Raw genomic sequence first — 144,179 nt, forward strand, 5'->3', positions numbered from 1 at the left:
AGGACATTTTAGTCTTTTTCCTTAAAACCGCCACACCTAGGGGCATTTCGGTCATTGTTGAAACTGACCCTATGGCCTATATAAAGGCATGGGGTGTAGAGAGAGAAATGACTAATTTTGTGATAGTTCGTATCGAATCGATTCGGATATCTATTTTCTCTCTTTCTCGGTTTCTCTCATGTTTCAGTTAGAAAAGAAAGTTATACGTAATCCACGTATAATTTTGCGGGTTGTTCAATAGTGTTTACGAGATCGGTGAATAGTATTTTTGTGAAAGTTGCGATATTTCTGGTTTTGCACATTATTGTGAATTAGTTTTTCCACGGGTCATGAATAGTGTTATTACGCCTCCCATGAATGGTGTTTTTGCATAATTATGTGATTTAATGGTATTTCTGGCAAAAGAAAGAAACCGCTCTCTAGTTAGTTCTGGTGGATAACCTATAGAGGCATCAGACGTCTGGTGCTCCAATACGAGTTGGTCTTCATTCCAATTGAAATTTGAAAACGAGGTATAAATGTTATATTAATTTATTTAATTGTTAAATAGATTTAATTTTTAGAAATCAATCAAGGAGTAGATCTTAAAGGATTAAAAAGGTTTTGTCAAGGAAAGGCTGGAAAAGGAACTTTCGGTAATCTTTCCGACATATCTTTTTTAATCCACGGCTTAAATTAGAAGTAAAATTTTTATTTTACGGTCTTTTCGCATCTTAAGCCTAATAAAATAAGACACCTCAAAAACCCTACGCTTCTGTCAAACGGATCTAGCCACCGCTCATCGTTTCATCTTGCCTCACTTTAACCGAGTAGGTGCTTCTGTCCAACGAATATGGTCATCGCTCTTCGGTCCGCCTTGACTCTCCGGGTTCAACTGAGAATGTTGTAAATTTGTTTCGCCCCGACAATATCTAATATAACTTTATATGAATAAGGTATGTGTTGTTATGGCTGTAGTGATGATGATGATGAATATGTTGTCTCCTTCCTCGTTTTCTCCCTCTTTCCTCCCCTCCTTCTTCTTCCCCCCTTCATCCTCTCCTTCTTCTCTCCCCAATGTGACTCATGTGAGGTGACTGTTCTAGTCCTACTGATTCAGTTTCTGGTCTGGTTCGAATCAGTGCCTCATCAGCTGAGTGGTGACTGTCCTGATCCAATTGATTCAGTTCTATGTCCAGTTTGATTCAGTGCCTCCTCGACTGAGTGGTGACTGTTCTAGTCCGGTTGATTCAGTTTCTGGTCCGATTTGATTCAGTGCCTATCGGGTGTGCATTTTTCTAGGCAGTGTCGGCACAGTGCACTCACACTCACTCGATTGCTACGATTGCATACCAAGATAAGAGAGAATGAACAGGTCCATTGACTTGCTAATCTGGCGCGAACTAAACATTTCGCAACTACTGGGTTTACTTTTCCTCTTCTCTTTAATTTTTAGCAGTGAGAGATTTTACAAGTAGTTCAATGTATATGATGCTATGTTTGTGTAATTAAATATCTATACTGGAACAAACTTATAATTTGTTATGATGTTTTAATGCAATTACCTAAAAACTTACAATAACAACAAAAAAGAAACATATATGCCTGAGTTAATGTTTTCCTTAATTGCACATAAAAGCGTCATCAATTTGATTCTTTCAAAATAGTAAGGTTCTTTAGAGTCTCTTTTGATTATGTTTTCTTCAAAGTGTTTGATAATAAGATAACAAGAGTGAATTTAAGATGTTTTGTATTGTAGGGACCTAAGTTAACCTATGATATTTGTACTGTGAGAGAAATCAAGAGAAAGGAAAATTAGAGGTGTGGATCCCACCTACCACTTTGCACATTCAACCTTCAAGTTTCCAATTTTTATAAATAAAACCCAATTGTAACTATTGTTCCTTCTTAACATTTTAATTGCTATATATATACTATTTTTTTTTTAAACTTGGTAGTAGCTAATAAGTTTGCTATATACTATTCAATCAATGAAATTCTTATGGATTGCAATTTATTCAATTTTCAATTTCGGATTATATAAATTTATGAATATTTAAAACCTTAATTAACATTATACGTAAACTTTTACAATCTCTTAAGTTCCTAATTTTATATTGCACGAAAAGTTATATTTAAAAAAAAAACACTTTTTTGAGTTAAATATATTTTCAAATGATTTGTTTGTTCTACTTAACATAAAATTAACTTAATATCATGTTCATCTGTTCAAAAAATATAATTTGCTCGTTAAATGTTACATATTTTATTGAAAAACACATTCAAGTATTTTGTATATTACCTTCACTTATAAATTTCAGATTTGTATTTTATATAATGTTACAAATTCATTATTCTTAATATGTATATTTATAACATAAAACAATTTAGAATCTGAGTACTATACCTACTTTTAGAAGAATATGACATATATGCTTATAAGTCATATATCTATCTATCTATTTTTAAAGTTCAAATAATAAATTTAAACGGTTCAAATCAATCTCCTTTTTTAGATCTTCATTTACATATGAAATTTTGAAATTTTAAAATTATTTAGTATCAAGTCAAGCGGTCAAAAAATGAATGTTTTTGTGCACATCTTATTACATTATTTTTCTGAATAATCTTCATTTTCAAATATTCTAAAAAATAGTAAAATTATTTCAAAAAAATGTAAAGGTCTCCAAACACATTTTAATATGAAAATCATGTTGAATGGTTCAGATCCACTATTTGAATCTTGAAAACAAAAATATGACATATAAACATTTGTCTTGATATGTTTACACAAGTAGCATAGTCGGACTCAAATAATTATATTTACTCTTGTTACACGTGTATGTTACTATTAAATATTTTAACTAAAACATTCAATATAATTCAAATGTGATCCGCTATTCGATATGTTAATAAGTTTAATTTTGCATTTGAATCCTCACCAATCGACATATGCTATTTGCTATTTATCTCAATTTTGCATTTGAATCCACACCAATTGTATTGTGTTAAAATCATCATAACGAATTCATAATAGTTCTGTTATCTTAATTTTCTTAATTTTGTACATCTTTCGAATTTATTAAACATGCTATTCCATACTTTTTTTTACTAGATATATAACGATAAAGATCCTCCTTTTATTATACAATGATGATCAAGAGAGTCGTCTATATTTAATTTGTTTATTTTCTCTCGTGTTGTGCGTCTAAATAATAATTCAAGAACAAAGCTAGTGTGTGATGTACTCACCAAGATAATTCTAAAATTTTATTAGATGAGCTTCAAACGATGAATTCAAATTAATATTGAAACCTATCTATTTCACGAATAATTATGTGTTTACATGCAAAATTTTGAAAAAAAAATTACTATAAGAGCAATTTTCAAATCCAATTATGGCAATTTTTTTCAGTTATCATTACGCATTTACGTACGCACATATAGAACACCCCATTTATTTAAAAAAAAAATACAAGTTATGTAACAGAAATAACTAATTGTTTCTGAGCTCATCTATCAGGTAATGTACAAATTAAGCTACAATGGAGTTCGAATATATAACCATTTACGTAGCCTGTTAGAAAGGCTTAATTATTTCAGGAAGTCAGAGTTTCAAGATTCTATACTTGAATATGATCCTTCGCAAATATTCAGTTAAGATAAATATTCCACATAAGCATTCCGTTAAGAGTTGTAACTTGCAACGTGCATTTTAGTAATAACACTAGTTAAGTAAAAAGAAGTACCGGAAACCATAACACTGATAGCTGGGATCTACTTGGGCACGGTTGAACCGGAGCATGCCTCAGATTACTCAGCTTGGCGTATTGCAGTGGCCACGGATGATCTAATGCGCATACCGGAAACCATAACACTGATAGCTGGGGGATTGGAACTTGAGGTCACGGTTTCCCCGCTAACATGGCAGCCAGGAGCGGTGTATACCGCATCAGAATTTCCGTTACAACCAAAGAAGTTCTCGGCGCCTCCCCCGTCAAGAAATGTGGAGGAAGAAAATGAATTGATAGAAGCCGGGTTAGGAGGGTGCAACCCGGTGGAGGATGATGAGCTTATCTGTTGCTCTAGGAAAGTTATCCGAGAGCTATGCCAGGGCATCCCGAGGCAGGCGATTCCGGCGGAGCTGCAACCCTTCATTTACGGTGGGGCAAAGGTGGCGGACGTTCCCCTCTCTTCCCTGAGGGAACTGATGGATTTCACAGTTGATCACCAAGTTACACAGTACCCAAATCGTGGGCAGCAACACACGGATGGAACGGGTCAAAAAGGACTCACTGAGACACTCGAAACACAGATGGAGGCACCTCTCTGCCTCAACAAATCTGCCTCATTGAACCAAACGGCTCCTTCAAAAGGAAATCCTCCTCGGGGGGTGGAATTGCCATGCGCCAAGGAAAAGACAATTTCTCCAGAAACAGAAACTGATGCTGGAACAGTACCTCGTACTTTAACGAAGGCCCTAGAAAAGGGTAAAGACAAATTGTCATATGGTGTTGAAAAAGGATCTGGCAGTAACACCAATACAAATGAAGTGGTGGGTCATCCAAGAGGTGGATTGCTAGTCCTAACGGGTCGAGCACCAAATAATTTTTCACAGCCAATCGCGGAACCCCACAAAGAAACACTGCCAGGCATCAAATCACATGCAAGAGGTCAAACTTCCAAAACCAATTTGCACTTCACGCCACACAAGGTTTGTAGAGCGCGTCGGAAGAGGAAGGGGGCGATCTGCTGGATCACTAGTGCATGCATCACAGAAGGAAACGGGTCATCACAAACCAACTATGACTCGTTCCGGTCAGCAAACACCAATTGCGCAACAAATGATCCAGCTTGCAGGCCCAACAATACTAAAAAGGTTTGAACTAGGCTCACCTGCCGCGAACTCCAATATGGGCCAGAACCAGCTCCTTATGCGGGCCACTAAAGAAGCAAAACTAAGTGGGCCGCAGAAAAGAAAATCTCAAGAAGGCATGGAGAAACATAATGGGCCACAGGGAGCCACGAAGAGAGCTGTCCTTGCAGCACAAAAAGTAATTAAAAAAATTCAAACAGAGACAGATGCAAAGGCACAGGTTCGGCTTAACTCAGATGGACTTTATGAGGTGCAAGTCCAAACGGCTCACTGTGCAAACATTGGCCAGGGGTGCGGTATTGCGACATGTCATGTAATTCAAGCATTAAATGATGATAATGCTGAGAGGGAAGCGCATCAGGAGGATGATAACAGGGGTCAAGTGCTAAATACAGAGGCAGAAGGGGGAGAAGTAGACCATTCTGACTTTGATGACCATACTCTCTTTGACCCAGACTCGGAAGACGAGTTGGATGGGGAGGAAGATTGAGGATTACGGTTCTGTTGGGGATGTTTTTATGTGAGTTGTTATAACTTTTTTTTTAATGAATTACAAAAAATTAAAAATCCTATCATGGAATGTTAGAGGATTGGGAAGGGATGAGAAATGTAATGTGGTTAGGGAAATTATTAGATCTTCTTGTTGTGATATTTGCATGTTACAAGAGACAAAGATTAATGAATTTTCTTTGAATTATGGTGGGCGTTTTTTGCCTTCTTATTTTGATGCTAGCTGTGCTTTTAATTTGTCTATTAACACATCTGGGGGGGGTCATAGTTGCGTGGAAAAAACAATTTCAACTACTCAAGAGTTGGTCAACAAGGCACACCGTGTCGGTTCTGTTGTTGCACCCGGGTTCCGGGTCTATTGGCCTTTACTCGGCTGTGTATGGCACATGTGTTGAATCGGAAAAACCGGCCTTCATTGAAGAATTATGCTTCCTTGCCGGGCTGGTGCAGTGGCCTTGGGTAATTGGGGGCGATTTTAACCTCGTACGATGCTTAATAGACAGATCAGGGAGTTTGCGGGATTTTCCGTTAATGGACCTTTTTAATGATCTCATAACAGAGACAGGGTTGGTGGATTTACCCCTTAAAAATAGAAGTTTTATATGGTCGAGCAAGAGGCCTACTCCATCATTCTCGAAGCTTGATAGAATCTTTACAACGCCGGACTGGCAATTATCCTTCCCAATCGTTGAATTGGAAGCCTTGGAAATGGTGGTTTCAGATCATGCACCACTACTCATGACGTGCAAGCATCAGCCGACAATGCCGGTTTCGCAAAAATTTGAATCCTTTTGGTTTAAATATGAAATCCCAAAACATATGGTGCAGATACTTTGGGGCAATGTGGAGCACCATGCACACTTATCACTGGATGTTTTTCAAAACAAAATAAAGCTTCTTTACAAGGCATTGTCACTGTGGCATAAGAGAGGGTTCACGGAAATGGACAAGCAACTGAAATATTGTAAAGAAACAATCTTGCACCTAGACAGAGTGGAGGAAACACGTATCCTATCACCTTTGGAATTCAAATTGCGTTGCAACACAAGAGCAAAGGCTTATGATCTTGCAAATAATTTGGAAGAACGATGGAGACAGCGAGCGCGCTGTAACTGGCTCAAACAAGGTGATAAAAATACTCATTTTTTTCACTTATGTGCTTCTTCGAGATTGTGCAGAAACAGAATTATTTCCATTGAACATGGTGGAAATATGGTAACAGATAAGGAGCAGATAAAAACAGTTTTCCTAGAAAAGATGAAATCCATGTTGGGCACATCCGAGTCGGTACTGGAGTTTGACCCGACTAAAATGTACAACCTGGATCCGAATCTGCTATCTCTGCAAAATCCTTTCTCAGTAGAGGAAGTGGATATAGCAATCAAGCAATTGGCTAAGAATAAATCGTCGGGTCCTGATGGAATCCCGAACGAATTCTTACAAGTGTACTGGCAGGATTTAAAAGAGAGCATAATGGGAATTATTAATGGGTTCTACAACCATGATATTGACCTGACAGGGGTCAACCAAGCTAATATCATTCTAATTCCAAAGGGGGAGGCGCCTTCCACAGTGAATGATTTTAGGCCGATAAGTGTCATCGCCATAATTCCGAAACTCATATCTAAGGTTCTTTCGAATAGATTGAGACATAAGTTGCCGAATTTAATTTCGGCTAACCAAACCGCATTCATTAGCGGAAGACAGATTACTAAGAACTTCGTGGCCACGAGAGAAATTTTACAACATATTGCATCCTCCAAAAAACCAGCAGTGTTTCTAAAAATAGACTTTGCGAAGGCTTTCGATACCGTTAATTGGGAATTCTTGTTGAATGTGATGAGAGCGAGGGGGTTTCCGGCCAGATTGGCTTCAGTGGATTAAAAATTTACTGGCAACAGCCACCTCTAGGGTAATTATAAATGGTGAACCGACGGAGTTCTTTGCTCACAAAAGAGGATTGCGCCAAGGCGATCCGCTTTCACCGATGCTTTTCAACATAGCGGCCGATGTGTTTCAACAAATGATCATAGCTACGAATACACACCTACAGGGGAGAATCACGGCAAAAGTAAAGGAATCCTTGATGGCATTTCAATACGCCGATGACACCGCAGTGGTGGCTGCGGCGGATGTCACTTCCATTATCTCACTAAAGCTAATCACTAGGCTTTTTGCTTTAATATCGGGCCTTAAGGTGAACTACAACAAGAGTACTTTCATACCCTTGAATGTAGATGAGGCACAGTTGCCGTGGATCAGAGCCGTGCTAGGTTGCTCGTTATCTCATTTTCCGATTGCCTATTTGGGTTTACCATTGACTATTAAAAAACCAACAAGAGAAATGTTCATGCCACTGGTAGAGAGGGTTGAGAAAAAATTGGGGGGTTGGAAAGGAAAATTCATTTCTAGAGGGGGCCGGCACCAACTTGTGCAAGCAGTCCTTTCAACCATCCCAGTATATCATATGATGTGTTTCCGACTACCAAAGTGGGTGATAAGGCAAATTGACAAGGCACGTCGGTTATTCCTATGGGGCAAGTCGATTGACAATTCAAGAGGAATTTCTCTCATAAATTGGGAGATCACTTGCATGCCTAAGGAGTGGGGAGGTCTTGGACTGATGAACCTACACATGGCAAATATAGCACTATTATTGAGATGGTGCTGGAAGCTTTATCACGAACCTGTGAGCCTATGGACGAGGGTAATAACAGTGCTGAGAAGAAGGGGGCAACACATTGAAGGTCCAAAATTATGGCTTATTGGTGGTTCATTCTTCTGGAGCCAGTTAAATGCCATAAAGAGGTTGTTTTCATGGTGTACATCCTGGGCTATTGGTAATGGATATTCTATTTCTTTTTGGTTCGATTCATGGACAGGTACAACATCACAGGCACACAATACGGTTATTCACAACCAGCTCATTTCTTTAAGAGAAGCTTGGCAGAATAGAGAAATCCTTGACCCGGATAGAACCTTCCCGGAGGATTTAATTTTTTCTGACAGCAGGGACATGATGGTCTGGCGGTGGGAAACATCAGGCATCTACACGGCCGAGTCGGTATACCATCTGATAAGCGGGGGAGGAAGAATCAAATGGAGGTTCTCATACATTTGGAAATGTAAGATTCCGCAATCCGTTAAGATGTTTACTTATTTCTTACTGAAGGGAAAAACTGTAACGCGAGAGGGTCTCAGGAGAAGGGGAATGAACATTGATATGCAGTGCCCATTGTGTCAAAACTGCCCGGTAGAATCGATACTACATGTCATCTTTCTATGTCCATATGCGGTAGCTGTGTGGTTCAACATAGGCCGTATGTTGGATAGACCCATTTTCCAAATTGCAGGTTCTGTGTGGGACATATGAGATACATCGTGGTCAATGGTAAAATTACAGGGAGGGATGTCGAAGTTAGAATGGTCTTCCCGCTTTGCATGTGCTGCTTGGTTTATCTGGAAGCAACGTAATATGGCGGTATTTCAAAGTGAACGAACAGAGGCAAAGGTGGTAGCAGCAAAGGTGGTTCAGGAGATGAAACTTTGGTTGACAAATTGTTAGTGTTATAATTAGTTGGCGGTTTGGGTTAGTTAACCTCAATCAGGCCTGTCAAACAATAAAAATGAACCACCTACGGATGTAATAACTTTATTTATTCAATCAAATCCTTTGGCAGCTTCTGCCAAATTATCAAAAAAAAGTAAAAAGAAGTACACTTTTAATGTACTTGTGTACTTTACTTAAGTTTACTAAAAAGCAAGAAAAACGAAGAATTGCGACTCACCTGCTGACCTGCCAAGGTCCATTAACACGTCACAGTTGTGAAATTAAGTAAAAGATATCCGCCTAAAGTAATTACTACATTTCAATTCTCCCCGCCACTCCCCTATTTAATTTGGCAATTTCCATCTCCAAAGAACTCCAAGAGCAAGACTCCTCTCTGTTTTTCCAAGAATTAAAGAAAATCGATGGCTCCTAAGTTATTTCTTCTCCTCCCTGCTCTATTCTTCTCTCTTGTACTCCTCATCGTCCCCTATTACTGCATCGTGGACCCCACCTCTACCACACTGGCAATCAGCCACGCAACCGGAACTGTCTGTGGCATCACTGCCGGTTCTCAAAACCATAGCATCCAATGCACAACACTTCAAGATTGGGCTGAATTGAATGCTTTCTTTCCAATAAATTCTACATCATTGTTCGATTCTATTTTGGGTGGCCACAACTTCATTTGTAGTCTCAGGTCGGGTGGCACCTCCTTCTGCTGGGATGGGATCTGCCAATGGATAACTTGCGTCTACTCTGGGTCCACGGCACTGAGCATACTCTCAGTAGGAGCGCGACACGTGGCGGCGATAGATGGAAATCGAACAAAGATCCAGTGGTGGAGAAACAGCTGCAATCGTCATGCCCTACACAGTCCTCAGTTCCCTAAATCGGTTTATGGTGAGTACCACTCCCTCACATCAGGAGACGTTTTCAATTGTGCGATAAGTGGGGCCCATAGTGTCCACGGCTGGGGACCCCGTGCAGAGTCGATCCAGAGGAGTTTCGCCGGGGTGCGAATGAGAAGTTTGACTGCAGGTGGGGGCCGCATGTGCGGTCTGAACACGACTTGCTATCTCATATGTACTGAGAACCAATGGAATGTGCCATCTGGTGGTTCTTTTGAGTTCACAAGCCTTGCCATAGGGGGGACTCAAACCTGTGCAATTAGGAGAAGAAAATGGACAGCCGTTTGTTGGGGCCGGGTGGTGTTTTGTTATAATATATGTGGTGTGCATGCTTTCATATTTGTAAAACTTGATGTGATTTGTGTGGTAACTTTCTACTTTTAGTGTCTCGATAAAAGAAACAAAGCTTGCTGATATAGAGTAGGACAAATTTCTGCAATGTGATTGAAGTCTTTTGTAATTTCATTTGTTATAAATATTGGTACGATGTGTTGTTAGAAAAAGCCTTCTTGATCTTATAGTTGTATTACACGATTTCCGTAAATATCACATGGTCTCAGTTTCCTTAGATGCTTCTATGGTGATTGCAAAAATTCGCCTTTACCTTCATCAAACAGTGATTTAGGTTCACCTTCATCCTTGGTTATTTCATCATGTTCCCTAACCAATCTGAGGATAGCTATCAACTGAAACTATTTAGGCAAAAGCTATCTACTGAAACTATCAAGTCTAGCTCAGTGATTCAAGGTTTTTCAGAGAGGCACCACGGGTTCTGGATCCAATAAGCTCAATTGCTGAAGAAAGGTTGTTGCTATTGGAAGCTTGATACTCGTTAATTTAGTTCTGTTTTTTGTTGTTTGGATGTCTGTCTGTCTTGAGTGTTTGTTCTCTGTCATAACTGGTGGGGCGTATTTTGAGCTGTTTTGGGAGATTTTAAGATAGTTCTGCTTTACTGGTACGTGTGGTACCAATTCTGATAAGGGGTATTCAGAACTCAGTTATTGTTTTCTTTTTTCTTCCTTTTAGTATGTAGTGAACTCAGTTTGCGGATGACATATGGATGGAGTACTATTTCCAAAAAACCAAAGAAAAGGGAAAAAAAAAATGGTATTAATATCATTTGCTACATAGTTTATCATTAATCTTGTCTCAATTATGGTACACTAGAGTACCTTCAAAACATCACATATATAAAACACTAGATAATGAATTTTCATTTCTATTTTTTTAAAGGAAATTTACAATCTGATTTTTTTTTAAAGGAACTTTACAATCTAGTCGTCAGATCAGACTTTTGAGACAAAATCCCCTGGAAATGAAGAGAGGCAAATTTTGGATCTCTACATCCCCAGGAAATGGCATGTTGAATAATTGCTCTATCATAGTGCATTATTTAGAAAAAAAAAAAAAATCTACTAAAGATCTAAATTAGAATAGGAACAAGTATTCATTATAAATACTACTATTTTTTTTTATGGTATATAAACCCATAATTCTGGCTTACACTTGTATAAATTGTACTGTGAATAGCATTGTAGAGCTGTAGCTCTCCATTAGAATCAAACTATATATTGACTTAAATGAATTTGTGGTCTTTGCTTTTATGACATATAACTGGTACCTGTTTAGTATTCTTACTGCATAATCCGATTCAATGAATTAAATTTAAGAAAAAGATGAAAGAATCGCATATTGTGGTGAGCAATCATAATAGACAATTTTCATCAAACAATATAAACCATTTGTATGGTGTAATATTCAAAATAAGCTCACCACTCTTATATTTATTTTTTATATTGATCCTTGTAAATTATCAAGAGGAAGGTTCAAATACTGTTTTTTATATCTCATTCGTGCATCATACTGTTTTTTAAATCATTCCACAATTGATTAATACTACATGCAAAGAGTTAAATTACTTATAAACTAAATAATTCTACAATTAATAGTTACACTACATAAACTTAAATTACCCTTAAAAAAAAATCATTCCACAATTGATTTACACTACATACAAAAAGCTAAATTACTCTAGATGCAAACTAACAAATTCTAAAATTAATAATTACACTACTAAAACCTAAATTAAACTAAACAAAATAAATCATTCAACAATTAGTTTATACTACATGCAAAAAGCTAAATTACTCTATATGCAAACTAACAAATTATACAATTAATAATTACACTAGAAAGACCTAAATTACACTAAACAAAATACCGATTGTTGAATGTCTAACGTTGATAGAAAACTTAAACTGAATTTTTGAGGCACTAAACTATGTTTTTTTGCAATTCTGATTCCGTCAGATGCTCGGGGATGCTCCCTTGTGCAAAATTCCAACCCATCTCGTCCTCCCCTTTCTGAATTGGGGTCATACGCGCAAATCTGATTTTCCTAGCTAAAGTTATGATTGTTTGAAAGTTTTTTCAGAAAACAATGATGCTTCCGTGCAAAAACACTGATAACGTACCGATGCTTTGTGCCCGGCTTAACGACGGCAGAAGTGCATCAATGACGTGCCCATGTTATCTAAATGGTCATAAATTACACTACAAAAACCTAAATTACACTAAACAACAACCTAAATTACAGTTTTTTCAAACACGCGATCACATAAACCACAAGGGACCGAATTGGCTATTCGGTCCTGGCTTTTCTCGAATTTTATGTGGCTACGTCCACAAAAATCTGTAAAAAAAGTGGAGACCGAATAGCCAATTGGGTCTCAACAATACCAAAAAAAATGGGGCCAAATTAGCTATTCGAATTTTGTGCCTTTTGTAAAAAAAAAAAAAAAAAAAAAAAATTAGTAAAAATCAATTTCCTAATTATGGTTTATAAAAAAAATTCCCGTTTCCTACCAAAAAAAAATTTATATTTATATATGTGTAATTAGGAAATAAGAAATCTAATTTCGGCAGACCTATCTCAGCCTCCATTGTTCCAACTTCCGATACGGCAATAACCCTTCTCTCCCCAATCCCCATGGCCAGGAAAAAGATGAACACAGAAACGGGATCTTATCTCACCGAAGAAGAAGAAGGAGGAGAAAGCAGGTATTCCGAGTTAGAAAGCGTCCCATCTGCAACGCCCAATTGTGATTTATCCTTCGAAATTCAGAAGCATCCTCAGGTCGCTTTCTTTCTCAATCCAGTTCATCATCTCTTCTTCTCTATATATATAGATAATTAATTAAGCTGATTGAGATAAGTTATAATTAATTAGATGGCATGAGTCTGTGTAGTTATCAAAATCACAACTCAAATTAGTCCTGATATACCAGAAACAGAATCTTAATTGTTTTCAATTCAAATTTTAATGTGCTTGTTTGGCGTGCAGTTGCTTGCCTCATACTCCTATCATATCATTGGACAGTATCTGTTTCACAAAGCAACCTAAAGAATGGGTTTAAAATTGCCTGTTTAGGAACCAAAAGGGTCTTTCATTTACTTTGCAAAGGCAAAAGGGCCTCATCTTAATTTGTCATAATACCCTTTAGATTGACTGACTAGTTTGTTTAAGAGTTTGCAGTAATTAATGATTTCATTTCTAATTTGCTGCTTAATTTTTCAACCTTTTTCATATCCTGTAGGATTATTATTCTGATTCTGAGGGACGAGATACACAACCATCATGGAAACCTCCATTTCCTATAGAAGATGGCATTTGGAAACCAATTCATGTGAAGACAAATGGCGAAGGGAGGAAGAGACTTGTGTCTCCGGATCCGTTGGTAGAGATTTATGACGTGAAAGTGGACCTATGCGGGAAGGCGTATGGCAATATCCATGGCAAGATCCTCTTCGACTGCACTACCTACAGTACATACATCTTTGATCACGACAAAGAAAGTGCAATCATGATTCACAAAAAGGTTACATACAGATATTACACTACTAATTAATATCCTCCTATCACATACCCCTTCTCTCACTCTCTCTCAACATTTATTTCTTTTAGGGTTCCTTGCCGTTTAACGGTCCTGATGTAGCCCCTTTGGGTTATGATCCTGTCGCGTTCGTAGTGGACCTCAACATAGATGACGACAAACTATGTAAAGGTGTTGTGACATGGAATTTTGGTCACCGTCCTGAAAACGAGTGGTTGTGTGGTGAGGTTAAAGGAAAGAATGGTTCTATGCAAGTGATCTATGCTGTGATGGAGGGAGCTTGGCTTGGTGAGGTAGATGTGAAGTTAATCAAGTCTGTGACTGAACAAACAATAGGGTTCAAAATTCATGGTGATATTATCGTTTACATCAACGATATGCCGTATCTGAGAAGCTTCATTTTCAGTAAGAAAAGCGGTGACGGCTTCACTATCAAGTCTATGGAGTCCATTCCCTTGTCTAAATCTTTGTTTTGTTGTCGTTATGGATCGTCCCTAGTTGTTAAGATTGATCTATGGAATTCTGACATAGACGAACCACTTGTACGTGGGGCATTGTTTTTTCTGCCTGAGTATTATGGCGACTCTGTGGGGAAACTCAACAGTCCGTATGGTGAGATTCAAGTAAAAGTTAATTGGGGGGACTATCTCAAACATTCAAAAACACGCGAGGCCCTCCGACCTAGTGTTCCTTGGATAGACAGGTATTAAGGTATTAGCAAGAGTTAATTGGTTGTTCCAAGGTCAACCACTCCTCCAAACTAAAGAAAAAACGACTTATATATGTATTATGTTAGTACAAGTTGCTATAAGTATTAATTTTGATGCATACTCTTTTCTTTTCTTTTCTTTTCTTTTTTGTATACTAATTGCTCCTTTTTAATTGTAGCAAATTCTACAAAACCCTATAAATTGTCACATTGCAAGTTATATTGTTACTATTCTTAGCTAAACAAATACTTGCAATATATATACATTTTCTTTTGTTATATTACCGACAACTCGATCATAACACTTATCTCAATTATTAATGCCGAAGCAAAGCGAGACACACACCTAGTTAACTCTTATCTTTATTTGAAGGTTTGAATTTTCTCCATTTTTTCTAAGTTTTATCATATTTTCTCTAGCAATCATAATAGACAATTTTCATCAAATAAATATAAACCATTATATGGTGTAATATTCAAAATAAGCTCACCACTCTTATATTTATTTTTTATGTTGATCCTTGTAAATTATCAAGAGGAAGGTTCAAATACTGTTTTTTATGTCTCATTCGTGCATCATATTTTTATCTTCATTTTGGAAGTTTAAATAATAGATTCAAACTACTCAAAATGATCTCCATATTAAAATATGGAAATCATTTTGATATTATGTATAACTTTAGATATAAAGTTGTTCTTGCCTTCGGGAAAAGTTAATTATTTGTGTGGGTCAACTGTTTCTCTGAAAAACATGAGTTGAAATCTTAATTACAAGTTACAATTGATCAACAAACTTGAAGGGGTTAATCATTTTTTTTTTTTTTTTTTTTTGCATCGACTTCATATATGTTGCACGAGTATTTAAGTTAATTTTACGGAACTTCAAATATAGGGGACCAAAATTGAAAATGAGCTGTAGAGCAACGGTATTATTACTTTTTTTTTTACAGAGCATTATTTTTCCCACTGAATTAAAAATTGATTCTTCCTTTATTATTACTGTTACCTCAACAACGGTATCAAAGGCTCTCCTCCAATATTCAATTCTACATGTATCTCATTTTTTTTATATATATTTTTTAAAATTAGGGCCTAACATCTCTTGATGTCTCTAACAAAAATCAAACATGCGTTTAATAATCATCATCTATATTAGACAATATAATCATTATTTCAATTTAGTGTTAAATAATCTCTTACGATATTTCATTACGGATACACTTTTGTTCAAGCAAGAATCAAGAAGGGAAACATTTTTCCTTCAAAGAGTTGCTCCGTTGCACATTTACGTAGCTTCATACACTTACAGATGTTACGGAACTTTACAGTAATTTATTATTATATGATCAGCTCGAATAAATAAAAGAATTCCACGTAAGCATTTAGTTAAGAACTGTAAACTTTTGACGCGTGTTTAGTAATAACACTAGTTAAATTAAAAAGTGCAGTTTTAATGTACTTCTATACTTTACTTAAGTTTACTAAAACCAAGAAAAATAAGGAACATCGGAAACTCACCAACAAAGGTGCATTTACACGTCACAAAAGTGAAGTTAACGTAGAAAAGGCCACCTAACATAATTACTACATTTCATTTCTCCCCGACACTCCCTTAATTAATTTGGCAATTTCCATCTTCAAAGAACTCCAAGAGCAAGACCCCCCTCTGTTTTTCCAAGAATCAAAGAATCGATGGCTCCTAAGTCAAGATGGTGTGGACTACGAAAACCTAAAGTGCGTGTTCCCCGCAATCCCGTTGGGCCCATTTTCCCAGCAATGGACAATGTGCGGGTATTCAGCTTCAACGAGCTCAACGATGCAACCAATAATTTCTCCCTGGATGAACAGAGGGGTGTCGGCGGCTATGGTACAGTGTACCACGGGCAGCTTCCTGATGGTCGACATGTGGCAGTGAAGCGCGGTAACACCAGAATTCCAGATTTGGAGGCAGTGTTCCAAAATGAGGTGCATAGACAAGCCAAGGCCCGCCATGAAAATGTGGTGAGCCTCATTGGTTACTGTACAGAAAACAATGAGCGTATTTGTGTCTTTGAATACATGGAAAACAGAGATCTGAAGCAGCTCCTTCAACCGCCAAGAAACGCAATTTTCAATTCTTGGAGACTGAGAATTAAGGTCCTGCATGATGTAGCAAGAGGAATTGAATACCTGCACCAGGATTGCTCACCACGAGTCATACACCGTGATATCAAATCAGCAAACATACTGCTAGGTGAAAATTGGGTTGCCAAAATCTCAGATTTTGGGCTTGCTGTGATTGGGCCCTTAGGAGGGCAAGACCGTGTTGATCTTGCCAGTGCGACTGGGACTGCCGGGTATGCGGACCCAGAAAGCTATAATACTGATAACCCATTTGTAAGTCAACTAACGGATGTGTATAGCTTTGGGGTGGTAATGTTGGAGGTGGTTACTGGCAAATCGGCGTATAATTCACCTAATGAGACGAGCTTGGCCACTTCTGCAGCTCTGAAAATTGCTGAAGGAAGGTTAATGGAAGTGTTGGATAAAAGGCTGCCTGTGCCGGTGGGATTCAATATGGAGGCCGTAGAGAACGTGGCAAGGCTCGCACAACGATGTGTGTCACCTGCCGCACAAAGACCAAATATGAGTGTTGTTGTAATAGAGCTTGGAAATGCACTCACACGGTTTGATCAGCAAGAGCCAATCGCCAATTAGATATAACAAATGATTTGTACCGTTAATTTCATCATTTTTTGAATGATATATCTTTGTGGTTTGAATAAGAATCTGTTCAAAGAACTTCCTTCATTCCTGTGTTCTGTTGTTTGTGAGATTGTGGCTTTTTTTAATTTTTCTTAATTTTTTTTATTCTCCATTTTTCTGTTGCTTATGAGTTTGATTTTTTTTTTCTTTTTTGTACGATCGACTTTTAGTTTTGACAATTGAGGTGCTTTGATTGATGAGGAACTTTTAGTTTTCGACAAGTCTCAACTTTTAGTTTTCTGCACACACTCAGACGCTTGAAAGAGAGAGAGAGAGATAGAGAGATGAGAGATGGGAGGAACGAAATTGACGCTTAAATTCAAATCTTGAACAATATATGAAGCAATTTACTTGCAACAAGGTGCCACAGTCCACACACAAGCTATAATGATCATTCAATTATAGAATCATGTGGAGGTTACATGTCAGTATTTTACATCACAAATTAGTATTGTAAATAGCTTTTCTGACAGGATTCTATATATTTACATCATAATTCCAGCCTTTACACGTCGTCAGCAATCTATTTTTATTTGTAAACTGAAGAAATTACAGATGTATGAAAGAATAATTCTGAAATACCAGTATACACCACTCTGTGCATAAGTGAAATTGAATTGTAATCAGAAACCACCACTTGATCAATTTAAGAGGTTTTTTAATATCCACAGGTTATTTTGCATATAGCTAAATATTTCATCCTCCTTTTGTCTTAATTCTTTTTTTTTTTTTTCAAATTATCATGTTAATTCTTACTGAAGCAGCTCCTAGCTAAGTCAGGGTAAATTTGAGAATATTCTAATATGATTTCTTCTGAAGGGTAAATTTGAGAATGTTGTTAATCTGATATTAGTTGTGTTTTTATGAAAATAACTTTTGTTTATTTTCCAAATTAATGAAAAATCAGAAAATCAGATTTTAAATTAGAACAATTTTATGAAAAGCGGCTTAGTACGTGTGTTTTGATATAATATTTGTGGTGTGCATGCTTTGATATTTTTAAAACTTGATGTGATTTGTGTGGTAATTTTTCGCTTTTAGTGTCTAGATAAAAGCAACAAAGCTTGCTGATAGAGTTGGACAAATTTCTGCAATATGCTTGAAGTCTTTTATAATTTCATTTGTAATAAAGCCTTCTTGGTCTTATAGTCGTATTACACGACTTCCGTAAATCTCACATGGTTTCAGTTTCGTTAGATGTTCTATGGTGATTGCACGAATTCGCCTTTACCTTCATCAAACAGTGATATTGGTTCACATGGTCTCAATTTCCTTAGATGCTTCTATGGTTCTATGGTGATTGCACGAATTCACATTTTCCTTCATCAAACAGTGATTTAGGTTCACCTTCATCCTTGGTTCTTTCATCATGTTCCCTAACCGATCTGAGGATAGCTATCAACTGAAACTATTTAGGCAAAAGCTATCAACTGAAACTATCAAGTCTAGCTCAGTGATTCAAGGTTGCTCAGAGAGGCACCGCGGGTTCTGGATCCAATAACCTCAATTACTGAAGAAAGGTTCTTGCTATTGGAAGCTTGATACTCGTTAATTTATTTCTGTTTTTTGTTGTTTGGATGTCTGTTTGTTGATCTGTCATAACAGGTGGGGCGTATTTTGAGCTGTTTTGGGAGGTTTTAAAATAGTTCTGGTTTACTGGTACGTGAGGTACCGATTCTGATTAGGGGTATTCAGAACTCAGTTATTGTTTTCTTTTTTCTTCCTTTTACTATGTAGTGAACTCAGTTTGCGGATGACATTGGGGGGGGGGGGGGGGGGGGGGGGGGGGGGGGGGGGGGGGGTGGAGATTGTACTATTTCCAAAAACCAAAGAAAAGGAATAAAAAAAAATGGTATTAATATCATTTGCTACATAGTTTATTATTAATCTTGTCTCAATTATGGTACTCTAGAGTACCTGCAAAACATCACATATATACTTTATGGCCTTTACAACAAGCATGCACCTATAATATTGGTACCACTACAGCCATTTGTAATACGACTATAACACTCAGAAGGCTTCTTCTAGCAACACATCGTACCAACATATATTTATAACATATGATTTACACCGCTAATGTGGAAAGTCAATCGATAGAGTTTCTTGTGTCTTTACCTATTTATTACTAGCTTATTATTCTAGTTCTGAAAATCTAAAAATTATAGACAATAAGTTGCTGACTTGTTGCTAAAATCTCAAAACTATAGAATGAAAAAAAATATATATATTTTTTTGACTCTCTAATGTTGGAAATTACATTTTATATTATTTTGTACTGAAAAGATAAAAAAAATGCAGAAACTTACTAAAACAGAGAACAAGACCTTAAAAATTAAGTAATAACACTTAGTTAAGTAAAAAGAAGTGCAGTTTTAATGTACATGTGTACTTTACTTGAATTTACTACAAACAAGAAAGAAAGGAAGAATGGTGACTGAGCGTCATATAAGTGAAATTAAGTAGAAAAGGTCCACCTAAAATACTTTCTACATTTTATTTCTCCCTGCCACTCCCCTAATTAATTTGGCAATTTTCATCTTCAAAGAACTCCAAGAGCAAGACCCCTCTCTGTTTTTCCAAGAATCAAAGAAAATCAATGGCTCCTAAATTATTGCTTCTCCTCCCTGCTCTATTCTTCTCTCTTGTACTTTTCATTGTCCCCTATTACTGCATCGTGGATCCCACCTCTACCACACTGGCAATCAGCCAAGCAACCAGCACTGTCTGTGGCATCATGGCCGGTTCGCAAAACCGTAGCATCCAATGCACAACATTTCAAGAATCGGCTGAATTGAACGCTTCCTTTCTGATAAATTCTACACACTCGTTTGATTCTATTTCGGGCGGCCACAACTTCATTTGTAGTCTCAGGTCAGGTGGCACCTCTTTCTTCTGCTGGGATGGGATCCGCCAACGAATCAAGCGCATCTACTCTGGGCCCAAGGCATTGAGCGTACTCTCCGTGGGAGCACGACACGTGGCGGCGATAGACGGAAATCAAACAAGGATCCGATGGTGGAGATACGGCTGCAGTCATCATGCCCCACGCTGTGGCATGTTCCCTAAATCTGTTTACGGTGAGTACCACTCGCTCACATCAGGAGATATTTTCACTTGTGCGATAAGTCGGGCCCACAGTGTCCAGTGCTGGGGACCCCGTGCAGAGTCGATCCAGAGGAGTTTTGCCGGGGTGCAAATGAGAAGTTTGACTGCAGGTGGGGGCCGCATGTGCGGTCTGAACATGACTGGCTATCTCATATGTACTGGGAACCAATCAAATGTGATGTCTGGTGGTTCTTTTGAGTTCAGAAGCCTTGCCATAGGGGAAAGTCACACCTGTGCGATTAGGAGAAAAAATGGGACGGCGGTCTGTTGGGGCCGGCACGGTTCATACTTTCCCATGGGCCGTACAGGATTTGAGTTCTTGGTTGCAGGAGGCAATATTACATGCGGCTTGACCACAGATGCTTTTAATGTAGCATGTTGGGGTTTGAATGGAAGAAACCTGTCGGCCGTTACCCTATCCCTGCCAAAAATCCTACCTGGTGTTTGTGTGCCAAATGAGACCTTTTGTTCTTGCGGGGTTTATCCGAACTCAGGAGATCTTTGTGGTGGGTCAGGTGTTATTTGCATGAGGTTTGACTACGACATAGGTACAGCGTACTCTTGCCCTTCTGCAATAATTGAAAACCCGCACGCTCCTTCAAAGACATTACGGGAAAGGCTCGGCAAATGGTTTGCCATTTTTGGCATAGTATTTGCCATCGTCAGTATCTGTATCACCATCTCTTTTAAAATGAATTGGTTGAAGTTAAGCTGGTGTGGAGTACCAGAGATACATAATGTCTTGCTTGTTCCCAGAACCCCCCCTGGGCCCGCCATCCCAGTCATGGACAATGTGCAGGTATTCAGCTTCAACGAGCTCAAGAATGCAACCAATAATTTCTCCCCGGCTGCTCAGATTGGTATCGGGGGCTTTGGTATAGTGTACCGTGGCCAACTTTCTGATGGCCGCCTGGTGGCAGTGAAGCGCTGTGACACCACAGTTGCAGATTCGGAGGCAGTGTTCACAGCTGAGGTGAAAACACAAGCCAAGGCCCGCCATCAGAATGTGGTGAGCCTCATCGGTTACTGCACAGAAAACAATGAGCGGCTTTGTGTCTTTGAATACATGCAAAACAGAGATCTGGAAAGGCAACTTCGCCTAGGAAGGTCGCAAGCAAATGCCATGCTTTTCCTGGGTCTCCTTTCTTGGAAACTGAGAATTATGCTCCTGCGTGATGCAGCAAGAGCAATCGAATACCTGCACAGGTATTGCGAACAACCAATCATACACGGTGATATCAAGTCAGCAAACATACTGATAGATGAAAATTGGGTTGCCAAAATCTCAGATTTTGGGCTTGCTGTGTTTGGGCCCGAACCAGGGCATGACCGTGTTAATGTCGCCATGGCACCTGGGACAAACGGGTACTTGGACCCAGAAAGCTATGGTGGTCCTGCCCCATTTGTAAGTCCACGAACCGATGTGTATAGTTTTGGGGTGGTAATGTTGGAGATGATTACTGGCCAAAGGGCATATGATCCAGTTAATAACACGTACTTGGCCACTTCTGCACCTCCGGAAATTTCCGCAGGAAGGTTTTTAGACGTGTTGGATGGAAGGCTTGATGTTCCGAGCTCCCTCAGCCAGTTGCGTTCCTTATTGTTGGTGCTGCTGCTCGCAGTAAGATGTGTGTCACCTGGTGAAGAAAGACCAAATATGAGCGTCGTTGTAGAACGGCTTGAAGTTGCAGTCGCACAGTTTGACCAGGAAGAGGCTGTCGACAATTAGATATAACAAATGATTTATACCATTAATTTCATCATTTTGGAATTATTTGTTTTTATGGTTTGAATAAGAATCTGTTCAAAGAACTTCCTTCATTCCTGTGTTCGGCTGTTTATGAGATTAAGGATTTTTTTTTTTTTGTCTCTATTCCTCCGTGTTCTGTTGCTTGTGAGATTGATATTTTTTCTTTCTTTTTTTGTAAGATTGACTTTTAGTTTTTGACAATTGAGGAACTTTTAATTTTCGACAAGTCTCAAGTCTCAACATGATTTAGTATACTAATTGCATCTCACACCCCGAGTCACACACACTCACACACTATAAGGATCATTCAATTATAGAATCCTGTGGAGGTCACACGTCAAGATTTTGCATCACAAATTAGTACTGTAAATAGCTTTTCTGACAAGATTCTATTGACCTCATAATTCCAGCTTTCATACGTCCTCAACATTCTATTTTTATTTGTAAATTGAGCAAATTACAAATGTATGAAAGTATACACCAATCTGTGAACAAGTGAAATTGAAATGTAATTGGAAACAACCACTTGATCAAGTTTATGAGTTGTCTAATATCCATAGATTAATTTTGCAAAGAACTAAGAGTGAGGCTATGGTACTATGCATAGCGCATATTGGCCCACACTATGGACTCAAATCTTCGATTAGAAAGTTCTAATAATCAATCCGAACCGTTCAACATGGTCTCCATATGAATATTTACTTGTAAACTAAATTTTATATTTTTTGAATTTTTTGAATTATTTTTAGATGGGCAGAAAATCACTTGATCTGAAAATTCTGGACCATTCACAAACAGTGATTTTCTACCCATCTAGAAAACTAGTAAATAAATTCTAAAATATGTAAACTTTAGTTTACAATTACATATTCATATGGAGACCATACTGAAGGGTTCGGATTGATCGCTCGGATTTTGAAAAAAAAAAAAATATTGAACCGTAGTACGGACCCATCTGCGCTACGCGTAGTACCATAGCCCACTCTAGAAGAACTAAATATTTTTCCTCCTTATTGTCTTAATCATGGTTCCGGAAATCGGCCGATTCCGAGTCAACTCGGAATCGGCCATGTCCGATCCGAGTTTCACCCGAGTCTCACGCCTATGCGAGTTTTTCGGCAAAACTCGGATGAACAGTGCTTAACTCGGCCGAGTTATCCGATTTTCCGGCCGAGTCAAGCCGAGTTACACCGAGTTGAGCTGAGTTTTAAACAAACTTACACGGCGAGCAAGTTTTCTTCGAAAATCTTGGTTGAAAAGTGATGAATCGGCTGAGTGAAGCAAGTCTGCACTGATTCCAGACAGATTCTCACGTTTTGGGTTGATTGTCTCACCGATTCTACATTTTTTTTTGTTCAATTTGATTTTGCTAAGTAACTAGTGCAGAGGAAAGGGCGAACGGGTTGAATTTGACCCATGTGGACGTCACGAAGAAGAAGGAGATATGGGTCAATGCATAAATGAAAAAGTAGAGATATGTGGGCCCCGGGTTGAATTTATTTTTTTCTTTGATTCCAGGTTCATCCACGTGACTTCGTGAGTGAGAGATTAAAGATATGTGGGCCCCTCAAGAGAGAAGAAATGAAAAAGAAATTTTTTTATCGGACTCCATAATTTTTTTACATTTCACCAAAAAAAAAAAAGAAGGGAAGAAATGACAGGAATTGGGAAATGACATCCTACTAATTTTTTATTTGACATTATATTAATATTTTTATTTTTTGACTCTGTACAATAATATTTTCATTTGTATTTTAATACAGAGGACAATGAGATGATTCAGCAAGCTTGATATAGTTTCTGGCAATAAAAATGTATTTTGTTTATAATATTTGTAATAAATTATATAATTAGTGGATTATTTGAGTGTAATATTGTCTTAATTAACATAGTTTTTTTACAAATTATTTTTATTAATTTTTTCCTATTTTTTTGCTACAAAACAAGAGTTCTGCCAAAAATATCCGAGTTACCGATCTGATTCTTCCGATTCTGGCCGATTTATCCGATTCTGACTCGGCGGTTAAAAATCCGATTCCGATTCTGATTCCGATTTTCGGAACCATGGTCTTAATTCGTATTTCAAATTATCATGTTAAAATTGAAATAGATTTTCATTACATGCTGAAATTGCGAGCTGAGAAGATTAGTGCGGATTACAAAACTACCCTTAAGCTCGCACTAAAAATTCTTGAAGAATAGATGAGAAATCATAGGTTTTAAGTTAGAGTAAACTGTAATATAAATGCAAGGTTACTAAAGATCTCACAACTAATTTTTAATCGAGTACCCATACTAATTGGATTTAAATCCGATAAGTTATTTAAATCCAATTCGATATTTTTTTTTCTCCGACAAAAATCATGGGTCCACCCTAACAACAACAACGGTATCAAAAGCTCGCATCCAATATTCAATTATTCATGCATCTCATTTTTTTTTTTAAATTAGGGCCTAACGTCTCTTGATGTCTCTAACAAAAATCAAACATGCGTTTAATAATCATCATTTATGTTAGACAATATGATTAAATAATCTCTTACGATATTTCATTACTCTTTGATATAAGATAATTAATAAAAGATTGCTATATATTGGCAGATTATGTTCATCCATTTCAACGCGTGACACCTTGTTAGTAATTGAGAATCGTCTTATTTTTAACACTATATAATTTAAACGGAAAATTGACCTTGAAAAAAGGTCAAACCATTGCTCATTTTTTCTTCTCTAACGGATACACTTTTGTTCAAACAAGAATCATGAAGGGAAACATTTTTCCTTCAAAGAATTGCTCCGTTGCTCATTTATGTAGCTTCATACACTTACAGATGTTACGCAATTTTACAGCAATAATTTACTATTTAACCAAGCAGCCATATGATCAGCTCGAATAAAGGAATTCCACGTAAACATTTAGTTAAGAACTGTAAACTTGCGACGCGTATTTAGTAATAACACTAGTTGAGTTAAAAAAAAAAGTGAAGTTTTAATGTACTTCTAAACTTTACCTAAGTTTTACTAAAACCAAGAAAAATAAGGAAGATCGGAAACTCACCAACAGAGGTCCATTCACACGTCACATAAGTGAAGTTAACGTAGAAAAGGTCCACCTAACATAATTACTACATTTCATTTCTCCCCGCCACTCCCTCAATTAATTTGGCAATTTCCATCTTCAAAGAACTCCAAGAGCAAGACCCCCCTCTGTTTTTCCAAGAATCAAAGAAAATCGATGGCTCCTAAGTTATTTCTTCTCCTCCCTGCTCTGTTCTTCTCTCTTGTACTCCTCATGGTCCCCTATTACTGCATCGTGGACCCCACCTCTACTACACTGGCAATCAGCCATGAGACCGGAACTATCTGTGGAATCACTTCCGGTTCGCAAAACCATAGCATCCAATGCACAACATTTCAAGAATTGGCTGAATTGAATGCTTCCTTACCGATAAATTCTACACTATCATTCGATTCTATTTCGGGCGGCCACAACTTCATTTGTAGTCTCAGGTCGGGTGGCACCTCTTTCTTCTGCTGGGATGGGATCCGCCAACGAATCAAGCGCGTCTACTCTGGGCCCAAGGCATTGAGCGTACTCTCGGTCGGAGCACGACACGTGGCGGCAATAGATGGAAATCGAACAAAGATTCGGTGGTGGAGATACGGCTGCAATCGTCATGCCCCACGCTGTCCAAAGTTCCCTAAATCGGTTTACGGTGAGTACCACTCCCTCACGTCAGGAGACATTTTCACTTGTGCGATAAGTGGGGCCCACAGTGTCCACTGCTGGGGACCCCATGCAGATTCAATCCAGAGGAGATTTGCCGGGGTGCAAATGAGAAGTTTAACTGCAGGTGGGGCCCGCATGTGCGGTCTGAACATGACTGGCCATCTCATATGTACTGGGAACCAATGGAATGTGCCATCTGGTGGTTCTTTTGAGTTCACAAGCCTTGCCATAGGGGGGACTCAAACCTGTGCAATTAGGAGAAGAAAAGGGACGGTCGTTTGTTGGGGCAAGCATGGTTCGTACTTACCCATGGGCAGTACAGGATTTGAGTTCTTGGTTGCAGAAGGCAATCTGACATGTGGCTTGACCACAGATGCTTTTAATATAGCATGTTGGGGTTTGAATGGAAGAAACCAGTCGGCCGTTACCCTATCTATGCCAAAAATCTTACCCGGTGTTTGCGTGGAAGATGAGACCGTTTGTTCTTGCGGGGTTTATCCCGACTCAGGGTATCTGTGTGGTGGGTCAGGTATTATATGCAAGAGCTCTTGCCCATTTTCTACAACAATTGAAATGTTGCCCGCTCCTTCAAAGACAATATGGGAAATGCTCGGAAAATGGTGGTTTGTTTATGCCATTTTTGGTATTGTATTTGCCATAGTCGGTATCAGTATGAATGTCTGTATGAAAATGAAATGGTGTGAAGTACAAGAGATCAGTGGCGGCTTGCCGACTGGGCCTACCTTCCCAGTTATGGACAATGTACAGGTATTCAGCTTCAATGAGCTCATGGCTGCAACCAATAATTTCTTCTGGGCTTTTCAGATTGGTGTCGGAGGCTTTGGTAGAGTGTACCGTGGCCGGCTTTCTGATGGCCGGGTGGTTGCAGTGAAGCGCTGTATCACCACAGCTTCATATATGGAGACAGGGTTCAAAGCTGAGGTGGAAACACAAGCCAAGGCCAATCATGTCAATGTGGTGAGTCTCATCGGCTACTGCACAGAAAATAATACGCGGCTTTGTGTCTTTGAATTCATGAAAAACAAAGACCTGCACAGGTATATTCACCCAAGAACATGGTTTAAAAGGAGCCCGCTTTTCTCTTCTTGGAAAATGAGAACGAAGGTCCTGCTTGATGCGGCAAGAGGAATCGAGTACCTGCACCGGCATTGCGAACCACCAATCATACACCGTGATATCAAGTCATCAAACATACTGCTAGATGAAAATTGGGTTGCCAAAATCTCAGATTTCGGGCTTGCTGTGTTTGGTCCCGAACAAGGACATGACCGTGTTAATGTTGCCACGGTGACTGGGACACCTGGGTACATGGACCCGGATTTCAATGTTGCTGACCCATTTGTAACTCAACAATGTGACGTGTATAGTTTTGGGGTGGTAATGTTGGAGGTGATTACTGGTCAAAAGGCATTTAATTCAAGTGATGACACACAGTTGGCCACTTTGGCAGCACAGAGAATTCCCACAGGAAGTTTAACTGAATTGTTGGATAAAAGGCTGGATTTGCCGGTGGGACGTGAGATGGAGGCAGTAGAGATGGTGGCGTATCTCGCACGACAATGTGTGGCACCTGGTTTACAAAGACCGGATATAGGGGCCGTTGTAATAAGGCTTGAAATTGCCTTCGCACGGTTTGATCAGCAAGAGGCTATCGCCAATTAGATATAATGAATGATTTATACCATTAATTTCATTATTTTTTCAATGACTTAACTTTATGGTTTGAATAGGAATCTGTTTAAAGAACTTCCTTCATTCCCTGTGTTCTGTTGTTTATGAGATATAGGCTTTTTTTTCGTTTTCTTATTTTTTTTTTCTGCTCCTTTGTGTTTATGTTATAGTTTTTTTTTAAATTGTCAAAAGTAATAATTGTTGCTATTGATATTATTAATTAAGTTGCTACTCATTCGTGTTATTGTTTTTTTTTTTTTTTTGTTATTATTGTGCTATGATTTTCATTGTTTTCATAAATTCTTAGTTGCTTGCTATGATTTTGGTTAGTTACTAGTTATTATGCAGCATCTATACAAGTATAAGCAATTGTTGAAATAAGACTTAAACTATATAAATGTACAGTTGTTACAAAACTTATCAGTATGCTCATAATCTTTGGACTATTATTTTTTTTCTTTTTCTTTTTTAAAAAATTGGCAGCAGCTGCCAATTGAGATATATTAAAAACTAACTAAAAACATCTTTACATCAATATTGTTTATTTCCTGTACCAGTCGGTACCAGAGGAGAAACCATAACAAACAAACAACAAAACATCATAAAAAAAAAATAATAATAACTAAACCAAAAAAAAACAACCGGTTGTGAAAAAACGCCTATATCCAAAAACAAGGGCCTCCCGTACCAGTTGGTATGCTGCCCCTCCTTTTTCTAAAAAACCCCCTGTAGTTTATTGAAATTATAAAATACCCAAAAAAAAGTTTTAAATACCCCCTGTAGTTTCTTTGGACTATTCTTACTGCACTATTGAGGATCTAATGCACATGTTTTTGGTGCCTTCTAATGACAGAACTTACCCTTTTGTAAATAATTCAAATTTCAAGGTTCCAACGATAGTGAGAAGTGTTGATCTAATTCAATTTCTGAATCAATTAATGCTTCTCACTTTAGGAAATAGGTTATTAAAGAGAGCTAGCTAATAGAATGGAGTCTAAGGGGAGTTGGGTTGACATTTTGACAGAGTAGTTTTTGCTTCATGCAGCGCTCAAGTCAAATGTAGCATTTTTTTTTAACTCTATAGTCTTGCAATGCGTGAATAAAAGCTGCTCTGGTAAAATGTACACCCAGGATTTGGGGTGTTGATTTTCAAGTCAAATTTCTGCTCTGGCCCACTAGTTTTGTAACTATCAAAATTTTAAATAGCTATTGGTACTCGTCTTTTGAATTCTGTTTACTGTCGTTTTGATACCTGTCTTTGGTGTTTGTTCTCTGCTATAAGTGTATTTTGAGCTGTTTTGGGAGGTTGCAAGATAGTTCTGGTTTACTGGTACGTGTGGTACAATTCTGATAAGGGATATTCAGAACTTATTATTCAAGATAGTTCTGGTTTACTGGTACGTGTGAACTCAGTTTCCCAAAAAAAAAAAATGGTATTGACATCATTTGCTACATAGTGTATCATTAATCTTTTGATCAAAAAAATATATCATTAATCTTATCTCAATTATGGTACACTAGGTTACCTGTTTTCTTGTATGTTAAACTTACAGTAACAATCCCTTCACATATCAGATACGACCTTTTCAACAAAGCATGCATTTATGATATTGGTACCACAATGGTACCACTATATCTGTAATAAGCTAAGAAGACTTTTTCTAACAGCACATTGTACCAATATTTATAATAAAGGAAACTACAAAAGATTTCAACCATATTACAGAAATTTTTTGCTTTAAATGTGGAAAGTTACGGCACAAATCACATCAAGTTTTAAATATATCAAAGCATGCACATCACATATATTATAACAAAACACACATGTAATAAGCCGCTTTTCAAAATTGTTCTAATTTAAAATCTGATTTTATGATTTTTTATTAATTTGGAAAAGAAACCAAAGTAATTGTCATAAAAACCCAATTAATATCAGATTAACATCATTCTCAAATTTACCCCAAAAAGAAATCAGATTAGAATATTCTCAACTTTACCCCTGACTTAGGAACTACTTCAGTAAGAACTATTTCTATATCTTTGGACATCAAATTATATTTAAAGTAGAATACTAGGAGAAATTACCTGAGAAATGCTCCCTCCTGGTTCCATGAAAAAAAAAGAAAAAAAAAAGAAAGATCACCTCATCAACTTGTCTAAATTAGTTGTGAGGAGCTGTTACTTCTCTTTAGGAACCTTGCATTTATCTTACAGTTACTCCTCTAACTTAAAACCTATGATTTCTTCATCAATTCTTCCAAAATTTTTAGTGCCAGCTTAAGGGTAGTTTTGTAATATGCACTAATCACCTCAGGTTGCAATTCAGCATGTACTGAAAATCTATTTCAATTTTAACATGATAATTTGAAAGAAGAATTAAGACAAAAAGGAGGAAAATATTTAGCTCTTCTAGAGTGGGGCTATGGTAGTATGGTACTATGCGTAGCGCGGATGGGTCCGTACTACGGTTCAATATTTTTGTTTTCAAAATCCGAACGGTCAATTAAAACCCTTCAACATGGTCACCATATGAATATGGTATTGTAAACTAAAGTTACATTTTTTAGAATTTTTTTTTTACTAGTTTTCTAGATGGATAGAAAATCACTGTTTTTGAATGGTCCAGAATTTTCAGATTAAGTGATTTTCTACCAATCTAAAATATAGTGAAGAAATCCAAAAACTGTAAAATTTAGCTTACAAGTACATATTCATATGGAGATCATGTTGAACAGTTCAGATCGACTATTAGAACTTTCAAACCGAAGATTTGAGTCCATAGCGTGGACCAATATGCGCTATGCATAGTACCATAGCCTCACTCTTAGTTCTTTGCAAAATTAACCTGTGGATATTAGACAACTTTTAAACTTGATCAAGTGGTTGTTTCCAATTATATTTCAATTTTACTTGTTCGCGGATTGGTGTATACTTTCAAACATTTGTAATTTGCTCAATTTACAAATAAAAATATATTGCTGATGAGACGTATGAAAACTGGAATTATGAGATCAATAGAATCTTGTCAGAAAAGATATTAACAGTACTAATTTGTTATGCAAAATCTTGACATGTGACCTCCACAGGATTCTATAATTGAATGATCGTTATAGTGTGTGAGTGTGTGTGATTCGGGGTGTGAGATGCAATTGGTATACTAAATCATGTTGAGACTTGTCGAAAACTAAAAGTTTCTCATTAATCAAAGCACCTCAGTTGTCGAAAACTAAAAGTCAATCTTACAAAATAAGAAAGAAAAAATCAATCTCATAAGCAACAGGGCACAGAGGAATAGCAAAAAAAAAATTGAAGAAGAAAAATTAAAATCCTCAATCTCATAACAACAGGAACACAGGAATGAATGAAGTTCTTTGAACAGATTCTTATTCAAACCATAAAAATAAATAATTCAAAAATGATGAAATTATTGGTATAAAATCATTTGTTATATCTAATTGAAAATAGCCACTTGCTGGTCAAACACTGCGAGTGCAAATTCAAGCCGTCTTACAACGAAGCTCATGTCTGGTCTTTCTTCACCAGGTGACACACATCTTACTGCAGTCAACGCCACTGCAACTAGTGCACCCAACGTTGGGTCACTTCTGACAGCCCTCGGAGCAGTCAACCTTCGATCAAACATGGCCATTATCCTTCCTGCGTTAATTTCCGGAGGTGCAGAAGTGGCCAAGTAAGTGTTATTAGCTGCATCATATGCCCTTTGGCCAGTAATCATCTCCAACATTACCACCCCAAAACTATACACGTCGGTTCGTGGACTTACAAATGGGGCAGGACCACCATAGCAATCTGGGTCCAAGTACCCATTTGTCCCAGCCATGGAAACATTAACACGGTCATGCCCTGGTTCGGGCCCAAACACAGCAAGCCCAAAATCTGAGATTTTGGCAACCCAATTTTCATCTATCAGTATATTTGCTGACTTGATATCACCGTGTATGATTGGTTGTTCGCAATACCTGTGCAGGTACTCAATTCCTCTTGCTGCATCACACAGGACCTTAATTCTCAGTTTCCAAGAAAGTAGACCCCCCTGGAAAAGCATGGCATTTGCTTGCGACCTTCCTCGGCGAAGTTGCCTTTCCAGATCTCTGTTTTGCATGTATTCAAAGACACAAAGGCGCTCATCGTTTTCTGTGCAGTAACCGATGAGCCTCACCACATTCAGATGGCGGGCCTTGGCTTGTGTTTTCACCTCAGCTGTGAACGCTGCCTCCGAATCTGCAACTGTGTGGTCACAGCGCTTCACTGCCACCAGGCGACCATCAGAAAGTTGACCGCGGTACACTCTACCAAAGCCCCCGATACCAATCTGAGCAGCCGGGGAGAAATTATTGGTTGCATTCTGGAGCTCGTTGAAGCTGAATACCTGCACATTGTCATTTCTATGTATCTTTGGTAATCCACACCAGCTTAACTTCAACCAATTCTTTTTCACAGAGATGGTGATACAGATACAGACGATGGCAAATACTATGCCAAAAATGAGAAACCATTTGCCCAACCTTTCCCAAAATGTCAGGTTTTCAATTATTGTAGAAGGGCAAGAGTACGTTGTACCTATGTCGTACTCAAACCTCATGCAAATAACACCTGACCCACCACAAAGATTGGCTGAGTTCGGATAAACCCCGCAAGAACAAAAGGTTTCATTTGGCACGCAAACACCGGGTAGGATTTTTGGCAGGGATAGGGTAACGGCCGACAGGTTTCTTCCATTCAAACCCCAACATGCTACATTAAAAGCATCTGTGGTCAAGCCACACGTAATATTGCCTCCTGCAACCAAGAACTCAAATCCTGTACGGCCCATGGGAAAGTACAAACCGTGCCGGCCCCAACAAACGGCCGTCCCATTTGTTCTCCTAATTGCACAGGTGTGACTTTCCCCTATGGCAAGGCTTCTGAACTCAAAAGAACCACCAGACGGCACATTCGATTGGTTCCCAGTACATATGAGATGGCCAGTCATATTCAGACCGCACATGCGGCCCCCACCTGCAGTCAAACTTCTCATTTGCACCCCGGCAAAACTCCTCTGGATCGACTCTGCAAGAGGTCCCCAGCAGTGGACACTGTGGGCCCCACTTATTGCACAAGTGAAAACGTCTCCTGACGTGAGGGAGTGGTACTCACCGTAAACAGATTTAGGGAACAGGCCACAGCGTGGGGCATGACGACTGCAGCCGTATCTCCACCACCGGATCCTTGTTTGATTTCCTTCTATCGCCGCCACGTGTCGTGCTCCCACTGATAGTACGCTCAATGCCTTGGGCCCAGAGTAGACGCGCTTGATTCGTTGGCGGATCCCATCCCAGCAGAAGAAAGAGGTGCCACCCGATCTGAGACTACAAATGAAGTTGTGGCCACCCGAAATAGAATCAAATGATAGTGTAGAATTTATCGGTAAGGAAGCATTCAATTCTGCATATTCTTGAAATGTTGTGCATTGGATGCTATGGTTTTGCGAACCGGCAGTGATGCCACAGACAGTGCTGGTTGCCTGGCTGATTGCCAGTGTGGTAGAGGTGGGATCCACGATGCAGTAATAGGGGACAATGAGGAGTACAAGAGAGAAGAATAGAGCATGGAGGAGGAGAAATAACTTAGGAGCCATTGATTTTCTTTGATTCTTGGAAAAACAGAGAGGAGTCTTGCTCTTGGAGTTCTTTGAAGATGGAAATTGCCAAATTAATTAAGGGAGTGGCGGGGAGAAATAAAATGTAGAAATTATTTTAGGTTGACCTTTTCTACTTAATTTCACTTATATGACGTGTAAATGGACCTTTTTAGGCGAGTCAGTCACCATTCTTCCTTCCTTTCTTGTTTGTAGTAAACTCAAGTAAAGTACACATGTACATTAAAAGTGCACTTCTTTTTACTTAAGTGTTATTACTTTATTTTTAAGGTCAGGTAACGAAATCGAAAGAAAAATAAACCACGTCTTGTTCTCTGTTTTGGTAAGTTTGTGCATTTTTTTATCTTTTTCAGTACAAAATAATATAAAAAGTAATTTCCAACATTAGAGAGTGAAAAGAAAATAAATATATTTTTTTTCATTCTATAGTTTTGAGATTTTAGCAACAAGTCAGCAACTTATTGTCTATAATTTTTAGATTTTCAAAACTAGAATAATAAGCTAGTAATAAATAGGTAAAGACATAAGAAACTCTATCGATTGAGTAACTTTCCAAATTAGCGGTGTAAATCAAATGTTATAAATATATGTTGGTACGATGTGTTGCTAGAAGAAGACTTCTTGGTGTTATAGTCCTTATCAGAATTGGTACCACACGTACCAGTAAACCAGAACAATTTTAAAACCTCCCAAAACAGATCAAAATACGCCCCACCAGTTATGACAGTGAACAAACACTAAAGACAGACATCCAAAAAAGAAAAAAAAGAACTAAATAAACGAGTATCAAGCTTCCAATAGCAACAGCCTTTCTTCAGTAATTGAGCTTATTGGATCCAGAACCCGCGGTGCCTCTCTGAGCAACCTTGAATCACCAGAAGGATCTCCTATCAACAACCAAGTAATTGGAATCCGTCTCCGCATCCATTTCACCAAAAAAAAAAAAAAAAAAAAACTTCAATTGATCACCGGAAGGATCTTCGATCTGCTATCACTATACTAATAGTATCATTATTGTAGATTACCAGAGCACCGGGTGAATCAGATGGCCTGACTGAGTGTGTGTCAACTTTACAGTTTCATTGATCTTGTCTCAATTATGGTTCAGTAGGTTAACTGCAAATTACATCACATATATATTTCCATATAGAGAAATTTACATACATGCCCATCATAGATACATTATTTAGATATTTTCCCATCTAAATTTGAAAATTAGTTATTTGCCTATCTGAATTTAACTATTTTATTCATATTCCCATTTCTTAGTTTATAATAGTAAGAAATTAACTGGACGTATCTGCCCCTCATGAATTTTAATGGTTTCAATTTTTTGCACCAGAAACTCTTTCAGCATTGTTGAAATTCATTATAATACAATATATCAAACTAATTATATTCAACAATGCGCCTTGTTATTTTTGCTCTGATCAAGGTCAGTCCAACAAAAACCCAAGGCACTTCTACTTCTGAGGTCTATTTCTTAAAAAAAAATATATCTCTTCATTGTGTGGATTTGAAAAATAATAAGTATGAATTACCTAACGAATTAAGCACCCTACTAAATTAGAAGCTCAAATAGCAACTAAACCATAAACTGAGCTAGACTTGATAGTTTCAGTAGATAGATTTTGCCAAATTTAAACAGCTATCCACAGATCAGTTAGGGAACATGATGAAATAACCAAGGATGAAGGTGAACCTAAATCACCGTTTGATGAAGGTAAAGACGAATTCGTGCAATCACCATAGAAGCATCTAAGGAAACTGAGACCATGTGAGATTTGCAAAAGTCGTGTAATACGACTATAAGACCAAGAAGGCTTTATTACAAATGAAATTATAAAAGACTTCAAGCACATTGCAGAAATTTGTCCAACAGAACACAGGGAGAATAGAGAAAAAAAAATTCAACAAAAATTAAAAAAAGCCATAATCTCACAAACAACAGAACACAGGAATGAAGGCAGTTCTTTGAACAGATTCTTATTCACAAAGATAAATCATTCAAAAATTGTTGAAATTAACGGTACAAATCATTTGTTATATCTAATTGGTGATTGGCTCTTGCTGGTCAAACCGTGCGAGTTCATTTCCAAGCTCTATTACAACAACACTCATATTTGGTCTTTGTGCACCAGGTGACACACATCGTTGTGCGAGCCTTGCCACATTCTCTACTGCCTCCATACTGAATCCCACCGGCACAGGCAGCCTTTTATCCAACACTTCCATTAACCTTCCTTCAGCAATTTTCGGAGCTGCAGAAGTGGCCAAGCTCGTGTCATTAAGTAAATTATACATCGTTTTGCCAGTAACCACCTCCAACATTACCGCCCCAAGGCTCGTGTCATTAAGTAAATTATACGCCGTTTTGCCAGTAACCACCTCCAACATTACCACCCCAAAGCTATACACGTCGGTTCGTTGACTTACAAATGGGTTAGCAGTATTATAGCTTTCTGGGTCCGCATACCCGGCTGTCCCAGTCACACTGGCAACATCAACACGGTCTTGCACTCCATCGGGCCCAGTCACAGCAAGCCCAAAATCTGAGATTTTGGCAACCCAATTTTCACCTAGCAGTATGTTTGCTGACTTGATATCACGGTGTATGACTCGTGGTACGCAATCCTGGTGCAGGTATTCTATTCCTCTTGCTACATCAAGCAGGACCTTAATTCTCAATCTCCAAGAATCGAAAATCGCGTTTCTTGGAGGTTGAAGGAGCTGCTCCAGATCTCTGTTTTCCATGTATTCAAAGACACAAATACGCTCATTGTTTTCTGTGCAGTAACCGATGAGGCTCACCACATTCTCATGGCGGGCCGTGGCTTGTGTATGCACCTCATTTTGGAACACTGCATCCAAATCTGGAATGCTGGTGTCACCGCGCTTCACTGCCACATGTCGACCATCAGGAAGCTGCCCGTGGTACACTGTACCATAGCCCCCAACACCCCTCAGTTCATCCAGGGAAAAAAATTTGGTTGCATCGTTGAGCTCGTTGAAGCTGAATACCCGCACATTGTCCATTGCTGGAAAAATGAACCCAGGGGGATTGCGGGGATCACGCAAGTTAGTTTTTCGTACTCCACTCCATCTTAACTTAGGAGCCACCGATTTTCTTTGATTCTTGGAAAAACAGAGAGGGGTCTTGCTCTTGGAGTTCTTTGAAGATGGAAATTGCCAAATTAATTAAGGGAGTGGCGGGGAGAAATAAATTGTAGTAATTATTTTAGGTGGACCTTTTCTACTTAATTTCACTTATGTGACGTGTTAATGGACCTTTTTAGCATAGTAGGAATTATCGGTATCGGGATCGGGATCGGTCCCGGCCGATACCGATACGGGATCGGGGTATCGGATCGGTATCAGCTCAGGATCGGGGTTTTTTTTTTTTTTTTCTTTATGATTTGCTACGTGAGGATCGGCTCAGGATCGGATCGGGGTAGGCCGATACCGATACGTATCGGCCGATCCGTATCGGTATCGGCCGATATTTCCTACTATGCTTTTTAGGCGAGTCACCATTCTTCCTTTCTTTCTTGTTTCTAGTAAACTCGAGTAAAGTACACATGTACATTAAAAGTGCACTTCTTTTTACTTAACTAAGTGTTATTACTGAATTTTTATGGTCAGGTAACGAAAGAAAGGTAAACCACGTCTTGTTATCTGTTTTGGTAAGTTTCTGCATTTTTTATCTTTTCAGTACTAATTTCCAACATTAGAGAGTGAAAAGAAAATAAATTTTTTTTTTTCATTCTATAGTTTTGAGATTTTAGCAACAAGTCAGCAACTTATTGTCTATAATTATTAGATTTTCAAAACTAGAATAATAAACTAGTAATAAATAGGGAAAGACACAAGAAACTCTATCGATTGAGTAACTTTTCCACATTAGCGGTGAGCTTTGATATTTATAAAATTATAAAACTTGATGAGGTTTGTGTGGTAACTTTCCACATTTAGTGTCTAGATAAATGCAAAAAGCTTGCTCTGGAGGCCTGGAGATGGATAAACTTTTGCAATATGTTTGAAGTTTTTTGTAAATCATATGTTATAAATATATGTTTGTACGATGTGTTGCTAGAAGAAGCCTTCTTGGTGTTATAGTTGTATTACAAATGGCCATAGTGGTACCATTGTGGTACCAATATTATAGGTGCATGCATGTTGAAAAGGTCACCATAAAGTATATATGTGATGTTTTGCAGGTACTCTAGTGTACCACAATTGAGACAAGATTAATAATAAACTATGTAGCAAATGATATTAATACCATTTTTTTTATTCCTTTTCTTTGTTTTTTTGGAAATAGTACCACCCACCCCCACATTATATGTTATCCACAAACTGAGTTCACTAGATACTAAAAGGAAGAAAAAAGAAAATGAGTTCTGAATACCCCTTATCAGAATCGGTACCACAGGTACCAGTAAACCAGAACTATCTTAAAACCTCCAAAACAGCTCAAAGTACGCCCCACCAGTTATGACAGAGAACAAACACTAAAGACAGACAGACATCCAAACAACAAAAAACAGAACTAAATAAACGAGTATCAAGCTTCCAATAGCAACAACTTTTCTTCAGTAATTGAGCTTATTGGATCCAGAACCCGCGGTGCCTCTCTGGGCAACCTTGAATCACCAGAAGGATCTCTTATCAGCAACCAAGTAGTTGGAATCTGTCTCACCATGGACGTCATACTCCGCATCCATTTCACCAAAAAAAATAAAAAATTCAATGGATCACAAGAAGGATCTTAGGTCTGCTATCACTATACTAATAGAGTAATAGTATCATTCTTGTAGATTACCAGAGCACGGGTGAATCAGATGGCCCGACTGAGTGTGTGTCAACTTTACAATTCAATTTCACTTATTCACAGAGTGGTGTATACTGGTATTTTAGAATTATGTTTTAATACATCTGTAATTTGCTCAGTTTACAAATTAAAATAGATTGCTGACGATGCGTGAAAGCTGGAATTATGACGTAAATATATAGAATCCTGTCAGAAAAGCTATTTACAATAATAATTTGTGCTATAAAATCCTGACATGTAACCTCCATGTTAAATTATAGATCTCATTATTTAATTAATATAGAAATAGAAATTTACTTATTTACAAAAATAGATAGATAACGGTAACGTGTACCTTCATTACTAAAATAGGAAATAGTACCAACGGCTAGTTTTGGAGCTTTGTAATTATAAATAGGAAATCTTGTAATAAGAAGAATACATTTTTTTCTCAATATAAATTTCTCTCTTCATTTTATACTATCTATCTCTAAAATTCAACATGGTATCAGAGCAACAGATCTGAAATACACCGCCCAAGTACCACATAAACTAGCAAAACTAGTCGGTACCAAAAAATAGCAAAAATCTGCAAAAATCAAAATGGCTCAAGAAGGGCAAGGGCAACAAAAGCTAACACATATTTTGCTCAATGGCCAAAACTATTTATCATGGGCAAAGGCTGCATATAGAGCTCTAAGTGGTCGGGAGGTGTTAGAATATATCACCGGCGAGACGAAAGAGCCAACGGTAGTAAATTCAGAAAATAAGACCGAAATTGAAAAAAAGGCAGCAAAAAATTGGAGAACAAAAAATGATAGAATCATAACCTTGCTCATGTTGTCAATGGAACCAACCGTAGCCGACCTCTTCGAGACGGCCGACACGGCGTATGAGTTGTGGGAAGCCGTAAAAACCATGTACGGGCAACAAAATAATTTTTCCCATATCTATCAACTTATGCAAGAAATCCAACAAGAAAAGCAAGGAACAAGAAGTAATACCGAGTACCTCGGTGCTCTTAAGAAGAAAAAGGCCGAACTTCGAACTTACCGGCCTCTAACCACAGATCTGACCACACTTCAGAAACGAGATGAAGAAGATGACATCTTTCAATACCTCGCCGGGTTAAATCCGAGCTATGAAGCGGTAAGGTCTCAAATCATGACTACGGTACCTCTTCCCTCTTATTCTCAAATTCAAAACTTAATTCAACAAGAGGAAAGTAGGAGGTCAGTCATGGGTGGTCTACAAATCACAAAATCTGAGGAACACGAGATTCGTGGTTTAGCCGTAAAAAACCCCAATTTCAATCAAAATCGACCAAATCAAAACAAAAATGAAAAATGCAATCACTGTAAAAGAGAGGGTCACACTCAAGATCGGTGTTGGTTTCTCTATCCGCATCTCAAACGTAAAAAAATTAGAGGAGAGAAAGGAGGAGATGGGCAAAATTGGGGAAGAAACGGTGGAAAAAATAAAACATACGCGGTTTCAAACGAAGAAGAAGGGGTCAATAGACTAACGGGTCCGAATCAAGTCGGATTGGGAACCCACATGTATCCAGGCGGACCCATTAGCCACTCTGGAGGATTCAGCGACCCAATGTTCAGACCCATTACAAATAGCGGACCCGTTACTGGTTATTTCGGACCCATTAGCCACTCTGGCGGATATGTTGATCATCTAGGCGAACCCAATAAACCAGGCGGACCCGTTAACTCAGTTTTTTTCGGAAACGGGTCAGGTCTAGCAGGTCAGTTCCCATATGGCGCTGGCGGGTCAGGGGCAGAATTGCACTGGCGGGTCAAGTTCAACCGGGTCAGGAGCTTATTATAGCGCTGGCGGGTCAATAAACGGGTCAGGAGGTGGATATGGCGCTGGGGATCAAGTGCAACAAGCTCTGGAGCATCTTTCTGCGCTGCTTGGGAGCCAAAACACCCCTAGTGCATGTGGTATTGCCTCTAACTCAAAAGATTTATTTTTTAACCAAATTATTATAGATAGTGGAGCAACCGACCATATGTTTGGTAACAAACAATTGTTATCAAATATAAACCCGACCAAGAATGATAAATTTGTCTTAGTTGCAAATGGCATGAAGGCCCCCAATAAATGGCATAGGGGAAATTAATTTATGTAACAAGTTAATTAAAAATGTTTTATACTTAGAAACATTTCCCATAAACTTACTTTCTATAAATAAATTAACACAAGAATTAAATTGTAATGCAATTTTCTCTTGTAAAAACGTCGTATTTCAGGACCGGGAAACCGGAGTCAAGATTGGTGAGGGATTTTTACAAAACGGACATTATTTATTGAACTCCAAGCAATTTAATTTGTGTGCTTCCGCAAAGACCGTTAATTTTGATCTATGGCACAAGAGACTTGGGCATCCATCCGACAAGACTTTAAGTAGTATTTTAGATTTTAAAAATTCAAATTATATGAATTGTGAAACATGTAAGTTAGCTAAGCAAACAAAGCTTCCTTTTGTACCTTCCTTTAGCAAAACTAAGTCTTTATTTGATTTAGTTCACTCCGATGTATGGGGACCGGCCCCAATTGATTCATATAATGGATTTAAGTATTTTGTTATTTTTATTGATGATTTCTCGAAAACTACTTGGTTGTATTTATTAAAATCTAAAGATGAAGTGTTTGGGTGTTTTTTTGAATTCTTATGTCTTATAGAAACTCAATTTAATGCCAAACTCAAAATTTTTAGATCGGATAATGGAACCGAATTTATAAATAACAAATTTTCAAACCTTTGTAGAGAAAAAGGAATCATACATCAAACAACTTGCATAAATACTCCGGAACAAAATGGAGTATCGGAAAGAAAAAATAGACATTTATTAGAAATGACACGAACTTTACTATTTCAAAATAATGTTCCTAAAATTTATTGGTCGGATGCCCTACTATGTGCCACACATTTAATTAATAGACTACCAAGTGTGGGTTTATGTAATAAAAGTCCGTTAGAAATCATCTACCAACAAAAAATTACATATGACCATTTAAGAATATTTGGTTGCACAAGTTTTGTGCATATCAAAAGAAAAGATAAACTTGATTTTGTGTCACAAAAAACTATATTTTTAGGATACTCATATTACAAAAAGGGTTATAAATGTTATGATCCAATTAACAAAAAATTATATCTTTCTAGAAATGTTACATTTTTTGAAAATGAGCCATACTTCAAAGAAAAAGTATTTGACCAAACAAATATAAACAACCACATTGTGATGCCTTACATGGATGACTTAAATTGTGAACCAACCAATATTTGTGAAAATGAAGTTAGTGAAATTAATAATAACACAAGTGAAGGTTTAGTACAAAATAATTTAGGAATTAGAAGGTCACCTAGGATACCAATACCATCAACTAGACTTAGAGATTATGAAACCTACACGGTTCAATACCCCATAGAAAATTTTGTTTCTTATAACAAAATTTCATCCGAATACCATACATTTCTCACTTGTGTTGAAAATAAATTAGAACCAAACAATTATCAAGACGCCATTGAAAATCCAATTTGGTGCAAAGCCATGAAAGAAGAACTTAATGCCTTAGAACAAAATGAAACTTGGAAAATAGTCCTCTTACCAAAAAATAAGAAACCGGTTGGATGTAAATGGGTATATAAAATCAAATATAATAGTGATGGTACCATAGAACGGTATAAGGCAATATTAGTTGCCAAAGGGTTTACACAAACCTATGGAATAGATTATAATGAAACCTTTGCATCGGTGGCAAAAATGAATACCGTTAGAATTTTATTCTCTATTGCCGTAAATAATGGTTGGGACCTTTACCAAATGGATGTTAAAAATGTTTTCCTTCAAGGAACACTTGAAGAGGAGGTCTATATGACATTACCACCCGGTCATAAATTGGAAAACAATTCTAACTTGGTATGTAGGCTAAATAAATCAATCTACGGATTGAAGCAATCTCCAAGGGCATGGTATGGCAAACTTAGCTCTTATTTAATTTCTTGTAATTTTAAGGTTAGTAATGCCGACCATTCTCTATTTACCAATTGTGATGAAACCAACACAACTCTAATTCTAGTATACGTAGATGACATTATAGTTACCGGAAACAATTTTGAACATATCCAAACAATCAAAAAACAATTAAAAGAAAATTTTGATATAAAAGATTTAGGATACCTCAAGTATTTTTTAGGAATAGAAGTGGCATTTTCAAATAAAGGACTTTTTATCTCACAAAGAAAATATACACTTGATTTATTAAAAGAAACCGGTAAACTAGGATGCAAACCGGCCTCTACCCCATTTGATTACAAACATAAATTGAATAGTGAAGATGGTGAACCAATAAAAGATATGAACCAATTTCAAAGACTTGTAGGAAAATTAATCTACCTAACGGTTACTCGTCCGGATATATCTTTTTCCATAAGCCAAATTAGTAAGTTCATGCACTCACCTAGAACACCACATTTAGAAGCTATAAATAGAATTTTGAGATATTTAAAAGGGAATCCCGGAAGGGGCATTTTGATGAAAAACAATAACTCTAACAACATATGTGGCTATTCCGATGCAGATTGGGCCGGAAGCTTCGATAGAAAATCGACAACCGGTTTTTGCACATTTGTAGGCGGAAATTTAGTCACATGGAAAAGCAAGAAACAAAATGTTGTGGCACGTTCAAGTGCCGAAGCGGAGTATCGTGCCATGGCATCAACCGCAAGCGAATTAACTTGGATTAAGCAACTTTTGTCAGACATGGGGTTTAAAACTCAAGAACCTATGAAAATGTTTTGTGATAACAACTCGGCATGACACATAGCATCAAATCCCGTGTTTCATGAGCGAACGAAACATATAGAAGTAGATTGCCACTTCATTAGAGAGAAAGTTCAAGCAAAAGAAATAGAAACACCGTATGTTAAAAGTGAAGATCAACTTGCGGATATTTTCACCAAAGGCTTGGACCCGAATCCATTTGAAAGGATTACTAGCAATCTAGGATTATATGATATATACATTCCTAGCTTGAGGGGGAGTGTTAAATTATAGATCTCATTATTTAATTAATATAGAAATAGAAATTTACTTATTTACAAAAATAGATAGATAACGGTAACGTGTACTTTCATTACTAAAATAGGAAATAGTACCAACGGCTAGTTTTGGAGCTTTGTAATTATAAATAGGAAATCTTGTAATAAGAAGAATACATTTTTTTTCTCAATATAAATTTCTCTCTTCATTTTATACTATCTATCTCTAAAATTCAACACTCCAGATGATTCTATAATTGAATGATCCTTATAGCGTGTGTGGACTGTGGCGCCTTGTTGCAAGTAAATTGCTTCATATATTGTTCAAGATTTGAATTTAAGCGTCAATTTCATTCCTCCCATCTCTCATCTCTCTCTCTCTCTTTCAAGCGTCTGAGTGTGTGCAGAAAACTAAAAGTTGAGACTTGTCAAAAACTAAAAGTCGATCATACAAAAAAGAAAAAAAAACAATCAAACTCATAAGCAACAGAACAGAGAGAATAGAGGAAAAAATTTAAGAAAAATTAAAAAAAGCCATAATCTCACAAACAACAAAACACAGGAATGAAGGAAGTTCTTAGAACAGATTCTTATTCAAACCACAAAGGTAAATCATTCAAAAAATGACGAAATTAATGGTACAAATCATTTGTTATATCTAATTGGCAATTGGCTCTTGCTGGTCAAACCGTGGGAGTGCATTTCCAAGCTCTATTACAACAACACTCATATTTGGTCTTTGTGCACCAGGTGACACACATCGTTGTGCGAGCCTTGCCACATTCTCTACGGCCTCCATACTGAATCCCACTGGCACAGGCAGCCTTGTATCCAACACTTCCATTAACCTTCCTTCAGCAATTTTCGGAGCTGCAGAAGTGGCCAAGCTCGTGTCATTAAGTAAATTATACGCCGTTTTGCCAGTAACCACCTCCAACATTACCACCCCAAAGCTATACACGTCGGTTTGTTGACTTACAAATGGGTTATCGGTATCATAGCTATCTGGGTCCACATACCCGACTGTCCCAGTCACACCGGCAATATCAACACGGTCTTCCCCTCCATCGGGCCCAGTCACAGCAAGCCCAAAATCTGAGATTTTGGCAACCCAATTTTCACCTAGCAGTATGTTTGCTGATTTGATATCACGGTGTATGACTCGTGGTACGCAATCCCGGTGCAGGTATTCAATTCCTCTTGCTACATCAAGCAGGACCTTAATTCTCAGTCTCCAAGAATCGAAAATCGCGTTTCTTGGCGATTGAAGGAGCTGCTCCAGATCTCTGTTTTCCATGTATTCAAAGACACAAATACGCTCATTGTTTTCTGTGCAGTAACCGATGAGGCTCACCACATTCTCATGGCGGGCTGTGGCTTGTGTATGCACCTCATTTTGGAACACTGCATCCAAATCTGGAATGCTGGTGTTACCGCGCTTCACTGCCACATGTTGACCATCAGGAAGCTGCCCGTGGTACACATAACCATAGCCCCCGACACCCCTCCGTTCATCCAGGGAGAAATTATTGGTTGCATCGTTGAGCTCGTTGAAGCTGAATACCCGCACATTGTCCATTACTGGGAAAATGGGCCCACGGGGATTGCGGGGAACACGCAAGTTATTTTTTCTTAACTTAGAAGCCATCGATTTTCTTTGATTCTTGGAAAAACAGAGAGGAGTCTTGCTCTTGGAGTTCTTTGAAGATGGAAATTGCCAAATTAATTAAGGGAGTGGCGGGGAGAAATGAAATGTAGTAATTATTTTAGGTGCACCTTTTCTACTTAACTTCACTAATGTGACGTGTAAATGGACCTCTGTTGGTGAGTTTCCGATCTTCCTTATTTTGCTTGGTTTTAGTAAACTTAAGTAAAGTATAGAAGTACATTAAAACTGCACATTTTAACTTAACTAGTGTTATTACTAACTACGCGTCACAAGTTTACAGCTCTTAACTAAATGCTTACGTGGAATTCCTTTATTCGAGCTGATAAGGCTGCTTGGTTAAATAGTAAACTATTACTGTAAAGTTCCGTAACATCTGTAAGTGTATGAAGCTACATAAATGTGCAACGGAGCAACTCTTTGAAGGAAAGATGTTTGCCTTCTTGATTCTTGCTTGAGCAAAAGTGTATCTGTAAGAGGAGAAAAAATGGGCAATGGTTTGACCTCTTTTCAAGGTCAATTTTCTGTTTTAATTATATAGTGTTAAAAATAAGATGTTTCTCAATTACTAACAAGGTGCCACGTGTTGAAATGGATGAACATAATCGACCAATATATAGCAATAAAGGTGAACCAATCTATAATCGATTTAAATAATATTTCCATCTTTTATTATCTTACATCAAAGAGTAATGAAATATCGTACGAGATTATTTAATTTAACACTAAGATGAAATAACTATCATATTGTCTAATATAGATGATGATTAGATTCTTGTTAGAGATAAAAATAAAAAATAAAAAAATTGACATAGATGAAAAATTGAATATTGGAGGCGAGCCTTTGATACCAATTTTTTTCCATTTTCAACTCTAAACGTTGCTAAAATCTTAATCCGGCAACATCGTTGCATACAAGACAGGTCAGGTCTCCTATTTAAATGAAAACGAGTCGTTTGGAAAAGCAATGTACAGAAACACAGATGTTCAGCAATTAATTGACTATCACTTGAGTAAAATCTTGATCTTACAATAATTCATTGCATGTTCTTGTTAAAATATCATCCAATAAAAATAAATACTTCACGATAAAACTAGTAAATATTATGGCAATATAAAATTATCAAAAAAGCACAATCAAACCTCCACTAGTAATTTGTCTGATTATTCTATCATACTCATATTCAAAATCTAAAAAAGTAATATGCCTGACATCCTAGCAGATAAAACAGCAAACCATAGCAACATAGCACTGGTCGTTGCCCCCATACAAAAGCACGTACCAATCCAAATAAACTTAGATTCAACATTCTAAATTCAAATCCAACAGCTGATGACTTCTACAACAATAACACAAACATATAGACTAGCTCCATTTTACAACGATACAAAGTAGACCTGATTATGAAATAAATATGCCCCTGCATCGCCACCACCATTTAGAAATGTAAGTGCTACTCCTGTTTTTCCTGGAGAAAGAACACAAATTATACCAAGAGAACAAAAGAAAATTAATCATTGACAACAAAAGGCTATAAAAAATAGTGTATCTACCTCAGGAGCAGGGCTCTTGCTCTTGCTAGGGCTTCGCCTCTTGGGAGGGCTTTTGCTTGTAGGTTTTCCATTAGGAGGCTGCATAACAGTAGATTAGGACACTCTCTCTCTCTCAGACAAAAATTATCAAGGCAAAAAAGAAAAATTCCATGTTCTAAGAATATGTAGGGCCAAATTTCGAGATTATGTATTTCCCCCTCTTAAATTCATAATGTCAACATTACCCTTCTAAATTTCCAAAACTCACAAATTTATTCAATATATTGACTTTCCTATTAAAACTCATTTTACCCTTTATTAAAAAAAAAAAAAAAGTAGCATGTTTAAGAGAAATATTTAGTCTTCTAATTGACCGGTTTTGAGAGTAAATTGTTTATTTTCTTACTTGTGACACACACCATATGCCTAAAGGTTACTGAAAATATATGTAATACTAGATATACGAAAAATACAAGTACACTGAACTGCATATGCACCAGAACAATATTTCCAGAATTAATGCAAGTGTATGACCATTTTAAACATGTATAATTATTTAATGAAAGAGAAACGAACACTTACAGAAGCAACAGGGGATTTGGATCGAGAACGAGATCTGCAAAAATTTCATGAAAGAATATGAATTTCAATGTCCAGCTCCAAAATTCCTATGCTTTTTTTTTAATCTTGTAAACATCTTTGTTCCAACTGAGAGCCTTTATGCTCCTCCAAGCAGATTAGCCAAATAAATAAACAACACAAAAAATCCACTCAGTAGCATCCATTTCTCTTTACTTTGTATAAAACAAGAACTTGAGAACTGTGTTGCACAGATACCGTACAGGGTTCAGATGGTACACAAATAATGATTTACACAATATGTTTAATATTGAAACCAAAGGCAATACGTTATCTGGTACAGATACAAGGTAGTATTTGTGCAACATAGGATGAGGGCAAGAGAATTTCAATTTGATTGTACCAGTTTGGATCCCACCATGCAATCCAGGTCCCACTAAGCAAAATTGACTCCTTATGACCAGTAAGCCCAAGAATCCAGCTTTGTATGATCCAATCCAATCCAATCCAATCCAAATCATGCCAATTTTGAGCTCTCAATAAACCAAACCAATCAGAGAAGGCCCATAAAGCCCAATAAGTCCAAAATTGCAACCATCAAGAGATCCTACTATGCAATTCCCAGATTGCCGCTTATGAGACTGATCTAAAAAGAAACAATAAGAGAACCTTGATAAACCAAAATGATTGATTACCAAAGGAACTTTCTTCATTTTCTTGTTCTTTCTTGCCACTTTCAAAGAAAGCATTTATCTGTTCTTTTTTATCTCCCCTGAACCCAACACCAAGCTAAGAGAACCATTTACCATGAAAAGAAAATATTTACCTGGATGGAGAACGGGAGTAAGGAGATCTTGATCGGGAAACAGAACGGCGCGTCGACTTCCCTTTTGGAGACTTGCTGCTCGTAAAATAATAGCTATTATGAATATGTGTACATCTACTTTACAGAGGGATAAAAAGAAAAAGAAAAAGAAAAAACACAGTACCTGTGGCTCCTGCTGCGGCTGTAGCTACGGCTACGGCTTCTGCTCCTAGAATAGGAGCGGCTACGGCTTCTTCCCCTTTTCGCGTACTCCTTCACCTATTTCCATAATAACATCCATTTCAATAATAATATCAGGCAAACTTTTGTTAACAGTTAAAGAACCCATAGGAACAGGAAAATGAAATGGCTATAATACTGAGTCTGTATTCTCTGAGATACCTCATATTTTCAGTTTATCTAAAGCAAGGTCAATTTTTTCCGGTGCCTATTTGGAATGCAGGGGGGCAGTATTATTGTGCTTTGAGAATCATGCAGAAAGGATTTGAACAGTCCAGATTTTCCACAGATCAACTCAAATTTTGAGATTATCCCAGGGGATGTGAATTCTATGTTACTCATCTAATGAATTTCAGGAGGCTCCAGAGCCTGATGGCACAAGAATAAGCAAATTTCTCTCGTAGGAAGGTACTGATTAGATGTATTCACAAACCAGATAATAAAAATCATTCGTTAAGCAAAAAGAGAACGGGAGATAACAGTTACCCTTATGTAGCCGCGTGAAAATGCATTCTTAAATTCAGAGTCATCGAGCTTCTTTATCTGAAAATAATCCAAGGAAAAGAAAGGAAAAGAAAATGTTAAAAGAAATCCAAAGGGCAACATTAACAAAAGGTTAATTCTAATAAAGATTAAAAAAACAAAAATAAAGAGTAAATAGCATACCGCATACTTCATGTCATCGTAGTTTGTGTAGTCCACAATTCCAACTGTACCTACAAAATAGTAAGATTAAACTAGCCCAAGTGAATCAAGAAACCAAAAGTATTTCAGAAGCGCATGACATCAAAGCAATTGCCCGTCAACCACAGACGACATAAAGAATGGTAAGCCAATTGTTCTACAAAAAAAAAACTTATCTTTTGAAAAATCTAACAATAAAACACAAACACAAACTGGAATCAGGGAAACAAAGATGTTCAATGCAAAAGAATTGATGTCAAATGTGCATTGAGGAGGCAAATTATCTCTTAATTAACTAAAACTCACCTCCGCTCTCACGAAACACGTCAGAGAAAGCAACATCACCAGCTTTTCGCATATGGTCCTAAGAATAACAAAGTACTTATCAGAACAATAAAGGTACTTATCAGAACTACTCTATAACAAGCATACAAAAATACAGCTTTACTATTGCACAACAGCACAGACCTTGAGGTCTTGCCACGATGCCGAAGAAGGCAAGCCAGTCACCATAACTGCACAAATTATTAAAAAAAAAAGAGAGAGAGCCATAAATCTTTCAAACAAACTAACATCCAATATGATACGTCTAGTATTAACTTCAACAGAGTGCATACCACGAAATTCTGAGTGCTTTGAGATGAAAGGACGGCCTCGGGTGCTATTATAACTGCTCGGTCGGCCACCGCCACGGTCACCGCGGTCACCACGGTCGCCACCACGAGATGAAGGATGGGCCCTCCCACCATGTGCCATTTCAACCTGAAATTTAGCCAATAAAAATTAATATTTAACAGCAAGAGTAAGAGTAAGGCTATGGTACTATACATAGCACGTATTGGTGCGTACTATGGATCAATATCTTTATTTTCAAAGTTCAAACAGTCGATCTATACCTTTCAACATGATCCCCATACGAAAATGTACTTGCAAACTAAATTTTACATTTTCAAGAATTTGTTCACTATTTTCTATACAAAATCACAACTACTTTTCAATGGTCTAGAATTTTTAGAACTGGTGATTTTCTACCTAACTAAAAGAATAGTACAAAAATTGTAAAAAAATGTCAAATTTGATCTACAAGAACATTTAGCATGTTCAATGGTTACAGATCCATAGTACGGACCTATCCACGCTATACATAGTACCATAGCCTCACTCTAACAGGAAAAAGGAATAACTGTGGACCTGCCAAAAGCTGTCAATATGGTTTACGTACCCTTAATCTTACACCATCAAAATTGTAGCCATCTCGACCTTGCACGGCATCCTCAGCATCGCGCTCGTCTTCAAACTATAGTAAATATAGACATGCACATTAGACAAGTGGAATTTATGATATAATAATATCCCTGATCAACCTATTGTCTGTGATTAATTATCGTATGATACGGCTACAATTCGGTTTAACACGTAATTAATTAGCAATAGAGAGGCCTTTGTAAATTATTCAAATTATTAACTTAGTAATTGTAAATTGTTAAACTGTAGCTCCAGAAATATAGAGCTGAATCGTGTATATATGTGTTTGCCATTATTGTTGTAATTTTATTTGCAAAATGATTGGAAGAAAGTGGAAGAATTCAGAAAAGAAAGAAGCTCACATAGAGCACATCTTATTTTATCTGATAATTATACTGGCTGAAATTCATTCTATCTTATTTTGAGATTAAGATAGCAAATATATATTTCATTTTTATTTCATCAGCATTTTTTGTTAACTAGAATTAAAAAAAATACCTCAACAAAAGCATAGCCAGGTGGCCTTGGAGGAATTTTCAAATCAATAACAACGATTGGTCCAAACTGCAAACAGTCAAAAGATTAATATCAGCTTGTATGCTTTTTAAACATATTGTTAACCTTCCCTGATTAATAATAAATGAACTCTTTCCATATCTAACTTGAGGTGAAATTTGACAAAGAAGATGCACAAGGGATCACACGTACCGGCCACAGAGTTATTTGATCGAGTAAAAATAAAAAAGGTCAGTGCAGTTTAGTCATCTTTATTTAAGAGTATTTGTCACTCGAATTACACAGTGCGTTATAACTTGTACATAATAACCCAAAGCATTAGATAAAACTGGAATTGCTTAAAAGTGTCAGTTGTCTTTTGGTAAATGTGTTGCATAACCCAAATCAAAAATCAAATAAAAAAATACAAGGATTTAAAGGTATCTATAATAATACTAATGAGTGCATGAGAAAACAGACCTTGAAGAAGAGATCCTCCACCTCTCTCTCCCTAATGTCTCCAGGCAGGTTGCCCACATAAATTGTTCTACTCAATCTCCTACTCATTTTTCTACACAGTAAAAATACAATACGAGATTAATACGAAGTTTCTTTTTGCTATATCTCCTACTCATTTTGCATAACAGTACCAGGTACTGACAGACTTCCTACTTCTATAATTTTCTTGGCTGTGTAACTGTGTTCAAGGATCAATTAAAGGCTCAATTAGGCCTCAAATTTCATCAACAGTCCCGAGTAATGCACGCTGTATAAAGCAGTAACAAAGTACACTGTAAATAAATAATCTCAATCGATATATCATCTAGTCAGAACTCGTAAAACAGGAACTAGGGTTTCCACCAAACCTTTCAAAAACAAGGGAGGAAGGACGAAGAGGAAGATCTTGGTTGAGAAAGAGAGAGAGAGAGAGAGAACGGGGCTCGGATTTTACTAACCTCGAATTAGGGTTTCGCGAATTGGGGAACTCGTGCGGATGAGATAAGCTGGGGCGAGTGACCTAGGGGTTGATATAAGAGATGAAGGTTTGCAAATAAACGAGGATGGTTTTGCTTTAAGATTTGTGCTTTTGATCAGCTTTATCTTTAAATGGGCCTTTTGAAGTTTTATCTTTAAATGGGCCTATTGAAGTTTTTTTATTAAATGGGCCTTTAAAAAACTTCAAAAGGCCCAACACAATACTGGTCCCGCCCTAAGAAGTTGCCAAGGCCCACGGACATTTGCTCTAATCCTTTAATACAGCATTTCATTTATCCAAATTTAAATCACTAACATTAATTTAATCCAAATTATTATCCGGTATTGTACACAGAAGTTTAAAACTCATATTGTTCTTTAATTGTAGCACGAATCTCAAAACGGACCTCCCATATTTAAATAGGTATCGGATTCTAATCGTTCGGTTGGAAGTTAATCTTAGTTCATTGGACCAATTCATTGAAAAGTTCTGATTGATTGTCTTAACTTTAAAAATAAAAATATAGATTCATATTATGAACTTGCGCACGCATTGCAAAGCACCATAGCCTTGCTCAACAAAAATAATATTTAAGTTGAAGATATTAGTATAATTATTAATGAATATCTAACCACCATTGTCAACAAATCAATTATCAAGTTTGGTTTTCCAAACACTAAACCTACGAAAATAGCTTTCAAGGGGGGACCATAATTGAAAAATATCAACATTTAATTAAGGCTGTCTGGTCCTGTGCCTCTGAAATGAAAGCTTGCCAGTAACGGAGAAGTGTAATAATTGCACTGTAGTACTAGTACTTACTGTACAGTATCCCTGAAAAGTAAATGCATCGCCAGTTCTTCAGTTCTTCTCTTCAGTGTAATAATGGCACGCTTGTCTAGTTGTCTGTTATCACGGAGAAAATTCATATCATCTAAGCACTTTACCCTTTGAAATTGAATTCAATTGCTCGGAATTGAATTGACCCGAATTCAAACTGAATCCCGAATTCAACTCTTTTGGAGTAGATGAATGGCGTGAACAATCCAAGCGAGGTGTGTTTGGATGCACTAGAGAATAGCGAGAATAGCTACTGTTGAGAATAGTAAATTAAGAATAGCGAGAACAGCTATTATTTAAGAATAGCGCTAACTCAAAGCTATTCGGAAGTTGTTTGAATTGAACATTTAGAATAGCTACTGTAGGGATTGAAGCTTTGAGAGAGTTCATTTGTTATTCCATGTTTTTGTAGGAATAGCGAGAACAGCGCTATTCTCGCTGTTCCTGAGTATGTTTGGATGGATCGGAACAGCGCTATTCTCGCTGTTCTCGCTATTCTCGCTGTATCCAAACATAATAGACAGCTTTGAGATTTCAGCCGAGTGATTCGGATTTTGATTCAGCGAACGAATGATGTGAGCAGTCCGAATGTGTTGGTTGTTCCTCTTCGTCCCCGTTCTTTCTCTTTAATGAAGGATTTTCATCTCTCTTTGGTGCATAGTCTTAGAGACATTAAATTTCATATCTCGTAGATTAATATGTTGTGTAGAGTAATCATGCAATCATGTAATATATTTAGGATGAGCTGCTTATTTTTAATGGAATAGACAGCTTGGAGATTTTCTTTCTCAGAAATAGTGAGGATTGAATCAAAACCTTCGTGCATATAAGTTGACCGCAACTTTAGTTTGGTCATCCCTTTGAAAAAAAAAAAAAAAGGAGAGGGAGATGGGGGTTAAATCTTTGATTTGGTCAACATTTGAATTTTCAGTATAAAATGTCACGAATAATGTAAAATGACTCACATTCACATCAAGAAAAATTTATATAATTAATTCTTATTCATTATGACTATGTGCTATTAAAAATTACATTATCTTGACCATAACCAATAAATTGAAATACAAACACTAAAAAATCCTCAATGCAGGTATATATATTTTTAGAAATTCTTCGCGTAAGGAAAAACAGAGATAAAATAACATAATTTTTAAGTTGGAGTTACTATGGTTTCGATTTCACATGTCAGACAGTCCATCTAAATTACTCAATATAATTTTTATTTGAAGATGTATCCGTAGATCAAATTTTATAATTTTTAGATTTTTTTTTTAAATAAGTAGAAGATCACTACTTTTAAATAAACCAAGTGATTTTCTTACCTATCTAAAATATAGTAAAAGAATTATAAAAATATATAAAAGTTGATTTATATGTGTACATTTTTACACAGAGGTCATGTTAAATAGTTTAGATTGATTGTTTGATACTTTGAAATAAAAAATATTAATTCACAATACAAATCAATATGAACTATATAATATCATAGTCTCACTCAAAATGCAACATTAATATGAAAGTCTCACTAATTGCTATATATTCATTAAATTCCAAACTAAATTGAATTGAAGGGAAATTTAAAGTCAATTTCTGTCTGCAACTGTTGTTACAGAGAATAATTGAACCTTTCCAACCGAAAGACAAAGGAAAGAGAGGTGAACTACACTTGATTATGCCACAGTATATCTACAAACTTTTCATGGTAAAACATTCCATTCCATTGTTTCACCCTGTTTGGATGTTGGATGGAGAGTAGAGTAAGGAACGGGAGGTGAATAATAGAAGAGAATGGAATGGAATAGAAATGAATATTAACATATTTAATTTTTTTTGTATTTGAATGATTAATGGAAAGAATAAATTTAAATTTTCTTTCTGTTTTATTTTTTATTTCTTGTTTGCTTGATTAAAATTTAGAAGAGTAATGATAAATTAATTGGCTGCTGTATAATTGTGATAAAAAAAATTGTACGAGAATTATATTAGTATGATATATAGGATTGGATATTTGTGTTATTTTTAAAAAAAATATTTACAACAAAATTACATCCTAAATTGAGAGAGAAATCAATTATATTTACAAGATTAAACTTTTCACCTCCAACATAATTTTATCAGTCAAACAAAAAGAAAGAAAGATGAACTACACTTGACCATGCCACATTATATCTACAAACTTTTCATGGTAAAACATTCCATCAATTGTTTAATTTCTGTCATATATTAGCATCTATTTGGCGCCGTGTGAATTTCCACATATTTATTTTGCTCTTTGGAAGGACATTTACTGGAATTACATAATCTTGTCATCTACTCTTTATTAGACAATGACAGGAGAATAGATAATTAGAGAGTCAGTACGTAGGATAAGACTTGTAGAAAAAAAAAAGATGGTATTAGAATAATTCTCAATGTGGCTAAATGAACTCCATTTGAACCATGACTTTCTAAAATGCATTTTTTTCCATATAATTTTTACTTTTGTAAATTCTACTATGAATTAAACAGAGACCGTTAATATTACAGAATCATTAAATATTATAACAAAATCTATAATATTTATAGTTTCTGGCTTTCTGCAAGTTTTACTTCAATGTAGCAAATTGGATCTGATGGGCTTGATAATCTGTCCGTTGCGCTTTAAAAACATTACTTTAAAATTCGTGCATGGTCCGCTCAAATATACATGAGCACAAATTTTAAAGCACATCAAACAGATACCAAGTCCATCAGACCTAAATTTGATTCCAATAGTCATCGGACTCGAGTCTTTTTCCTACCTTAATACCCTTGCAAGCACTATAATTGTAAAAAAAATATATATATATATAAATTTGGTTTATTTTAATATTTTTTGTACAAAATATTCGCGAGTTCAAACTCGGTTAATATTTTATATTTTTTTTGTAATATTTAAGGTAAACAATTATTAAACATCTGGATGGGGTACACCATGGGGGGTACCCATAGCAAAGATATATCCAAAGATATATTTCCCAAATCACCCTCCCTAGACCCTCCATCTGCTCTCACCAGCCACTGAAATAAATCTCCACCTCTCTCCTCTCCTCTGCTACCTTCAAACTCTAAAACCAAAACCAAAACCAGCGCGCATTCACCAATGGACCGAGGAGTAGGTGCACCAGCACCACCGCCTCACGGAGCCATTCTGGCGGTGGTTGTGGGTGCAATTGTTGCGGTGCCATTCCTCATCGGAGAGAGCGCTGGAGAAGCCATTACTGATGCAATTTCCGAGCTTCTCAGCCCTGTTGGTCTTTTCCTTCTCCCTGTAACCCTAATCATTATCATTCGCTTCCTTTCGTCAGATCGTGGCGTTGCCATGTCAGATATTTTCAACATCGGTGGATCTCCTGATTCGTTCCACAGGGTTGGTGGATCTCCAGTCGGAGTTGCTTTGATACTCTTGCTCATCATGCTTTTGCTGTATTTCAAGCTCTTTGGTGGTGGTGACGAAGACGACGACTGAAATTTTACCGTTCTGCCCTGGGAAAAATTTTGAGTTTGTTTTATTTCATCTCTTTTTGTGTGGATTGATGAAAAGCAAAGCAGGATATTTAGTTGGGTGGTACTGTAAATTATTAATTAGGTTTTTTTTTTTGCATATATACCCCTGCAAAATTCAGCTGCATAGGTAGGTGTTGACGTGTTGTTAGATTTCAAACCCTTGTTATTATTATTTTTCTGTTGAGGGGAGATGTGATCATGTAAGGCTACTGTTTTGTTCCTCTGTTTTTCTCTTGTGAAATTATGGTTGGTCAATATTATCAGAATTTTGAGGGACTGTTTTGTGTATATATAAAGCCTCAAGTCTTAAGGTTTTTGTTTTTTCTTGTGTAAAAGGCTAAAAGCAAATTTTAGTTGTTTACTTCACTCTTGAGTCGAAGAAGAATTGACTATTTTGCCCCCTCCTTTGAAGAGGCAACACAGAATGCAAAGCTATGTGGGGACCGGATTGTCAGTGATAAGGAAATGACTGGGAAAGGACAGAGGAGGTTTCTCGGTAGATGTTGTACTGTAGTAGTTTGACACTGACCTAACAACCTGAGTGGACTCAGTGAGTCAGTGGAGACTGGAGAGTGGAGAAAGAGGCAGAGAGCACAGATTAGCTGGACTGGAATTTTTTTTATAAACCATAATTAGAAAAAAAAATTATGAAACTAACCTGATTTTTTTTTTAACAAAATCATAAAGGACCATAAGGACTGAATTGCTATTTTGGTTCTAATTTTTATTTTGAATTGAAATGCCAATTCAGTCCCATGTATTTTTACAATTTTTTAACGTATTTTTTTTCTCAAAATCTGTGAAAACAGCCAAGACCAAAATGATATTTCAGTCCAAAACAAAAAAAAAAGAACCGAAATATCATTTCGGTTCTTATGATTTTCGTAAAAAAAATAATAATTTTTTTTTTTTGTTCTAATTATGGTTTATAAAAAAAGTTTGTTGGACTGAACTCTAAAGGGCACTGTGGCCAGAATCAATTTTCTTTTTTTAAAGGAATAATTAGTTTGGGTTTTGTGAGGCTAACCATATTTAGGGATCCTTGTGCACAATTTTATGAATAATTTATTTTCAAATATTTGCATATTTACAAAACTATTATTTAATTTTTAGTAAAGACAACACTGTGTCCTGTGGAATTGACATATCAGTGAATGACACGTACCTACTAGACATGTCCTTGTTATAATGATATCAAGTGATTTTTGTTTGGAAAAAGACCAACCAGGATCGTGCTTGAAAAGATTAAGTTGATAGTAAATTTATTTGGAAACTACAATAGATCTCCTCTCTTTATGGAGATGTAGATTTGAATTTTACACAAAATACCTAAAAAATATGTAACAAATATTCTTTCTCGAAAAGACAACCGAAAGTTCGTATACTAGTGATGATAGATCTACTCTCTATATGGAGTTTTGCTAGTATAACAGCCTAACACCATCATCAAAATCTAATAAATCAACTTCAAACGCTAAATCCAAACCGTTAAAATCGATCTACTTCATTAGTTGTGTATTACATGCAAAATTTATAATTTTTAAGTCAAACGGTCAAATGTGTGAGTTTTTAAGTTAATTTTAAAAATTCATTTTTCAATATTTTACCGCTTGATCTGATACTAAAATAACTCGAAAATATAAAAAAAAAAATTGCATGCAAACACATCACTCATAAAGTAGATCCGTTTGAATGGTTTGGATTAGTCATTTGAAGTATATTCAATTAATTTTGAAGTTAGTGTCATATGACACCGATGTCATACTAGCTAGACTCTTTATGGAGATATAGATTTGAATTTTACACAAAATACCTAAAAAAATGTACGTAGGAGTTAACAAAAACTGTGATAACTAGGGTTGTAAACGAATCGAACCGAATCGAACTTAATCCAGTTCGAGTTCGAGTTTGAACTAATTTTGAACCGAATTGGTTTGAAACTAAAGTAGGGTTTGAACTGAAAATAAGAGTTGGGGTTTGATTCGGTGAGATTCGAACCAGTTTCGAACCTAACTGATTCGGAATTGAAGCAGAGTTAAGAACTAAAAAAAGAGTTTTTAACCGAGTCAGACTCAGTTCGAGTTCGATTCAAATCAATTTCGAACTGAACTGGATTTAATTCGTATCAAAACCTAGCTGGTTTGATTCATTTCGAAACGATTTTTTTTTCGAATCAAACTCAATCGAATCACGAGCTACGACAAATATAACTATAATATTAAAATAATATTAAAATTTAAAAAGGTAAAAATGTAAAATAATTTCTATAGTTTAAATAAGCCGTGTATCAAATCCAGTGTTCTAAATAGCGCGCTATAGCGTTTTTGGACCCTAAACGCTAAGCTATGGCATCGATACACGCTATTTGAGCTACAGATGCTATAGCGATAATAGCGGTCCGCTATAGCGCAAATAGCGCGCGCTATGCAACGTGAGCTGTTTTTTTTTTCTTTTCAATTTATATGGGGTTTAAATAAAGGCTTAGATTGGATTTTAACCGTGATTTTTTTTTTTGCAATTGACGTACTAAGTTTTATATTAAACTATTAATTATTAAATGAGAGATTCATCAAACAAGATCAAATAAGGAAGCTACAGCGCGTTATGCAACATGAGTTTTTTTTTTTCTTTTCAATTTATATGGGCTTTAAATAAAAGCTCAGATTGAACATATTAAGATATTTCTTGAAGTAACAAAATAATACTTACTATATGGTAGTTTGATTATTTTAAATAGATTAAGATAGTTAATTATGTCATGATGTCTAGGTTATTTTGAAATTTAAATAGAAAAATATAGATTATGTCATGATGCTGAATATATTTTGAATAGAAAAAGATCGATAGTTTATGATATTAGTAGTATTACTATGAATATTTTTGAGTCGCAATTTGAACTTTGTATTGGTTCAATATGAATATTATAATTTTTTAATCAATTTGATGTTATTTATTGTTCTATGAGACTTAGATAATATTGATATTTAGTACAAATATATGATATATTTTTTATAAAAATAAGAAAACGCTATGTGGCATAGCTTTCGCTATAGCGACGCTATTCGTTGTAACTTTTTTTGTAGGCTTCCCGCTATGACGCGATAAACGCTGTTTAGAACCTTAATCAAATATGATGCAATATTAAAATTGTTGCCAATAAAACTAGACAATAGTTTTAAGACACTTGATAAATTATCAACCAATTAAATCGCACCAAATTAATGTACAACATATCTATAATTTTATTTTTTTTGTAATTATTTAATCGGTTGTCGCAGTTATAAAATAAAGTTGTTCTTTCAAATTATTATGCTTTGCGGAGGAATGAATATTTTTAATTTTTTAAGTCTGGATTGATTTTGTACGCAAGTAAATTAGTAAAAGCATTTGTCTTGCTTAATAGAATAGATGCTTCTTATTTGTTTTTATTGGGATATATTTTGGGAGCTGGGAATACTATTAGTATTATCAGTAGTTTAGTACTATAAAAAGGCTGGAAGCAGGTTAGAAAATACAAAAAGTTGAGTACTGAGCATGTGGTGGGGGGTTAGTGAGCACGTGACAAAACTGTATAATGTCACTTGAGAGACCGAAATTTTTATTAATATTTTTTTTAAAATAAATAAATCAAAATATATCTGAAATTGAAAATTTCAAAAAATAACAAGGTCTCGTCTCTAATTCAATGTACCCCTTTAAAAATGAAGTTGTAGATTGAATTGGTGACCTGATATTTCTGAAATTTCATATAAAATGTAATTTTTTTTTTTTTGAAATATGATATAAATAAAATTTCGACATAAGAGAGGTACTTGTGCTGTGAAATGTAAACACAGAGAAAGTGCATTTGACGGGTATTGGATCTAAATCGATATAATGCTCGTTGGAATTGTTTGTTTCACTTTGTAATTTTGCATGTTGTTTTAGTATTTTTGTGGATTAAGAACGTACGAATCTGACTGTTTCAAGTGGATATCAGATTGATTTGAATTCGATGTCCATTGAGGGCGTCTCGCTTTCTAAATACCAAGGTTCTAAATAGCGTTTATCGCGTCATAGCGGGAAGCCGAAAAAAAAAGCTATAGCGAATAGCGTCGCTATAGCGAAAGCTATGCCACATAGCGTTTTTTTATTTTTATAAAAATTATATCATATATTTGTACTAAATATCAACATTATCTAAGTCTCATAGAATAATAAATAACATCAAATTGATTAAAAAATTATAGTATTCATATTGAACCAATACAAAGTCCAAATTGCCACTCAAAATATCCATAGTATTACTAATATCATAAACTATCGATCTTTTTCTATTCAAAATATATTTAGCATCATGACATAATCTATCTTTTTTCTATTTAAATTTCAAAATAACCTAGACATCATGGCATAATTAATTATCTTAATCTATTCAAAATATTCAAACTACCATATAGTAAGTATCATTTTGTTACTTCAAGAAATATCTTAATATATTTAATTTGAGCATTTATTTAAAGCTCATATAAATTAAAAAAAGAAAAAAAAAACAGCTCATGTTGCATAGCGCGCTGTAGCTTCCTTATTTGATCTCATTTAATAATTAATAATTTTTTTTATTAAAATAATAATTAATAATTTAATATAAAGCTTAGTATGTCAATTATAAAAAAAAATCACGGTTAAAATCCAATCTGAGTCTTTATTTAAAGCCCATATAAATTGAAAAGAAAAAAAAAACAGCATGTTGCATAGCGGGCGCTATTTGCGCTACACGCTATGCGCTATAGCGGACCGCTATTACCGCTATAGCGTCTGTAGCTCAAATAGCGTGTTTTAATTGTATAGCTTAGCGTTTTGGGTCTAAAAACGCTATAGCGGTGCTATAGCGCGCTATTTAGAACACTGCTAAATACAGATCTTAATTCTTGGACCCGGATCCTAATTAATTCAGATTTAGGGTTTGAATTAAAACTGTTTTTCAAATAATTCAAAGTTTTGAGTTTGGATTCAGACTAATTGATCAAAATCGAAACTAATTATTTTTAAATTAAAAAATTAAAAAATTCATTTATTTATGTGGATTCTAAATGGAGAGCATGAACTCCGCTGCTCTTCAAATAGGAGAGCATGACTCTACTATTAAAAATCTAACCGTTCATCTGTGTTGAAATTCGTACAAAAAAAATTCAACGGTTAAAATTTAAAGCGCAGAATTCTGCTCTTCTATTAGAAGAGCAGCGGATTCGGATCCCTAGATTTAAGCTCAAATTACCTTGAAGAATCCGAACCTTTAATTTTTAGTCTTAGGCTCTTAGCCACGCGTATTGAAAAATGAAAATATAGCTCGTTGTACTTTTTGATAATAAATTTATCAAAATTGATCACATCAGGCCATTTATTTTTTTCGGGGACATGGAGGACATGACAGGAAAGTACCAATTGTGGCACGTGTTTGGGTCTTCGGGTGGATGGAAATTTGGTAAAATATTTGACAATAAAATTGATTAATAAATGAGGAGGGTTCAAATGACTCCATGTTTTTGTGTTTTCATGATGCCTCTATCTTTCTCTATCATTTTCAAAGTTCAAACAGTCGATCCGAACCGCTCAACCTAACCTCCATACTAAAATATGTTTGGAGACCAAATTTTATATTTTTAGAAATTTTTTTACTATTTTTTTAGATAGGTACAAAAATACTGTTTTTAGATGGTTTAGATTTACTGATTTTGTACCTATCTAAAAAAATAGTAAAAAAATTTCTAAAAATATAAAATTTGGTCTCCAAATATATTTTAGTATGGAGGTTAGGTTGAGCGGTTCGGATCGACTGTTTGAACTTTGAAAATGATGGAGAGAGATGGAGGCATGATGGAGGCACAAAAACATGGAGGCATTTGAACCCTCCTCTTAATAAATTGATTCGAATACTAGATTGTGCATATTGGTACATTTGGATGCACTCTAGAATAGCTAGAATAGCTACTATTTGAGAATAGTGCTAACTTAAAGCTATTCGGAATAGCTAAAAAGTTGTTTGAATGCATCATTTAGAATAACTACTATTGAAAAGCCCATTCACGCTATTCAAAGTATTTGTTGGGTTAGCGGAACAAGGTTATTCTGGCTGTTCGGAATAACGTTTGATGTTGTTTGAATGACTCTAGAATAGAATAGCACTGCTATTCTAATAATAGCGCTATTCTCAGTGCATCCAAACATACCCTATATAGTATAGAATATCAAAATTTTTATAAATATCCAAAAAATATGAAATTTTAGAAACTATCCAGGTTTTCACGTTTTTTCAAAATCTACACAAACCGCAAAAAAATTTGGGGTTTTACACTGAATTATCGCAAAAAAAAATTTGCGGTTTCAATTTTTTTATATTTTTCATATTTTTTTTAGTTAAATAGAAATATTTATAATTTTTTATATATTTTAAAAAAATAAAAAAAATTGAAACCACAAAAAATTATAGCGGTTTTTTTTTTGAAACCGCAAAAAGATTTTACGGTTTTAGACTGAATTACCGTAAATTTTTTTTGCGATTTGAGTAGATTTCGAAAAAAGGACGGTGCTATTCTAAGCGCAATGATTCTAATAATAAGAGCTAAGATAATATTTTTTTGTTTAAACCAATTTTACCCTTAATAAATACTTCTTTTGTTTTTGAATTAAATATGCGATTATATAATAGAGGACGTCTCTTTTAGTAAGTATTCTCTGTAAGTAAACGAGAGAATATTTTTCAGCAGTTACTATCTTATAATTTAACATTTTTATTTTACATGTGACCTTTCAATATAAATCTGTTGACAAGCGAGAGACATTGCCTCGCTATTAAGAGCTTAAACTAATTAATTAGAGTAATTTTATTGAAAACCTGCTCAAATTAATTCCAAGAAAGCTTCATCGATGGTTATTTTTTCATGGCAAGATGAAATAAAATAGGAAATTACGATGTTCAGATCAAGCTAGGAGTATTGAAACAGAGAGAGCATGATAGTAAGCTTCTAGAGGGTATTTAGGGCATAATCATAAAACAAATTCTCTCAGCTCTTGATATTAGAATCTGTGCGCTGAGTATAGCACTGCCCTTCGAAAAAGCACAAAATTCTGGATAGTTTTTAAAATTTCGTATTTTTTTTAGATATTAATAAAAATTTCGGATAGAATATAGATTGGATTAATGAATTTCTCCAACGTTTAATTTTTGGTCTGGAGATTCTGAACCATCCAAAATAGCAATCTTGTACCTGTAAAAAAAATAGTAAATTAATTTCAAAAAATATAGAATTTGATCTCCGGCACTATTTTAATATGAATATCATATTAAGCAGTTCGAATCAATTTTTTAAACTTTAAAACAAAGATAATAATGTGAATTATAATTAAAGCACAAAACTAAATAATAGTGCATTTTAATCCTACTCATCAAACAAATACCTCCGAAATCTTGCATGATACAAAATCTACCTTATATTTCTTTTTGAGTGAGTCTATGGTACTATGCATATCACGGGTTGTTACCGTGCTACGGCTCTATATTCGAGTTTTCAAATCCTAACGGTCAATCCGAACCGTTCATCTTGTTCTCCATATTAATATGTGTTTGGAAACCAAATTTTACATTTTTTGAAAAAAAGTTACTATTTTTTTAGATATTTAGAAAATCACTTGATTTGAAAATTCTGGACCATCCAAAAACAGTGATTTTCAATAAATCTAAAAAAATAGTAAACAAATTTCAAAAAATATAAAATTTGGTCTCCAAACACATATTAATATGGAGAACAAGATGAACGGTTTGGATCGACCGTTAGGATTTGAAAACTCGAATATAGAGCCGTAGCACAGTAACAAATCGTAATATAGTACCATAGACTCACTCTTTCTTTTTTAAGGTCAAGATTTTTCTTATTTTCAACGCTGGATTGTAAATTAATATATGCTTAGATTCGGCTGTAAGAAAAATTAATATATTTCTTTACGTGCTATTGGAAAAAAATAAAAATGCTTAGATTCTGAGTTATTGATCTCGGTTCAAAAGTCACTTCTATGCAATCTAGAAAATATTGTGATCCTTCTAGGACATTTAATTTATGAAAAGTTGTATCTATTTTTGAAAAAAAAAACTTTAATTTATTTAATGATTGCTTTTAAAAAAGAATTCTCAAAATAGATACAACTTTTTATAAATTAAATGTCCTAGAAGGATCACAATATTTTCTAGATTGCATCGAAGTGACTTTTGAACCGGGATCAATAACTCAGAATCTAAGCATTTTTATTTTTTTCCAATAGCACGTAAAGAAATATATTAATTTTTCTTACAGCCGCGAAAAATCCGGCCTGAAAAATATTGATCCGGGTTATTAGTTGCAGTCTTTCTAATAAATCAAATTATATTGTATTCTATTTATTTTCAAAGAAATATATTCAACATTTCTAATATTTTAATACAAAAAAATAAAAAATTCCTGTTTTAAAAAAAAAAAAAAAAAAAAAAGGAAAATGCACAAATCCGGTTAACCATTAACCGGACTCAAATCAAATTTCCGGTTAATGGTTAACCGGACTATTTCAATGGGTCCGGGAAACCAATAACCGAAAATTTGATTTGAGTCCGGTTAATGGTTAACCGGTTTGGGTAGTTTTGCAATTTCATTAGCTAGTTGGTTAATTTTTTAAATTTATATTTTATCTTGGATATAAATAAAAAAATCGGGATTATAGCGCTTACTCTCACAAAATAATTGTTAGATTGAGTCTGGGAGACTTCTTAATAATAAAATAATATATAGATCTTTTTATTTTGTATTCACACAAAACACTACGAGACAAAAGTGACGTCTTTAGTACGCTTATGGTGAAGTCTTAACAAACCTTATCACTTTTGAAACAAAACAAATCTTCTTAATAATAAAAGAAGAAGAAGAAGAAGAAGAAGAAGAAGAAAGATAACAATTTGTTTTAAATTTGGAGTAGGTGTTAGCAACTATACCACCACCCACCAAATTTTGGAAGGTAATTATTGAGATTTAGAATATTATAAGGAAAATTTCTACTGTACCCATACAAATTTTTGAAATACAGTTCCACCTGTAAGGAGCACCGTAGCAGAATTTTTTATTTTTAGATATTTTGTCAGAAAAGAGAGAGATGAAAATTTCTTTTTGAAGGAATCAAATTAATTTAATTCCTTACAAAAATTTTGTATATCTCAATTTTAGTAATCGAAAATGTCACCTGCATACAAATTTAAGGAACCGAATTAATATTTTTATTCCTTAGAAAATGTATGAATGAATCAAATCAATAGTTTAATTTCCTCTATACCATAAAAAAAAATCATCTTTCTGATTTCAGACAAAATATATAATATATTTCTAAAACTAAAAATTTCTGGCACCATAGTCTTCTTGTCAATTCAAATTTTAAAGGGTCTTAATAACAAAACTAAGATGAAGTTAACAATTTAGTGTGTTGGAGCAATCACATCAACTAAGATGAGTTAAAAGATGACATTTGCAAAAATTAGGTCTGTCAACTAAGATGAGTTAAAAGATGACATTTGCAAAAATTAGGTCTGAAAGAAACAGAACAGAGCATTTGCTTGTTAATTGGGTCAAGGTATTGTTGAAAGATATATCATATCAACTATCAGAAAATAAACCATTTTGGGAGCAATCACATCAACTAAGATGAGTTAAAAGATGACATTTGCAAAAATTAGGTCTGAAAGCAACAGAACAGAGCATTTGCTTAGAGATATCATATCAACTATCAGCAAATAAACCATTTTGGGGATAAATATAATTGTGAAAACATCAAATTATAAAGAGATATGTTCAATGAGAAGGGATCCACTTACAATATTTGAAAGTTATTACATCTTACAACAATTTGGTTTTGCCATTTTCAAAGTCCAAACAGTCGATTCAAACCGTTCAACATGATATCTACATCAAAATATGCTTGTAGATCAAATTTTACAATTTTTTGGAATTTTTTTACTATTTTTTAAGCATTTTACAAAATTGTTGTTTTTCAATGATCTAGAATTGTCTAAAAACGACAGTTTTATAAAATACTTAATAAATTGTAAAAAAAACATAAAATTTGATCTTCAAGCACATTTTAATATAGAAATCATTTTTAATAGTTTGGATCGACTATTTGGACTTTGAAAATGACAAAACCAAATTGTCGTAAGATGTTGTAATTTTCAAATGTCATAAGTGGATTACTTCTCATGTTCAATTATTCCTTTGTATTTTTATGGGTGTAATCAAATTTTGTACTGGTATCATACTGCTTATTTTCCCCATAAGAGGAAAATCTGTGTAAAAATTCCTATAATTATTTGAAAATTAAAATTACAAGTAACGTTGATAAGTAACAGTACCAACAACTTACATGAAGTTGTACCACCTCAAACGGAGCAGGGTGCATCCGATGGGAATTGAACCCAAATAGGTCCAATGCCCACTTCCTTCTGTCCGATTCGCTTCATGATGCATGCACGGCGCTTCAATATTCGTACAGTTGCTTAATGCAGATCAAGCACGGACACATCATGAGGCGAATCAGACGGAAGGAGCGGAGCCTATCGGATGCACCCCGCTTCCCACCTCAAAACCTCTGAAATAGAACACTCTGTGCACCAAAGGTTCTGGGATACCGATTGATGGTTGAAGAGGTGGTTTCACTGAGGGAACTATCTAAAAAGGAAAAAAAAAAAAAAAAAAACCAAAAGAAGGGGATAACGGTGCCTGTAACTCAAAATTGGAAAAAGTTAATAACAGTGCAAAAAAAAAGCTAATAATTTGGGTTTAAATAAGTCTCATGCAATCCAAAGATTATAGAACAATTTGGAAAGTGCACAAATTAATAATAATATAGATACAAAATTTGAGCTTTAAGCTCATCTCAAATCACAACCAGAATAAAATACAACAAGGATAACAGCTTTTATATATATATAGGATTTATTTTATGTGTGGGATCCTCTTAGATATTTTCTCTCACTATACTATGATCATCAACAAATGATTTGGTGGTGGATTTTAAAATCACCAAGAAAGGAGGTTTGGTGATGTAGGAGAATCATGATGGCAGCATCAGAGCCGATGGATCGGATGGCCTCAAGTGCAACCTTCGCAATCATTCCCCGAAAGGAGATTGATAGAGAAGAGAAGACTGGTTGGATGGGAGAAAGAGGGTAGAAAAACTAGTTGTTACAATTAATAAATGTCAAAGAGTTAACTAAAAATAGGTCGCTTGATTGGTACCAAGCTTCAAATAATGAACGGTACCGAAGTTGTTACACCAATAAGATTTAGAACTATGCATGCAAAAGACTTTCAATACTATAATTAAGAGCTACACTTAACAAAAATACTGTTTACACGAACCATACAACAAAATCAAAGTGTCAAATTGCCTATTCAATTGACAAAAACAAACAAAATTTGATATCATACGAGTACAAAACTGGCTATCAATCTTTTTCGTTTGATTGGAGCACATGAGGAAAAAAGATACATTAAAGAAAATAAATGACCTGCATCAATTCTTCACTAGGCCACCCGTAACTTGTCCTCATTAAACAATTCACACTGAATCACGCCTATTCTTCTTCACTATGCCATCTGTACCTTGAATTCATTAGCGATACATTTAATAAATGCACATCAGAGGTTTTTAATCTTCAGTTGCATCAGCTGGTTCATCTTCACTGGCTTCTTTATCGGCTTTTTTATATGTTTCGTTTTCTACAAAAAATACAAAGAAATAGTAATTTTCAAAGGCGATGAATATAAAGTATGTTTGCTCATTCAAGAATAAAAGAAGTTACTGTATCTAGCAAATTCTTATTCATACAAGGTATGTTTACAAAAGCACCCTTTTGTCTTTACGACAAGCATAACTTGACCACAAGGTATATTTACTACAAAAAAGTCCTCATCTCTCGACTATCTTTGCAAGAAGCAATGTGTTATTCCGTTTTCTTTTCATTAAAATAATAGCTGGTATTAGAATTTCAGCGAAACAATACAAGTAGAGCAATAATCAGAGATAATAATTCAGAGAAAGAATAATTTTTTCCCTAGATATATGGCCCAAAGTGTTCACATTTTTAACCGAGATAATTGAATTAGAGTGAGGCTATGGTACAATGCATGGCGCAAATTGGTCCATACTATGGTCTATAATTTTACCTGTAGACTACTGAACCAGTCAACATATGAAAATGTACCTGTAGACTAAATTTTACATTTTTTTACTAATGTTTTAGATAGGTAGAAAATCTCTACTTTTAGATGGTCTATAATTTTTGCAAGAGGCAATGTGTTATTCGGTTTTCTTTACAATAAAATAATAACTGGTATTAGAATTTCAGTAAAATAATACAATTGACTTGAGGGAAAAATAAGAGAACAATAAGAAGCAATAAGAGACAATGATAAGAGGCAATAATAACTGGTATTCGGCCTTGAATGAGAAATAATAAGGACAGTTAATTCAGAGGAAAAATAAACTTTTGCCCTTGATATATGGTCCAACATGTTAACATTTACCGAGATAACTAAGGGAAGAAAAGCCACCTTGTTATTTTTTTTAATTGCTCTCTAAGATCCAGTTACTTTTTTTAGCTATGGGACTTCTTTGTAAAAATCACTAATCTGATGAGCTTTCTTTTACAATTACTAATTAAAACTCCCTGAAATGATATACGCACAAAAATAAAATATCTTACCAAACTCATCAAAGATGACATTGCCTGAGCAGAGGCCTTCTTCCACTTTGACCAACCGGAGAGTCAGGCGAGGCCCGATCTCTTGAAGTCTGACAGCACTTTTATTTGATGCCTTATTGACTCTGTCTATGTCAGTCGAAAGACTAACAGTTGCTGCCTCTTCATCTACTTCACTTTCTGATCCATATCCAGCTCTTCAATTGAAAGGTGGAGATAAATTAGTAGACAATTGGAAAGAAACAATGCACTTAAATGGTGTCGATGTTTTTGATAAATTCCTTTGAGTGAGGCTACGGTACTATGCATAGCACATATTGGTCCGTACTAGGGATCAATATCTCTATGTTTTTACATTCTTTTACTATCTTTTTAGATAGGTAGGAAATCACTTGATCTAAAAGATTCTAGAGCATTAAATATAGAGATTTTCTACCAATCTGAAAAATAGTAAAAAGAGTCTAAAAAATGTAAATTTTAGTCTGCAAAGTACATTTTCATATGGAAATCATGTTGAACGGTTCATATCGACTAGTTGGGCTTTGGAAACAAATTTATAAATTTATTGATCCGTAATACGGACCAATCTGCACTCTTGCATAGTATCATAGCCTCACTCAATTCATTTTTAGCAAAATATAATAATGGCCAAACATAAGTTTTGACATGCACATACACTAGCATCTGAAACAGAATAATTGGACAAAACTAAATGTCGGTGCTGGTACAATATTGATTTTTACCTATGGCACAATACCATGCTCGCACAACTACCATATAATATGTATATATAAAGTGCAAATTAGGACCTATGGCCCAAGTCAATAATAGATGCCATACAAACAAACATCTCAAAATTGGTCTTCAAACAAGATAAACGTAATATCTCTATACCAGGTTAATGACGGCCCTGTAATGTAATTGTGTTATGACTTATGAGTAGGGTTAAAATGCCCCATTGTTTTCATGCACCAATCATACCTCACATTCTCATCTCCGTTCTCAAAGTCCAAACAGTCGATCCGAATTGCTCAACATGATCATATAGTTTTTGGATGGTCCAGAATTTTCTTAAAAACAGTGATTTTGTACCTATCTAAAAAATAGTAATTTTTTTTTTAAATATACAAAATTTGGTCCCCAAGCACATTTTAATATTAAAATTATGTTGAGCAGTTCAGATCGACTGTTTGGACCTTGAAAACAAAGATAAGGATGTGAGTTATGATTGGGGAACAGAAACAATGGGGATTTTCACCTGACTCTTATGTTATATAGTGAAAAAAAAGAAAATAAGTGGCTGTCTTACTTGGTGAGAAATTCACTGACGTCCTGAAGATTTCTTAAATCGGGCACTTGATGATTTTGCACAATTCTTCTAATTCTCTTTGACACACCAATCGGTTGTAGTCTGATAGAATAGTGCCGAAAATCGATTAGCTTTTCCTCGGCATTGTAACTTAATAAGACGATCCTTTGACAAGATGACAGTTTCACCTATAAACAAACATGAAGAGTGCAATATTCAATAGTAATAGAACATGAAAAGAGGTATGATAAGGTCTAGTTTGCGTTTAGCCCCTCAATTCAGTACTAACTAGCATTTAGCGGCAGCAAACCACGATTTTCAAAAACTTTTGCGTTCGTCTTTTAGGGTTCTATATTGAAACTGAACTTATTACTTATTGAGTGAGGCTATGGCAATATGCCGATTACAAACTGGCCCGTGCTATGGATGCAGGAAACGAGCCTAGCTGAACTAGCAAAACGAGAGAGCCAACATTAGAGTTCGAGCTAAAAAAGAGGCTCGTGGCTCACTCATTTTTGGACCGAGCTTGAGCGAGCCACAAGCTTTTTTGCCATCCCTACATATAGACTCATATCTCCATTTTAAAGTACAAACAGTCAATCTGAACCATTCAATATGTTCTTCATATAAAAATGTACTTGCAACCAAATTTTACAATTTTTATAATTTTTTTGCTATTTTTTAGATAGGTAGCAAAACACTTTCATCAAAAAATATAGTAAAAAAATTCTAACAAATGCAAAATATGGTCTGCAGATACATTTTCATATGGAGATCATGTTTAATGGTTCTAATCAACTGTTTGAATTTTGAAAATAAAGATTTAAGATATGGATACATAGCATAGGTTGATCCGTAATATGCATATTACCACAGCCTCACTCCGACTTTTTTATCCTTTTGGTTCTTCATCAAGCAAATAACACAATAGTAGCTACAGTGCCGGTTTTAAAATTTCTCACTTAATATTAGAAAAATAAACAGAGTACTAACAGTATTTATATCAATAGCAGGAAATATGTTCTGAAACATTATAGTGGTGAGCTTCAGATGCTGGCTGCCGCCACCAAAACCAGATAACACAATCTGAAAGAAATGAACTCAATGTTAGTAACTAAATTATTAAAAAATCAATCAACAATCATATGTTTCTGTAATAATTACATAAGATCATTGCTTCTCTGGAAAAATTCAAACAGAAGACCTAAATACAAATTAAATAAGACAAGAAAACCAAATAGAATCAGGCATTTACCTGTATCAGAGACCATGCACATTCATCTAGATAAGAAAAATTACTAATAATTTGCATAAAAATCGACAATGATAATGTTCACAACACGTCAAGTAAATATACACAGAAACAACAGCTTTGAATTTTTGACTGAACTTACCAAGGGTGAGTTCTTAAAAAGCTCGGGAGTACACCTGTATCTTGGCTGAGATTTTGCAATATCAGCTGCTAAGGCATACTCATTTATTTGAAAGGTCAAGGTGGGACCTTGTGGAGTTCTAGCAACACGCAAATGTGGTACGCTTTTGGGGTTCGATATCATTAAAAAGTGGGTCACACCCATGGGCCCAGCCACATTTAAGAAATCCTTCAGATTGTTCCTTTTCTTCTCCTGAAAAATAATTGAAACAAAAAATATTACTACTTTCATGTAATCATAATAAAGGATTAAGTACTACATCTCAATACCTTACCTGTGTCAGTTAGACATGCAAATCAGTATGGTATCCACACTTTTTTTAGTCCATATCCTCTACGGTACCACCCTCAGTCCAAGGAGCTGAGATTAACTCCCAGCCGAGCTATTGGAATTCGGTGCCTATTTTGATATAGGGGTCTGTTTTTTGAGATTTGTGCCACTATTAATGAACGGTCAGGATTTAGTGATTGGACATGCGGTACCAGGCGTGATCCAAATTCCACTTTTTCGCTGCCTTAATTTATTTACATTTTGTACAAAATTATGCTGGTTCATTGCTTTCATGAAATTAGAAGAAAGGATTGAAGTACTACATATCAGTACCTTACCAGTGGCAGTTATACATGCAAATCAGTATGATATCCACTTATTTTTTTCATGGCTTGATTTAAATTACATTTTTCTTTTATGTAAAAAGTAGGAAGGCTAGGTACTACTTTTATACAGCCATGTATTAATTTGTACAAAATTATACTGGTTCATTGCTTTACTGATGAATAATTTTATCTCAAATCAGTAAACCAGCATAAAAATTAGCACTGCCGACAATTTAACTGTACTGGGTGCCAGAATGGGAAACCCTAAACCCTAATAATGCAAAAGACTCAGCACCTTTAATTTGAGAGCAGTATAAGGAAGCATGAGCTTGCGGAGGTCTAATTCAAGCTGCTTGAGTGGGGCCGAAAGCTTTCCTCTAGCAAAAACAAAGCTCTTGGGTATCTTACCACCGGTGACCTGATCCACGCTCGGCTGTTTCTTATTCTTCACTACCTGTGTCTTCACATTCGCTTTATTCCTCCTCCTCTTTATCCATTAAATGAAATAAAAAACAGAGAGAGAATTAGAAATAAAATTGAACAAAAGACCCCGATTCCAGCATGAAAAGGTGGGAGAACTTACATCGCGCCAACGAGCCATTGAAGGTAGATGGAGACGAGAGAGAGAGAGAGAGAGAGCGTGGGGTTAGGGTTTTGGGTGCTTTGTAAATTTTTTGTTAGGGTTTTTGTATTGATCTGGCGACAGTGGAGGCCGGAGGGGAGAACACCTGGTGTTAACGGGTCGGGTATACTAATTTCCCTTTTCGTCTTTCGATGATTGCTGGTAAAATATTATGGTATTCGGTAATTCCCAATTGGGCTTTCAATAACTTATAATTGGGCTTAACAAAACCTTGGCTATTCACAGTGGACATAGCATGTTGGGCCGTGATCAAATTCAATCTTTTACGTAATATTGTCATATTACGGTGCCAAATCATAATATGCATAGTACCGTAGACTCACTCTATGATCAAAATATAAAGGATGGTCACATGTAAATAGTTATGCTACGTGAATTGTGATGTGATCAAAATATGCTGTAACAAGTTACACAAGTCATATTTAATTACATTTTACTATTTTTTTATAATTTAAATTTATTTGTGTAAAAAGTTCATAAAATATTCTAAAAAATATGAAATGATTCTATGATATATTTATGAAGAATTAATGTAAAAAGACATGTTGTGATTGAACGTGTTGTTTCTCTTGCCATGATCAAGACGATTTTTGTACCGTATTTTTTTTTTTTAACAATTAGTCATGGCACGTAACTAATACGCATATTATGTTGTTCTATACCATAACTGTACCGTTTTGTGACAGAGCCGACTTCAGCGTATCATTTTTTGCACTCTATGTATTCACGAGAAAAGACATGATAGATTAATACATTATAACTTAGTCACGTCACGTGATTAAATATTTTTATATAATGTGAGTAAAATAATAAAGAATAATCATATCATATGAATTTTTACGTGTAATTATTTGTGTTATATAAGTATATAACTAATTGTCTTTAATTATTATTTTTTTCCAAATATTAGGTTAGTTCATAAAAAGTTACTAAAAGTAAATAAATATTATCAAATAAATTAATATAAAGAAATAATGTTGAAAACAATAATCACACAACGTATCATGTGATGTAACTTAATCAATTTAGTTTGTATAATATATTATGATATGTTATTTTTTTTAGAAGAGGGTTCCAATGCCTCATTTTTTTTTATACCTCATCATACCTCATATTTTATATCTTCATTTTCTTCATATTCAAAGTCTAAATTGTCGATCCGAACCGTTCAACATGATATCCATACTAAAATATGGTTAGGGATGAAATTTTATATTTTTTGAAATTTTTTTGCTATTTTTTAAGATGGGTAGAAAATCACTGTTTTTTGAACGGTTCAAAAACAGTGATTTTGTACCTATCTTAAAAAATAGCAAAAAAATTTCAAAAAATAAAAAATTTCATCTCCATGCATATTTTAGTATAAATATTTTGTTGAATGGTTCGGATCGACAATTTGAACTTTGAAAACGAAAAAATAAAATATGAGATATGATGAGGTATGAAAAAAAATGAGACATTGGAACCTCCTCTTTTTTTTATTGAGAAATAACATTATGTAACACACAAACCACATTACGCAATCAAAAATATAACGTAACACAACTACGGAACTACAACGTGACCATCTACTGTTACCTTTCACAGTACTGGCTGGCTGCTACCATAACAGCCTTGTCTTCTGCCCAGAGCGGAGAGCCAAATTGGAAAGTCAAAGCAAGCAAAGAACCCAGTCAAACCTTCTAACCAGTTCTTTTATGCCTTTTGAGGGTTGAAAGTCAAGAGGAGGTGCTCAACAATTTAAGTATTATTATTTAGGGGCGGACCCATATAGCTCCAGGAACACTTACTTTTTTTTTTCTTTTTCTGAATTTTGAGTTTTAGTAAAAATTTGAACATTCTGATTAATTTTTTTTTATCTTTTTTAAATATTTAATTTGTAATTCAAATTAAATTTATAGTTAAAATTAAAATATTTTTTTGAATTATAAATTAGAGAATAAAAAAGTATAAGTATAAATTAAAGTATTTTTTATATAATTAATTAACGCATTTAAATCTAATTAACTATTTAACATCGATTTGATATTTTTTTTATTCTCTCGATAAAAAATTCTGATAGTCTGCCCTTATTATTACTATTGTTGCTCTTTACAGAAAATTGTCTACGTAAATCTCCCAAGAGACATTCTCTACTCAGGAGAAAACAGCGGCACGGGAGCGGTTTTATGTACGAGGCATCGAGGATTGTGTGTGAGTAATCTATGTGGCCTTACATACGGCTATGTTTTGCACCAATTTTGAACAAAATAAATTACACAAGGATAATTATTTTCTAAAGCTTATATTTTATTCTCGTTTTTTTATAATTGTAACATAATTGACAGATAATATTTTTCTATAATCATCAAACTTTGATTTAAATTGTCATCTATTTAGCAGCTTATATTAGAGAAATATGTAGTTAACCAATATATATTTAAATGAAATACTTACGAGAGAATTAATACTACTTTAATTAATCGAATACAATTTTTATAATCTTATGGGAACATTAAGAAACCAGTATGTCAAGGAATGGACACACTCATTACAATTTTATGAGAGCTTTAATACTACTTTTATTTAATTTACGAGTCTAAGGCATTTTTGTAGCTTTTTGAAACATTGCTTATAATCATATTTTGAAATATTGTATAGTAAAAATGATATTTTAAAACATTGTTTATAATCACAGTTATAATATTCCAAATAATATTTATGTTACTTATTTTTTGTATAGTTCTTAAATTTTACAAATTGTACAGACAATGCGCTATTTTTTTTATTTGAGGTTGAAGTCTGTAGGCAGATGATACGCTATTAAACTCATATAATTTGCGAAAATTGCATAAATTAGTTATTCATAGAAATATCAGTATTTTGATATCTTATTTGTAATTATAATAATGATTTTGTAATTATATCATCACTATACTCAAATTGTTGATTTTAGATCTTGCGGAGCTATTTTCAAATGACATGGGCACATATTATACCATATTGATTCTGGCCGCAGTATATCGGAGCATCTCTTTCTGATCTTGTCATCAAGACACGTGTTAGGTAGATGTGCATGTCGCAGGATGCGTTCCTACAACCAGTCCTTCGCGAATTTAGATCCCTAAAGTAACTAAAATTTTGAGTCTAGATTCTGACCGTTCGATTAGATCTCGTAAGAATATCAACGGAACCCCATCCATTTCACCTCGGGCCGGATTGGTCCTGATCTAAACACAAAACTTGTGTTACTTTAGGGGATCGGTACCGCCGTTCGCATTATCATTTTTGTGACGTGTGCATCGGCGTGTAAAAAGCTGGGGTCAGCTGTCGCCAAACGCCGCGTCCTTTCTTTTTCTCTTATTCCCTGGACACAGTGTATAATTCATTATTAGACCATCAGTTGAACTTCTGAAATACTTGGCATTCTGCTGCCTCTATATACTCTTCGGTGCAAAACATTAATGAAGGAACAGCCAATCACAACCCCGATTCCTTTCCCATGGTCGGTCGCTTGCCGCTGTACGCTATATAATTCCCATTTCTTTCTTTTTTTCCTCAGTCCAATTTATTTCCTTACCTTCTTCAGCTAAACCTTCCAATTGAATTCCGCTGTGTTTCTGAGAGAGAGAGAAAAACAACAAAAAGCATTTGAAAGAAAAATGGCACAAAGTAATGATCAGAGTACCTTGGAATCGATGAGGAAATGGGTTGTCGACCACAAACTCCGTGCCGTTGGTAAGATGCTTCTCTAAAGATTTCTTAATATTTTATCCTCTTTTGTTTGTGTGTTTTGGATTCCAAGCAGGATTTGGGGGTTTTGAACTAACATTTTGTTTGATTTGCTTAATTTGGGAAGGTACACTGTGGCTAAGCGGAATTGGATCGTCGATTGCTTACAACTGGTCGCGCACAAATATGAAACCCAGTGTGAAGATAATCCATGCTAGGTTCGATTTCTCTTTGATCCCTCAATTTGTCACTGTTCTTTTTTCGTTTCAACTAATCAATGTTCCGATTAAAATATTCGCTTGAGTTTTGCCTGAACTGAGAAACGACCTAATTTTACCAGATTAGGATATCTGTCTGTAATTTAGTTATACCTAATTGCATATAATCTTTAAATTTCATCCTAACTAAGAACCAATTTCTAAACTCTTTGACTATGGTTGGTTGCAAAATAATAATAGCTCGAATAATCAAATTAAGAATAGGTATCGTTTGTCTTATTAGAATAGCTAAATTTCAAAATCCTTAAGAATAGTCTATTCTAATAAGACAAAAAAAGTTTGAATTTCCTATTCTAGCTATTCTAATATAACCAAACACTAAATAGGCTATTCCGAATAGCTTAACCTCAAAAATAACATATTCTCAACCCAACCAAACATACCCTTTGGGAATTCATAACAATTTGTTTAACATTTATTTTACTTCACAAAACAAGTTATGTATTAATTTATTAAACTTAAAAATGAAATGAAGAAAGTTTTCTTCAGAAATTGAACTACTGAAACAGCTCATGATCTTTCGAAATTTATCATAACACCTTGCCCTAAGTATGATCATTGGTCATGAAAAAATTTCGACTAAAATTAATTTCAACTAACATTATGCTTTTACTGTGAAATTAAAGGTTGCACGCACAAGCTTTTACGCTGGCTGCCTTGGCAGGAGCTGCTGCAGTAGAATACTACGACCATCATCACAGCGGGTCCAACTCGTCAGGTAAACAGTACGCCAATTAGTGTTTCTCCATCGGTGTTCTACCTCACAATGATAATAATACTATTTTGAGTATGGAGAGAATCATGTGTGTAATGGTTTACAAAAATAGTTTTTATTTTTATTTTTTTATATTTTTATTACAGTGATTCTGGTAACTTTACTACGAAAAAGAAAGAACAGAGAACTTAGTTGTTCTCCATAAAAAATATTCTCTTGTTAATTTTTGTGTTTTTTTTCCCTTTTATGTTTTGTTGTTTTCTGCTATTAGTGCTGTGTTAATCGCTCTATATGTGGAGACTAGCATCGTACCCGTGCGTTGCAACGGAAACAGATTATTTCATTATAAAATATTACAAAATGAAGAAGATCAAGCGTTTTATTATTTCATTATTTGTGTGATCTTTTTGAAAATCAACCGTTCAAATACGTGCTGCACAAATCTCAAAGCAATAATAATACTGATACGATATGGATACGGCGATACGGCAATTTTCAAAAATGAAGGATACAATACAGCTATTAATATATATATATATATATATATATATATTTATTTATTATTTTATATATGATATTTATATAATTATAATTTAAAGGGAAATTTTTTTTTATGCCACTCCAAAACATTGAAATTAGGTTTTTGCCACCCCAAAACTTAAAATTAGTTTTTTGCCACTCCAAAAACAATCAAATTATGAAATTGCCATATTTATACAGCTGATATACATATTTGATTAAAATTATTCTGAAAAATGTTGTATAAAAAACGTATTTTTGTATTTCCAATTTTACCCTTCAATTAAACACAGAAAATTAAAATTAACTCTCCAGTCACCCTCTCCGTCTCCCTCCCATAATCCCTAGCAACCAAGTCGGAAAAGCTTCCTCTCACGATCTCTCTCTCACTCGCCGAGCACCTTAACCAAGTCGGAAAAGCTGAGAATCGCGATCTTTCTCTCTCTCACTCGCCGAGCACCTCAACCAAATCCAGCTCACATCTGTTTCTCCCTCTCCCTTCCAGTCCCTTTCCTCTCGCGATTTCATTTCCACCAACCTTCTGCAATGAATCGCCATCGGCCACTGGTGGAGAGACTCACACGATGTCCTCCTCAGAGATCTCCATAACTTCGGCTCAGCCAAGCGGCTCTTCTGGAGCTTTGCCGATGGACGATGGTGCCGTGTCCCAACTGTGGCCACAAAGTGATGAAGCTCGTGAGCCAAACTCCGTTGAAACGAAACAAAGTATTTTACAAGTGCCAAAAAAACACAAAGGTATGTAGTTTTAGCAATTTAAATTTAGATTATTTAGATTAAGTATTGAAATTTGATTCCATATACAACGGTACTTTAGCCGATTTGGGGGTCTGTTATACTGGCACCTGTTATACTGTTGACAAAACCTATTACTGGCACCTATTATACTGGCACCTGTTACTGGGTATCGAAACAAGGCTAGTATCGAACAAATCAGGAAGTAACAAATCAAGAATTTATTATACTGGCACCTGTTACTTTGCTTAAAAAGAAGATTATACAAATGGGGGTGTGTTTATATTTAAACAGATATTAGAAATAATATAGCTATTATTACTTAAGAACCTTGTTTAATGGTACTGGTATGATAAGAATCTAGTAGTCCCTTGGTTGTTTAAATCCTAGGTTTGTGAAACTGGTACTGAGCTTGAATCAAATTCAAGTGGTACAGGTGGGAGGTTACTGTAAAGCAGGATGGTACAGAGAAGTAAAAGGTTAATCTAAGTTGGGGTATTGATAAAGGAACTGCCACGTATTTATGCTATGTGCAAAATGCCATGACTTTCAACTTCTCCAGTAAAAGGTTGTCAAACTTATTATGAACTTTCGGATAAGTTAATAGGGTTAATTTGGATTATAGATAATGAACTTTTTATTTTTTTTGTAATTGCAGTGGAATTATAGTTGCAATTTCTTCATGTGGAACGAGTACGAGGAATTTCTTCGCGAATTAGGGATTGTGAAACAACGGAGTGATGTCGAGCATGTGGTATCAGACGTTCGTAGAAATGAAGCTCGATATGATATTGAGATGGGAGAATGGAAGGAACACAACTCTCGCCTTGTTCAATTAGTGGAGCAAATCAAATTTCTCGTTACTATCATTGTCTTTGTAATGATTGGTGTTTTAATTGTAATGATATGCAAGTAGTGTTGATGTTTGGATGTTAGAATTTTAGGGTTTTGTTATATTTTTAGGGTTATGTTTTAATTTTAGCTACCTTGTTGAATTTGCTTTGTAAAGGTGGTGATGTATGGATGCTATTTTGTTCAGTTCTAATTCCAACTAATTTGTTCAATTTGATATATGACATGTGATTTGAATAAAAAAAACAGTTCCCTTCCTCAAGCCTTCATTGACACTCATACTGTTGCCAATCTTTAGACGATTCAGATACTTTAGCTCCCCTCTTTTATCAAAGGGAACAAATACAGTAGCAAAAGTTTAAAGGTCTGATTTGTTATTACAAGGTCTTACAAGGTATCCTAAAATTATTTTTCTGTAGACTTCTCTTGGTATATAAAAATTTCCTAGCTCTGCAATACTACTGGTACAAGCTTGATAACATATTTTTATTTAGATAATTACACACTAATATAACTTTAAAACTCTTGGAAATTAATTAAAAAAAAAGCTGACAGACATAGGAATTCATGATAGAGGCAAGTGTGAAAATAAAGAGATTGGAGGTTTCAGCATAATGCAAATAATAGTTGCATAATACCTTTGTAAATACTTTTTCTATCAATATATTTGTTGTCGGCAATTGCCGACAACCACTAAAAAAAAATAGTTGAGATATGAAAATGATTACCAAAACTCTCAGACCATATCGATTCTGAGCAAATTTAAATAATAAGCATAAGTAAAAAAAGTACTTTATGAAATGTAGAAAGAGCTCGATCACCTTGCCTTTTTCAATATTATGAAATCCTTTATGAAAGAAAATTACAATTTAGCCCATATTATCTTAAACAGAAAATCACCCCCAGCTTTAACTTTCTTACAAAGAAAATTGAATCTAAAAATCTAAGTTTAGGGTTTAGCAATTCTCATAAAACATTGACTGCAGTCAGTTGTGCAATTTACTGTTGCCCTCAAGGAAAACAAATTGCAGCTCCAAGAACTGAACCAATCCAGATAGACTAAGTCTTCCTTGCTCTCTTTCTGCACACAAAAATTGAGATATACTAAAATTAGGTCCAGTTGCAGGTAGTGACACTAAAATTTAGATATACTAAAATTCTACAAGTGAAATATCAACCAAGAAAGCCAAGAAGGTAGCTAGACTTATTCTAGAAGGATAGATTTCAATTCAGCTGACCTTGATACCAGATTGAAAACTTGCTCAAGTTTTTTTTTTATTATTATTATTTTTTTAGAAAAGGCATATACCAGATTCCTAAATATTGAAACTGTAACTGACAATGTTTATACCAGATTCCTAAATAATCTATTCATTGCCCAAAACTTATCTAAAAAGCCCACAAAAATTTTCTAGGAGCTAAACTAAACTAATTACTCAAGTTTAGCACCTATATATATAGGAAATTTTATACTAGCCATCATCAACATAACAGTTAGTGACACTAAAATTAGGCTTGACTGGATCAGAGAGTTATACTAAAATTCAACATAGTCTAAAATGAGGAATTACACACAATAACAACAAAAAAATTATAAGAAAATCCCAACTACTTCAATAGGGCGTCTTTATACTTTATTCTGCTTTCAACAACCTATAAACTATCTATTTCATATCCAGCTCAAAATTTCCTTTCACCAGGAAGAAGTCAGATAAAATCCCTTAATTCAAAAGAGCTTTGGGCTTTTTATTTAAGTACTTATTAATCAATGAATGTAATGATGTCCGGCCGTATTTCCAAAAAAAAAATATTGATGCTTGGCTTCTAACGGAAAATCCACACGTAAATTTGAATTACCTTTTGGCGTCTATGGGCAATCTATCTCAACCTGCACAGATGCTTGGCTTCTAACTACTGGAGCACCCTGCTGCATCAATTTCGCTCCTCTATGCCGAAGTCACCAGCTTTTCAGGTTTTCCTAATTTCTGATCGAAGAAGAAGAGAAGGGAACCATGAGTTAATGAGAGGCGAAGGGAAGGGAAGGGTGAAAGAGAGGCGAAGAGATTCTCAGGTAAGGAATTTCCGACTTGGTTGAGGTGCTCGGCGAGATCGCGAGAGGAAGGAATTAGGGATTACGGGAGGGAGAGTGAGAGAGTGACTGGAGAATCCATTTTAATTTTCTCTGTTTTGTTTAATTGAAAGAAGGGTAAAATTGAAAATACAAAAATACGTTTTTTATACAACATCTTTCAGAATAATTTAAATCAAATATGTATATCAACTGTATAAATATGGCAATTTCATAATTTCATTGTTTTTGGAGTGGCAAAAATCTAATTTCAAGTTTTGGAGTGGCAAATACCTAATTTCAATGTTTTGAAGTGGCATAAAAAAAAATTTCCCTAATTTAAATCAAATTTGTAGAGAAAAATAGTTAAATACTATATTTATCTACAAGATAACACATGTGAACTCTAGTGTAGTGATAAGAATTTTGGCACCAACAGAACCCAACTGGGTTCAAATCTCGCCTTCAGCAGAAAAAAAAGGGGAGCGCGGTGTACAGGCTCGGTCCGCAAGCGCTGTGCGTGGTTCAGAGGCGTGGTCCACGGGTGCGGCGCGCGGTCTAAGGGCGTTGGGATCATATACGGCGCAACCAGTGCATGCTTAAGTGTTGAAGCGCATAATTTGAAAAATTCGTCTATATGCGATCTGGAAATTCAACGGCTGAGAATCCTTTCGAAAAAAAAAAAAGTAAATCAGAATCCTTGCAGAATTGAGACATTAAGCTCCTTAATAAAAAGGAGAGATAAGCCTTGTCTAGAAACTATCTTGTACAAGTGGAGATGTTTCAATGGACTTAAATGGAACATCATACGGATATCGGGTTCGATATCCATTGGAAGCCCGAAGCCCTCTTCTCTACTGCTAGCAATTTTTTTCGAAAGATTTCTCTAGCAATTTCAGAGGGTTAATGGGCTATCATACCATATGGTTAAGGTTGTTCCTGTGGTTTTATGATATTGGGCCATGTTTGATAAAAGTTATGAGGCTTTTGGGTGAGCATTGGGCCCTAAAGTTTGCAAGAGATAATTTATATTTATAAAGGGTTTAACTAGCTTCTTATTTTTCCTTTTATTTTATTTCCATGTGCGTGCAAACCCACTCGACACGGCGGCGGATCGGAATTAGACTCTTCTGTAATTTCAAGGGAGAATTTCGTATATACCCCTCAAAAAATGTAAAATTACATATTTACCATTCTAAAATTTAATAATCACATATTTATTCAATTAATCAAAACATGAGAATAATTAGAGATTAATTAAGTTTAATTTTATAAAGAATATAATTAATAACTTGGATTAGTTCCTTCCCCTTCTACGTACATAATCCTTCCTTTTTGGCACGACATTCCTTTTCTATGCTAAAACCTATCGTCGCTTTTTTGTTTTGCTGAAACTTTCTCCTCGTCAAATTGAAATTGTTTTTTCCTTTCTACTTGTCCTCCTCTCTTGCCCAACTGAAACTTTCTCCTCATCAAACACAAACAAACTAAAACTTAGAAAGGAGAGGTAGAAAAGACTATGGAATACGAAGAGGAAGAAACACTCGCGCCGGTGGAGATAAATAGATCTAGATAAGAGCTCAGAGTAGAATCACCCTTATCGAGTAAATCTAAAGAGAAAAAGAGAGCTACTAAGTTGATCCTTGATTTAATTATAGGTTTTAGAATATTAAACATAATTAATATAAATTTTGAATATATTTGATATATATTAAAATTATATTAGATAAATATGTGAGTTATTAGATGTTAGGATGGTTGATATGTAATTACAGAAATTTAGATAGTAAATACTTAATTTAACAAATTTTGAGTGATATATATGAAATTCTCCCTAATTTTGAAATATTAATTATGTAAATTAAAATTTAATTATCCTTTTCCTCCTTTCTCGTAAAATATTAAATAGATGCATGTAATTTAATGATTAAAGTATTTTACGTAACCCTTCCAATCTAAAACTTCTTAGTAGATAGAACATATTTTTAGAATGGGACATAATTTAATTATTATTTTGAACAAATATATTTTACAAAATAATTCTAAAATTTATAGTAATTTGGGTTAGAAGGCGACAAGTGCCGGTCAATATATATAACACTTCTTGTGGCAATTGTATTTACATACAAAATAATTCAACCAGAAAACAAAACGAACCAATATTTTATTGTTAGAGCGCTAGTAAGGTTAATTAACGATTAATTAATACAATTATCAATTAATAGAACTCGGTTGCATGCCATACCATTTTATTAATTAAATTAAGACTTCATTATTTTACAAATTCAGTTTAAAAATTTGTCAACATTTAGGTGGATACATTTGACACTTAACATATGAAACCAAAAAATTTGGCAATTTTTGGCATCTAAAAGTACTATATATATGCATGGAACTCATTCTCCTATATATAATTAATATTATATTATTGCAATAATCCAGTGGTCCTAAAATTTTTGGCAGAGTTTGACAATACAAATACAACAACAATTACATAAAATATCATGTACAGATTCAACACCTGGCATTCAAACTTTTGAAGAATCTCTGTGTTAGATGCAAATTGAGAAGCACCGACACTTTGAACAACAAACAAAGGAGATTTGAATAAGAAAATAAATTAATTAAAGTGATGCTTTTTTGGTTGTAACACACATGATGTAACTTAATTAAACATTTCTCTCATGGTGGTTTGTTACCCCATCTATTATATTATATATAAATATAATAATAAACTGTTTGTTACACTTTCTAGTTCATAGTAGTCATCAATAATAATTAAAGAGCACATGGATGTATACATGGCAATATACCAAAAACAAGAGAATATTACTTTGGCAAGGCATGCAATATTTTGCTGTTAAAGAGACCTTTTCAGAATTATTATAAGATCAGATAATCTGAGAAATAGATCGGTTCAAACGATTCCACACTTTTATCATTTCAATCTAGAAGTTAACAAGATGTATTGAGGAAAAACAATTATATTGTTATCGATTTCGTCACAATGTCAATATGGTACGGTTTCGTCAGATTATTTTTACCAGTTACGTGACATGACACACAAAAGTGTCACGTGTCGTACGTGTCCATTTACTTAACTTGTATATCTTCGGTTAAAAATGACACATCACACCGTATCCAGGGGCGGATTCAGGATTTACGTCAGAGGTAGGCACAAAATACTATAAGAGTATAAGTTTTTTTCTCCTGACGAATTAGAGCAAAAAAACAAATAAAGATCTAAAAAACTCACGACGTGACCAAATACGTCACGACACGACATGATTCAGTCACATCACACGATTTCATAACAGCATGACATTGCATGTGTGTCGGTCACGTGTTGTGACTGACATGTCCTGACCATTCACATGACGTGGTCATTTTTCTAAAATTTGATGACACGTTACGTCACGTGAAAGATTTGGTCAAGGTACGGCACATGGTCAAGTGAGTCACTTGTAATTATGACTGTTAGATCTTTAATCGAATGATGAATCTTAAAAAAACTAACCTAAATTATGGAAAAAAAATAGTTAAACATGACCGGTCACATTTAGATACGTCACGTGTGGTCACGACATGCCTTGGTCATGGTGTGACTAACGTGTTGTGATCATTCACGTGTTATGATCATCCTTTCAAATTTAGTCACGATACGTCATGTAATTCAAGTCATTGACATGACAACATGAAATATATTTAGATCCTTAATAGCATATTTCTTTTTTCTCCTAGCGAATCAATAATTTTTCTGAGTGGAGTAGAAAATTATGTCGCGTATGTTTTTTTTAATTATTTTACACAAATCAGTCTAGACTGATTTTCTTTTATGTTGAATTTTCTTCTATTTGGCTATGAATTAAATCCAAGAATAGGCATTATTTCCGTTCAGGGATAAGCACCAGTATAAAATATCACTAAATTAAAAAAAAAAAAATCAAATTCAGGAATAGACACTTGCCTACTCCCGTTGAACCTTGGGTCCGCCAATGACCGTATCACGTAAATTGACCTGATTACGTCATGTAACTAACTTTGCCAACTTTGTTTCTTCATTTTAATTTATTTTTTAAAAAAATTCACATTTAATTATTAGCATTTTTTATTTTTTTTCAATGAACTAACTAATTTTTTTTTTTTGGTGTGACGTCATGTCTAAGTCAAATTTGTCCATACAAAACATACCGAGTTCTTCTCAAATCAATTGAAGTTTAAAAGCGCCATGTTTTCATAAGCGGTAGCAGGATTCCTTGCATCTATTCTCAATGTTTCTCAATTTCCAACGCTACACTATTGAATTTCACAAGATTCCAAGCGAGATTTCGGTTCTCCATTATTTAGCAAAAATGGATCTGTCCTTTAGATGTTTATATGCTACCGCCTAAATTGCTGAAATCCAACTACTTTTGAAAGGAATCGAATTTCCTGCTTTTTATATGGGTAGAAAATTATTGTCCATAAAGTCACTGATACGTGAATTTTGAGACAAAATTATATATGTTAAAATCCATTCCGGATCCACATATAAGTGATTTTAGAGTCAGAAATTTTCTGTCAATAAAGAAGCAGGTAATTCGGTTCCTTTTAAAAACGCTCTCATTTTGCTGTCCTTCTTTAATAAATATGTGTCAAATCCCCCTAATTTTCATCTTAAAAAAATTTATGCAATGATATTACGATAGTTCACATTTTCAATATTATATAACTTTTGGCAACTGACATTTTTTTTTGGAGAGCTGAATTGATTGTGATGGGAGGCATAAAATATATATATATTTTTTCAAAATGAAGAATTTGGTAATACAACTTGGGGTATTTTTCCGTTTTTTATTTTGCAAAGGTATTTCAAAAAATAAAAATCGACATAACAGATTTGAAGTGTTTATTTGCATCTCTTTCACGTACTGATGCAGGGGCGGAACCAGGATTTGAATTTGGGAGGGACCAAGCCGTCGAAAGACGAAAGAACAACCGCATGGGGGGTGCCAATCGGTATGCATCGGTAAAAAATCATATAAAAATAACCACTCCAATAAGCAACTTCCGATAAGTTGGGGGGTACCTGGCCCCCCTTTGCTTGTACCTAATTTCGCCACTATACTGATGTACAATTTTACGGACTTTTAACTTCATTGTTTACATGATTAGGAGGGCGAAAGATAAACACACTTTGCAATAATCCGATATGTTTATTTTTCTTTTCCAATTTTTTTATTTTGTAAAGAGAGAAAAATAATTATAATTTTCGTACCATTTAAAAATATTAATTTTGTAACTATCTAGAAAAATAGTAAAGAAATTTAAAAAGTATATAAAATTTGATCTCCAAGTACATCTTAATATGGAAATTTTGTTGAGCAGTTCAGATCGACTGTTTGAATTTTAAAGGTGGAAATAAAGACACGAGGCGTGATTAAGACACTAAATTAATGGGGCATTTATACCCTCCTCCTTTTTAAATTGTGTTGTTATAATTCAAATTTTGAAATTTAAACGAGTGCCCCTTTTAAGAATAAAACCTTGGTCCTCAAGAAAGAAATGTGCATTTTTTATTTTATTAATCATTTACATTTTTGCAATAAGGCAAATCATTATTGCGCATGTATCCATTCATCAACAAAAATGGAGAGAAGCAATTTTAGTTAACCAAACCACATCTTTTAGTGACGGTGAGAGATCAATCAAACACTAAATTAGGTTTAAGTAGGTAACACAAAGTGGGACCAAATTGCAAATGTCATTTTTATTTTTTTTCAATGGACAGAAAGTGACATCAGTTAGTACTTGGTCATATTTCCTCTCTCCTCCATTGATTTATACCACGATTTATATTATTAAGAGGAATTTACTTGCACCGTTTTTTATGACATCTTATTACAGAGTTTGGCTATTATAACATCAGTGTTATTTCAACTTATATAATACCAACTCTAAAATCTATTAAATTAGCTTCAAACGGTGAATCCAAACCGTTCAAACCGATCTACTTCATTAATTGTGCATTTACATGCAAAATTTATAACTTTTCGAATTTATTTAGTATTAAGTCGAGGGGTCAAATGTGTGAGTTTTTAAGTTAATTTTAATACATTAATTTTTCAATATTTTTACCGCTTGATTTGATACTAAAATAACTGGAAAATATAAAAAAAAAATTGTATGTAAACGCATCAGTCATAATGTAAAACGGTTTGAACGGTTTAGATTAGTCGTTCGAAGTTGATTTGATAGGTTTTAGAGTTGGTGTTATATAGGCTGAAATGACATTGATGCTATACTAGCCAAACTCCTTATTACATCTTGTATTTTTAAAAAAATTAGAGTCCAAATAGTCGATCCAAATCGTTGAACATGATAGATATATTAAAATATACTTGTAGAACAAATTTTACAATTTTTTTATTAAGTATTTAACAAAATCGTTGTTTTCGGACCATTGAATTTTTGTACTCATCTTAATAAATAGTAAAACAATTCAAAAAATATATAAAATTTGATCTGCAAACACATTTTAATATAACAATCATGTTGAACGATTTGAATCGACTATTTGAATTTTCAAAATGTAGGATGTAATCCGCTGTTACTAAAAAAAAGTATCAGTGGATCCCTCCTCTTTTTTTAATGTACTGAGAATTCATACTCTTCTATGAATGCTTCTTTCATTAACCATTTTCTTTCATTTATAATGTGTTATTGTGTGTTATTTCCAGTGTTCTAAATAGCGCGCTATAGCGTTTTTGGACCCTAAACGCTAAGCTATACAATTAAAACACGCTATTTGAGCTACAGACGCTATAGCGGTAATAGCGGTCCGCTATAGCGCATAGCGTGTAGCGCAAATAGCGCCCGCTATGCAACATGCTGTTTTTTTTTTCTTTTCAATTTATATGGGCTTTAAATAAAGGCTCAGATTGGATTTTAACCGTGATTTTTTTTTTTATAATTGACATACTAAGCTTTATATTAAATTATTAATTATTATTTTGATAAAAAAAATTATTAATTATTAAATGAGATCAAATAAGGAAGCTACAGCGCGCTATGTAACATGAGCTGTTTTTTTTTTCTTTTTTTAATTTATATGGGTTTTAAATAAAGACTTGTATTAAATATATTAAGATATTTCTTGAAGTAACAAAATGATACTTACTATATGGTAGTTTGAATATTTTGAATAGATTAAGATAATTAATTATGCCATGATGTCTAGGTTATTTTGAAATTTAAATAGAAAAAAGATAGATTATGTCATGATGCTGAATATATTTTGAATAGAAAAATATCGATAGTTTATGATATTAGTAATACTATGGATATTTTGAGTCGCAATTTGGACTTTGTATTGGTTCAATATGAATACTATAATTTTTTAATCAATTTGATGTTATTTATTATTCTATGAGACTTAGATAATGTTGATATTTAGTACAAATATATGATATAATTTTTATAAAAATAAAAAAACGCTATGTGGCATAGCTTTCGCTATAGCGACGCTATTCGCTATAGCGACGCTATTCGCTATAGCGACGCTATTCGCTATAGCGACGCTATTCGCTATAGCTTTTTTTTTCGACTTCCCGCTATGACGCGATAAACGCTATTTAGAACCTTGGTTATTTAACTTCCTTACATATTCAATTCAATAAAATAAAGTAATAAACATATCTATTCAAATTTAATATTTATATATTTCACGGCTGCCAAAATGGATATAAAAATTATATGCATTAATAAAATGGAATAAACACTGTATTATTCATGGAACAATTCTTATTTAAAAAATCCAATGATATACTTTGAATAAAACAAAATAACAAACAGTCCTTTGCTTAAAAAAAATGAATTTTGATCTACATAGAATTAATAATTATTAAATTCTCTCTTGAAAATTACATGTATGTTATACTGAAACGACAATTTTGCTCCATTACACTCAAAAGAGGAAAATGAACTAAATAAATTTAAACATTAATAGATAATAATATTTTTTTTACTTTATAAGTAAATTGATTTTTGAAATCTCTTTTATGTATCTTCACCAAGGTTTTAAATTGCGATTATAGCGCTATAGCTTTTGAGGTTTGAAAAAACTATAGCGCAACTATAGCTAGTAGCTATTGAGAATCATTATAAAAGAAAAACAGTTAATAGCGTTATAGTTTTTAAAGTTCGAAAAAACTATAACTAACTGTTTAGAAATATGATCTTCACTGATCTCTATTTTTATTAAAAATATAAAAAAAATACAGGTGGATGCGTACCTTAATATGCTCCCGACAATTATTGACTGTCCTTTTTTCCTTTCCAAAATGAATTATTTTTTTAAAATAGATTATTTATCGAGGACCAATAATTTATCATGAAGATAAATAAAGGGAACAAAACAACGTGTTCAGGTGATGAAAACTAAATAGGAACAAATTTGTCTACCATATAATATCTCTCCTCCTTATTAAGGAGCTTAATGTCTAGATCTTGCAAGGATTGTGATTAAAAGTAGAATTTTCGGATTGAATATCAGCCTTCAATCACATAACTTATCTTTTTTTTATTAAATTTTTTTTCTTATATGTAGAAGTCTATATTTAGTTAAATATTTACTCGCTACACGTAATGCCATACTTACTGCACACCATTTCGATTTTAAGATCTGTAAAAAAATTTCGCTAGGCGCGCCTCCCTCCCCGATCCCACCCCTCCCTTCCCGATCCCTTCTTCCAAAAAAGATAAAAAACCCTAGAAACTAACGGTCCAGATGTATTTATTATTTGATCAGACGGTTCACATGTGGCTTGATTATGTTTTTGGTGCTTTCGGTAGTGCACGGTTGAGCGGTTCGCATTCGATCTTGTGAAATCAACACGACATATTGGCGCCGTTAGATGGAACATGTGTCATGATCCTGAAGGAAACAGTTCGGCTGAGGTTAAATGTCGACATTGTGGCACGATTTAATAAAACAAGTGGGTCCCACTAGCTGATAAATAATGCTTTGTCGATCCTTCGTGCGATGACAATTTTTTTCATAAATGCCCAAAGTACTAAAAAAAATTAACATTTACCCATGCAATTAGGTGGAGCAATTACAGATCTAGCGCATCTATAAAAATAAAATTACATATTTTAGTTTGCTTATTCAATAAATTTATTTTGCTTTACTTTCTCAATATCATCCTACGTTGGTTCATGTCCCCTTTGAACATTTAATTTAGTGAAAGTGTTTCTGTCTGTACTGTTTCTTAATTATTCTATAAAGGAGTCTATCATGTATTGGTTTTTCAGGCAACTTAGCAACATTTTGGGTTTCAGCAGCTTGCACTGTCAACAAGTTAATGCTGTGTGTTTTCATCAATCTATTGTTAATTTGTCAAAATTAAAAATAGTATTTTATTATATTTTTTCAATTTGGACAATTATAATATGTTTTTTATATTTTATTTATTTATTTTCAAAAATGTTGGACTATATTGAAGAGATCAATGGCAATAATACTTCAAAAAAATTTCATGTTATATTTTATCTTTTTTTTTCATTTATTGTTGTTTCTTTTACTATTATTTATTATTTGGATCTCTGTTTTTTTCTTAATTTTGTGCGAATATCAATAACAAAATCTTTTCATATTCTATTCAATTATATAATATGGCCCCGTCGCAACGCACAAGCACGATACTAGTATATTTATATACACATGAGTAGGATTAAAATGTCCCATTATTTTGTTGTATCAATAATATCTCATGACATTATTATGTTAGATTTTGATATTTAATGGTGGATCCGAACTCTTCAACATTATCACTATATTAAAATATACTTGCATACTATATTTTATATTTGTTGGAACGTTTCATTATTATTTTAGAAATAAAACTAGAGTGTTCTTAAGTTCATCGAGTCTTTTTGTAAATTAAACTCTAATATCTATTGGTTTGGTTTCAAACGACAAATCAAAATCATTGAAACCATCTACCTCACGAGTAATGCATCAACATGCAAAAAATTTTAACTTTTGAATTAATTTAGCATAAAGTCAAGCGATTAAATTTAGAAGATTTATAAATTAATTTAAATGCATTCATTTTTGGTATGTTTTTTTACTACTTAACTCTATACAAAATTAGTTGAAAATTTTACTCGTAAAGCAGATGAGTTCAATGATTTGGAGTTAAGTTCACAAAGGAGCTTAGTGAACTTAAAAGCTCCGTGGTTCTACTCTTTTTTAGATAGATACAAAATCATTGTTTTTCATAAGATTACAGATTATTCAGAAAAAATAATTTTGTACATGTCTAAAAAAATAGTTAATTTTTTTCAAAAAATATAAAATTTAGTCACTACTGCAAGCAGTGGCGGAACCCAGCCACTGTCAAGGAATGAAGATCAATTAACTCTATTTGTTCAATATTTTTATACTTAATGCTTTATTTTTTATATAATTTGGAGTAAAATGCACATTAGAATGTAAAATTAACTTCATTAACGGAAATAAAAATGTGAGATAAAAAAAATTGGACATTTCAACTATTCTGTTTACACATATATAAAAGAGTGAGTCTATGGTACTATGCATATCATGGGTTGGTCCGTAATACGGCTCAATATTCGACTTTTCAAAATCCTAACGGTCGATCCGAACCGTTCATCTTGTTCTCCATATTAATATGTGTTTGGAGACCAAATTTGACATTTTTTGAAATTTTTTTACTATTTTTTTAGATATTTAGAAAATCACTTGATCTGAAAATTCTGGACCATCCAAAAACAGTGATTTTCAATAAATCTAAAAAAATAGTAAAAAAAATTTAAAAAATGTAAAATTTGGTCTCCAAACACATATTAATATGGAGAACAAGAGGAACGGTTCGGATCGACCATTAGAATTTTGAAAAGTCGAATATTAAACTGTAAAAATAGCAAAATCGTAATATGCATAGTACCATAGACTCACTCTATATAAAATGTTGTATTAATAACTATTTTGTTGTGCTAATATCACCTCCCTTAATTAATTTTTAAATTTGGTAATGGATGATTGGATGTCCAATTTTTGAAAAAGAGATGTACAAATGACCCAATTGACCTCTCTGGCTTAGTCGGAAAAGCCGGATCCAATAATTGGTCAAAAGAGTATGACATATTTTTCTCCTACTTGTTTACTTGTATCAGAGTATGACATATTAACAAACCTGATATAGACAATGAGCAAATTGTATAGGGTACCTCTGTTTTATAAATTTCTGAATTGTTAACAACTGCTCAAGAATTTGACTTTTTTTTTTTTTTTCTACATTAGGGGTGTTTAAATGGTTGGTTCGGTTCAAACTGAAGTAAAATAATTAAATCAAACTTTTTTTTCGGTTTTAAAAAATATAACCGAACTGAACTGATTAAACCTATCAACTGATTAAGAACTGAACCGAACAAACCGAAGTAAATTTCGATTTCTTCGGTTAAAACCGAAATAAACTATTGGTACTATTATTAACGAAAAAAATACATTGTCATACACAACAATTGAAGTTCGGTCTAGTTTGGTTTAATAAAATTATTATACCTCTAATAAAATTAGAATCGAACCAATATAAACCGGTCGGTTCGGTTTAATCAGTAACCGAACCGATCTATTTAAACCAAAATTATTCAAAATTTCAACTGAACCGATCCATTTAAACCGGAAAACCGATCCATATAAACCGAAATATTCCGATTCGGTTAAAAACCGAACAAACCGAAACACCCCTATTTATATATACTAAGTTTTGATGGTTATGGTGGTGTCATATAAGACATTATAAACATAAATTAAGGAAAACTAATTAATAGGCTTGATTCATGATTTCATGCTAGCCACATGTTATTTGGATTACATGCATGTGGAGAGATTGAAAATGACATAAAATTTGTCTCTCTTTGCTAGTCGACCAACTTCTACCAACCCTATATGACCCTTTATTAAACTTTAAAAAATAGCAAATATATACCGACTTGGAAATATATACCGGCTATAATTTTAAGATCAAACTTTTTATTTTTTACAAAAGAAAATTATTATTTTTAAATAGAAACAAAATCACATCTTTCAAGATTGTAGATTATTCAAAAATACTGATTTTTTTATCTATTTAAAAAAAATTGTAAAAGAATTCATAAAATTAAGTATGTAAATATATTTTCATATATAAATTACATTGAACGATTTAAATTGACTATCTGATCTTTGAAAACGAAAACATTAATCTGTAGTACATACCAATATGTGTTTTGCATGGTGCATAGCCTCACTCTTTTAATAGTTCTTTTATTTTATCTATTAGTATAAAAAACTTCATCAATTTTATCATATTTCTAAATTAAATTAGGCAAGTCACCGTAAAAAGCTGCATTATTGATTCCAGACAGACAAAAAAAAAAAAAAGCAAAATTGTAATATAAACAAAAACTCCATGGTTTCTGCCATCTCTTATTAAAAGACAAATTTATGTAAAGGCGCATGGGGTCATAATTTGAGTTGTACAACGGTACAATTTCCATCAAATTTTTTTTTTTTTTTTTTTGGGGGTGTGAAGCCGTAGACAATTTTATTTATTTAAAGAGTTATAGAGTAGCTGTTAATGAGACAATAAGTGTCTTAAAAAAATATACAGTTGTAAATAAACTAAAAATGCACAAAAGTATGTGTATCATGGGGACACAAATTTGATCATTATTGCTTGATGAAAATTATAGGATCCAACCGATTGTTTCCTCTATGTGCGAAGTTTGACTTGCCAGCAGACTTTATCGTAAAATACACTGAATCAAATCAGACCGAAAACTGAATCAATCAGACCGAGACAGTCACCACTCAAAAATCTCAATGTAGAGCCGCCAGTGTGGGAGCTAGAAAGAAGAGAGGGAGAAGAAGAGCAGAAGAAACAGAACACACAACAAACACCAACACAAGCCATAACATACAACAACATAGAAAGTAAATAATTACATGTACAGCTCGTTCTACTCACTCTTCCATTGCCAAAGAGAGAAAGAAGACTCAAAATGTAACTTTTTTTGTAACCCAAGTTTTTTATTCTATAATTTCTATTTCAAAGGTTAGTAATTGGACTGTGAATTATGATTTATATTCTTTTGTTGTGATTTTTTTTCTATAAAATTTCTTAGAAAATGTCCACATGATTCACTTTTAGCTAAAATTTGAACTCACATCTTTTGTTGTGATTTTTTTTTCTCCCATTGATATATATATATATATATATATATATATATAGAGAGTATGGCTTGGGTGCTATGGATAGCATAGGGGACTACGGTGCTACGGCTCAATATTCGAGTTTTTAAAATCTTAACAGACAATCCGAACCATTCATCTTGTTCTCCATATTAATATGTGTTTGAAGACCAAATTTTACATTTTTTGAAAATTTTTTACTATTTTTTTAGATAGGTAGAAAATCAAATATCTTAATGGTGTAGAATTTTTTAGATCAAGTGATTTTCTACCTAGCTAAAAAATAGTAAATTTTTTTCAAAAAATGTAAAATTTGGTCTCCAAACACATATTAATATGGAGAACAAGATGAACGGTTCGGATCGACCGTTAGGATTTTGAAAACTCGAATATTGAGCCGTAGCACGGTAGCCCTCTATGCTATCTATAGCACCCAAGCCTTACTCATATATATATATATATTTCTTACTGCTTACCGATAAAACATTTATAAGTTAAAAGAAAATTATTCTCAGAATTTATATGCTACTTTATTTAATAAAAATGAAAACAACAAATAAACACTACCAATAAAAGTAAAAAAAAAAATGTATATTAGCGTTAGGAATGTTTCAACCATTTTCTTGCTTTATTAATTTAACAAGCGACAGCAGAACAATTCAACCATATTTTTACATAGATATTTTTCTTTTAAAACAAAATGATACAGGTATTTATAATTTCAACGCAGAGACTACTTAATTATAGAGAAAGGTACAATGAATTATAATAATTGACATGAAAAAAATTCAAGCAAAGTTTTTTGGTGAGCCGTTGCATTCCTTCTTAATCAAACACAAACCTTTTTATTTTTTAAGTATAAAACTGGGGACCTGTGTTGCATTGTTTAGATGCATTGAGCTTATATATGGCAAACCCCACAGAAGAATTAATGAACTAACACATAGAAGAATTAATGAACTAACAAAAAAAATATATCAAAGAAAGAAATAAATCATTATATTAATAAGAAAAAAATTCTACCAAACCATCTCCTAATATTGTATCCGCCGCCACAATTTGTACACAAGCAGGCACTTATCTGAATTTATCCCAAAATTTTTATTTATACTCTTTCAAAAAAAAAAAAAATAACACCTTCAAAATTTTTTATAGAGAATCGAAAAATATCAGGACCTCCAAACTAATGTGCGATCTCATTCTTGGGGGGGCGTATATTGGCTTAGAGGTCCCTCAAAAATCTAAATATATTTAATATTACAGTCGTTATTTGGGTTTTTTTTCTTTGGAGGGGGGGCAGATTGGTTTGAAGGCTCTGGTATTTTTTTTAATTCCCCACAAAACATGGTTTTTGGGGGGTTTTTTTTTTCTAATACGGTATAAATAAAAATTTCGGAAATTTAACAGGTACAGAATTAGAATTAGAATTTGAGATTGAGTATACCTAAGAGCTCCTACTAAAGAAGTAAAACAAGGAAAACGAAAAATGTATCAGAAAACACATGCAAAATTATTGCAGAGCATTGAATTGTAGTCTGATTTATTATATAGTTATTGTAATCCTAATTTAACAAGCAAGCGCAGAACAATTCAACCATATTACATAGATATTTTTCTTTCAAAAATAAAATGACATAGATATTTATAAATTTCAACGCAAAGACGACTTAATTATACAAAAAGAGGTACAATAAATTCGAATAATTGACATAGAAAAATTTCCGATTAAGAGCCAGTCTTAATCAAACAGAAACCTTTTTTATTTTATTTTTTTAAGTGAAGAACTGGGGACTTGTGTTGCACGTGAGTTGGAGTTTCCGATTAAGATTTTCATTTCTATTTTTCGATCTAAGTAGCTCAGTAAATTATTTATATAAGGAACTTGTAGAATACATTTTTTTACTATTTTTAAAATTATTTTACTATTTTTTATAATTTATCAAAGATGACACAAAATCTGTCTAATTTAGCATAATTTACCATATTTCAGTATAATTAGCGTAATTAGTGCAATTAACGTAATTTAGTGTAATTTATCATATTTTAGCGTAATTTAACATAATTTCAAATAAGTTAGCGATTTTACTATAATTATACATCAAAAGAATTAATCTAACAAATATTAAAAAAAGATCGAATTTTTAATCTTAGATTTCAGCATCTTGCTCTTCATAGTGTCTGAGAATAAATAAATAAATACATTGTTAATTTTTAAAAAAATAAATAGCCGATTTGAATATTTAAAAAAAATTCAGAAAATATGGGTAAAATTGTTAATTTTTATTTTATGTTGGATATTAATAAAAGAATAATTATATGAATTTCCCCACACTCATCCCCCATCACCCCCCATCTCTTAAACATATTTTAGAGGTGAATTTTTTTTCTTTTTTCAATGTCGTCTACATTTCTCATGATCTATGAGGAATTTTGCGAATCTAAAACAACGAATGTATTCTACATAATTTTATCTTTCAAATGAGATCCATGATGACATACTTTCGGACTCATCGTCACACAAGTATTTATACCTTATCGTGCAAGTATTTATACATATACTTGTAAGTATTTATCCCCAATCGTGGACACCGCATCTCCCCATCATCCCCCCATCTCTTAAAGAGATTTTAACTTCCATAAACTAATTTAACTAACTAGTTTAATTAAATTTATTTAAAACACTGTGATCTTCCAAGTTTAATTAAATTCATAGGTATAAGTATTTGGAAGATAATAAATTAATACTTGCATATCTAACTTGATATGAGTATATGGGGGACCACTCAAACTACATGGGGAGAAGAATCGTGCACGTTTTTAGAGGTGGGTTTTTTTCTTTTTCTTTTTTCAATGCCGTCCACATTTCTCACGATATATAAGGAATTTTGCGAATCTAAAACCATAAACGTATTCTACACAATTTTATCTTTCAAATGAGATCCATGATGACATACTTTTGGGCTCATCGTCACACAAGTATTTATACCTCATCGTGCAAGTATTTATCCCCAATCGTGGACCTCACATCTCCGTATCAACATTCTCCAATCGTCTCTGCGTCAACCTTTCTCTAACAAAAATAGTTGACCGCATAGGTATAAATACTTGTAATATTTGATATTAATGTTTTTTAAATGTCAGCAGTGTCATATGTGAAAAATACTAGATATAAATACTTAAGTGATGAGGTATAAATACTTGTATGACGACGAGTTCGAAAGTATGTCATCATGGATCTCATTTGAAAGATAAAATTGCGTAGATGATATTCGTGGTTTTAGATTCGCAAAATTTCTTGTAGATCGTGAGAAATGTGGATGAGATTGAACAAATAAAATTGGGAGAATAATAGAGAAATGAGAGTGGGGAGACAATTATCAGGCCTTAATAAAAAATGTCGGCAATTCTGTTACAGAAAGAGCCGAATTAAATCCCATCCAAATCTAGATTACAACTGGTAACAGCGCTGCTGACGCTACCAACTCTGTTACTGGTCCCTTGATTGAACACAGACAATTCAACCAACCAAGCAATCCATTCCATTTGGGTCACCTTACTTTTTGCTAGCATCACTAAAATACAAAATAGAAAAAAAATACCAAGCTTTCTTTTTAATAGTTTCTTTCTCAGTTCTCACCTTCTTCCTTCCCTACATGTACCTGGTCACCGCTCTTTTTTTCTCTCCTTCTTTGACCCATTCCACCTACCTACGTTGCACCTGGTCCAGTTTGACAACTTGCTCTAACGATACTTCAAATCTTTTGTTTTTTTAAAATAATATTCAGTAATGATGACGAGGAGGAATTTTTTTTAAAATGTAATTTGGAATAGGTTATGGATGGAATAGAGAAAGAAATGAGGAAAAAAAAATTGAATTTAGTATAGATTTCTATTTAATACTATTTCGATTGACTAGAGATAAAAAAATATGTTGTTTGTTTCTCATCTCATCACATATTTTCATCATATTTGATTTAGCAGGATGTCAGGAATAATATGTTATATTTGACAGGCTATATTAAGGAAGAAGAATATAATATTTTAGGACGTGTCATTTATAGGTTTTTTTTAAAAAAAAAAATTACACAGAGAATTTGAAAAAAATAATTATTATTATGGATACAAAGAATTTGGTGCCGTAGAAAATCAACCCCGAAATTTTTATAATACCCCAAAAAATACCAAATTATGAAATCTACCCCAAAATTTTTATAATACCCCAAAAAAAAAATGTTTTGTAAAAAAAAAAAAAGCAAGCCAAACAAACATCGCTTTCTCTCTCTCCCTCTGCCTAAACTGATGAAGTTATAAAAAAAAAACACTTTTCCGGGAATTATATAACCGGATCTGGAACCAGTTACTTAATAACCGGACACTCCCCAACTTTCCGGTTACTAAGTAACCAATTTTTTTTCCCATATCCGAGAATTAGGTAACCGGAAAGAAGATCAATATCCGGTTATTTAGTAACCGGAAGGGGTATTTTTCGAAATCCATTCAGAAACTGAGTAGATTTTGTAATTTGGTATTTTGTTGGGTATTTATAAAAATTTCGGGTTGATTTTCTACAGCACCAAACTCTTGGTATCCATAATTATTATTATTTTTTTTCAAATTCTCTATGCCGTTTAAAAAAAAAAAATTAATGGATCAGACTCATTGAATTCAATCTTAGTATATTTGATAAAAACAAAATACTTTTATTTATTTATTTTTGTACGTCCGAATTTTATAATTTCTACGGATAAATTTGCATACAACAGAATATTTCAGACAATTAATAATTTGATATATTGTTACCATCATAGACAGCGATGCGCAATTTGAATACACAAAATTTTCAAAAACTTGGAGTCAACAGCGTAACATCTGTTAAGAAATTATTCCTCAAATCTGACCGACGCTCTTCATTGTTCATACTTTAAAGAAAAAAAACAAATATTTCCTTTTCTAACAACAAACAAAAGTTTTGTTCCTACTCGCAAATCGCAATCCATCCGAAAACTTATTTTTTTAGGAGAAAAGTGAGGATCTGAGTTCTCATTTCATATATTGAAATGGAGGAGGGATCAAATGTTCCATTATTTTATGCTTCAATTGTATTCTAATATTTTGATTTTGATTTTAAACTTTAAATGAAAGATATGAACTGCTCAATATGATATTCACGTTAAAATGTACTTATAGATCAAATTTTAAAATAGCTACGAAATCAATATTTTTCACAAAATTGTAGACCATCTAAAATCAGTGATTTTGTATTTATCTTAAAAATTAGTAAAAAAATTTCAAAAAATCTAAAATGTTATCTCTAAGCATATTTTAACGTAGATATCATGTTGAACGGTTCAGATCTTTTGTTTGAACTTTAAAATCGAAAATAAAAATATTAGAGTACATTAAGGCATGAAGTAATAGGGCATTTGAACTCTCCTCATTGAATTGATAAGGATGACTAGCTATTGGAAAATATGTTGATCTAAGTTCTCGTCTTATATATTCAATCAGTGATGCCGAACCGAATGTCGAATTATTCGGTTGACCGAATTTTAATCGAATTAAACCGGAATAATACGCGAATTTTACAAATGTTTTCCGAATTGTTCCCAGAACATTTTTGTTTTTATTTTCTCTCTTGCAGGACTGAGATCTCTGATCCGGATAATTCCAAATCATTCCTGAATTATATCCGAATTATTATCGAATCACAAATTTTTGACCTCGCCGAACTGAACATGAATAATTTATAAATTATCACTATGCATACTACTATTGGTGATGTAATTCTCAAGTACTGTAATTTCACGTTTAATAATATCCCTACAGATTTTTTACCCAAAAAAGAAAAAAAAAAATACTTACCATTCAGAAACTATTTAATTTTGATTCATATCTGCATGGATCTAATTATTTGATCTACTTTCATATTCAGATTTATTTGTATCTGTTTTTATATTAAAAAGAAAGAAAGATGGATATGGATAAGTTCTGACCATTATTCTGTTTTTATTCCCATTTTCGTCCGTTTTCTTTAGGCTCCGTTCTGCAGAAAAGTGAAGGTTACTGTTTACGTGAAAAGAAAAAAATTTAGTCAGACTGAATTTTTTTTTCTCACTTAAACTGTAAAATTTAATTCAAAACTTTTGATTTCTTTTCTCGTTCTTAATTTTTTGAGGCCGCCGAACAAGGCCTAACATGAAAAGTCACGATCCGTTGGTTGGATTGGATTTCTCTCTGATTCGTAAGTAGGAATCGGAGAAAGGGACTTAAATTCCGAAATACTTTTTATTTTAATCTCTAAAATTTCAATTTTTATTAAAAAAATATCACCACTTAATTTTTTGAAATAAAATTACATAATATTTATTTACGTAACTCTTTCAATTTCAAAATTAAGTTTTATTAATGTTTAGAATCGAAGTTAATTTTGATTAAAAATATTTCACCAGAGTTCTTTTCTTTCTTCTACAAATGTATTAATTTTATTCGATTGGACTCATTACAATGTTTTTCATCTCTGTAAAGAAGAAAATTAGTCACGTTGTTATCGGTTTTGTCATAACACATCACTGATATAGTATGGTACCTCACGTTATATCACGTGTATCTGTCTCATGACATAACTTGTGTGTTGTGTTACATATTCATTCGTGTGACGTGTTCATCCTTAACTAAAAAATAATTAATATTGACTAATCACATTTGATCACGTCACGTGTGATCATATCAAAACCACACGTGACGTAATATGATGTGACTGTCTTCTACTATTTTAGTTACCTCACTAGAATAAAATTTCAATCGCGAAACATAATGACTTTGTGTCACGTTTTTTATTCACTAATAGCGTGGAGAACCTCTTAATAGCCACTATCAAGTCTCTAAAAAATATTATCTCAAATAATTGCAAACTAATTAAAGTGTTTGCTCAAGAGAATTAAATGAAATCGTATTTAAGAGCATGCAATTAATTAGGTATCTCTAGCTCTAAAGGGATAAATTTTACTAGAGAATTATGATGAAATAAATTCAGAACTAGTTTTTGATTTAGTGACAAAAGCATATGTTCACTATGTGAAAGATTATGGATTCGAAATTCAAAGTAGGTCCGATATGCATCTCGGACCTATTTTGGTTCGATGGGTGTAGTGACCATCTGATTGAATCAAGATTTGTGCACTCCGTATTAAAATCAGTGTGTGTCTGTATCAATTTATGTGTGCACATGTTTTAATGCTAATCGTACGGTGTTAGAGCTAATTGAACTTAAAAGTAGGTCCAATGCCCATCGGACCTACTCCTATCTCTCGAAATCCAGATGGAAGAAATTTCTTGTTGTAATAATAAGGGTATTAAATAGTTGGATGGGTTGTAGGGGTGTCAATGGCACCCTTTTATCCGTTTACTCGACCCGTACCGTATTCGATAAGACGGATATGGGTAAGATTTTTTTTTTCATAAACTTATCAGGTACGGGTAAAGATATTTTTTTCGTTATCAAAACGGATAAGGGTACGGATAAAGCCTATTTTGTACCCGTTACCTGATCGGGTAATTATATAAAAAAAATTATATATGTTGTATATCTTAATGAGAATTGAATTATTATTCATCTCCAACATTCTAACTGGTAACTACTCTTGATCTTGGAAAATAAAATGTATTAAATTTTCTAACTTGAACAATTGACCATTTATGTAACTGTGTTAAACATAATTCATCATTAAAGCACTTGAACAATTGACTATCTTGCTTTTATTTGCATGCTTGATTTTTTTAATTAAAGAACATAGATATTTGTGTTTTGATAAAAAAAACAATTTAGTTGAAATTAATTTTCATATTAGTAATGTGATTATATATGTGACAAATAAATGTGTCTCAGTGTTTTATTTAATAAATAATAAAAATAATTATTATACAAGTATCAACCGTTATTTACCCGCTACCGTTTTGTTCTCCGACAACTATAACGAGTAAGGGTAGGATACGGGTAAGGCAATTTGTAACGAGTAAGAGTAGGGTACGTATAAGAATAATTTGTGACGGGTACGGGTAGGGCTGGCAAAAAAATTCGAGGTTCGTGATTCGATTCGGGTTTAATTTGATTCGAAATGAGTTCGAATTGAAACGAACCAAACCAGATTCGGTTCGAAATTAATTCAAACCAAACCCAAATCTAGCCTGGTTCGATCGAAATGGGTTCGATCATTTTTATGGTTCGAATCTCATAATAACATCGGCCGTCCATTTACCTAATGAAATTAAAATCCAAGATAGAGAGTCATAATTTAACTTAGTCGATACTCCATCGCTCTCAAATCTCAATAACCTAGTTCTCTCTCCACCTCTCCCTCTAGCTCTAAAATCTAGCCGACACTCTCGGCGACTGGTTGTCTCTCCGGTTGTCACTCCTCTCTCCGGCCTAGATGACTGTCTCTCCTCTCTCTTCGGTCGTCTCTCATAGTTCATACCAGGAAAGTTATCTCTGATGTATTTTTTCATAAACAATTTTTCAACTTAAAAACACTCATTTCATAGTTCATACTGGTAAAAGGAAGCCATGTGAATTGTCCCGTGAGAAAAAATTAATGTATAAACTACCGGCATAACTAGGACTGCTAAAAAATAATTTAGTTCGTGATTCGATTCGGGTTCGATTCGAAAAATGTGTAGTTCTCAATTAATTCGATTCGAAATGGGTTCGGTTCGAAATGAATCAAACCAGGTTCGGTTCGAAATTAATTCAAACCAAACTCAAACTTAAGGAAAGTTCGGTTTAGTTCGGTTCGTTGCCACCCCTAGGTAGGGGTATGAAAATACTTCCACCCGACACTTACCGTACCCGTTGACACCCCTAATGGATTGACCTCTGACATTTATTCAATTTTGGTGAAATAAATTTGTTAATAGCTTCTTTCATTCAGAGTCCAGACAACAAAGTTAATTATATAATAAAAATGTTCTGATGTTAGGATCCCTATAACAATATTCTAAAATTTAATTTTCTTGCTCTCGAAAGTTCCCATGTTACCGCTTTTTAATTATCCTTATTTTTTTTATTTTGACCGACTGTGATCCAGAATTACTCATCTGATTTATATTTATTTCGGTGCGTGCAATCTTTTAAGGGATATGTTAAATTTCGCTCACATGGCTTGTTTTTTGTAACGATTTTTACGTTGGATTTCAATGACGACGGTAAAAAGTAAAAAATCTAAGTCTGACAATGTAGAATTAAAGAATTACACGATGAGAATCTGGATCCGATGTGGTGGCGACATGTGTAATTTTACTAATTTTTTTCATATATTTAAGATAAGTTATTAAAGGGAACAAGAGGAAATGGTGATCAAATTGTTTTGGAGTGTTTCCAGTGAAGGAGACCCGACAGACAGACGTGATTAATACGCTGTGATTTGATTATATTATGTTAAGATACATGACAAAAATTTATTTTTACATGACATTATTAAAATGATGGAAAACAGTCATGTTACATAGAGATAAGATATTATTTAATTAATGTTTTTAAAGTTTGAAGTTAGTTTATAGAAAATAATAATAAAACATATAAAAAATTAAAAAATATTACAATATAAATTATAATTAAGATATAATATATGACGAAAAAATTGATCACGTGACATAACTGGTCTGATCAATTTGTGTGACCAGGGGCGGGACCTAGAGTGTTCAGGTGTGTGTGTGTCTCTAAATGTTTGAATTATAATTCGGATTAAATTTAAAGTTAAAATTAAAATAATTTTTTTGAATTATGATTGATAATTAGAATTATAGATTAGAGAATAAGAAATTACAAGTCAGAGTATTGAAAAGTATAAGTTAATGCAATATTTTTTATCGAGTATCTAATTAATTAATGAATTAAAATCCGGTTCGATATTTTTTTGCCCCCTCCTGACGAAAACCTTGGATCCGCCCCTGTGTGTGATGTCACATGACGTGACAAAAATGAGTACAGTCACGTCACTCGCACGAGCCGTGTTACGTGATCGACGCACGTAATACAACGTGATAGAACTGATAACGACGTGACTAGTTTTCTTGACTAAGTGACTGCATTGAAGAAATAAACAAAACAATGTTTGTTTGAGTGCGCTGATCAATGTCTCTTTTAAATTAATTATCCAAACAACGTTGAAATATATTTTAAGTGCTCTGATCGAACCTTCTTTCATTCTTTATGAAAAATAATGTAAAGAGATGTAAACATGAAGTCACCTGTAGAGTGTTGTCCTATGTATGAATCAGTATTGTAAATAACGATATGCAGTCGTCAGACGGATGAGAAACTGTTAAGCGATTAATTGATATATGGCTGACTAATCAGAATTATGCAGACAATTTCAAATTTTTATTCAATTTATGTGTGTGTATATCATAATTTATTTAACTCGTTAAACTTATTAAATAAACTTAAATTAACTTAATTTTATTATTATAACATGACACTATGTTTATATTTTTCTTAACGCATAAGCATTTTACATGTGTAAGTAAGACATGTATTTGATGAAAAAATAAGTTTTTTTTTAATACTAATAACATATTATTTGAAATAAATAAATCCAACATAAAATTACTAAATGTAATTTATGATACAACTTAGTTTCATAAATAAACATGTCGTACTAATTGAAGAAATTACATCAGTAAATAAGAAAAATATATGGTATATAAATAACAAAAGAAATAATTAATTTCAAAGTAAGTAAGAAGAAATATATATAAAAAATATTAAATGTGTGTCAAAGCACAAATAAAATTATAATACGTGATTTATAAAAGTTATTATCATACACTATCACAGAAAAAAAAATCAATGTGAAAATAAACTCACTGGAATAAATTGAAATAAACATGAATAAACATACGATTAAACAGTAAAACAGCCGATTAATCGTTTTCATTCTCAAATAGACATTCGTTAAGTGTATTTGTAACAATTTGACCGCCGTTAACGATTAAACGGTCGTTTAATCGGCCGTTAAAACGATTTTTTACAACACTAGTATGAACTTAGTACAAAATATATAGAAAATTTGACGTAGGATTCACACCCTTTTTTGTGTGTGTAGATTATGTACATGATTTGGACAGATGATAACACTATTAATTAGTCGACGGTCTACGAATAAATCATAATTTAATTAGGAAATTAATTTGTATAATCTATTTACACAAGTTAAAAGTAATTAGGGAAATAAAACTTGATTTTATTAATAATATAAATTGATTGGTCCACTTAGCCGTGCATCCCACGTTGACACAACCTCGTCAAATTTCTCAATAAATAAATAAATAAATAGATTGATTTATGGCTTGCATTTGATTGATTTTTAATTTTTTATAATGTCTGTCTATACCGACCCAGCAGGCCAATTAAGAGGCGTTTGACAATTTTTATTTGGATATTTATCAATTAATTTTTGTGATTGTTATCAACCTTGGAACTAATTAGATATCTCAACATAAAAATATAATGCAAAATTCAACATGTACCCCCATGATCTTGTTTTTTTTTTTTTTTTTTTTTTTTCAGATGTCAATAAACTATATTTTGAGTTCAGATCTCAGATATCAATTTTTTTTTTTATCATTGAAGATTTATAAAAAGTCCTGTTTAAACTGGTATGAGATTAGCATGTTTAATTTATAATTTAGACGTGCATCTCTCTATGTATTTATTGGTCTCAGGTATTTTATTTTCTTTTTCAAAATACCCGTCTTATTTTTTTTGGAAAAAATGATGAAAATATCATTGAATTTTGTTTGCAATTTAGCCTCTCTCTGTTTCATTCCACTATTTCATAGTAGAGATGGAACTGAGAAAGAGTGACTTTTTCTCATTTAAGAATTGGTTCCATTTCATTTTTTCACTATTTCAACCGTGCCGAACATAGCTGGAATTGCATGACATAAAAACCTTTTATCTTTTTCACTTTTTCACTATTCCATGTATTTACCGAACGGACCTGGAGATTCGTATATAAAAAAACTTCTTCATTGTGATTCGCATGTAGAAAACTTTGACGGGGATTTTTTATAGGTAGTAATTGATAGAAAATAAGAGAGGGAAACAGAAAGAGTACAACTGTTTTTTTATGGGTAGTAAGATTGGTACTGTTTATACTGATCTAAATTTTTTTTTTTAGTTAGGATCGGTACTGTTCATACCGATCTAAACTTTTTTTTTTTTTTGTAAAGTTTGGATAAGTATTTTAAAACAGATCAAAGTTTGGATTGGTACTATTCATACCAATCTAAACTTTTTTTTTTTTTGCAACTTAAAAAAGATAAATTAAGATCGGTATGAACAGTACCGATCTTACTACTTATATAAAAACAGTTATACTCTTTCTGTTTCCCTCTCTTCTTTTATATTAATTACTACCAATAAAAAATTCTCAATACTCTAGTTAAAATCGGAATAACAGGAACCTATTATTCCGTTGGAATAGCAACAGATTTATTCCCAGGGCGATACATCGGATCAGTAATAATGATTATTATAATGAAATATATAAATTGATGGGTAATTAATTTACTGAAGGTTGCATCCGGTTTGTATTGTAACCAGACAGGTGTTATTCCTATGAATCTGAACCTTCCTAGAAAGTGTCAATTAGTGCTCTATCACTATACAGTAATACAGTAGCGTTTTTGTCTCGCTCAATTTATTATTCCCAGAAGAGAAAATTCCATGTGCATTTACTATTATAAAGAAGCCCAAATTCTAACCCAATGGAACAGAAAGATTAAATATTACCATAATCATTTTTTGTGTTAGAAAATTTCAAAGTAGACCTTTCATACTCTTGATATAATATCAAGTCACCTAACATTCCCGGAATTGTTAGAAATTTAAAATTCTTGCTATTTCATCGTTTGAATGTGTTAGCAAGAACAACGCTAACTTCATAATAGTAGAGAAAAATAATCACTATTATTTCTATTCGAATGCATTATCCATCTATTATTTTACTTTTACTGTTTAAATAATATTCTTTTAGCACTATTTTCCTATATTTTAAACGTGCCAGCTTTGAGTTTTGTCACATAATAATTCTATTACCCATAAAGATTACAAAAAAAAAAAAAAAAAAAAAAATCAGATATGGAGCATTAAATTGTAAAACTATATTAGAGAGGAGTAGGGTTAAAATACCCGTTGATTTTGTGCTCAATTTGTGTTCCATATTATTGTCTTCGTTTTCAAAATTAAAACAGGCAATCCGAACTGCTCAACATGATCTTTGTATTAAATGTAATTAGAGATCAACTTTTATATTTTTCGGAAACGTTTTACTATTTGTGAGATAGCTACATATTCATTGTTTTTTTTATGATTCAAAATAATAATTTTGTACCTATCTAAATAAATAATAAATAAATTCTAAAAAAATATAAAATTTGGTATCTAAGTATATTTTAATACAAAATCATGTTTGAGCAGTTCGAATTGTTTGTTCGAACTGAAAAACAGAATATAAATATGTATATACATTAATTCAGTGTAATCTAAAAAAAAAGTTTACTTAGAATATAAATACAAGTTATGCATTATAGAATATATAGTAATTATGCATATTGTATTTTTCTCAATAAATAACAAAAGTTAAAAAATTCAACAAAACCAGAAGGTAAAAGTAAAATTTTAGATGGGTTCGATAGAAATACTGTTTAACCATATAGTAATTTTGCATATAAATATTGTTTAACCATAATTTTATATAAATAATTGTGCAATTACGAATATTAATTGAGAATTGCTGTCGTTGAAAAATATTTATTTGAAATATTCCAATTTTGGTTGATATCTTACCAATTCAAACATGAAATACATCTGCTTCATGTGGAATTTCACTTATGCGCGTCTTTCAAACAAGGATTGAAATTCCACAAATACCCTCCGTTATCTTCGAGATCCCCTAATAACTGGGGGGTAAATCCGTAATTATCCGCCACAAAAAGTCAACCGATACCAAATGAGCCAATCACACGGTTAAATGCGGCGGATCAAGTATAACAAGCAATTCCCAGAGTTCATATCCTATGCAGTAACTCAAATTTTAAGTTTAGATCAGAACCGTCCAATCAGAATCTCCAATCTCATGCCAAAGCAGATCAGACGGTAGGAATCTAAACTTAAAATCTGGGTCACTGTAGGTCAAATATATTCCTGTCCCGCGGGTCAGCAGACCGCGATTCTCTCTTCTTAATATAGACCTCCTCCACCCCACCAGACCACCACAATTTTCTCGGAGCGGCCACAAATTTCTCTCTGGACGGGTTATATTGACATAACCCCCGAATAAATTGAATTTTCGCATCCCAGTCCATTTTCTTCGGTTTTTTTTTTTTTCCTCATATCTGTCATTCTTCTCTCGAGATCCCGCCATGGGTTCCGAGCTAATCTACCGTGGCCTCAATTCGCAACAACAGGCAGCCTCCAGTTACTCCCCCAAATCCCAGAAGCGTCTCCCATGGCTGTCCCGTCCTGTCCGATATCTCCTCTCCGAGCAGAGACTTCTCTTTGTTCTTGTCGGTATGTTCCTCGCCACACTAGTCTTCCTCTTTGCCCCTAAATCAGGTGCACCCATAGCAGATCATGCCGACCCGCTTGCTCGCAATGTTATCACTGATCTGTCAACGCGAAGTTCCTCCATTGACATGGTCCACCGCTCTGTGTACGAACGAACCTTTGTGGGAGGCAAGATCCCGCTGGGGTTGAAGAGAAAGGGGTTGAGGATTCTTGTAACAGGTGGAGCAGGTTTCGTTGGAAGCCATTTGGTGGATCGTTTGATCGAGAGAGGAGACAGTGTGATCGTGGTTGACAACTTCTTCACCGGAAGGAAGGAGAATGTGATGCACCATTACCGGAATCCCAATTTTGAAATGATTCGACACGATGTCGTCGAGCCGATCTTGTTGGAGGTTGATCAGATCTATCACCTTGCATGCCCTGCATCGCCTGTGCATTACAAATTCAATCCCGTCAAGACAATCATATCCTTTTTAATTCCAATTTTAATCGTGATTTTCGTAGAATTTCAGGATACAGATTTGTTCCAGTTCCACTAGTATTAGTTTATACTTTATACAATAACCAGATCTAATGCAGCTTTTATTTAATTATAATCTGTGTAACGAATTGGTTGCGGATATATTTTTTTTTTCTGTGTGGGGCCTTAACTCGAACAGTTGGCGTGCGCACAAGACAAATGTGGTTGGAACACTTAACATGCTTGGTTTGGCGAAGCGGATCGGTGCGAGGTTTCTTTTGACCAGTACAAGTGAGGTCTATGGTGACCCGTTACAGCATCCTCAGGTCGAAACCTACTGGGGCAATGTTAATCCCATTGGTACGCTTCAATTATACTCACAAAAGAATATTTAACTTTTACTTTTCGTGTAAATTAAAAAGTAAAGCCGAATAAGGTGGTAAACATGCTACTACGGCTACTAGCTAAAATTAAATGAAAAAAAAAATAACGGAAATGTCCATAAACAGACCAAAAAAAATTGTACTTAAAAGTCTGATTTGTAATTAGAAACTATTTTTGGGGATATGAGCAAAATTTACGGGAACAGTTAAATAACTTATCTTCCCGAGAAATGCGTACCGTTGTAACCTTGCATAAAAATGTGCATGCAATGCAGGTGTGAGAAGTTGCTACGACGAGGGTAAGCGTACCGCGGAGACTTTGACCATGGACTACCACCGTGGCGCCAACTTAGAGGTAATCCATTTAATTCAGAATTTTTTTTTAAACCATAATTAGAAAAAGTTTCATTTATGAAACCAACGTGATTATTTTTTTTAACAAAAATTATAAGAATCGAAATGTCATTTTAGTCTTTTTTTTGGAAAGGAATCAAAATGGTAGCTGTTTTTACAGATTTCGAGAAAAAAATATGTTGAAAAATTGTAAAAATAGTTGAGACCGGATTGCTATTTCAGTTCTAAAAAAAAATCTATATATATTTTTGGGACCGAAATGGTATTTTGGTTCTCATTGTTTTTGTAAAAAAAAAAAATTATGTTGGTTTCAAAAGAATCTTTTTTTCTAATTTCTTTAATTCATGTATTTAAGCAGCGTATCTGCTATTAATTAGCTGTATATGTGGCCAATCATTGTCGTTATTTAATTGAACAGCAAATTAATAATTAGTACCTCGTAAAAATAGGTGAGAATTGCGAGGATTTTCAACACGTATGGACCCCGCATGTGCATTGACGATGGCCGCGTTGTTAGCAACTTTGTCGCTCAGGTAAATTTTCTCTTTTGACTTTTATGTATTGTGCTTTGATGTCATCAATTGGAGAATTATTTAATGAGGAGGGTTCAAATGCATCTAAATTTTTGTGCACCCAAATGTACCCTATCTTTCAAATCTTTTTTCTCCCTTTTCAAATTCCGAATAGTCAATCCGAACCGTTAGATACGATCTATATATTAAGATGTACTTGGAGACCAAATTTTACATTTTTTGGATTTTTTTTACTATTTATTAAGCCACTTTGAAAATCGCTGATTTTACATTTTCTGGACCATTGGATCAGCGATTTTTCAAAGTGACTTAATAAATAGTAAAAAAATTCCAAAAAAATATAAAATTTGGTCTCCAAGCACATCTTAATATATAGATCGCATCTAACGGTTAGGATTGACTATTCGGACTTTGAAAATGAAAAAAAAGAATAAGGTGCATTTGGGTGCACAAAAATTTGGGTGCATTTGAACCCTCCTCTTATTTAATTGTTAAAACACCAATCAAACTAATTTGGTTTTCATCTTTTAATGAATAAATATTAGGCGTTGAGGAAGGAGCCCCTGACAGTGTATGGAGATGGAAAGCAAACAAGGAGTTTCCAGTACGTCTCTGATCTGGTAGGCTCTCTTTCGCTGTCTCTAATTTCTTTTTTTTTTGTTATCTGTCTTGTTGTGATTTGGTAGGGGTGTGAAACCAATTAATTACAATTAATCATGTTAACAATTGCATCGCAAAAAATTGTACAAAGGTTGCACATGGTATTGTCAAAGACTTTTTCAATTCTATAAAAATTGTTTCGTTATAATTGCAGAGGATTTCAACCAGCGTATCTTGACACTTTAGTTTAGTACAGTACTAAGTTTGTATCTAGAAAGATTCGTGTAGTTGCTAACAGATGCTTGTTTGGACCATGTGCATCTGTGTGCCGTCCCATCTAACTTTCTACTTTCTTAGTTAGCAATGTTGCCTTTTGGGTACAAACAATTATTTCACATGGAGTTTGGAGTATGTTTATTTTTTGTTGTATATAGTCATACATTTGTTAGGTACAATTCCCATTTCATGTGCATGGGACTATTATCATAATATAAAGTCAGATGCAGGCCCACTGGCCCACTATCTTGTAGTCCAATTATTGCCTAAGTGTTGGTGTTGTAAACCTGGTTCAGGCATTATCATGCATGTTCTAATACGAGGTTGCTTCAACATAATACTAAATACATAAAACAAATTAAATTCAAATTGGTCCACACTTTGCTTGAGCAGAGATATTAATATTTCCACTCCAGTTTGGTACCAAACATGATTTCTTTCTTGTTGTAATTTTGGTCCGTACCAAACATGATTTTATTAATAAATGCTGTTGTTGAGCCACACTAGGTTGGTACCATCTATTGGTACGTCATTTAAATGTATTACCATAAAACCTCATTGGTCCCACCTAACGCTTTTAAAAATAGCATGTTCATCAATTTAATATTCGTACGCATGTCCACATTTGGTTTTTATCACTTGAAAGAGATCCAAATAGTAAATCCGTTATCACATGCTGCCATATAATCTAATGAAGATACTTGTACAGATTGCTTATGACATGCCAGGGAAATTTTACTTTTGGTCTTTTGGAACACACAGATAACCCAAATAACCATACACAGATAATAAATAACCTGTGATTCACATGCATGAACATATTTTTCAAATATGTAAACAGGTCGAAGGATTGATGAGGCTAATGGAAGGCGAGCACGTGGGACCGTTCAACTTGGGCAACCCCGGTGAATTCACAATGCTCGAGTTGGCCAAGGTGGTGCAAGACACAATCGACCCGAATGCGAAAATTGAGTTCAGGCAGAACACAGAGGATGACCCACACAAGCGCAAGCCCGACATCACACGTGCAAAGGAGCAGCTTGGATGGGAGCCCAAGGTCTCCCTTCGCCAAGGTCTCCCCCTCATGGTCACCGATTTCCGCACTCGTATTTTTGGTGACCACGGCTCGTCAGAATCAGGGAAGGCCGGTACAGCAGGTTCATCATAGATGGTACGTAAATTTGGTTGGTTGAATACTGAATTAAGAGGAAAAGGAAATTAAATGTTGAAGGAAAATGTAGGTTTTATAAATCTGTAGGTGCTGGATAGCTACTAGTGGCTAGTTGTTAAGGGAAATTAATTTCTGAGAAGCTACTAGTTAGTGTTATTGCCCTTTTTGTGGTAGTAAAATGTTTTTCTTTTTCTTTTCTTTTTTTGTTGTCGTGATTTTTATAAATGTTATTTTTTTGTTACTTAATTGTGTTTTTATTATCAGTTGTTTGGAGGAGGGTATAATATCTGTCGTTTTCATTTTTATTATGTGATGAAAGGTGGAAAAATTAATATTATTTTTTAAATGCCTCATAATATAAGGTTGATAAGATGACCTGGCCCTAGGGGTGTAAGCGGATCGGATAATATCCGGATCAGAATATGGAAGATTACTTAAATTATCCGATCCATATCCGTATCTGAAAAATTATAACGGATAATGATACAATAAGATTTTTAACTATCTGTATCCGACTGTTTACACTTTTAAACCACAACAAATGTTCGTTCTTAAATTGATTTATTAAATTGCATATTGTACCAATAATTTATTAAATTGCATATAGATATATATTTTATGAATAATATAACACTATGACATAATTAGTGACTAATATTTTAATAATATAATAGATGTTTATTAAAACAACAAGCTAATTATGAAAAATATCCGTATCCGTAACATTTAATATCAAATTCATATTGTATCCGAGACTATCCGTATCCGAAAAATTATATCGGATACAAATACGGTAACACCACTATCCGATCTGTATCCAACCGTTTACACCCCTACCTGTCCCAAGAACCATTGTCAATTTCTCTCTTCAACAGAGCTTGTTGCTGTTCACTTTTTATTTTATATATATATGTGTCTAATCTGAATTCTCCTTTTCATATACGACCTAAGCACATATTCTAAATCAATCACTGTGCACTAACAAAATATCTCAGCACAATCAGCGTATTGGCACAGTTTTACATCATTTATACAATAAATTAATATCACTATATATAGTCAACAGAGTTTATTACAATTGAAATATAGGTTTTTTTTGTTCTCACAAGCACACATATAAATGCAAGTACAAAATCAGTAATTTTGTACCTATCTAAAAAATAGTAAAAAAAAATCTAAAAAATCTAAAATTTGATCTCGAAGCACATTTTAACATGTATATCATGTTGAGCGGTTCAAATCTTTTGTTTGAACTTTAAAATCGAAGATAAAGATGAGATATGATTGAGGCATGAAGTAACGGGGCATTTGAGCCCTCATTTTTATAAAACCCTTGACAACATTATAAACAACTACGGTCGATTGGTACAAGGATGTCCTTTATATATTTCCGCGATGAATTGCACTGATTGAAATGGGGCTGTGTCTTTGTGCTAACAATATTTTTCATTATTCAAACATATATAGTTCTTGAGTACGGTTAAAATGCCTCATTAGTTTTGTGCCTCATTATGCTTCAACATCATTTATCTCTATTTTCAAAGTCTAAATAATCAATCTGAACCGTCCAACATGATCTTCATATTAAAATGTGCTTGGATAACAATTTTTAGAATTTTTTTTACTAATTGTCTAGAGAGGTACAAAATCACTATTTTTGAATGGTCCAGAATCTTTTAAAAACAACGATTTTGTACCTATCTTAAAAAAAAGCAAAAAAAATATAAAAAAATATAAAATTTTGAGCGGTTAGAATCGACTGTTTAAAATTTAAAGAAAAAGAGAGATAATGATATTGGAGCATGATGAGACACAAAACCAATGAGGTATTTTAACCCTACTCATGGTTCTTTGCATTTTGGCTTCAGTTCAGGCAGTGCTTGTTCCAGGTCTATGAAATCACATGTAAATTATTACAAGCTGGTTGTTTATAAATTATAATGGGGTTATCCTTATAGTATGCAAATCAAATCTCATATTATGAAAGGAATCTGTGCTCTGCAAGTTATGCAAATCAGTTATGCAAGGTATATATGCTACAGTTTACTTGATTCCATCCTCGAATAATATACCCAGTAGGGGGTGATTGCTTTTAACTTGGCGCATTAGATTCTCTTGAGATGAATGTGAGACTTGTGAAGTGTGGCAAGTGATTGATTGAATTATTGTCAAACATATATAATTTGATATGTCAAATTATATATGTTCCTAAACTGAATTTAGAGTAGGTTCAATGTCAATCGGATCTACTTTGGTTTGATGGGCATAACAACTACCTGATTTGCATCAAGATGCATGCACTCTGCTTTAAAATCTGTGTGTTTGCTTCATTTTCTGTATGCACAGATTTTAATGCAAATCGGATGGTGTTGGAGCTCATTGGACTCAAAGGTAGGTCCCATGTCCATCGGACCTACTCCGTTCTCTCCTGAACTTTATTTAATGGCCCATGTCCAACCCGGCCCACGAAACATTGTAAATTTCTCTCAGCAACATAGTTTGTTAGCTTGTTGCTGTTCACTTTTTATTTTATATATATGTCTAATCTGAATTATCATTTTCATCTACAATCTCAGCACCTTTTTTAAATCAATTACTATGAACTAACAAAAGATCTCAACACTAACCACGTATTGGCACAGATATATATCATTTATACATAAAATACCATTATACAGAAACAGAGCTTATTACAGTTGAATTATAGGTTTATTTCATTTAAATAACTAAAAATAACATCATTTCCTGAGAAATTAGCAGACAGTTCTCACAAGAAGCAACAATATCACGATAATACATATATAAACGCAAGTACTAAATCCGCAAAGTCGTCTTTCCTTGCGATTGTTTTACAAAATCCTCGACAGCATTCTAAACATAGCTGCGGTCAATTGGTACCAGTATGCCCTTTATCTAGCTGTTTCATTATCTACGATTTGCGCTGATTGAAACGGGGCTGTCTTCCTTTTTGCTAACAAGATTTTTCAATAACCATAGAGAAGTGGGTTAACAGTTGATTGTTGTTTAATTAGCAAAAGAGGTTCTCAGGGAATATTTTAGGTGTATATGGAAATCAGAAATTGAAACCTCGCACTGGTTACTGACACACTGTTTTTTTTTTTTTTTATCCCCTGAAGAAAAGTCAACAGTTCTTTGTTTGAGTAAGGTTCTGATAGTTATCTTTTATATTCTACCTTTTTACTCATTCAATCTCACTTCAATCAAATCAGTGCTGTAATAAATGCTAAAATGGTACTAAGTATAACTTCAAAATGGTATTTCTATTTCATCACTTGTCCCCTACCCATCTTCAACAATTGTGCAGATTAAATTTGGAATATTGAATTGTAATATCAGAAAATGGAACAAAATCATGTTCATCAGGTATGAAATAAATTTATAAGTTTTGAAATAGAACATGATGAAAAAAATCAGTTACGACTCACAAACCTCCTGAACGGATAACTAAACACGTTATATAGAACAATAGGCAATATGCAAAAACATCTAGTTTTGATTTATACAGAACCAAAAATCACAAAAAACAGAAACTACATGTACATTCAATAACTGTTGAAATACAGGGTCTGCCAGGATCTGACAAGTCCTGACGTATCTAGTCGGCAGTGAGATACTCAAATTACGTATAAAACAATAGACAGGAAAAAAAATATTAAATCCCTTAAATAAACAGGGTTTGTACCAGTCCAATAAAAACCAGTCTAGACTTTTTTAGTACAAAATTAGACCAGCACAAATCCCGGCCGAGCATAACAAAAAAGACCTTGCACAAAATTAGGCAGAGAATTTGACTCCTTCATCATCCGCTGAACTGCCCTTGAATATTACTGCTTTGCCCTTCTGCTCAAGCAACTTAAGTGCACGAATCAATACACCTCTATCAATTCCCGCAAGTTCTGAAAATGTTTAAAATAAAACAAAATGAAGTATTGCATTGAAACCCAGGAATTAAAATTTTGGAATAGCTAACATAACAGTTCTATCTCCTATGCGGGGATAAGCATCCACTTCTTTTCTTATAGACATTTCGACCGAGATGAAGCATAAATCCAATAATTACCCTAAATTGAGTCATAAGACCTAAACTAAGCACAATTCAAATAAATACATGCCAATATTAGGGTTTACCAGTTCCACGGGTTTCAAATCCCGAGCGAATGTCTTCAACAGTCGTGACACCATCTTCAAGCCCATTATCTCTAACCTAATTGAAAGCATACAGAATTTATTCATTAAACAAAATTTATGCTATAATGAATTGAACAAATTTGGTTGGAGATCACATAACTTCGCCTTTTATAACAAGTCGTTTGGTCCCATTTAGGTCTTCATCTAAATAAAACTAATAGTGCAAGAACATTGTACTGACACATGCTTTTCTGATGTGGACAACATTTTTCTCGACATGGCCATATTTTGCTGATGTGGACGTAATTTCTGCTTGTGTGGACAGTGATGTCACTGTTGGTTCTTGGATGAATAGCTAACGGAGTGAATTGATTGGAACAATACTGAAGCTCCAAGATTTGGGAGTAAAGTTAAAAGTTCAGGGACCAATTTGTAATTAGGGATGTAAATACGTGACGTGACGTGCCATGTTGTACCGTGTTGTGGCCAAATTAGGATGGTCGGTCATAGCACGTGAATGGTCATAGCACGTTAGACATTTGGTCAAGTTTAAATATTTTTTTCGTGATTTAAGTTAGTTTATTCAAAATTCACCATTAGATCAAAGATCTAACAATCCTGATCACACGTGACTCGCGGGACCACGTGCCGTGCTATGACCATACCCTTCATGTGTTGTGCCATGTCATGCCAATTTTCTGAAGGATGGTCACATCACGCAAATGGTTCATGTGCCGTTACGGAACCGTGCCGTGACAGGTCCGGTCACGGCATGACTTTTTTACATCCCTAGATGTAAGTAAGCCAATTACAAACCAATTCAGTTTCCACTTACTCCCTAATTCATTGGAAACACCCAAAAATCCATATATCAAAGCAAGACCAAAAAATGAAATTCACTAGAAAGCCAGTACTGGTATCTACAGGCCATGTGCCCCAGTACCTGCTGATACAACTTCTTTGATGTATAATAAATCAGAATTAATTACGAATTATGCGCAACTTGCAGAAACAACGGATCCCACTTCTTTTCTCAAAAAATTAGCATTACTGATACCCTTCTTCTCCGCCTCGGTAAAACTTGATATGACCACACAAACACTGCAATGGAGATGGACTTCCACAAAGACCTTCTCCTGCTCGTCCGCGTATAGAATGATGCAGGAATCAGGAGTGCATTCGGAATACCATGGGGTATTATGGAAACTTAAAATTCCGACAAAAGTACGCATCTTTCTATGGCTATTAATGAATGACAGAGTCCTCACGCAGGAGGTACTGGTGTTGAGAGGTTGTACGATATCACAGGGATGCTTGCTATGTAATAACGGGATAAGTGAGACCTCGGATCACCTAATGCGGACATGTAGATATTCAACAAACTTCTGGGTGGGCCTACTCGCACATCAAAACCTCCCGTCAGGAACGGGCAACACTCATGTTGGTATCTGGTGGGATGGCAGACATAGCCTGTCAGGCCAAAGCAAACACAGATGGGATGTGACCTAGGCGGCAGGATCGTGGGCTATTTGGAAGGAAAGAAATAGAAGAACCTTTACCCAAAAGAGCAAACCCGAGATTAATTTAATTAATGATGTAGCAATGGATGCACATAATTGGGTGCTATTTAGCTAGATGCAACAGTGCGAGGGGAGGTCTGGGTGTCATTGGAGATTTCTTAATTTTAATATCAGAACTTTTTAAGAGTTGAGCTAATTTGTAATTTAATATGGATACGGGGATCTTCTCATCCTGGTAGCCACTCTGTACAGTTTTTTTAACATCAATATATCTTAATGGAAATCTCCACTAACCTTAAAAAAAAAATCAGAATTAAACTCAAAAAATAGCAAAATACGTACAAATCTGAGAATATGATCAGCCCAATCTTGAATTCTCAGCCAAAGAATTAGGCATTTCTTATGGCCTTTGTCCATCCACTCCGCACGCCCTGTAAGCAATATATGAATTGACATCAGTAATATGCTAAAATCTTTTATAAAATTTCTAAAATTGAGAGAAAACATTTATATAGGAAGTTCTAACCATCATTAACCAAAGCAGAAAGAAAAACCACCTTAGCTTCATGAGACAGAGATCCTACAAATCAAACCAATAAATTTCAAAATTTTAACATATTGCAAATGCACCAGTACAATTAGGCAGGTACAATAGTATAATTAGGTATAGATCCAAATTTAAAATATTTAAAAACCCAAGAAAAACTGTCGTACGTATTATGGTAGAAAAGTAATGCTATACTGGCACAAAATTTGACTGCGCTGATCTGTACTATTGACCCATGTTTAAACAAGTAATGAACAGAATACATACTTTCAATGGCAGGATTGGAAAATAGAGAGAAATCTTCTTCTAGAGAGATTACGAAAATCTTTTGATTTTTACAGAAATCGAGGATCAAATCCTTCCAGAGTTGCACTTGCTTTTCACGTGTTTCTTTTACAGGCTGCAGTCTGAAAACAAAAAAGGCTTTTCAATTATTCTTATAAAAGAATGACCAACGCTACTAAAAATGTAAACAACACTGAAATAGCCCTTTGAATTGAACAATTAGAAATATATAAGGAAAATAAAAATTGATTACGTGAAATAGGGTGGATAGTTAAAGAACGGGGGCAGCTTGAAGTCGCCCAATTTCTGCATCTGCAAGAACTATTATGCCCTATAAAAAAAAAACAAAATCTCTCCGTCAAGCTCAGTCTAAATAGAAACTACCACCTTTCAACTCAATACTCTTCGTTTATTGCCATGACCGAAAGCTTGCTTAGTTAGAACAATTACCAGAACAGGAAGGAAGAAGAAGATAAGAAGGGTAATTTTGTCTTTTAACCTCAGCAAATTATTTTCTCGCAAATCCAACACCCTTTTGTCCAGAATCTAAATGGTCTCTTTTTATTCACTTTAAATCACGTCGATTGAACTCCGCTCCTTCTCGCCTTCTCTTCCGATCACGAAACTAGCAAAAACAAGTTCTAATTTCCTTTGGAATGAATTGGTTTCGATTGGGAAAGGGAAGGAGAAAAGAAGAAGTGAACATAATATCCGAAAGGGGAAGTATTTGTATTTGGTTCATTAACTGGGCCTAAATTTAAAAAGAACTTTTTAATTTGATCCAGACTTGCCCATTAAATCTACCATTATTAACCACATTCCAACGGGGCACGGGCCCAACTTTCAAATCGGCTAAAGATTTTAATTGAACAGTTGTGGGTTTCATACAGCGTATGCAAGTCCGTGCAATTAGGGGTGTTTACTTAATTTCAAGAATTGGTCTAATAATCATCGCCTCCATCCACCACATAATCAGATTTGCTACTGGCACAACAAGCATACACAGTTTGATTTCAACTCCATTCAACTGTATACAATTTTACCTCTTTAACTTCTTTTTCCTATTTTTCTCTAATTAAAATATCACAAAAAGAAAATCGAGTGAGAAGTAGGATCCAAATTTGTACTGAATCAAAATCATTTGCTTATGCACAGTTTCTCCCATGTTATGTCAATTTTTGAAGGATTATGTTGTTATGAGAAGGAGAGTGAGGCATTATTTTATACTTCTAGTTTCATCAAATATGTAATACGAATCATTTTATGCATAATTTAGTTTTGTACCACTAACAAAAGCAGCCCCAAACATCATAGTATGCATAATCAGTTTTAACAACAGTATCACAAAATAACCCATACTGCCTTGACCAATCATACTAGCTTTAAAATACATTGATCTACGTACCTTTTTATGATTTAAAAGAAAGGAAGATTTGGGAGCAACTTAACAAGCTCAAGGACAGTTAATGATGCCAAGTGGACCTCTGTAATCTCTCACAGTTGAACTGCATTAAAACAAACAAGAAAAGGTTAATTGAGTGGGATATGAACTAAATCCAGAAATTTGTCCAGTAAATAACTGATTTAAGCACCTTTGTGGCTTTATCAAATCCCCATTATGCTTAGATGATTAGAAACAAGAAAGATCAAATAAAATCGGTACAATACTTCTCATCATATGTGCTCTACGATACTGGTATGGAAATAGACCTCTGAGTTGAACATTAGTAATTGATCCTTAACTTTTTTTCTGTTAGAATAGTTGTCCTGTGAAATGGCTATGTATACCATTTTCACAAAATGCAGAAACCCCGTGATCTAGTAAAACCCAACATCATTAGTTTTTAAAACCAATATATGGTTCTACCTTATTTCCATCTTTCACGTGGACATTATTTTGGGACTTAGTAAAGTATACAACTCACTGATAGGAACAATGCTCATCAGAAGCAAAAAAGTGGCTCGAATTGACCAGCTTATTTGAGAATTTTGTTGAATGATCCTGTCGCCTCTAATGTAATTCACTTGCAAATTTTAACTTTTCAGATTCGCTTTCAATCAATAAAAACAGCTTCTTCTACTCCTTTCACTCAGTCCAGTAAAGTTCTACATGTATATTGACAAAGTATATGTATATGGATAAGTTTGGAAATTACAGCTGGATATTGGTTAATGCAATGCAGTTAGATGCGATCGCTTCTGAGTTGGTTTCATTATTTGTGCATAATTTACATGCCTCAAATTATGGTACTTTACCAGTTGGTGCAATACAACTATGGCATAAAGGTGCTTAATTCACTTATTATTTGATCAAGCCATAAAGAAGGTTAATTCAGTTATTTGCTGTTCTAAATTCTAATTGGTGCTTAACATATCTTACTCTTCGCAAATTGGTACTAAAATGCTGATTTGAATGGTGGGTTTTTTTAATTGAGACCAATGTTTTTAGAGAAAGATGATTAGAGAAAGCTAATCGATGCCAAGTATCGCGCAAAATCCAAAAAAAAAAAATACAGTATTAGTTATAAACAGTACCAATTTACCACAACTCAGCGACTCAGAGAGAGGGTTTTGAATTTAACCTAAATACAAACAACATCGCAACTGAGAGAGAGAGAGAGAACGCACCTACGAGAGAAGAGCGACCGAGCGAGCGAGAGGAGCTGAGAGACCGAGAGAGAGCGAAAGACGGAAAGAGGAGACCCGATGGCTAAGTATCCTCTCCAATATCTCTCCAATATTGTAAAGATTCCCTTCACTTTACGGTTTGAGATTAAACTCCCATACGCTTTGAGATTCGTGCTAGCGCAGGGAGAAGTATTATTGGGCTTTAAGATTCTTGCTAAGTTAAAAAGATTGGTCCAGATCCAATAATTCTAAAAGATCTCTATTACGGTACCGGAGAGGTTCTGAATTCATGGCTACTCCACTCGACTCGGCCCTGTCATGTTCGTTCGAGTGATAAGATTTGAGTTCGAGACGAGTTTGGGCTTTTTTGCACATGGGCCGGACTGGATCACCAACGGGCCCAACTTTCGAATGGGCTGATGATTTTAAAATAATAGCAGTTGTGGGTTCATACAGCGTACGTCAAGTCCGTGCGCTTTAGGGCCGAAATTTTTAAAAATACCATTTTTCTAAAAATGATAAATCAAAAGACTATGATTCTGTAAAATTCCGAAAAATAGCATGGCCGCATCCCCTAAGTGCGGCCACCTTTTTTCGAGCAGCATCCCTTAGATGCAGGTACCTTTTTTTTTCGTCTGAATCATTTTCTTCATCTGAATCTTCATCTTCCTCGTCCTTCCGTTCTCTTAGCTCTTCTTGTTGGTCCAAAAAAAAAATCATTTTAATTTTGTACCGGATGCAATTGAAAACTGAAATGAAAAATAAAAACGAATGCAATTGAAAAGGATTATAAATTAAAAGTCAATAGCTTCGTCTAATTCATTTAGACAATAGCTTTGTCGGATTATAATGATCAATTGACCACTTTTAAAATCCAAGTCTAACTGTTTTTTATATTTTAGTTTGATTTTCAGCCTTTTTTTGTGCTTTTCGGTACCAGCAGATGTTGGTTTCAATTTTTCCTTTGATTGTAGCCTGGTACAGTGGTTGGTACCTGTCCAGAGGGCTGGTACAGGATGCTGGACAGTGGCACTCTTGTTTCATTGACTTAACACATTTGTATGGTTTTTATGCTATGTTATTTACATGAAACAAAGGAGATATCAAAGATTAAACATCTTTATGCAGAGAATCATAGGGCACTCTTTGTGAATTTCATCTTTCCTCACATAGGTCCTTGTACATTCATCTACAACCATTTTGCACATAAGTCCTTTATATTTTATTTACAAAATGTGGCAAGACAGTAAAAAAAAAGAGGGTATTGAAATAGGTTCGAGCAAGCTCTTGTGAAAGAATAGAGGCACTTGATCAATTTTAAGAGGAAAATTTATACAACAAAGAAGAAAAAAAAACATACAATGATTAATTTCTTCCAAGAAGCTCTTCGACTTTATAGGCCATAACCTCCTCAGACTCGCGATTTAGGTACGAGCAAGCTGTCAATGGCAGTTTTAACAAATACATTGATAAAATTCAAAAGAGGAAGCTAAAATTGAAGAGCAAGACTAGGTAAGAGGGATCTCATTTGAAAGATAAATTCGGATCTATTGAACTCATAGTCTTTATTTATCAAATCTCCGGACAAGTTGTCGGAAAATTTGGTCGGAGTAAAATAGAGGAAAGAGTTTTTCCTTCTCTGGAAATAGGCACGAAGAAGAGATGGGGAAGAAAAGTGAGGGAATATTAAATTAGAAAAAGTGAGAGAAGGGTTGCCACATCAGCCAAACACAGAGTAAAAATGGTCTTTTTTTTGTTCCTTTTCTAGCTCAATTCCCTATTCCAGCCTCCCTCTGGAATTGAAAAAAGAGGAAAAGAACCTCTATTCCTACTCATCTCTCAGCTGTTCGACAAGAATAGTTGTTCAATTCCATTCAATTCCCCTATTCCAATTTCCAATCCTGCCGAACAGGCCCTATGAAGAATAGTTGGGTAAAAGCGTTATTATACAAAAAGTGAATACCATTTATGTTATAAATAATCATTTGGTACGAGTATTACATCTCTTTATAGATTTTAAATCGGAAAAACTTAAAGCAAAGATGTACATAATTTATCACTTGACATAATAAAAATTATTACTTTTGTAGTTATGATTTTAAAGAATATAAAAATTATCACTTGATGTCACAACAATTATTACTAGATATTTGGTGAATTATTATTTTCCGTTGTACAAATAATGACTATTTTTTAAAAGAATTTTTTTAAGTATTTTGTTTGTAGGAACTTTCTTGTAAAGGGTTGTCAAATCATCATGAATATTTATGTCCATTTTTCTATTCAAGATTTCTAATATAAATATTTTCTTCGAATCAAGAACCACGTAAGCATTGAATAAAGAAAAACATAGTAGCAATTTTATTTGAAATTTGTTCCTATAAAATAAACTGTATTTGCTTGAGCACTTATTTTTTCCTGGAAAAGCTGGAGTAAACATTTAATTAAAAAAAAATGAAACCGGAGATTTAGTACAGTAACATGAGCTCTCGTCTCTCTATATATATTTTATGTTATAGAACCGATCAAAAATGTATCTGCTGTTTAACTTGAATGAATTATATTGTTTTGTTACCGATTTGCATGTCGAGATAAAAGCACATATTGATTCCTAGAAAAAAAAAAAAAAAATTTTTTTTTTAATTTGCTTGATTTACATATCAGCCCCAAGTTAACCAACTGGTTACTTGGGCTTATTAAACGGGCCTTTTAAGAAGAGCCCATTGAATCTCCAAATTACAACTGCATTTCAAGCTGGCCCAATTTAGCAGTAATTATGGTCAATTGGAGCCGTTCGATTATGATCTGGTGGTTGGTTTTTGGGTAAAGGATGTCTCCGCTGTAGACGATCAATGCAAAACCTGAGACAAGCCCCAATGCTCCTTCCTATATATAAATCTGAGCCTCTTCAAAACCCTAACTCTAGCGCCGCCCCTTCCGTTCGCGAGAGAAAACCCTAAGCTCCGTGCGAGAAAGAGAAAAGAAATGGCACCGACGGTGAAGTCAGGCTCGGCGGCGGCGAAAGGAGGCGCCAAGAAGAAGGGGTCGAGCACGTTCGTGATCGACTGCGCCAAGCCAGTCGAGGATAAGATCATGGACATCGCCTCGCTCGAGAAGTTCCTACAGGAGCGCATTAAGGTAGCCGGAGGGAAGGCCGGTGCGCTCGGAGACGCCGTGACTGTTAGCCGTGACAAGAATAAGATCACCGTCACCTCCGAGGGCCCTTTCTCTAAGAGGTTCAGATCTATCGTCGTTCTGTTTTTCTTTGTTTCTGTTACTATTGTGCATGTTCAGTGATTTGTTAGCTGATGTTCGATATTACTGTGGTAGATTTTAAGCTTGTTTAGGTTGGAAGTTATTCCAATTTAGTTCTTAGGTTTTACACTAGATAGTTGCTGTATCCATGAGGTCCATTCCAAATATCTTTAGGTGTATTGTACGTAATTTACCTCTGTAAAATTGGTCGGATTTCATTTCAGTCCTACTGATAGAGTAGTGTAACTATTCTGTCCTAATATTATATCTTATAATGTTGAATTTTGGTCAGGGATGGTTCCTTTTATTGGAGTCATTATGATGTTCATTTCAATGTGGTTGTGCACCAAAATTATTAGTTTACACCCAATTAGATTCATGTTTAGTCTGGAAGTATTTACTAAATCATGCTTTGTGATTGTTCAGTAAATCCCATTTGAATACATATTAATTGTATTTGTCATGGTTGCTCGGTACAATTCCTCGTTATACTTGTTTGATCATAATGCAAACATGTTATATACTCTTGTGACACAAAATATCTATAACCTTTGTTTTATAATTTTCTGACTGGATATATGATTTTTGATGTAACTTAACAGGTACTTGAAGTACTTGACAAAGAAGTATCTGAAAAAGCACAATGTGCGTGACTGGCTGCGTGTAATTTCCTCTAACAAGGACAGGAGCGTGTATGAGCTGCGGTACTTCAACATCGCTGAAAATGAGGGAGAGGAGGAAGATTAAGTCCTTTTTGTTTATTATTCCTTTTTCTGTTACCTTTAGTTGTTTCTCTGGTAATTCAGTACTTGTGGTTTTGAATTAGGTGGAGTGTTTTTGATATTTGATACTAGTATCTGTTTTTATGAAGATTTTTGGTGCCAAGACAGTTACATCTCTTGTCATGATAAGTTAAAATTTTGCCTTGATATCAAGTTTCTTTTTGTTTAGACATAGCATCTAAGTTAGAGAACGATTGCATCACCCTTGATATGGCATAATTCTAATTGGTTCTGACATTTAATTGGTCCCATATTTTTGATTGTTAGGTCAGTTGCAAGTTAACAACTGATCATATTTTTGCGCTGGACCAGGCGTTCAATGGTGATATCACCTTTGCATTGTCATTGCTATGAAAGGTTAATACAACATCAAATGGTCCGTTGGTGCTGTGTTCTTGTCGAATGCTTAGATAAATGGATATGATTGTAGGATCTGTCATAGACTGATGCTAGAATGTTATTTCTTTTTGAGGCCTCTGCGATCGACGTTTCCAAATATTTAACAGATACTTGTGGCATGATCATAACATCAAGGAATGACATGGTGCCTATTTATATTATAGGAGCCCGTTTTGTGATTGTGTTAGGTTAAAACGAACGATCTCATATTACATGGTAGGGTACCGTATTGGTTCTGAACCCGGTAAGGATAAACAAATTGTTTTGGGTAAATTGATCTATGTTCTAGGATTGATATATCTTTTTCTATATCATCAAATCTTGCGAATCTCGTTTTATATCACAAACGATGAATTATTTTGCATCTCTGCTGGAAGAAAAAATTGAATTAATCATCTTATGCATGAAGCAATATGCTAAATCATTTAGCATTTTTCCGTAGCATAACAACGCACATAAAACGTCATGACATGCGGGATTGCAACTCCGATATCAGACAAGACAGTTTCATATCTTCATTTTCAAAATTCAAAGTGTTGATCCGAACCGCTCAACATGATATCTATATTAAAATATGATTTGAATGAAATTTTAGTATTTTTAGAATTTTTTTACTATTTTTTAAGATGAGTTGAAAATCACTGTTTTTGAACGGTCTAGAAATAGTAAAAAAATTATAAATTATAAAATTCCATCTCCAAGCGTATTTTAGTATAGATTTCATATTGAACGGTTGAGATCGACAGTTTGAATTTTAAAAGCGAAAATATGAAAAACATAAGATATTGGAACTTTCTTCGTGGTATAAATGCATTAGATACTTGCAATTCTGGCGCCCTTATTTTTCGTTACATGTGTTGTTTTGATGTGGTTGATTTTCCTCCTTTTCTTTAATGTATCAGATGTTTATTTTATATTCTTATTTACTTATGATATTATTCTTGCATAATCAAATTTCATCAAAACAATAACCAAACGCAGAATTAATATAACTAAATTCCTATTTCTATTTTGTATAAACATGTTAGTTTCATAATGAAACCGGTGGTATTCCCACTATTATAACAAAAAAAAAAAACTAAATTCCATATAGAAAATACCAAATAATTACCTTTTTTTTTGCAAGAAATATATTATAATGTTGAATTATATTACATTTGAGAAATTCTGTTGAATATGTATAATTGTTTTTAATGCTACATAATAAAACAGATCAGATTCTACGAGTTGGTTTGAAATACATTCTGCAGCACTCTTGAATTTGGTGGTAGATTGGAGATCATTGCCTCACAGTTAGGTACCTAACAAAATATTCAATGCAAACCTTTTCCTTTGCGTCTCATGAATAGACTAAAATGCAACAATATTATGACCTCCAAAATTTCATCTAACCTCCAATAAATTCAGGTAAAAGTTGGGGTTGGTGGAGAATAGGGTAGGTAGATCGGCTTCTTCTCCTCCTTCCTTTAAATTTCAACAATCTGGTTGTCTATTTGGATCTGACAGGTTCATTTTTATTTTCTTAGTAAAGATTGGATGTTAAGTAATTTAATTATTTAATAATGAAAAGAAAATTTTTATTTTAGTTTTGAACTTACAATTTTCACGCATATGATATTATATTTGTCATTACATCAAAAACTAGTTCTCCTGATGGAGATGTCCAATTTTCTAACAACAATAAGTATTTAGGTGCAAAGTTTGTTATTAAAACTCAGCGGTGTTTTTGGTGAAAACACCCTCAGCTGTGTGAGAATTCAAAAACTCTATGCTAATTTTAGTAGAAAATGATACATATATCACATTAGTTTATGGTAAAATGGTAACTTAGCCGAAAAGATCACAGTTTCAACACATTCAAAACTCTCTTTTTTCTTTCTTTTTTCTCTCCTACCAATATCGTTATATTTTCTTCTTTGTTTATGTGGGATCCCACATTTTATCAAAAGATGAAAAAAATGTCCTGCATTTCATCGTAACAAAATAGTGACTCGCTTTTTAGCTATGTATATTGAAATTTAATTGAAATTTTTTTAAAACTTTTTATATAGGGTTTAGGGTTACATTAAAACTGACAGATAAAAAGTTTTTTAAAAAAATAAAATGCTCTTTTGTTAGTTGTTAGACCATCAGTAGAAATGCCGAATTTTTTATTTATACCATATTTAAAAAAAAAATTAAAAAACTACATTTTTTGGAGAATTTTATAAATACCAGGACTGTCAATTCAATTTGCGGTCTTATTCTTAGGGGGCCGCATATTGAATTGGAGGTCCCTCAAAAATTCAAAAAATGCACTGTAATATTTATGGAATTCTCTAATTTTAGGGTTGTTTTTTTTAAATGGTATTAATAAAAAATTTGGGTAAAAATTAGTTGTAATGAAACCACAGATTGAATTGAAGATCTCTCAAAAATTCAAAAATGCACCTGTAATATTTATGAATTCTTCAATTTCAGTTTTTTTTTTAAAATGGTATTAATAAAAATTTCGGGTAGAAATTAGTTCTTCTCCTGGCCATTAATGTAAATTTTGTATAAACTAAGGTTACTTTTAAAAAACTCCTTGGAAACACTGGAGCCTGCCTGGACTATTCTGATAAACCACACTCTCCACCAACCAAACCCAAACCTACCGAAGCAATTCAAGAGAGAAGAGAACACACACCAAACCTCTTCTCGCCATGGATTCCGACCAACCCAACGCCTCTCTCCCATCCCAGGATTCCTCCGACGAAACCCAAAACCCACAATCCCAATCCCTTCCTCTCTCTCTCCCACTTGCCACTCTCTCGCTCTCTCTATCTACCATCCTCTCACCTCTCTCCCCCACCACCACCACCACCTCATTCTCCCCTTTCACCAAAACATACCTTAAACCCCCATCAAAGAAATCCGTTACTCTCTCTGTCCTCTCCCCTTCCCCTGTCAAAACCCCAAAAAAATCCAACAAGAAATCCTCCTCCAATGTTCCTCTTCAGTCCCTCTCTCCATTGCTCGGTCGCCCCCCGGCTGAACCCTCCTATCCATTTGGTGGCCGTCGATGTACTGTGGTTTGGCTCCGTGCTGACCTCCGTGTGCACGACAATGAGGCGCTCTCAATTGCCTCCTCAGAGTCTCTCTCCATGTTACCGGTGTTTCTTCTCGATCCAAGAGATTTTGGCCGGTCACCGTCGTCCGGGTTTGATCGAACCGGCCCGTTTAGAGCTGCATTTTTGCTTGAGTCTGTGAAGGATCTGAGGAATTCACTGAGGGCTCGTGGGTCGGATCTTGTTGTCCGGGTCGGGCGGCCCGAAACTGTCTTACCGGAGCTTGCCAAGGCGGTCGGTGCTGATGGTGTGTTTGCTCACCGTGAGGTATTGTATACCAGTCAATGGTTGTTTGTTATTTACTGTTTCAGCACCATGTCCAATTTCCTCCATAAAATTTGGTACTGTTAAATTTTTATGTGAATATTATTTACCAGTTGTTTAGTGTTGAGTTAATGTTCTATGGATATATGTGTCAAACTGCATGCAAGGCTAAAATAACAAATCCTATAGCAATGCAAATTGAAGATTTGATACCATACTGGTACTGATAGTCACACACTTACAGCTGACAGCACGGAAATTATATGTATATTAGCATATCTGCACTTAATTTTTTGGGGTAGAGAGGTAGTAACTAACTAATGAGTACTATGCAACTATTTCCGAGCTCCAATTTATTGCTTTTGCACTGCAACAGGTGTCACGGGATGAGGTAAAAACCGAGGAGAAAGTTGAAAAGGCCCTTCAAAAAGAAGGCATTGAAATAAAATATTTCTGGGGCAGCACGTTGTACCACATAGAAGACTTGCCATTTAACCTAGACCAAATGCCGACTAATTATGGCGGGTTCAGAGAGAAGGTGAGTGCGCTCACTGTAAGGAAGTCCATTGAGGCGCCAGAACATCTTAAGGGGATGCCGGCACGTGGTGGGGTTGAACCTGGTGAGATACCAACCCTGGCTGAACTCGGTGTAAGTGCACCACCATCCGTAACTCAGGTTTGTGTTAATGTCCTATATTTGGCAACTTATGTCAATGATATATTATGCATACCTTAAAAGCATGAAAAATACACACACATCCCAGCCATCCTGTATAGTATATAATTTTTTCATGCAACAAAAGATGATCTCTCTTTATATTTTAGGATGGGAAACCGACTGTTACTTCTTCTTTAGTCGGGGGTGAGACAGAAGCGCTAGAGAGGCTAAAGAAATTTGCGGCTGAGTGCCGGGCGCAGCCCAATAAAGGGGACAAGGACAGCGTTGGCCGTGACAGCATCTACGGTGCTAATTTTTCGTGCAAAATTTCACCATGGCTTGCAACTGGTTGCCTTTCTCCTCGATTCATGTTCGAAGAGTTAAAGAAGACTGCAACTAAGTATGAATTAATGACACTTTTTGTTAATTTTTTTTCTTTGCATTTTACCAACCATTCGTAGCTCAGGATGTTCAGATGATCTCAAAAGACAAGTCAAATAAATTAAACACTAATTGCTGGAGTGAGGCTATGGTACTATGCATAGTGCAGATTGGTCTGTACTATGGATCAATAATTTCATTGTCCAAATTCAAATGGTCAATCTGAACGGTTCAACATGATTTTCATATGAAAATGTGCTTGCATACTCAATTTTATATTTTTTAGAATTTTCTTATTATTGTTTTAGATGGGTAGAAATTCACTACTTTTGAATTGTCTATAATCTTTAGATCAAGTGATATTCTACCTATCTAAAAAATAGTAAAAAAATTCTAAAATCTGATCTACAAGTACATTTTCATATAGAGATCATGTTGAATGGTTCAGATCGATTATTTAGACTTCGTAAATAGAGATATTGATCCATAGTATGGACCAATATGCTCTGTGCATAGCACCATAGACTCACTCCTAATTGCTGTATATATGTAGAGTGCATAGAACATTATTTGGGAACTCACTGCTGAGATTCTTTAACAAAGCTTAAATTTATTTGAAATGACTTAATTATCCCTAAAGTCTGATTAATGCAAAATGCTTCCTAAGTAGCCACCAATACATTATTTTCCTCGATTATAGCTTAGTAGAGAGACAGGAAGCTACTTATATATTTGAATAAATATTCGTTTTTCATCAAGCCTTCTACTGGTTAGGTGTTGGATGTCAGTTTTCCGTTGTTTTTATTCTACATTATTGTCTTAGTGTAGTTATTAGTGTTTATTACATTAGAATGTGCTTTTAATTAAATCTTTTGGAAAGAGTAGCCAGGAAACCACCTATTTCAGGGGTCCAGATCCCTCAAGTAACTCACAATTTGAGTTTGTATCTGGACCGTCCGATCAGAATCCGGTCTGATTTGTGCAGATTCCAATTGGACGGTCCGGATCCAAACCCAAACTTTGAGTTAGGGGATCTGAAATCCTATTTCAGTGGGGTGCACACAAAAGTTTGCACAGTGAGAAGATAATTTAAGACATGACTAATCAGTGAGAACTTAGTATTCGAAAATTGAAGATTAAATACTGGTGTCACTTCTCAGAAAATCAAACTTTTGCAAATACAGTAGAAGTGTTGGGTAGTATTGTTATTTTCCTGCAATCCAACTTATTGGAGTGACATTATTTTGGATGCCTATTCTTATATTTTGTTTTATTTAGTGCAATCTCTGCAGCAACTGCTTCGAAGAGTAATACTTCATCTGATAATGGGATGAATTGGCTCATGTTTGAATTGCTATGGAGAGATTTCTTCAGGTAAGTTTTTTTTTTCCCTCTGACAACCTTTTGTTTTTGTTTTTTCAATCTTTTATTTAATTTTGGAATTCACATAGGTTCATTTACTTGTGTTCTGGACTTCTGGTACTTATTTGCCTTTACCAATTAATTGTTAGAATATCAGTATTTCTTTAAAACAAAAATTACCAAATTATCCCCAAAAAGAGCTAAATTGCTTGACATTTGACAATTTGTTTTAAAAAATAAACAACCGTCAGAAATTAAAATGTTGCATCGTTGAATTTCATACAAAAAAATGGCTGTATTTGGCAAGTCCTATACTGTAGTGCATGTGCGCAACTCAAGTTCCTTTGTTTATTTTGTGTTTTAAATTACTCCTTTATTTAATACAGGTTCATAACCAAGAAATACAGTTCGGTGAAAAAGAGTACCGAAGAGGCACCTGTAACAGCTTGCACTGGCGCTTTTGCTTAATATCAAGGTATCGTGGGACTTGATTCGGCTTATTCGGCTTCAGAGTTTTAAGTTTGGGTCAAATGCTTAGACCAAATCTAGAGCATTCCTTTAGAATTTTTTTCTGTTGCATCTCAATAAACGATACCATCTGTTGACATTTTTGAACATTTTGTTGATCGGTTTTGGTTTGTGCACTGTGTACTTGTAGTCTTGTATTTTTAACAGTTCCTCCACTCTGATTACATAATCAAGCAGTTTGATTTGTTTGGATTGGTTTGTTGAAAAAGGACATAATTATAACATGAATTAGTATTGTGATTACTGCTAATAAGCAAAGTTTCGGTTCGATTAATGCTCATTACCATTATGTATTAATGAACTAATATTTTTGTTGTTGTTGTTTATCAATTCTGAGCATTAATTAAGTTCCCAAATGACCTCATCTCAGAAATCCTATACCAGCAAAGTGAAATAATTGTGCCTACTGGGCTAATTTTTCAAGTTGGAATTATTACTGGAACTAAATAAGAACATTCACTTAGAAGTTGGAACCACTTGACAAAGTTTTGAAGTTTGTTAAAGCACACTTGATTTGTGAATGTTCTCATTTGCAAGGTAGGTTCATAATCCAAATTTATTTGACATAAAAAAAACTTGAAAAATCAATTACTAGATTTAATTGTTGAATGGCAGTCATATATTTATCATAAATTGGATTTTTTTAATGTCGATAAATATTATATTAATTGTTACGGTTGTCAAATAACGGTTATTTTCATGTCATGTATATATACACAAGTCTATGATGTCTATGGTCTATAATTGTATATACCATTCGGTATTTCCTAAGAGCTTCGAAATAGAAATGATATAGAAGTAACATTTCGGAAAGATACAACAAAAATCAAATTTATTTAGTCAACATCGAAGGCATCTCATTATTCACGTATACTTTGCGAATAATTCAGATTTTAGCACTCTGAATCAATCAGTGAATAAAATATTAATTCACAAATTATTCGCGAATTTGATAAATGATTCAGAGAATAAAATATTAATTCACAAATTATTCGCGAATTTGATAAATTTTATGTTTTATTCGCACTAAATTCTCAAAAATTCATCACGAAGAATTCATTGCATGATTAATGAAGATCTGAACAGTTGGATCTGAAATTAATGGTTAAGATCTTTTAATAACCATCCAACTAAATATGAAAAATAGAAGAGTTAGTGGATTTTAAAGTTTAAAAATTAAGTTTTTTTTTATTTCGTTATGTATTATTTTTAAATTATATCTAAATTATTTCTAATTACAAATTTTTGACTTCTTCGAACTGAATCCGAATAATTCATTTATCATTGGTCATCGGTGAACTAATAATTGCACGTAAGCTTTCTCATATACTGCTAAATTTCAGGCAGTCAATTTGATGTGCTTGATGGAACCATATATTAAACAATATTTTGTACACATTATTCATTGTTGATGTGGTTAATTTGTTTTCATCTGCAGGCTGCAGCTACCTCCACATGACAACAAAATTTTGTAATACTGACGACTAATTTCTAGGATTTTGAGGGGGGAAAAAAAAAAACACCCTTCTAATCTCCTTTTTGTCTTCACTTTTCTTCTCTCTCTAAAAAGAGAGAGATATATAGAGAGGAGAATAGGAGGGTGCTCAGGAGAGAATTTGAATTTAAATTACATGATTTTTTTATGGTAATTCATTTCCTTCAATCAAGTCTTAAATTATTTTGTTAATTCAATTTCGATTAATTGTTATACTTAGGCCGTGTTTCAGAGAAGGAAAAGAGGCCTTCATTATAAAGGAAAGGAAAGGGAGAGGAGATGAAGAGCGACTAGACTACAAGGTGTCCGGGCTCCTTCACTTGCTCCAGAAACGGAGAAGTGAAGAGAGAGCGGAAGAGAACTAACACTGTTTAGATGTAATAATGCTATATATTTTGCTGAAATTTATTACTTCCAAATTGAAGTGTATGAAATACTGTGCAGAGATGAACGATACGCTGATCGCTTTTCTCTCCGTTCCTTTCCCTTCCTCTTTTATGAAGCACAGCCTTAATGTCTTGTGAAATATAATCCGAAGACTGAAATCAAACCTTTCCATCATCTTATAAGACAATGAAAGGGAGTGCATATAAAATAGTCCATTGTGAAATAAAATGTTTGCCCCTCACAAAACTCACTGCCAAACTGTAGGCGAGCCCACTAATGGCCCATTAATCGAATAAACCTCAATTTAATTTTCAGAAAGAACAACCCCTATTGGGCTATTGGGCCCAATACTTGTAGCAACCTCAAAATCCTAAGTACCTCTAGTCCACTGTACCCACCTAGACCTGAATTCATATCACCTAAAGTACCTCAATTTTGAGTTTAGATTCAGACCGTCCGATATGCTTTAGCACAAATATTAAAAAGGGCCTCAAACATTTCACCTCAGATCGTATTAGTCCGAATTATGACCGGATGATCCGAATCCCTAAACCTGGCTATATATATTCGAAACAATGTTGTAAATAATGATATGCGGTTGTCGGACGGACAGTGTACTACCAAATGATTAATTAGAAATAATCAGTCATAATCGGAAATAATCAGACGATTAGTCAGAAAAAAATCTATAACGGTTTGGTCACCGCCAACGACTAATCAAACATACGTTTTTTGCAACCTCATTTATTCCGAATATCTTACAAATTAATTCTCAATGACCTATTTAAAGAAGAATTGCTATGATAGGGAACAGTATGCGCACTTTGACTTTTCTTAAAAATTGTCTTCCAATTTTAAATATTTAAATTAAAAGATATTTTTTTAACTGAATTTCCAAGTTAATTCCAACCTTCAACTTCTCACACGGTGAATATTCTTAACATATTTATTCAAATCAATCCAATACAATTTTTAATTTTTCCTTTTGAGAATTTTTTATTTTATATATATATATATATTTTTAGTGTTCTTCGTCTGATTATTGTCAAACAAAGGAACGAGGAACGAGTACAAATTCTCCGCATATTAACTCACCCTTTTGAGTTTGAATCAGGACCGTCTGATCATAATTCAGTCAACTACGGCTCCAGCTTGCAATGCACGAGGTCCTTTAAATTTCGTGCAAGTATATAACAAACGGACCGGATTCAGATTCTAACAGTGAGGTACCTTAGGTGATATGAATTCATGAAGGAACCGGATAAAAAACATGACTAATTTATGTTTGATAGAATGGGAGGAGGGATTTAACGGCCATTAAATTATATTCGATTTTATTGTCGATAGGAACCGTTTGATTCAGTTAAGGAGATTTAGGTTGTGCTTCAGACGGAGGGATGCAAAAGAAAGGAAAGGGATAATCACTCTGTGAGAGAGATGCTCACCTTAGACCGGCTCTGTTTGACGGTTTTTCCTGCTCCGGAAGAGAAGAACCAGAGAGAAAGCGGAGATGAAGAACACTGTTCAGAGGGAAGAAAAGTTTTGCGTAGTGTTGATTTTTGACAAATTTTGTCACTCCCAATTTGGAGTGAAAAATCACTGTTCGGAGGTTGTCTCACCTCCGATCTCTCTCCTTCCTTTTCTTTGATGTGAAGTTTACCCTTCTGTTTTGAAATACAGTCTTAATTCATAGATCGAGATATCTTAAGATACGAACAAGAGATTAAGATTTTGACAAAATAAAACTAAAGAAAGTGGCATTAATTCTCACTTAGAAACCAGTGTTCAAAAAGAAATCTAAAGAAGCTTTAAGAAGATCTAAGAAGCCTGAATTCCTCCTTGTCGAATAGCTTCATTAAGATTCATACACACTTAATTTGTATAATTATAAAATTGTTCACACAAATTTTGAATTGATATTGCTGAACATCGAACTATCCTGATTCCCTCAGGGCCTGTTCGGCAACACAGTAGGGAATAGAAATAGGTATAGGAAATGAAAATTTTAAACTAAATTTTACTATTCATGTGAGAAAAAAAAAATTAAATCTGAGTGAATTTTTTTTTTTTTTCCGCATAATTTCATGGTTACTGCCAAACAGGGCCTCTGCCTCAATGATAGCTCTGACCCACCCAGGAGAATTCCCACGGTAGAACCTACCTATCACATTACATTTTGCTTTATTTTGATTTGATTGAGGCAGAGAGCAGGGATGCATGAATTCTGATTTGCCATGTTTCAAAGCCAACAGCACAAAGTAATTTTGGGTAAAATTTCTGATGGCATGTGAATGATGTAATCATGTCCGTAGTATCGATCTGACTTCTTCCTGCACAGTAATATCTGACATATATTTGCGTTTTATTATAATGTAAGAAAATAAAATAAGATTTACTAGGTTAATTCAAGGAAATTTTTTATTCATAGAAATTATAAAATTCGGACGTACATAAATTATGAATCAGTCTCAATAAGTCCGATCTTACTATATTTAATACAAATGAGGTACTCTTTCTATTTCTGTACGTCTGAATTTTATAATTTTTATGAATTAAAAATTTCCCTAGTTCAATGCCATCATTTTTGTCATTTGTGAAAACTTTTCACTTTATACTAAAATAAGTTATAAATTTTACATGTAAATATATGAATAGATTGGTAATTGGTTTCAATAATTTAAATTTATCGTTTTAAGTTAATCTAATAAGTTTTAAAGTTAAAATCACAGATAACTTGACGAGATCAAGAACACCCTAGTTCTACTCCTTAATTAAATAATAAAAGTTGATGTTAGTTGTATAAAATGTTCATCATTTAGGATATAACATGAATCGATTTCTTTTTAAGATGAAAATAAATAAAAAAATTCAAAGGGAAACCAACACAGCTGGTTTGAAATTTACAAAAAAATAACTAAATAGTTCAGTGGAGCTATCAAATCACCCATTTGAAAATCCTTTGTTTTTTTTTCCAATTAAAATGTTAAAATTGTAAAATATTTTTTATAAAAATAGATGAAGTATTTTAGAATTTAAATATATTAGAAAGACTACAAAACAAAATAAATAAAATATCTTAGAATTTAGATGTAATAGAATGACCACAAAGTATTTTTCAGGCCATATTTTTGTGGTTGAAAAAACATGTTTCTTGTTGTGTTGCTGAAAAAGAAAATATAAAGATGTTTGGATCTGAGTTATTGGTCCCGGTTCAAACTTTGGATCTAGGCCAATAAAAAAATATCGTGGTTTTTATAGCACATTCAAATTCTAAAATACTCTATCTATTTCTCTAGAAGTGATTATTATTTTTTTAAATAATAAAAATATAAATAACTTCTAAAAAAATAAATAGAGTACCTTACAATTTGAATCTACTAAAAGAATCACAACTCTTTCTTTAAAGATTAAATGATAATTATAAACCAACATATTTTTATTATAATTACATATTGAACCAACAAATCACATTACAACATTTCAAAACATGAATACTAAAAACTTCCAAGAGACTGGATTTTTTTAATAAATCATTTTTAATGAGAAAGACAAGGTTTAAATTAAAGACAAAAACAATTTGGCCTTGGATGCTATTGTACTGGTCAGAGCTCTAAAAACATATATGCTGTATTCTCTATCTGACCCAGGATTACAGCTTGACAGCTGAATTCTAGCCTGAAATTAGTACAAGTTGTACAACAGAACTGTCACCTGCATTTTAAATTATTAAAAGTATTAATAAACACACACAATATATTAATTATGAAGAGTTAGGTTGGGGTGCTATGGATAGCATAGTGGCCTCTATGCTACGGCTCAATATTTGAGTTTTCAAAATCCAAACGGTCGATCCGAACCGTTCATCTTATTCTCCATATTAATATCTGCTTGGAGACCAAATTTTACATTTTTCTAAATTTTTTAACTATTCATTAAGTATTTTACAAAATTGTTGATCCAACGGTGGCTGCACAAAACAGTAAAACCGTTGGATTAGCGATTTTCAAAGTGGCTTAATAAATAGTAAAAATATTCAGAAAATTATAAAATTTGGTCTCCAAGCAAATATTAATATGGAGAATAAGATGAACGGTTCGGATCGACTGTTTGGATTTTGAAAACTCGAATATTGAGCCGTAGCATAGAGGCCACTATGCTATCCATAGCACCCCAGCCTAACTCTAATATATGAATATATTCTGAAAGAATCATACAGTCCAACTAATATGTTTTTTTGTAGCATTTCAAACTGTATTCTTCCGATCCAAATTAAACCCATTGGGTGGTTTCAAACAAAGAATTCAAACTGTTCAAACCAAATGGAAATCTTCATATACATATATATATATACTTTTTGGATTTATTTAGTATCAAGTCATAAAAAAAATAAAGATTTTTGTGCGCATCTTAATGCTTTATTTTTCTGAGATCGCTTGACTTCATACTAAATGAATTAAAAAATATTAAAATTTTATATACAAACAAATCTCTTTTGAAAGATATTGGTTTGAACAGTTTGAATTCGTCGTTAAAGAAATCATATTAGCCAGACTCATCTTATATATTTCTTTAACAATATTTATCCATAAAACATAGGGAATATGGATCTTGTGAAAGCATAATTCTCCCACTGCTATCATAATTTTAGTATCTCAATTTTTTTCACACAAGTTATGTAATTTCCAAAAAAAAAGACATCAACAGGATAAAAAGAATGAGATAGAAATAGTCATAAAAAAAATTTATGAGGTGGAAAAAATTGTTAATTCTGATAACTCCTATTTGATGGTGCCTATCAAGCTTATAAAAAATTAATTATTTTTCATGTTCTGATAATGATAAATCCATCAACTAGCATTTGGCTCCCCATTTTCCTTGACAACAAAAGGAATAGGGGCTAGCTATATAATTTACCTATTTCATAGGGTACTCACTGAGCAATCAACTATTGTGTGGTGTAGTTCAATTGCCTATGTGATCTGGATCCTTGTTTGGAAATTTTTTATCTGTAGAAATTATTTAAAATAATATAAGATAATAGATGGATTGACTTAAGCTTTTGATGCATAAAATAATCTAAAAATTTGTTTTGGTTCATTTAAGAAATTCTAAAGGATCCGAAATAAATTTTCTGTTTCTTTAATTTAAGAATAAAATTTTATGTGAAATGAAATGAGTGTTACCCTGAATCTTAAATAAATTGGAAATTTGTTTTAATTTCTTTTAAATTACATATAGAGGTAGTAAGGAACCTAAACAAAATTTTGAGAGTAGAACTAGGGTGTTCTTAAGTTCATCAAGTTTTTCGGTGAACTTAATTATAAAATTCATTGGATTGATTTTAAACGACGAATTGAAACTGTTGAAACCGATCTAACTTACGAATGATGCATCTACATTCAAAATTTTTAAAATTTGAAATTAATTATATATAAAGTCAAGTGGTAAATAAACGTTCAAAATGTATTATAATTAATTTATATAACTTCTAATTTTGACCACTTGACTTTATATTTAATTAATTTAAAATTTTACATTTTCGAATACAAATGCATCACTCGTAAGGTAAATGGTTTTTAAGAGTTCGAATTAATCGTTTAAAGCCAATTTGATAAATTTTAATGTTAAGTTCACAAGAAAATTTATATTATAGTTAGAAGAACACCCTATTGTTCTACTAAATTTTTAATTTCTTTTACGGTAAATTTCACTGGAGGTTGCTAAACTTTTTACTTTATCACAAATTGATCACTCAACTTTGATTTGTTCCAATCAAGTTACTTAACTTTTCATTTGTCCCAAATTAGTCACTTTATAACTTTTTCATTCAAAATGCTAAGAGAATATGCCTATTATGTGCAAGATGCTAACATAATATACTCATTCCGTCCAAAATTTTAAAGGAATAAGCATATTCTGTCCGAAATACTAACGGAATGAGAGTATTCCGTTAGCATTTTGAATGAAAAAGTTATAAAGTTATCAATTTGAGACAAATAAAAACTTGAGTGACTTGACTGAAACAAATCAAAGTTAATTAACGAATTCATAACAAAATATAAAATTTAGTAACTTCTGGAGAAATTACCTTTCTTTTATGAGATCAAAATTTCCGTACGGTCCATCTCGTTTACCTTATATTATTTCTAATAATAACCAATTCTGCTCCTTGTTAGGAGAGCATTTGAAACTGTGGCGTCAGCTTTCTGCATTCAGAGAAGTACATAGAAGAAAGAGAAGCATGCACAGTATATTACCAGTGATATTATAAAATTGCAGTTGCACGGTTCAAGTTCCACCCACATATCATATCAGATCAGATCAGATCCCCCGCGAATCGCTCGGGTCCCGTGGCAAAGTGGCCACCTCATCTCTCCACTATGTATTGCGTGTTTTTCTGTTTTCCTTGATAGACATGTTCCGGGTTTTCTGTTGCATAGCTTGCTGAACCCAATTATGTGGTCTTTTATGAATGATGTGCATTGCATAGTTTTCTAATTAGTTACTTAATAGGTCATCTCTCTCTATCTAACCTCTGAAGTTAAGGTGACAAACCTCAATTTTTGGTAAAACAATTCAGAAAATATTAAGCCATTAATTAGCATGATATGCCTATTATTGTAATATAGAGGGAACCTATTGATTAATAATTGGAGCAAACAAAAAAAAAAGCAGGCAGAGTCCGACTTTTAAATTATGGAGGTCAAATGTGAATTGAAGTCAATTATATAAAATTTTCATGCTGCGAATGAGGATTAATCTTACAATATTCATAACATTTTACTCTGAACTATACAGAAAATCATTTATAAGTAAAATAATTTTTTAAATTAAAGTTGACCCCATTCATATAGTGTAACTCCGCCTCTACACTCAGGTACCTAAATACTGTAGAATGAGATCTGAACTGTTTAATTCATTCCGGAATAAATCTCAATGACTTCTCGTCCATTTAAAACATATCTAAAGTAAAATCGCGCGACTGTAATTCACTGAGGTAGAAACAATATGAACGAATATCCTCTGCATTAACTCAGAATTTGAGTTAATGCATCTCGGTCGCCCGATCAGGATCTGGGCCAATCTGTCTGAGATAGAACGCACAAGATCTATTTAATATTCGTGCCAACACAAATCAGACAGTCTGGATCTATTCTGTATTAACTCAAAATTCGAATTCAAACGATATATGAGGTGATACTCATTCATAAACAGAGAGGTGGTTATAATTTGTTAGAACTTAGCAACAATTAGGAAGTTTTTTATTCATAGAAATTATAGAATTCGGGTGTACAGAAATAGAAAGAGTACCTTGTTTGTATCAAATATAGTAAGATCGGATTTATTGAGTTTGATCCATATTTTTTTATTTTTTGAATTGTGATAGTGGAAAAAACAAAACTTTATGGATCAAATTCAATGATTTTGATCCATAAAGGAGTTGATTTTCTGCAGCACAAAATCTTCTGTAACCATTGATTTTCTACGAATACATATGATTTTGTGCTGCAGAAAATCCACCTCTTTATGGATCAAAATCATTGAGTGAGATTCATAAATTTTTTAATTAATTTTCTGCGGCACAAAACTTTATGTATATGTAGATACAGAGGGTTTTGTGCTGGAGAAAGTCAACCATTTTATTTAAAAAAATGCACCAAAAATTTGAAAAAACAAAAAAATTATGGATCGGACTCAATGAGTCTGATCTTACTATATTTAATACAAACGAATTACTATTTCTATCTCTGTACGTCCGAATTTTATAATTTTTATGAATAAAAAATTTCCCAACAATCAGGGACCTGATGGCCCAGATGGCCAGAAACATACAAACTTTCTGATATAATTTATTTATTGTGGGAAGGGTTTAAATGTTTTATTTATTTTTTATATCTCAATCACTGATTTGGTTTTTAAAATTTCTAACAACATAAAAAATTCTAAAATTCAAATACCAATCATGCCTTATTTTTGGCTTCACCTTTGACGGACATTAAAAACATAAAAAAAATCAACGATTACAAATCATCCGCGTTATAGGGTACGCATCTGAATGAAGCCAAAATGTTACAAATTAAATTTTTGTATCTAGAGAAAAAGATAAATTTTATATCATTAAAAAGTTTAAATTAACAAACGAACAAGTTATATATACAATCAATTCAATCCACAAATTGATCATTAGTAGCATCTTCTATCCCAATAAAGTGACATCTTCTGAATAATGACGGAATTCTTTTATAATTTTTATTTAAACACAAGTGGTATAATTTACTGGTAATTTTTACACAGATAACCCCGCCAGGTTCAGTTTATAACAAAAACATCAAACCACAAATAATCAGAATTTTGCTTGAGGTGCCATCTGATCTCAACATCTTCAATTCTCCGGCTTTCTCCGCTGCATACATTATCGCGCACCCGTGCCGTACCAGTAGTTGCCTTCTGACCTGGTACCAATGCCACACTTTAATTTTTAGTATACATTCAATTGACCCACAGGTGCTGAGGTGCAAATGTGGTCTCTACTTTACAATGTACTTCAACTAAGTTATAAATTAGTCTTACTTGTTTGCAAACAAAGAATAATATATACAATTATTTATGTGGAGAAGATAACAAACCAGCTATAGAAGAGATAACAAACCAGTATATATAAATGTCATTAGTGCGAAGATTGCAGTAGTGCACACAGAGAGAAGAAATCAAGATGAGAAGGCCATGGTGGAGAAGGGGAGCACGTGCAGAGCAGAGAGAGAGAGAGAGAGACTCTGCACGTGCCCTGCTTCTCCAACAAAGATCTTCTCCCCTGAGAAATATTACCAGTAACTACTACACAATAATGTTGCTTCAAATCCACATCAAACGGTTCAGATACAAAACCAATGGAGAAGCATATATCCATGCATGCATGCATGTGTTGCTTATTTTATAATGGAAACCTAAGAATGCATGAGAGAGGTGAGAAAAGAAGAGAGAAAATGGGAAGGAAGGAAGGAACGAAGGAGGTTTGCTTGCTATTAGATTTTGTGTATAAATAATCATGATTTATGTCAAACAGAACTGACCTTGTCGGATACATGTTTGCTAGAAAGCTCATTTCATTTGTCCCACAACAATGATATAGACACTTTTACCAATTCCGTTTTAATTTCCATATAAGATATATCCATCAATCCAACGGTACCTATCATGAGATTGGTACGTTAATTTGAAAATAATGTGGTGTACATGTGTTTTATTTTAATAATTTTAATTAGAACTTACTTATTATTTTAGTTATTCAATCATAATTTATTTTACTTATGTAATTTTATAATATATATTTTTTAATAAATTATACCTTCGTTACTTTTACTTCAAATTGAATAATTACTGAGCATAGCTAGCTAGTTTAAAATCTGATATTCATATATGTACTTTAAAATGTTGTCTATGCGGTCACATGCATGCATATACTGTCACTTGCTTGTGCTAAACATAATAAAAGAATGCACAAGATATACGGATTGAAATATGTCAGTGCATATATATATATAGATGAGCTACGGACCTACGGTGAGTTGCGAAGTAAAGCGACTATTTTATTTCATACTTATATTTTGAGATTTTAAAATTCAAAACGTTGATCCGAACCGTTCATCTTGTTCTCCATATTGAAATGTGC

General features: G+C 34.0%; 15 protein-coding genes and 2 long non-coding RNA genes across 26 annotated transcripts; 9 read left to right on the top strand and 8 right to left on the bottom strand.

Moving 5' to 3' along the window:
* The first annotated feature begins 12,733 nt into the window (after positions 1-12,733).
* Positions 12,734-14,538, top strand: LOC144555728 (uncharacterized). The gene is made up of 3 exons (XM_078304138.1): positions 12,734-12,959; positions 13,420-13,701; positions 13,788-14,538. Exons 1-3 carry the CDS (start codon positions 12,813-12,815, stop codon positions 14,424-14,426), a joined length of 1,068 nt encoding a protein of 355 aa, XP_078160264.1. The 5' UTR covers positions 12,734-12,812; the 3' UTR covers positions 14,427-14,538.
* Positions 14,539-16,117: 1,579 nt separating this feature from the next.
* Positions 16,118-17,122, top strand: LOC144555285 (putative serine/threonine-protein kinase-like protein CCR3). The gene has a single exon (XM_078303567.1). It carries the CDS (start codon positions 16,118-16,120, stop codon positions 17,120-17,122), a length of 1,005 nt encoding a protein of 334 aa, XP_078159693.1.
* A 2,647-nt stretch (positions 17,123-19,769) lies between these two features.
* LOC144555286 (putative serine/threonine-protein kinase-like protein CCR3) lies at positions 19,770-22,007 on the top strand. The gene has a single exon (XM_078303568.1). The coding sequence runs from the start codon at positions 19,770-19,772 to the stop codon at positions 22,005-22,007; it is 2,238 nt and encodes a 745-aa protein (XP_078159694.1).
* Positions 22,008-25,263: 3,256 nt separating this feature from the next.
* Positions 25,264-27,441, top strand: LOC144555287 (putative serine/threonine-protein kinase-like protein CCR3). The gene has a single exon (XM_078303569.1). It carries the CDS (start codon positions 25,264-25,266, stop codon positions 27,439-27,441), a length of 2,178 nt encoding a protein of 725 aa, XP_078159695.1.
* Positions 27,442-30,901: 3,460 nt separating this feature from the next.
* Positions 30,902-33,088, bottom strand: LOC144555288 (putative serine/threonine-protein kinase-like protein CCR3). Its single transcript, XM_078303570.1, has one exon. It carries the CDS (start codon positions 33,086-33,088, stop codon positions 30,902-30,904), a length of 2,187 nt encoding a protein of 728 aa, XP_078159696.1.
* Positions 33,089-35,158: 2,070 nt separating this feature from the next.
* LOC144555289 (serine/threonine-protein kinase-like protein CCR4) lies at positions 35,159-36,145 on the bottom strand. The gene has a single exon (XM_078303571.1). It carries the CDS (start codon positions 36,143-36,145, stop codon positions 35,159-35,161), a length of 987 nt encoding a protein of 328 aa, XP_078159697.1.
* A 7,491-nt stretch (positions 36,146-43,636) lies between these two features.
* LOC144555291 (putative serine/threonine-protein kinase-like protein CCR3) lies at positions 43,637-44,626 on the bottom strand. Its single transcript, XM_078303581.1, has one exon. The coding sequence runs from the start codon at positions 44,624-44,626 to the stop codon at positions 43,637-43,639; it is 990 nt and encodes a 329-aa protein (XP_078159707.1).
* Positions 44,627-45,742: 1,116 nt separating this feature from the next.
* On the bottom strand, positions 45,743-51,301 carry LOC144555107 (serine/arginine-rich splicing factor SR30-like). Of its 9 annotated transcripts, none has more exons than XR_013511978.1 (15): positions 51,182-51,301; positions 50,706-50,796; positions 50,229-50,294; positions 49,708-49,782; positions 49,103-49,247; positions 48,954-49,000; positions 48,792-48,849; positions 48,468-48,511; positions 48,288-48,344; positions 47,746-47,840; positions 47,583-47,657; positions 47,160-47,402; positions 46,760-46,793; positions 46,199-46,276; positions 45,743-46,113 (listed from the first exon to the last, which is right to left on the bottom strand). XR_013511978.1 is itself a non-coding variant. In XM_078303328.1 (14 exons), the coding sequence occupies exons 2-14, from the start codon at positions 50,790-50,792 to the stop codon at positions 46,099-46,101; spliced, it is 876 nt and encodes a 291-aa protein (XP_078159454.1). In that variant the 5' UTR covers positions 50,793-50,796; positions 51,182-51,301; the 3' UTR covers positions 45,743-46,098. The 9 variants fall into 9 exon arrangements, 4 of the variants coding, with proteins under 4 accessions (XP_078159454.1, XP_078159453.1, XP_078159455.1 ...); XR_013511976.1 differs by having other exon boundaries at positions 48,468-48,517; XR_013511977.1 differs by having other exon boundaries at positions 46,760-47,402.
* A 3,771-nt stretch (positions 51,302-55,072) lies between these two features.
* On the top strand, positions 55,073-55,844 carry LOC144556199 (uncharacterized). Its single transcript, XM_078304704.1, has 2 exons — positions 55,073-55,565; positions 55,609-55,844. The coding sequence occupies exon 1, from the start codon at positions 55,163-55,165 to the stop codon at positions 55,526-55,528; it is 366 nt and encodes a 121-aa protein (XP_078160830.1). The 5' UTR covers positions 55,073-55,162; the 3' UTR covers positions 55,529-55,565; positions 55,609-55,844.
* Positions 55,845-66,915: 11,071 nt separating this feature from the next.
* PPAN (PETER PAN-like protein) lies at positions 66,916-72,373 on the bottom strand. Its single transcript, XM_078304087.1, has 7 exons — positions 72,239-72,373; positions 71,951-72,142; positions 71,021-71,251; positions 70,620-70,712; positions 69,627-69,814; positions 68,321-68,514; positions 66,916-67,334 (listed from the first exon to the last, which is right to left on the bottom strand). The coding sequence occupies exons 1-7, from the start codon at positions 72,254-72,256 to the stop codon at positions 67,264-67,266; spliced, it is 987 nt and encodes a 328-aa protein (XP_078160213.1). The 5' UTR covers positions 72,257-72,373; the 3' UTR covers positions 66,916-67,263.
* Positions 72,374-75,838: 3,465 nt separating this feature from the next.
* On the top strand, positions 75,839-77,225 carry LOC144555988 (uncharacterized). The gene is made up of 3 exons (XM_078304453.1): positions 75,839-76,015; positions 76,137-76,227; positions 76,914-77,225. Exons 1-3 carry the CDS (start codon positions 75,940-75,942, stop codon positions 77,023-77,025), a joined length of 279 nt encoding a protein of 92 aa, XP_078160579.1. The 5' UTR covers positions 75,839-75,939; the 3' UTR covers positions 77,026-77,225.
* Positions 76,138-76,907, bottom strand: LOC144555989 (uncharacterized). Its single transcript, XR_013512168.1, has 2 exons — positions 76,671-76,907; positions 76,138-76,432 (listed from the first exon to the last, which is right to left on the bottom strand). It is a non-coding gene; the product is annotated as an uncharacterized LOC144555989 (long non-coding RNA).
* A 2,702-nt stretch (positions 77,226-79,927) lies between the features above and the next one.
* On the bottom strand, positions 79,928-81,277 carry LOC144556200 (uncharacterized). The gene is made up of 2 exons (XR_013512227.1): positions 80,984-81,277; positions 79,928-80,207 (listed from the first exon to the last, which is right to left on the bottom strand). It is a non-coding gene; the product is annotated as an uncharacterized LOC144556200 (long non-coding RNA).
* Positions 81,278-108,713: 27,436 nt separating this feature from the next.
* LOC144555538 (UDP-glucuronic acid decarboxylase 2-like) lies at positions 108,714-113,026 on the top strand. Its single transcript, XM_078303917.1, has 6 exons — positions 108,714-109,467; positions 109,676-109,823; positions 110,122-110,201; positions 110,650-110,733; positions 111,279-111,353; positions 112,451-113,026. The coding sequence occupies exons 1-6, from the start codon at positions 108,859-108,861 to the stop codon at positions 112,775-112,777; spliced, it is 1,323 nt and encodes a 440-aa protein (XP_078160043.1). The 5' UTR covers positions 108,714-108,858; the 3' UTR covers positions 112,778-113,026.
* A 3,250-nt stretch (positions 113,027-116,276) lies between these two features.
* Positions 116,277-121,358, bottom strand: VPS25 (E2F/DP family winged-helix DNA-binding domain-containing protein). The gene is made up of 8 exons (XM_078304311.1): positions 121,207-121,358; positions 120,687-120,786; positions 119,535-119,612; positions 119,264-119,403; positions 118,976-119,029; positions 118,792-118,880; positions 116,930-117,005; positions 116,277-116,697 (listed from the first exon to the last, which is right to left on the bottom strand). The coding sequence occupies exons 3-8, from the start codon at positions 119,591-119,593 to the stop codon at positions 116,576-116,578; spliced, it is 540 nt and encodes a 179-aa protein (XP_078160437.1). The 5' UTR covers positions 119,594-119,612; positions 120,687-120,786; positions 121,207-121,358; the 3' UTR covers positions 116,277-116,575.
* Positions 121,359-124,782: 3,424 nt separating this feature from the next.
* Positions 124,783-126,093, top strand: LOC144555539 (large ribosomal subunit protein eL22z-like). The gene is made up of 2 exons (XM_078303918.1): positions 124,783-125,145; positions 125,767-126,093. The coding sequence occupies exons 1-2, from the start codon at positions 124,895-124,897 to the stop codon at positions 125,909-125,911; spliced, it is 396 nt and encodes a 131-aa protein (XP_078160044.1). The 5' UTR covers positions 124,783-124,894; the 3' UTR covers positions 125,912-126,093.
* Positions 126,094-128,932: 2,839 nt separating this feature from the next.
* Positions 128,933-132,852, top strand: PHR2 (photolyase/blue-light receptor 2). 2 transcript variants are annotated; one of them, XM_078303920.1, is made up of 6 exons: positions 128,934-129,701; positions 130,075-130,374; positions 130,524-130,756; positions 132,016-132,111; positions 132,486-132,579; positions 132,638-132,815. In XM_078303920.1, the coding sequence occupies exons 1-5, from the start codon at positions 129,030-129,032 to the stop codon at positions 132,565-132,567; spliced, it is 1,383 nt and encodes a 460-aa protein (XP_078160046.1). In that variant the 5' UTR covers positions 128,934-129,029; the 3' UTR covers positions 132,568-132,579; positions 132,638-132,815. The 2 variants fall into 2 exon arrangements, with proteins under 2 accessions (XP_078160045.1, XP_078160046.1); XM_078303919.1 differs by having other exon boundaries at positions 128,933-129,701; positions 132,486-132,852.
* The last annotated feature ends 11,327 nt before the right edge of the window (positions 132,853-144,179 follow it).

The sequence above is a fragment of the Carex rostrata genome, chromosome 6, assembly GCF_964058835.1.
Source record: "Carex rostrata chromosome 6, lpCarRost1.2, whole genome shotgun sequence".
In the NCBI taxonomy this organism is placed as follows: domain Eukaryota; kingdom Viridiplantae; phylum Streptophyta; class Magnoliopsida; order Poales; family Cyperaceae; genus Carex; species Carex rostrata.

What these genes read in the sequence shown, in the direction of transcription:
- LOC144555728 (XM_078304138.1), top strand. Translation starts at nt 12,813, where the DNA reads ATGGCCAGGAAAAAGATGAACACAGAAACGGGATCTTATCTCACCGAA. An exon ending in AAATTCAGAAGCATCCTCAG is followed by an intron (nt 12,960 to 13,419) that starts GTCGCTTTCTTT and finishes CATATCCTGTAG; the next exon opens with GATTATTATTCTGATTCTGA. An exon ending in CAATCATGATTCACAAAAAG is followed by an intron (nt 13,702 to 13,787) that starts GTTACATACAGA and finishes TATTTCTTTTAG; the next exon opens with GGTTCCTTGCCGTTTAACGG.
- LOC144555285 (XM_078303567.1), top strand. Translation starts at nt 16,118, where the DNA reads ATGGCTCCTAAGTCAAGATGGTGTGGACTACGAAAACCTAAAGTGCGT.
- LOC144555286 (XM_078303568.1), top strand. Translation starts at nt 19,770, where the DNA reads ATGGCTCCTAAATTATTGCTTCTCCTCCCTGCTCTATTCTTCTCTCTT.
- LOC144555287 (XM_078303569.1), top strand. Translation starts at nt 25,264, where the DNA reads ATGGCTCCTAAGTTATTTCTTCTCCTCCCTGCTCTGTTCTTCTCTCTT.
- LOC144555288 (XM_078303570.1), bottom strand. Translation starts at nt 33,088, where the DNA reads ATGGCTCCTAAGTTATTTCTCCTCCTCCATGCTCTATTCTTCTCTCTT.
- LOC144555289 (XM_078303571.1), bottom strand. Translation starts at nt 36,145, where the DNA reads ATGGACAATGTGCGGGTATTCAGCTTCAACGAGCTCAACGATGCAACC.
- LOC144555291 (XM_078303581.1), bottom strand. Translation starts at nt 44,626, where the DNA reads ATGGCTTCTAAGTTAAGAAAAAATAACTTGCGTGTTCCCCGCAATCCC.
- LOC144555107 (XM_078303327.1), bottom strand. Translation starts at nt 50,792, where the DNA reads ATGAGTAGGAGATTGAGTAGAACAATTTATGTGGGCAACCTGCCTGGA. An exon ending in CATCGTGGCAAGACCTCAAG is followed by an intron (nt 48,850 to 48,953) that starts GTCTGTGCTGTT and finishes TGTTATTCTTAG; the next exon opens with GACCATATGCGAAAAGCTGG. An exon ending in TACTCCCGTTCTCCATCCAG is followed by an intron (nt 46,794 to 47,582) that starts GTAAATATTTTC and finishes AAATTTTTGCAG; the next exon opens with ATCTCGTTCTCGATCCAAAT.
- LOC144556199 (XM_078304704.1), top strand. Translation starts at nt 55,163, where the DNA reads ATGGACCGAGGAGTAGGTGCACCAGCACCACCGCCTCACGGAGCCATT.
- PPAN (XM_078304087.1), bottom strand. An exon ending in TTTTTAAGAACTCACCCTTG is followed by an intron (nt 70,713 to 71,020) that starts GTAAGTTCAGTC and finishes CATTTCTTTCAG; the next exon opens with ATTGTGTTATCTGGTTTTGG. An exon ending in GTCAGTGAATTTCTCACCAA is followed by an intron (nt 68,515 to 69,626) that starts GTAAGACAGCCA and finishes TTTCAATTGAAG; the next exon opens with AGCTGGATATGGATCAGAAA.
- LOC144555988 (XM_078304453.1), top strand. Translation starts at nt 75,940, where the DNA reads ATGGCACAAAGTAATGATCAGAGTACCTTGGAATCGATGAGGAAATGG. An exon ending in CCACAAACTCCGTGCCGTTG is followed by an intron (nt 76,016 to 76,136) that starts GTAAGATGCTTC and finishes TAATTTGGGAAG; the next exon opens with GTACACTGTGGCTAAGCGGA. An exon ending in GTGAAGATAATCCATGCTAG is followed by an intron (nt 76,228 to 76,913) that starts GTTCGATTTCTC and finishes GTGAAATTAAAG; the next exon opens with GTTGCACGCACAAGCTTTTA.
- LOC144555538 (XM_078303917.1), top strand. Translation starts at nt 108,859, where the DNA reads ATGGGTTCCGAGCTAATCTACCGTGGCCTCAATTCGCAACAACAGGCA. An exon ending in TCAATCCCGTCAAGACAATC is followed by an intron (nt 109,468 to 109,675) that starts ATATCCTTTTTA and finishes TGGCGTGCGCAC; the next exon opens with AAGACAAATGTGGTTGGAAC. An exon ending in TTAGCAACTTTGTCGCTCAG is followed by an intron (nt 110,734 to 111,278) that starts GTAAATTTTCTC and finishes AATAAATATTAG; the next exon opens with GCGTTGAGGAAGGAGCCCCT.
- VPS25 (XM_078304311.1), bottom strand. Translation starts at nt 119,593, where the DNA reads ATGCAGAAATTGGGCGACTTCAAGCTGCCCCCGTTCTTTAACTATCCA. An exon ending in TTCCAATCCTGCCATTGAAA is followed by an intron (nt 119,030 to 119,263) that starts GTATGTATTCTG and finishes TTTGATTTGTAG; the next exon opens with GATCTCTGTCTCATGAAGCT. An exon ending in CTGATCATATTCTCAGATTT is followed by an intron (nt 117,006 to 118,791) that starts GTACGTATTTTG and finishes GCTTTCAATTAG; the next exon opens with GTTAGAGATAATGGGCTTGA.
- LOC144555539 (XM_078303918.1), top strand. Translation starts at nt 124,895, where the DNA reads ATGGCACCGACGGTGAAGTCAGGCTCGGCGGCGGCGAAAGGAGGCGCC. An exon ending in GAGGGCCCTTTCTCTAAGAG is followed by an intron (nt 125,146 to 125,766) that starts GTTCAGATCTAT and finishes GTAACTTAACAG; the next exon opens with GTACTTGAAGTACTTGACAA.
- PHR2 (XM_078303919.1), top strand. Translation starts at nt 129,030, where the DNA reads ATGGATTCCGACCAACCCAACGCCTCTCTCCCATCCCAGGATTCCTCC. An exon ending in GTGTGTTTGCTCACCGTGAG is followed by an intron (nt 129,702 to 130,074) that starts GTATTGTATACC and finishes GCACTGCAACAG; the next exon opens with GTGTCACGGGATGAGGTAAA. An exon ending in TTAAAGAAGACTGCAACTAA is followed by an intron (nt 130,757 to 132,015) that starts GTATGAATTAAT and finishes TGTTTTATTTAG; the next exon opens with TGCAATCTCTGCAGCAACTG.